Here is a 142,562-nt window from a genome sequence, read left to right on the forward strand (position 1 = left end):
CACTACCCTGTTCAGGCTACATCCCCTTGGACACAGAATCACTGCCCTGTGACCTCCTTTCGGGTGATCGTCCATGACTCATTCTTCTCCATATTCCCAGGGACTAGCACATAGTAGGTGCTCAGGAAATGATGAAAGACTGAATAGGGAATTCCCTGGCGGTCCAGTGGTTAGGACTCTGAGCTTCCACTGCTGGGGGCCCAGGTTCAATCCCTGGTTGGGGAACTAAGATCCCACAAGCCACATGGCTCAGCAAAAAAAAAAAAAAAAAAAGACTGAATAGCTGTCTGCCAGAAACCATAGTGATCCTGCTATCTCCAGAACAGTTCACGTGAGCTGGGTGTTCACAATATCAGGCACAAAACCATTCAAGAGAGGTTGTTATTAGACCCATTTAACAGAAGAGGAAGCCAAAGTTGAGTAATGAGCTGAAAGTCGTTAATTTGGGCAGTCTGGCACCAGAGTCTGAGCTCTTGACTCTCCACTGCATCAAACTGTCTCTCACTGCAGGAGACTGACTTGAAGGGCCTCACCCTTTCAGGAGCGTTGGTGGATCCGTCTTCATCCTCGTGCAAATCACCTGACCTGTTTCTGTCCTGAGAGAACTCATGAAACTTTTCTTAATTACCTGGGGGATCTTTGCAGAGATTTCACGAGCAGATACATGTGAAAGCATTTGGAAAAGCAAAGCACATTATCCAGATGCCCAGTATTATAATAATTGTTGACCGCTGTCTGTACCTTCAGCTAGACTGCTGCAACCCCAAAGCCTGCAGCAGCGTTATCAGCTGGAGTCAGGATGATAATGAGAAACATAACTGGACACCTAGAACAACCAAAGGGCAAAGGATGAAAGAGGCCCTTTGTGTGTATCTCCTCTGACCCTGTGAATAATTATAACTCAGTGAATGGGTTCTTTTTTTTTTTTTTAGGCAGAATAATTCTTTACTTATTTTTTTTTTTATTTTTGGCTGTGTTGGATCTTCGTTTCTGTGCGAGGGCTTCCTCTAGTTGCGGCGAGCGGGCGCCACTCCTCATTGCGGTGCACGGGCCTCTCACTATTGTGGCCTCTCTTGTTGCGGAGCACAGGCTCCAGACGCGCAGGCTCAGTAGTTGTGGCTCACGGGCCTAGTTGCTCCGCGGCATGTGGGATCTTCCCAGACCAGGGCTCGAACCCGTGTGCCCTGCATTGGCAGGCAGACTCTCAACCACTGCGCCACCAGGGAAGCCCGGTGAATGGGTTCTGAGTTAAGGGAGTGTGGGTGACACTCCGGCACTCGGCTCAGGCTAGGTCCACCCAGTGTTAACTCTGAGCTTTGGCATCCTTCTACGTTGCCCTCCATTTGGAAAACACACACACACGCACACACACACACACACACACACACACACTATTACTATCTGGTCCTGCTTTACAATTTAATCTTTCTCTTAGGAGGCTGATTTCTACACTGATTTATTCAACAAACATTGATAGAGGGTTGGCCAGACTCACTAAGGAACCAAAGAGGAAAACACCCTCTGGGAAGCATTAGATTTGGGACATTTACTTAACTCTTCATCTGCAACATGGGCGTAGCCACACCTGAATTGTGAAGACTGGAGTCCACGTGGTACAGAGTTCTGCAAGTTGTATCCTACGTGAGCGGCTCTCATCGCCATCCAAAGGAGGCGGACCCGATCGTGCAAACCTGTGATTACTCGGACAAAGATCAGCGCGGAGGTGGGGGACAGTCCAAAGGCCTGAATGTGCTGGGAGCACGAAGGCAGAGGCAGATAAGATTTAGACTTTCTGCTGTAAGGTTAAAGACTTGGAGTCCCTGGATCTCGGGTTTGCGAACGCGTGGGAGGAAGTGTCCGCTGGGGGGCGGGTCGCGCGGGGAGACCGAAGGGGAGGCACATTCTAGCGCCTCGGGTTTGTAGGAGGTTGATTATGGGTGGGATTCACATTCCTCGTGACTCACCCCCCATCGCCTCCTCTCGGCATCCTGGGTGTCTCCCATCCGAGCCTGGGGCGCGAAGATCTCTCGCAAGGTGGCTCCTGGGACTGTGGGGTGGGAGGGGCCGGATGGGGCGCCCCCTCTGTCAGGCTGGCTGGTAAGTGTCACTTCCTCCTTGGATTTCGCGCCTCCGGGAGGGGAGCCCCTGCCTTTGCCCCCATCTCGGCTCCCAGAGGGCAAGACCTCCCAGGCCCCCAGCCTCCTCCCCAAGGCTGGACGCACAGAGGAAGTCCGCAGATCGAACTTTCCCCCGGGGCGCGGCAGCTCCGCGCCATCCGCAAGGATGAGACCCGGGCGGAGGCAGGCGGGGGGCGGGGCTCGGGGCGGCTCCCGAGCCGGAGAGGGCAGCCCCGGGCGCGGGGCCTGGGGTGAGAGTGGGAACCCCCCCACGGCAGCGCTCCTTCCGCCCGCCGGACTGGGGCCGAGCCTCGGGGGCCTCCGCCGAGCGCGCGGAGCCCGGCGCGTCCCTCTCTCGCCCCGCCACCTTGGAGGGGCCTGGGGGCGGCGCCCTTGCCGGGTCCCCAGAGGACTGGGCGGGGCGGGGGCGAGTGTCCGTGTCCCGCCCCGGCCCCGCCCAGCCCGGAGCCTCTCCGGACGCAGGGAGGGGTAGGGCGGTTCGGCCCGGAGTGCCCGCGGCGCCGCGCTCCTGCAAGATCCCGGCCGGGTAAGTGGCGCGGGGCCGGGAGGCCGGGACGGGGACCGAGAGGGTCGGGTCCTCACCCCCCCTGCCCAGCCGTGGCGCGTCCCCCAGGGATCGGGGTCGCTGAAAGTCAAGGGGACCTGGGGAGGCGCGCCCGGCGCGAGGGCGGGGGCCCGGGCGTGACAGCTGCGGGCGGGCGGGTATTTTTAGTTTAAACCCAACCATTTCCTGCCGCCTGCGAAATCCCCTAGCCTTTCTGCTCCCCAACCCTGGAGGTTCGGTCCCCAGGAAAAAGCCCGTAAGCCCCGGGCAGGGCGTCCCCGGAGGGCCGGGCGCCGCCTCCAATCTTCGCTCTGCCTCCATTTGGGGCGAGCGGACCTGTCCCTGCGGGCTCGCGCCGCCGCGTGTCCCCGGACCGGGCGGTAAACGCCGGCAGGAATACCCGCTCCGGGCGACCACGAGCTCGCTCCGTAGTGCCTGAGAGAGCCCAGAGCCCACGGTAGGAAGAGGAAGTCGCACCCGCAGGCAGGATCAGTTTCCTTCAGAACCCCCGGCTGTGCAGCCTTGGGCAAGCTTCTCAGCCTCTCTGAGTCTCATGCCACATCTCTAAAGGAGGGGAGAGTGAGGGCAGAAATCTCTTGTGGGGCCTGAAGGAGCCCCACATGGATGCTGACTCCTCTTAGAATCTTCAGATCTTGACTCCAAACAGTGGATCTGGTGGACGTGGCCTGTTGGTCATCCCAGGAGCAGTGAGTGCCCAGCGCAGCCCACTGACCTCCGCTTCAAAACTCTAAGGCGGGGAACTCCAGCTGCGGTGGGGTGATAATAAATGTTATTGTTTTATCACTTTGGCCCTGAAGCTCTGGCCCAAGGCTGCCCTGGGACCCTCTCCCAGGTTCCTCCTGGCACTAATGAGGGGCCTTTTACAGCCAAGGACTGCCAGTGGGGGAGCCTGATGTGCCCGGAGCGGGGGCGGGGGGGGGCATGCCTCATTTCACATGAAGGAGGGCAGGAGGAGACAGTGGGGAAAAGTGACTGTCCTCCCAGTAAAGGGAGCATGTCACAAAATCGCTGCCCTTCTGAGCTTGACAGGACAGCCTCCTTCATCCAGAGGAAACAGGTCCAGAGAGGGGGAGTGATTTGCCCAGAGCCACACAGCCAAAAACAGAACTTGACTCTTGAAGGGTCCAGCCCTGCCTCCTGCACAGCCAGGACAGCCAACAGCTATCAGAGGTCAGGAGCTGGGAGGCAGAGGGGGAGTGCACTGTGCCAACAGGCTGTTTTGCCCTGTTTCCTGTAACCATGCCCCAGCGGAGCTCTCTGACACGTGTGGGTCTGTGCATTCCTCAGGCAGACGGCCACAGCTGTGCCAAGCCTGCAGGCCCTGGGGCATCATTTGCAGCCAGAGAGGCCCCTTGGAGGGCAGCTGGAGGGGGTGTGGGCTGGGAGGGCTTATTTCTGGAACTCATTCCTCTCTTGCTGGGGCTCCTGAGGAGAGGACCTGAGGATTTGCTGGCGGCTCTGAGGGGAGTAGTGAGAATCTGGGCTCAGGTTTCTGCCCCAGGGTGCAGGCTGGCCTCTAGCGCATGCAGGCACCCTTCAGGGGAAGTCTGAGTTCCTTCTGTCTCCATGGGAACAAACCTCTAGCCCGGGTGTTTTGCATGTTTTCCCACAGCCAGGGACCTGTCCTTGCCTGGGTGGCCACTCTGCCTTGTGATGCAGAAACCTGGGGCGGGGACTGTTGGAGGAGCGTGGCTTGGCTGCAGGGTGACCTCCATGCTGGGGAGGCAAGACCGGGCAGGTCCAGCACAACCTCCAAAGCGCCCTGGAGCCCCTGGGTGCCCAGTGGGCAGTAGGGCCTCCCGTATTGCTCAGCTGTTAGAAACGAGGGTGGACGTCAGACTAGCTGTTCCAGCCCTGCCTTAGCCTCTTCTCAGCTGTGTGATCGTGGAAACGTTACTTCACCTTTCAGGGCTTCAGTTTGCTTCCCCACGAGATGGGATGACCATACCGCCCGCTGAGAGAATGAAATGGGACTTCCCTTCAACAGTGTTCCGTGCCGTGTCAGCCTCAGCACATGGGAGCAGGTGTCACAGTTTGGGGTGATGGGGTCTGGTTAGGACACCTGAGTACCCTCCCGCTCAGTTCCACCCTCTCCCCCTCTATCTTGATGTCCCCATGTCTGTCAAATGGCGGGTGGCCTTGATCATCTCCCTCTGAGCTCTTCTGGCACTGAAAGCTGGTGCTTGACCCAGGCAGAGATTTGAGAGGCACCAGGAGGGGACTCCAGGGGACTCTGGGCTCTTAGGCAGCATTTGCTGTCTCTCACCTCCTAGGATTCTGACCGCAGGCAAGGCTGCCACTCCTGGCCCAGGGACAGATGAGGAGAGAGATTCAGAGGCCAGGAGTGGTGGAGTCAGGATTTGAACTCGGGGCTTTTTTTTTTCTTTCCTTTTCTTTCCTCCTTCCCCTTCTTCTTCTTCTACCTCTTCTTCTTCTTCTTTTTAATTGAAGTATATTTGATTTACAATGTTGTGTTAATTTTTGCTGTACAGCAAAGTGATTCAGTTATACATATATATGTATTCTTTTTTTTATGTTTGGCTGCATTGGGTCTTTGTTGCTGTGTGCGGGCTTTCTCTAGTTGCGGTGAGCGGGGGCTACTCTTCGTTGCACTACGTGGTCTTCTCACTGAGGTGGCTTCTCTTGTTGTGGAGCACGGGCTCTAGGCACGTGGGCTTTAGTAGTTGTGGCCCGCGGGCTCTAGAGCACAGGCTCAGTAGTTGCGGTGCACGGGCTTAGTTGCTTCGCGGCATGTGGGATCTTCCCGGGCCAGAGCTCGAACCCATGTCCCCCTGCATTGACAGGAGGATTCTTAACCACTGCACCACCAGGGAAGTTCTATATATATATTCTTTTTTTAATATTCTTTTCCATTATGGTTTATCATAGAATACTGAATATAGTTCTCTGTGCTATACAGTAGTACCTTGTTGTTTATCCATTCTATACATAATAGCTCACATCTCGTAACCCCAGCCTCCCACTCCATCCTTTCCCCAGCCCCCTCCCCCCTGGCAACCACAAGTCTTGAACTCAGGGCTTTTGACTTGATGCTCTTCACTCCACCACGCTGCCTGTCTCGGACAATACAAGGACAGTGTTATACGTCAATTATCAGGCTGACAGTACTGATGAGGCAGGATCCAATCAACGTTAAGACATTGGCATTTGCTGGAAGAAGTGGATTCCAAACTTTTTTTTTTTTTCCGTAATATCTAAAAGAAGCCCAGCTGGATCACAGAGAGAGGAACCTGGGAGGAGCTGATGGAAGTTGGGGAAGTGTCTGTCCACCCTCTCGGCCCCTACCCACCGGCCAGGGAATCTTTGCTTCAGGACTTAAGGATGAATTCCCTGGCAGTGAGCAGCTAGGAAGGAGATGGGGGGACGGACGGTCCTGGCAGCAGAAGGCTTGATTTTGTCATCATCAAAACAGAGTTAAGAGGCCCCAACACCTCCTGGTGGGGTTGCTGGGAGGATAAATGAGACAACTGGAGACAACACTCAGCAGAATGCCTGGCGTGGGGGGGACACACCAGAAAGAGGCGTTACCATGGTGTTATTATTACTAATCCTCCTAATGTCGTTGCAACAATGTAGTGTGGCCTGCACCTCTTGCCTGGATTTCTAGGCTGCACATTTGGCAAAGGGAATCCTAGCATACCCAGAATACTTTGAAAGACTCAGGGGAAAGGCAGAGGCTGCTTAGGAAATTAGAAAGGTCAAAACACAAGCACACTAACATGAGTTGACTAATATATATACATCTCATGTAATATATACATGAGATGTAAAATGGTGGCAAAAAGCAAGAAGGTGATTACCTTAAATAAAAGTCAAGTATCACCTTGGGCTGGGGGGAGAGGAGATTGGGCTTGAGAGGGTCATGGTCGGGGGGGCGGGGGTTATGAGGGAATTCACCTTGTAATGACTTGTGAGTACAGGTATGTTTCATGCACCCCTCTATACCTAGATCCTGTTTCACAAATTTAAGCAGGTTTAAAAAAAAAAAAGGCAAGGGAATGATAATGCAAAATCAAGGTGGTCATCTGTGGTGGGGGAGAGGGTACAGGGTCAGCCTGCTCCATTCTCAGTGGGATCCACTGGTTCTGTGGGCTCGTGGGCATTATTTAAAAATATTTTCATGCTTCATCACTTGCAAATAAGAAACAAATACATATACAATGTATATAATATGTAAACATAATACATATATAATGTAATACAATATATATTCCATTGTTTATATATCAAATCATACATAGAAGTAAAATTAGAAGGTAATATAGAGCATTTTCACAAAGCTCTCTTAGAAAATCACACTCTTCCCAGAGATTCAAATGTTAATCTGCCTGGGTTTAAAAAATAAAACAAACACAAATCCTGTTGTATAACAGACACATGGTTTCTCATTCAGTAGAAGTAATCTCCCTCTTCTGAAGTCATAACAAGAAAGTGACTTTCACACTCTACCATCTCAGATGATCAACAGGATTCTTTAAAGTCCTGGCCTCATGATTTATGCTTCTGAAATCAGAAAATCCTGACGTATTTGAGCTGGGAGGAACCTCAGGTCCCCTGGACCCATCTGCCGGTTTTACGGCCGAGGGAATGCGAGGCACGTAGTTAGAGAAGACAGTTCGCTCTGTGCTGCTACTACTGACTCTCATCAGGGCCCCACCCACCACACCTGTGCCGCTACTACTGCTAGTACTGCAAGGCAGGGAAATGGGTGGTATATCTGAGATTAAACTGATGCGATCGTTTCAATTTTAAAAAGTCAGAAGAGAGCTACAACAAGCGGTGACCACAGCACTTCCAGGACTTCCGTGGACAGAAACGTTACCGAAGGGAACATACAAGCAGTGCCTTTCCTCCTGGAAGCCCTCTTAGGGCTCCTCCTACTCTTTGCAGGACACGCTTGATATATTTATAAGTTATCAAAGCAATTTCGTGCCATGGATGTGGTGATCCCCATTTTTCAGTTGGGGAAACAGGTTCAGAGAGGTTAACCGTCTTGCCCCAAATCACATGACAGGTAATTGATGAGGCAGGAGTTTCACCCCAGGGAGTACTAAAGAGACGAGAAACTGTTTTAAGTGTGCTGTGTGTGAACACACCCTTCACTCCTCAGAAGCCAAAGCCCACAGTGGCCACTGGTTGAAGTCAAGAGTTTTATCTGAGATCTGGAAAGGGCTGAGCCCCTCCCAAGTGACATTTGCTGAAATAATGCAGCAGGGCTGACTCACTGGGGGAGCCTCTTTCCTTGTTGTTGCAAAGAGCTGGCCTTTCTGTGATGCTAGGAGGTGCCCTCATTCACAGACCTGTTTGACCTTCACCTGGGCTGGTCTCTGTTTCCTGCCCTTTAAAAAGGGAGGTTGGAATTCGGAGATCTCTAAGGTGCCTTGAAGTCTGAATGTTTCCTCTCATCCAAGAACCACAGCCTCACGGTAGGTGTTTGGGGACCTTCAGTCTGGCCGCTGCAGTCTGCCCCCCTGCCCCTCCCAAGAGGGGTCAGGTCACTTAATCGGGTGATTCCCTGCTTATCTGCCTCCAATGCCCCCACCGCCCCGCCCCCTTGCTCTAAGGATTAAGTCCCAAGCCTCCAGCCTACTGGGCTGGCATTTCATGCTTTCTACCGCTGGGCTACTTCCCGGTCCCACGAGGCGCCAGACTCATCCCGATCTTTCCCACCTCCAGACTGTGCTCCAGAGGTTACCTCTGCCCAGCTGTTACCTCCCCACCAACACCTGGCTAGACATCACCTCCTCCTAGAAGTCTTCCTCAACTACCCGGTCAGGGTTGGTGATTCTGTTTCCATGGTCTCCTTGCACTTTGCAAGTGATAGGTAGTTTTCAGTTTTCGTGTTGATTTCCTGCTAGATTATGACCTCCTGGAGGGCAGGCGTAGAGGATTATTTATTCTCACATCCCAACCAGAAAGAGCTTATTATTATTTTCATTATTATTATTTAGCGAAAAGGCTTTACGGTTTAAAACAGGATCTTACAAACTTGAGGGCAGCTGATGCTCATACCACCCCTGAATGAAGCGGTCAGGGCACTTCCTAATAATTCCCAGGACACAGAGAAGAAAGGTGACCGGAGGCTGCGGAGAGAAGGTGTCACGCGCCTTCTCTCCCTTTGTGGCCCTCTTCAGGGGACTTTCTCCTTGGAGAACCGTCCATCTTCCTGGACTCTCCGGGGGCTGGCCCTGGAACTCCGGACACATCTCTTGGCCTCTCTGGGACCCAGACCTGACGTTTGTTCTCTCTCCTGTTCACGCCCAGCGTTTGCGCAGGGTCTTCCTTCTTGCTCCTTCCTCTGCATGAAGCGTGCCTCCCCCAGGCCTTTCCGTGGCTGCTCCTTCTTTTCTTGGAAATCTCACCTCACAGTCACAGCCTCCAGGGGGTCATCCTGCCCACCCAGTAATGCCCATCCCATCCCCTGCCCCTCTCTACCCTGTCCTTATCTCCCTGTTTTATTGTCTCTCTAGCACTTATCACTACCTGAAATTATCTTAGTTATTTATTTACAATCGAGTTTAGCTTCTGTCTCATCTCCCTGAAAACTCCAGGAGGGTGAGATTGTTTTTCTGTCCCCAGAGCAGCCTGGCCGTTGTAGCTGCTCAACACGTATTTACGGAATGCAGGAATGAATGGATCAATGAATGAATGAAAGAATGTCTAAGCTGATGGGCTGGATGGGATGCCGTGAGCCCCCTTGCCGGGTTTATCGTGTCAGTTAACATCTGTTCAGCCCTTACTGAAGTTTCTCTGCATTTTCTCTCTTTATCTTCACAACTGTCCCGTGACGTGTGCTCCGATAGTCCCGTTTACAGTGAGGTTAACTCAGCTGTCCTCAGCTAGCTCGCAGTGAAGTTAAGAACTGAACTCAGAGTATCTGATCCCAGAGCTCATGCAGGTCTACATGGGCCTTTCCATGCTGGGAGTGCACTGGGCAGGACGCGGTGAGTCAGACCGAGGACTCAGGCCTCCTTACCAGGGCTTCTAGTTCTTTCTCTGCAATCCCCAAAGGCTCTCACACTGCCAGGCCATTCCTCAAAGGAAATCCTCTCTGTGTGGAAACCCTCTCTGTGTGTCATAGGGGTTCAGGAATGCCACGGGTTCCCCAGAGCTGGGGCCCACCCCGGAGCACCGTGCCCTGCACACGCCCTTTGCTAGCTTGGACCCAAGGATCTCCACCTGCGGCTGGCTCCCCAGCTGTCCGAACTTGGTGACCGCAAGCCGGTGGCTGTAGATTGGATGTGAGCCAGTTGGGGTTGCCAGGTTACATTCCTTTCCTCAGAGCCTGGCAACCATCGAGCCTGGTTTACGTAATTGGCCTATTTATCGGTTTGTTGATTTCAAACTCAACTTTGCTCAGAAATAGTTTTAGAAAATGGATTTTTTAAAAAGTTCATCTTGTGGTGTCTCATCCCCATTTCCTTCTGGATAAAACCACCTGAAAGCTTAAGTCTTTGCTTGTTGCTGCTTGCTCCCTTGAGGAAGGGAGGGGAGGTCCCCATAAGTTCCTATATTTGTCCCCTATTGGAATCGGCTCCTGGCTGGAGCCAACTTTGCTTCGGGAGCCGTAGAGGCACACGTTTGTGCCAGAGATCTGGGCCCTTCCGCCCTGGAAGCTGCTCTCCTTGGGCAGCTGCATTCCTTCAATGCGCTGACGGAGATGGACATGTCCCTGCCCTGGGTGGGAGCAGTCTGGTGGGGGGAGGTAGATGCTTTAAACAGACTGTCCCATCCCAGGGACTATGGCTCAGCTCCCAGGGAGCTGGGAGAGGCCCCATGATGGACCCTTTAACTTTGTTCTTTTGGGCCTCAGTTCCCTTCTCTGCAAAGTTGGGGCGGGGGGACATGTGCTACACTCTTCACCGGGCTTGGTACGTGTGAGCAGGTATCACAAGCCACAAAACCCCGCCTGGAGCTAAGGGATTGTTAAATGCTAGTTTAGCCCACAGAGCAAGGTGTCACCTGTCTTCCTATGCAAAGGAGAGGTAGACCTTCTACTTTGCCTGATTTTTCTCTGCTCTTGGGCCTGAGGTGTGGAACCGGCAGCCTGGAATGGTGACATCAGACAGACCTGGGCTGAGACCCTGATTCTGCCACCTGCAGTGTGATCTTGGCAAGTCACATAAGCTCTACGGGCCTGGACAACTCGCCGGTTCAGGGGGTCTGGTCACACCTTCCCTGCAGAGCTGGTGTGAGGGGCAGATGTGATCACAAGTTTACGAGGTATTCCCAGCTCCAAGCAGGTGCTTGGCCCCACTTCCGGTCTCTTCCTTCTCCAGCCTTCCCGAGCACTCCCCGTTCACCCGAGGCGCTCCCTAGCTGGGAGGTGACTTTGATGACAATTTGGGTCACTTGGAAGGGAGCTCGGCACTTCCGCTTGCCTCGGCCCCGGCACTGGCACTTGTTGGATCCAGCGCAGCTGCTGGTGAGTCAGCCCAGGCTCAGGTGTTCTTGGCCGAGGCCCGTCCGGGGGGGCATGATGGGCTGGAGTCGACGCAGCCTAAGCCTGTCCCCTTCGGAGGACTCTTATTGGGGTACACAGGGTGCAGACCACATACCTCAGTCATTTCTTTCCTTCCCAAGGTCCCCGCCATCCCTAATGGCCAATGCAATTTTGTTCTTTCGTAGAATTAATTATGGGATAAAAGTCAATGTCACCACTCCAGGCCCTATTGTCTGACTCCCAGTCCGGCCTCGGGGTCCCTTTCAATACAGCGAGGGAGCTTAAACTAGGTCAGAGCTCTGAGTTTGGACCAGGGGGCTACTAGTAGCTGACAGGATGACTGTGGTGCACTAACTGAGAGCACAGGTGACATAACGCCCTTCTGTCTTCCTCTCCATCTTCCTTCTTTTTAATCCTTCTGATTATCCTATGTTCTCATCATCACCTGGGCGCCGCCTTCGGCTAAAGGGTGAATCTCTGGACCTGGGACTGCTTATCTGTACTTTGTCAAAGCTCCCCGGGTGATTCTCGTGCACAGAGCTGGTTGAGAAGCCCTGGGTTTTGTGCAGAGACCATCTCCGTGTGGAGCTAATCTGGTCTGACCCCTCTCTGACACTCGCCCATCTCTCTCTATGGGCTGACCACCAGATAGAGATAAATAAGTGGTGTTTATATTCATTGCATTTATTCCTTTTGATGTTCTATACATGGCAATCGATCCTCACCCTGGCTTTCTATTTAAGGTAACAATAAAAGGTCTCCTCTTAAAATAAATTTAAGTTTCAACGGGTTGAATTTCTTACAAACGAACGAGAAAAAATAATAGTGCAGGCGTCCCCAGATGTGGCCCAGATCATGGATGTGATGATGCACAATCGGCCAAAGTGTGTAAAAACGCGGAACGAGATGACTTCCAAGGGCCCCTCAAAGCCTGACATCCTGATGGATCCAAGGAGTACTCACCATGGCTGCCCTTAGACTCTCCAGAAGGGAAACGGAACTAGAACTTCAGGTGAACAAACCCTGCCTGACCCCAGCTGGCTTTTTCGGCTTGTGTCCCGGGGCACCTACCTATTATCACTGGAGAGTTGGCCTGTGTGCCTCCTTTCAGAGCGATTGTGAGGTTCCTGTTGTCTTTGAACTGTCTTCTAGGGATTCCTGCCATGGCACCCCCTGGGGAGGGTGGAACCCAATCCAGGATCCAGGTGTGATTCCGGTGCCGTCCTGAAGGGCATGGGTAGGTGGCCCCAACAGTGTCCCTGACAGCGCTGGGAAGACCTCACCTTAATGACAAACACTACCTAAGTGTCTCTAAGTAAGGGGAACTCCGGAGGGAAAACTCTGCTGAAGACACGGCTCTCAGCATTGGGAAAACTTTGCCTGATCAGCCCGTTCTGGATACCAGGGACTGCATACTATTATATTTCCTGAAAGGAATAGTAAGGAATCTTCTGGATTCCCAGACCTGGAAGAATGCTATGCTGATAGGTAGGGTTGGGGTGAGGTATTTCCCTTGAGCTGATAGAACAGAGGTCAGCAAACTTTTTCTGTAAAGGGACAGATGGTAAATATTTTTGGCTTCATGGACCATTTGGTCTCCAGCGCAATTATTCAGTTTTTCCATTGTATCTAGAAAGCAGCCATAGACACTTTGGAAATGAATGGGCGGGCTGTGTTCCGATAAAGCTACTTGGGGACACTGGAATTTGCATTGCATGTAATTTTCACCTGTCATGAAATACGACTCTTCTTTTGATTTTTTTCCAACCATTTAAAAATGAAAACATCACTCAGCTGGAGAGCTGTACAGGAGCAGGCAGTGGGCCACGGTTCAGCAGTCCCCTGCTCTAGAAATCTTCTCTGCAGTGGAGGGTGGACCTTAAAGATGGGAGCAAATCACTGTTCTAATCATTTCAGTTCTTACAAATAGAGCTCTGAAACAGGTCTGAGTCTCGTGTCTGTTGGTTAAAATAGAATCTAGTGTTAGTTGTTGTACTTAGTTCATTCATCAGCAAATATTAGGTCTAGTGGTGAAGAGGGAGGGAGAACACTGGTCCTGGGCTGGCTATGGAACCTTGGGCAGATGGCTTAGCCTCTCTGAGTCTCAGTGCTTTCATCTGTAGAGGCAATAATAGTGCGACCGATCAAATCAATGAAATAATCAAGGCAAGACAGTTCACTTCTGGCACATAGCACACCCTTCACGAAGGCTAGCTATTTCCTCTCACTTCCATAGAGTTCAAGAGCACAGGGATATTTTATCCCTTTATCCAGCAACCCTGCACAGTAGATCTTATTTAGCACTTTATGGAGAAAGAGGCCCAGAGAAGTTACAGAGCTTGTCCAAGGACACAAGCTAGTAATAAATGGTAGAGCTTGAAGGCTGTGACTTGAAAGACCTAGCTTTCTCTATGGGATGCCCTTGCAGACAGCCAGACAGGAGACTAAATCTAGTTTCTCTAGGGACTTGTGGAGGTGGTTAATTTAATGACCTTTTCCTCTAGAGCCAGGCTCTTATAACTCCTCCATGCTGTGCCTCAGATTCTTGGGGAGACCAGCATCATTTGGGGGACCTCACAGCCCTCTAGCAGTTTGGGGAGGCACCAGGCTGAGGGGTTTCTGTGAATATTTTAGGGGGAACTTTGTTGCTCTGCATGGAGCTCTGGTTTAGAAGCCCCAGCTTGGAAACAGGCATCTGGGCAAGATTTTAAGTTTTTCTGAGTCCTCCTGGGAGAGAACGTCTGTGGTGTGTGTCTCTGCAGGGCTAGTAGGGAGGGTTCTAGAAGACAGGATTTAAGGCAGCTGCTTTTGAATAATGGAATCATCAGGATCTTGGGAAATAAATAGCAGAGGTGGGTTCCTGACCAGTTTTATGCCTTGGTTTTCTCTTCTGTATAATGGAGATGGAAAAGTCGTCATTAGCTGCCTGTTTCTTGAGCCCAGCACGTGTGTGTTGGACGCCTACAATGGTTCTCACTCTGAACGCACAAAGGAAGTCTGGGGAGGAAGTCTGACCTTGGATAGGGGAGGCCTCGGGAGGTAAAGCTCAGACAAGGGAAACAGTGAAGGGACCAGAGAGCCTGCAGCAGCCTGGGAAGGTGGCCGAGCCAGTGTTTCCTGCGCCCCTGCGCTTGTCTGAAGACTTAATCAGAGAAGGGAGGAACACGGGCATTAGACTCACCCATCGCTGTGCCCTCTGTTCCCACTCGGTTACCGGGGGGAAAAGCTGCCCTGGACCCTGGCTGCGAAAAACCCAGCCCTCACCTGTGAGTGGCTGAGAGGCTGGCGGGGGAGGGGTGTTGGGAGGGAACATGAAGGTGGAAGTAAGTGTGACCAGCTGTTCCCAGTTTGCCCAAGACTGAGGGGTCTCCTGGGACACAGGACTTTTGGAGCTAAAACTGGGGAAGCCCCGGGCAAACCAAGACACTTGGGTCACCCTAGTTAGTCAGAGCCCTGCCATCCTGACTGTGGCACTGGGCAGTCTGGGTCACAATGGACAGTGTAAGAGGGGTCATCTGCCCCCTGAGCCTCGGTGCCCCCTCAGACTTGATTGCCCCTCCTCTGAGCTCCCAGCGCCCCTGTGCACGAAGAATCACTGGCTCTGCTGTCCCCCAAGTCTGTGAGCGCGTGAAGACAGAAACCACTCTGTCCTCGGACCAGCCTCTGCCTGTCCCTGAGCACAGAGCCGGTAGTAAATGCTGTAGGGTGAAGGAATGAGGGTTGAGGGTCTCCGCCTTCATTTCCTCCACGCTGGGGACAAATTACTCAGATGCCAGTTCATGCTTTGCTACTTTGCACATGCTGTTCCCTATCCTGCATGCCCTTCCCTCCCTTGGCAGTCTCTCACCACGCTGTGTCCCCTCTGAGCTGAACCTTAACTCTCTAACTGGCCTTCTCTGTTCATTCATCTTCCCCTCCCACCCCCGACATGATGAGCTCCTCAAGGGAAGGTCCCAGCTTAGTATTTTCTCTGCTGCACTTGGCACCTGTAAAGGTTTCTTGAACAAATGAGTGGCGCTGAATATGTAGAGCAGCGATTCATTCATTCACTCACCAACTCCTTGCCAAGGTACGACCGCATGCCAGGCACTATTCTAGGGAGAGGGATGGGAGCAGTGGACACGACTGGCAAAATTTTTGCTCTGATGGAACTTACATTCTAGAAGGTTCTAGAATCATCTAGCTTCAACAAGCAAGCAATAAGTAAACAGACCATATCCGAAGGTCACATGCCCCGGCCAGTTGCTGCCAGGCTGGAGGCTGCAGTTCCGTGGAGGGGAAGTGATTCAGGCCCAGCACATGTGGCTCCCCTCCTGTGGATGCAGAATGGACACACCTTCCCCTGGGTGGTGGCGGCCCTACTGTTAAGCGCGGTCAAGTCGGGGAGGGTGGCATTTGCCTTTCATGCAAATCTTGTAGGCCATCAGTCCTTGCAAGAAAATCCACTAAAGCTAGCATTGTGCAACAGGAGGGGAAAAACACATTTTAGGAGGTCATGTGGTATTTGTGCCGAGTGTGGGAGGCCCCGTGTGTCTGACCCCGGCCCCCGGGGCGGGAGTGCAAAGAATGGGGCTCACATGCTGACCGCCCCTCTCCCCCAGCTGCGTGGGTGACCTTGCTGGGCAGCAGCAGGAGGGCCATGGGCTCTGCTAAGGGATTGTTGGGGAGCCCAGATTCCTCCAGGAGGAAAGGGAGTAAACTCCCTCCCATCAGGGGGATGAGGTTGGTCAGCTTCCAAGCGCTGCACACAACAGTGAGGTATTGTCTGCTGGGACTGACGGGGAGCTCAGCCCTGGACACAGTCCCCTCCGGGAGGGAGGAGCGGAGTCCGGCAGGGCCAAGCGCCCCATGCCCCAGAAACACGCTGCTCCCCAGAGCCCCAGGTGGCATCTCCCTGCTGCCTGGGTGCTGGTAGCCCCTGGTCCTGAGGTCCAAGGGGCTTGGGTGGCACCTCTGTGTCTGCAAGGACGTGACTCACCCCTGCTGGTGACCCCCTCATGTTGCCCCCCACCCCGGAGAGCAAGGAACAAGTCAGTCCCCAAGGCCGGTGCCCTTGGCTTCACACAGACACATCATAAAACTGGCGTCTTGAAGCCTGGGAAGGAACTGGCATGTGCTAATTATAATCTGCACAGCCTGTTAACGATTGACCTCGGACTCCAGGGAGGTGAAGGCTCCTGGGGGAAGTCTTAGTGGTGTTCTGAGGCTTCTAGATATCGGGCACGGCATCGAGATAAGGAGGATGGACTCTTCTGGATGGCTCAGTGGATACCACCTTGCAGCTCCAGCAGAATGCAGACAGTTTTAAACCTCTTGGGCTCTGCTAAGGGACTGTTGGGGAGAACAAGGCAGCAGGATTACCTTCTGTATGACCTTGGGCAGGTCACTTAACCACTTTGGACCTTGATTTCTTTATATAAGGAAGACAATCATTCCTACTTAACAAGAGGTGAGAGACCTCGATAAGCTGTGTATAAACACCTAACATGGGGACTGACACCTGGTACATGCTTAACAGTGTTAGTTCCCAGCCCGGTACGCCCTGAAAAATCCTGGAGGGCTCCCTGGAGGCAGTGGTGCCAGAACTGATGAATGAATGTGGGCAGGCAAAGAAGAGCACTGAGAAGGGAAGCCACATGGTATATACAGGGAACCCCAGGGAGCTCTGGCTCAGGAAGAGGAGGTGGGAATTGGTGGGAGGTGAGGCTGCAGAGATAGATGGAGAAGGACCTCAACTGTCCTGGGACGCGCTGTGGACTTTCTCAGGTACGGGCCGTGGAGCCTTGGAGGGATTAAGTCAGAAAGGCCTTTGACTCTGAACCCTAAGTGCCCCTTTCTGCCAAAAAGAGAGGACTCTGTTCCCTCTGCCTCCTCAAGAGTCAGGGCCCAGGGGCTCAGGCCCCAGGAAGAAGCACACTGGGCCTGAGCCCCTGTGGTGACGTGGGTCTCCCCAGGGGTTCGGCCAGTGCAGCCCCGAGAACTCCCTTGCTCCAAAAACTCCCATTTGGAACAAACCCTGCCTTCTTTAGGCTGTTCTTCTCACAGCTGGGGTGCCATTTATAAATGAAAGTGGGGTTCAGGTTATTCTGTATCCTTTTATAAACCAAACCTGAAAACCATAGGAGGGCATTTTTCTTAGGTGAGAAGTAAAGCGTGCTGGGTTTTCTAGTCTGCCTTGATCCTGGTGATGCCACAGACCCAGGGTCAGCAAGATCCTGCCTGTGTGGGTCCTGTGGGTCCTGTAGGTCTGAAAGGCACGTCTTTGTATTGAGGGCCTACTGTACCCCAGGCTCAGCGCCAGGCCTTCGTTGTTTTTTTTTTGTTTTAAATTTAATTATTTATTTTTGGCCTTTTGTTTGTTTTAAATTTATTTATTTATTTATTTTTGGCCACGTTGGGTCTTCATTGTGGTGTGTGGGCTTTCTCTAGTTGCAGTGGCTTCTCTCTTGTTGTGGAGTATGGGATCTAGGCGCGTGGGCTTCAGTAGTTGTGGCACGCGGGCTCAGTTGTTGTGGCTCATGGGCTCTAGAGCGCAGACTCAGTAGTTGTGGCGCACGGGCTTAGCTGCTCTGCAGCATGTGGGATCTTCCTGGACCAGGGCTCGAACCCGTGTCCCCTGCATTGGCAGGCGGATTCTTAACCACTGCACCACCAGGGAAGCCCAGTGCCAGGCCTTTGTATGCTTGTTGGGGCCGTTGGTATCCTCACTTTACAAACAAGGAAACTGAGGAACAGAGAGGTTAATAAACTTGCCTGGGGTCACACAGCTAGTAGATAAAGAAGCCAGATTCAGTCCCACGCTGGCCATACTTCACGGACTACGTTTTCTGTACAGCATAATGTGAAAGCTGGGCTTCCTAATTCTAACTTATTTAAAAAAGTCGAATGGAACTGTGAAATCTCTTAATTTGTTAATAGAATGTATGCAGCCTTAAAGTACTTTAATTTTTTAAAAAACTACTACTACCACTTTAAAGAAACTGACATTTAAAAAATGTGCCTATGATTCCAGTGCTCTAAGAGAACATTCTACTTTTTCCTGTGTTCCTTTCAATCTTTATCTTTTTTCACACAGTTTTTGTATAATTTGCACAGCAGGAGTTGGCAAACTGCAGCCCACAGCCCAAATGCCACATAATTTTGTAAACAAGGTTTTATTGGAATACCGCCATGCTCATCATTTACATACTGTCTATGGCTGTTTTCACGCTACAACTACAGATTTGAATAGTTGTGACAGAGACCATCTGGCTTACAAAGCCTAAAATGTTTACTATCTGACCCATTCCAGAAAAAGTTTTCAACCCTTGGTCTAGAGGGCAAAGAGTTTTAATTGAAGTATAGTTGATTTACGATGTTGTGTTAGTTTCTGGTGTACAGCCAGGTGATTCATTATGCTTTTTCATATTTTTTTCCATTATAGTTTATTACACGATACTGAATAATAGTTCCCTGTGCTCTACAGTAGGACTTTGTTGATTATCTATTTTATATATAGTAATTTGTATCTGCTAATCCCAAACTCCTAATTTATCCCTCTCCCCCCTTTCCTCTTTGGTAACCATAAGTTTGTTTTTTATGTCTGTGAGTCTGTTTCTATCTTGTAAGTCCATTTATGTCATATTTTAGTATCCTCATATAAGTGACATCACATGCTATTTGTCTTTCTCTGTCTGACTTACTTCGCTTAGTATGATAATCTCTGGGTCCATCCATGTTGCTGCAGATGACATGATTTCATTCTTTTTTATGGCTGAGTAGTATTCCACTGTATATATATGTGTGTGTGTGTGTGTGTGTGTGTGTGTGTGTATGTACGCGTGCGTGCGTGGTGAGGGGAGGGTGTCCAGTGCAGTGACTCACCAGGAGTGAGCCCCACCCTGCCCAGCCCAGCCTGACCACCCAACGTCACCCAGATTTGGTTAGTCTCTGGTCCTCCTTGTTACACACCAGGCAGCTACAGCCATGTGACCACATACTTTGTTTCTTTGTGGAAAACAGCCCTGAAAAGAAGGCCAGCTGCTGATGCTGAAGAGAAAAATGAATTCTCCTGGTCAGAAAAAGACCTCTTGGGCGGGATAATACAAGAGCAGATTAGGGCTCTGCCTTGTGGCCAGGGGGGTACAGATCTTGCTCAAATGTTAAATCAGTGATAAATTTGCAAATGTTCTAGTTGGACTGAGAAAAACAACAGCAAATATATGACATAACTCTCCAGCTAAGTGGAAATGATTAAGGAAAGTTTGTGACATCCACCCCAGGGAATATTCTGGGTCACTTACGAGGAGAAATGTTAATAACACCATGAGTCGGGTGTAGCACTAGTCAGGGGGCCTTTGGGAAGCTGATGAGACCTGCAGACCTTGCCAGGAGAACAAGCATACACACAAGATGCTGCATGAGATTTCAGGAGGCTCAGGGAGCCCTCATAGCCTAATCCAGGGGTCTTACCCATTGTCGGGGAGGGGGGCAGGTTAAAACCCCTGGTCCACAGAGACATTTTGGTTTTTTAAAATAAATTTATTTATTTTTGGCTGTGTTGGGTCTTTGTTGTTGTTGTGTGTGGGCTTTCTCTAGTTGCGGTGAGCGGGGGCTGCTCTTCGTTGCAGTGCGGATTGTCGTGCCTTCTCTTGTTGCGAAGCACGGGCTCTAGGCGTGCAGGCTTCAGTAGTTGTGGCACGCGGGCTCAGTAGTCGTGGCTCGTGGGCTCAGTAGTTGTGGCTCGTGGATTCTAGAGTGCAGGCTCAGTAGTTGTGGCGCACGGGCTTAGTTGCTCCGTGGCATGTGGGATCTTCCCGGGCCAGGGCTCGAACCCGTGTCCCTTGCATTGGCAGGCGGATTTTATCACTGCGCCGCCAGGGAAGCCCTCACAGAGACATTTTGAAAAGTGAATTTAGTGAGTGCTACCCACGGGACACTTGTGAGGTGAGCTAGTGGATACCAGAAGGTCTCAGGTCAAGAAATGCCGTATTGTAGAGACTGGGGCGGGTGGAGGGTGTTGAGAAGACTCTGAACACTGTGCCCACCTTCCAGCAGAAGGAAGGGAGCCTGAGCTGCCAGGGGACCCAAGGGCGCAGGATCTGGTCGGTCCTGTTCACCTCTCTGATCTTCAGCACCCACCACAGCATCTGGGACAGAGCAGGCGTTGCAACAAGATCTGTCAGTAAATGAATGAAGCGTCTCCCAAGCTCTGGAGCAGAGGGAAGTTGGGCCTGGTGTGGCTCTGGGTTAGAAGATGAGACGGGCCCCTCTCTCTGCCTGTTCACCCGGGTCCCTAGAGGGCACGCCCTTCATCATCACCTGGCCTGACGGCTGGGTGGAGTGAGAGGCACAGAGGGGGAGAAGCGAGGGTGAGCTGGATTCTTCTCGGCCGTCAGTTCCTGGAAACCCAGGTCGGGCCTCCACCGCCTGGTTGGTGCCCCATCTGGCCTGATTCATTTCGAGCCGTACACTGAGGGGCCTGGTGTCACTGGGCCCATCGCAGTCCCGCCCAAACTGGGCATGCCTCTTAGCTAGTCCCCCATCTCAGGCACGCTCCCTGCAGAGGACTTGGCCTGGGCACCTCGTCAGTCTGACCTGCAGGGGTTCATCTCCGCCCCGCCCCCGGCCTCTGCATCAGTCGGGTATGGGATGGGACATCCTGTTCTGACTCAGAAAGGAACCCCCTTCTTTTGCCTTCCTGACTCACTTCCTCCTTTTGCTGGCCGTCTTGAAGCGTGGCACGGGCGCTGGAGCCCAGCAGACCTGGGCCTGCTCCTGACTCTGCGACTCAGACCTGGGCAGGAGAGCTGGCCCCTCTGAGCCTCAGTTTCCCCATCTGTAAGGTGACGCGGTCGCCCCTGCTTGGTGGTTGGTGGTAATGGATGCACCGCACCTGCCCAGCACCTGGCACCCAGCAGGTAACCTCATACATGGGAACTTTGGGTGACATTTTCCCCAACCCACAGGGGCCTCCTTTGGCATACAAAAGTTAAGACTCATGATGACCTTGACACTCACCCAGGGCAATCATAAGGTCACAGATGACCTGGGGTGGGGACAGGGTAGGAGCAGGCAGAACACTCGTTATCCACCAAACAGCGTTGGCTGGGGTGCGAGGCTGGGGGCTTTGCTGGGAGGGGGCCCATGGGACGAGGTTCAAGGGCAGACACCGTGGGGAGGAATGACGGCTGCTCCCCACAGCTTATCAGATGTTTGCACATTCAGTCAGCGGTTGAGAAAAGATCCCTGGACTTGAACTCTGGTTTCTTTGTGGAAGAGCAGGTTTCCAATAAAAAGAATGCCTTGGGGTTAAACGGCACTTTACAAAGCATTTCCTAGCAGGTGATGGAAGGTTCCAGGTTGCCTGGACCCTTTTCAGTGCAGCATTGTTTCCAGACAATTGGTCAGGCGCTGCCCTCCTTGCCTGTGGGTCTGTCACTGATCAGAGCATGCCACTCCCTTGCTCACAGACCCTCGCTGGTTCCCTAGTGCCCACAGAGGGAAGTCAGTGCACCCCTCTGACTCCCCGGCCTGCCTCTCCGTCACAGCGTCCTTTAACAATTCCCAAGCCCACTCTGCAGCCTGAACTTGGCGTTGCACTTTCCCAGCTTGTGCTTATGCTGGTCCAGCAGCTTGTTATGCCCTTTCCCACTTGTCATCTTATCCAGACCCTGCTCATCCTTCCATCTCAGTCAGTGTGTCCCCTCGTCTGTGAACCCCTCCCTGGATCCCCTAATCAGCATCATTGCTCCACTCTCTAGGCTCTGAGAGTTTCTCGTGTGCCGCTCCATTTGAGCATGTAAGAGCCTCAGAGTCTGCGGTCACGCAGACCGTGTTTATAACCCGCAGCCTGCGCCTGGCTCAGCGCTGTGTATATCTGGATGTTAAAGCCGACTGGTCTTGGATTTGATTCCTTATCTCCTAACTAGTAGCTCTGGGACCTTGGGCAGAGCAGGAAACTGCTCCATCTCAGTGCCCTCGTCTGTAAAATGGGAATGAGTATTAAGACCTGCCTCTCACTGGCTCTCCCCTGTCATTTTTGTCTTGAATTCTTTTTGTCACTCTTAATGTTAACATAAATCTATGTCTCTGCTCTCTCTCTCTGTAATTGTCGGTAATGTAAAACAGAAATATTGTCATAATTTTTGGATATTTTATGTTCTTCTTAATATTTAAGAACATTTAAATTATTTTGTCTAAAAAAAAAATAAAGACCTGCCTCTCAAGTATAAAAAATATTTTTATTGTTAACTCAGCAAATGCTGTTTAATTGAATTGAGTAACTTCTCACGGGGGTGGGTCTGTTTCTCACAGGAATGGGTACTTAAACTAGGTCTGTTTGGCCCTCTTAGTTTGGAGATTTTGATTGTTTCTTTTACAAAAAAAGTTTTATTGAGATATAATTCACAGTATACAATTTAAATGGGTGCATTTAAAGTGTACGATTCCACGCCTTTTAGTATATTCACAGAGTTGTAAAAACATCACCCCAGTCATTTTTAGAGCAGTTTTACTACCCCACCCCAAACCTGCACAATCCCCGGTCCACCCATGCACCCACCCCAGCCCTGGGCACCCACCCATTTCCCTTCTGTCTCTACAGACCTGCCTGTTCTACACATTTCGTATAAGTGGAACCATACAATATGTGGCCCTTTGTGATTGGCTTCTTTCATTTAGCATCATGTTTTCAAGGTTCTTACATGTTGTAACCACATCACTACTTCATTCCTTTTTATTGCTGAGTAATATTCCATGGTATGGATGTAACATATTTTATTTATCCGTTCATAAGTTGACAGACATTTGGGTTGTTTCCACTTTTTCGGCTCTCATGAACATTTGTGTATAAGTTTTTGTGTGGACATATGTTTTCATTTCTCTTGGAATATACCTAGGAGTGGAATCGCTGGATCATGTGGTAACTCTGTGTTTAATCATTTGAGGAGCTGCCAGGCTGCGTTTCAAAGTGCCTATACTTTTTATATTCTCACCAGCAGCGTAAGAGCGTTCCACTTTCTCCACATCTTCACCGATACTTTGTGATTGTCTGTTGTTTTGATTATAGCCATCCTTGTGGATGTGAAGTGGCATCTCCTTTTGGTTTTAGTTTGCATTTCCCTGATGGCTAGTGACGATGAGCATCTTTTCATGTGCTTATTGGCTATTCGTAGGTACGTCGTCTTTGAAGAAATGTCTATTCAGATCTTTTGCCAATTTTATAGTTGGGTTTTTGTCTTTCTAGATTTAAGTCCCTTAGTGGGTAAATGATTTACAAAATTTTCTTCCATTCTGTGGGTTGTTGTTTCGCTTTCTCGATGGTGTCCTTTGAAACACAAAAGTTTTTAATTTTGATAAAGTCCAGTTTATCTTTTTTTTTTTTCTTTTGTTGCTTGTGCTTTTGGTGTCACATCTAAGAAATCAGTGCCTAATCCAAGGTCAGGAACATTTACGCCTATGTTTTCTTCTATGAGTTTTATAGTTTTGGCTCTTACAATTTGGCCTTTGATCTATTTTGAGTTAATTTTTGTATATAGTGTGAAGTAGTGGTCCAAGTTCATTCTTTTGCATGTGGATATCCAGTTGTCCCAGCACCATTTGTTAAAAAGACTATTCTTTTCCCATTAAATTGTCTTGGCACGCTTGTTGGAAATTAATTGTCTATAAATATGAGAGTTGATTGTTTCTTTTTTTTTTTAATTAGCACCTTTAATTATTATTTATTTATTTATTTAATTTTTTGGCTGTGTTGGGTCTTCGTTTCTGTGCGAGGGCTTCCTCTAGTTGTGGCAAGCGGGGGCCACTCCTCATTGCGGTGCACGGGCCTCTCACTATTGTGGCCTCTCTTGTTGTGGAGCACAGGCTCCAGACGCGCAGGCTCAGTAGTTGTGGCTCACGGGCCCAGTTGCTCCGCGGCATGTGGGATCCTCCCAGACCAGGGCTCGAACCCGTGTCCCCTGCATTAGCAGGCAGATTCTCAACCACTGCGCCACCAGGGAAGCCCCCGATTGTTTCTTATCTGTGGGTTATTTTGAAGAAATGTAATGCTTTCCTTCAGAGGCAGAGATGTTTTTATACCAAGATGAGTCCTGGCCAGAGCTCTGCCACTGAGCTGCTGCAAGATCTTGGGTGGGTCTCTAGCCTTCTCTAAGCCTCAGTCTCCCCATCTGTAAAATGGCACAGCTAGATAAGAGGATTCCCGAGAAGCGGTCTATTTGTTTTTGTTGTTGTTGTTTGTTTGTTTGTTTGTTTTTGTCCGAGTTGCACGGCATGTGGGATCTTAGTTCCCCGACCAGGGATCAAACCCGAGCCCCCTGCAGTGGAAGCACGGAGTCTTAACCACTGGACCGCTGGGGAAGTCCTGGTCCAATTGTTACATGCGGAAATGTAGGGAGGTTTCCGCGGTACTTTTCACTGGCTCCTGGGGGTGTCCCATGAGGCCTAGCCCTGCAGCCTGAGATCTGGAGCCAGCCTGAAACCTGTGGGCAGTTTCAGGAACTCCCTACCCTGGCCTGGCCCCAGGGGAGCCAGCCCTGCTTTTCCAAGAATGTTAGTGCTGTGCTCACTTAGTAAGCAGCACCGCCATATCCTCCTCCATGCTGCCTGTGCTCCAGGCCCGGGTATACAGAGCAGGTGAGACACGGCCTCTGCCCTTGAGAGCAACAGTCTAATGGGAAGACAGACAGACACGTCAGCAACAATCGTGGAGCCGAGTGGCGTGTTCTGGTTGGCGCTGTGTCCCAAGGGCTGCAGGTGCAGGGAGAGGGGGGCAGATGGCAAAACTCGGCTTTGCTGGTAGGGCCACAGGCCTGGCCCAAATGTGAACGCTTGCTCTGGGCAGTATCTGGAGAACGGTCGGGTGAGCTGTGTAGTATATTTCACAGCTCTTCCATGTGCCGTCCAGCAGCAGCTCCGTCTTAACTCGCATTTAACCAGCCCTAATGCACTGACCAGGCGACTACCGACCTCTTGTCTCCAGGCAAGGCGCTGTGGTTAAGGAAAAGGCTCTGGAGCCAAGCTGCCCGAGTTTCAATCCCTGCTTTGCATGCTTTGGGGAAAGTTATTTAACATGTCTGTGCTTTGCTTCCTTATCTTCTAATATGGGGTTTTATATTAGCACCTACCCGGTAGCCTATTTGTTTCTAAAGCGCTATAAAGTGCTTTAGGAACATGGCCTGGCACAAGGAGCCAGCTCTTATTAAGTTCTCTGGTTATTACAGGTTGGAATTGTAGCTTGGAACAGTGTGGCACTGACCCCAGTATGTTAGGCCCGCTACACAGTCGGTTATTATAGCCCATGGCTATTACACAGTGTGACATGGTAACATGGTACAATTAGCCTATAGGTTGCCTGAGGATCATTACAGTTCTGTGCCTTTGAATAAAGCAGAGCTTCTCGGCAGTGTATACGTCCCTTCCTAACAGCTGTTCTGTTAAAAAAAAAAAAAAAGCCCGGAGGTGAATCGGTTGTGCCCCTTCCCTTCAAAACAATCTTCCCATTTAAAGCTCTGCCATCTCAGAGAGGAGGCAAGTCAGGCAGAAATTTTTGCTCTTATTTGACCAAAGAGGCTGGTGTTTGGAGCTGGTTAGTGGCAGAGCCTGCACTGGACCCCATGCTCCCTAATTCCATTTTGGGGCCTGCTCTGCCCCCCAACCCATGGCCTGAAGGAAGACTCTGATTTGGGGGTTAACAGAGTCTGTGCTGAAGTCTACCCTTCCCCCATCCCTGCCCTTCCCAAGTTTCCCTGAACCTTCAGCTTGTGTATATTGAGGACCAAATAAGGCTGGTAAGATGCTCCTTCTGGCTCCACACGTATTCCTTTTAATAAAAAAGACCAGGGAGTTCCCTGGTGGTCCAGTGTTTAGGACTCGGCGCTTTCATTGCCGGGACCTGAGTTCAATCCCTGGTCGGGGAACTAAGATCCCGCAAGCCACGGGGCATGGCCAAAAATAAATAAATTAATCAATTAATTAAATTTAAAAAAAGACCAGAACTAACAATTATCAAGTACTTACTAAATGCCAATGGGGGTAAATATTATTCTTTATATTTTCCAGATTTATCTATCCGCCCATGAACATTTGTGAGCACCTACTATGTGTCAGTATCTGTCTCAGGTACCTTGATCAAGATAGCAGTGATCAAGATGGGCAGTTCACATTCAAATGCGAACAGCAGGCTGAGTTCAGTGGTGCTGGACTCCTGACTCGGAAGTTGTTGATTTCCGTCCTGGATGCTGGGAGACCCCATGGCAGCCACACGAGTTGTTGAGCAGACATCCAGGTCCCTACTGAACCAGGGACCCACAGGAGCATGGATAAGGGCCCCATGGCACCGCTCTTTGGGAGCTCCGAGAGCCCCACGCACACGTGAGGGACTCCATTTGTTTATCTGCTTTTACACACTCTTGGCTGTTGGTTCAAGGAGTCAGCTGGCAGCGCCCTCGGAACTGGAGCAGGTTCCTGTTGGCTGAGTGTCTCCGCATCACTCAACTCCTCACTCCCTTAGCCTCCAGCCTACCGGGCCCGCACTGAGCACGGTAGCCTTAAAGGAGGAGGTGCTTGGAAAGTGCTGAGCGCAGTCTGGAGCTTAGTAACTTGTCCTAAAGTACAAACGCAAAAGGCAATCAGGTGGTTCGCCGTGTGGGACTGCAAATTAAAACCACAATGAGATTTCATTACCCACTGGTTAAAAGGGCTAAGATTAAAAAGACTGACCATCACGGGCCGTGTGGGAACAGGAACTCTCATCCACTGCTGGTGGGAATGAAAAGTGGTGTGGCTGCTTTGGAAGATAGTGTGGCAGTTTCTTAAAAATGTAAACATACACCTACCATCTGATCCAGGCACTCCACTCTTAGGTATTTTTATTTTTTTTATTTTCTGGTTTTTTTGGCTGCGTTGGGTCTTCGTTGCTGCACATGGGCTTTCTGTAGTTGAGGTGAGCAGGGGCTGCTCTTTGTTGCGGTGCACGGGCTTCTCACTGTGGTGGCTTCTCTTGTTGCAGAGCATAGGCTCTAGGCGCGCGGGCTTCAGTAGTTGTGGCACACGGGCCTACTTGCTCCGCGGCATGTGGGATTTTCCCGGACCAGGGATCGAACCCGTGTCCCCTGCATTGGCAGGCAGATTCTTAACCACTGCGCCAGCAGGGAAGTCCCACTCCTAGGTATTTTTGCAAGAAAAATGAAAGTGTATGTCCATACACAAGTGTTCAGAGCAGCTTTATTTGTAATAGCCAAAAACTGTCCATCAGCGGGTCTCCGCATGCTATGGAATATTACTCAGCAATGGAAAGGAATGGACCATTGATACAGGCAACAACATGGATGAATCTCAAACTAATTATGCTGAGTGAAAGAAGCCAGGACCACACCACTCGCCCCTATATATATATATATATATATATATATATATATATATAATTACATTTACGTAAAAATCCCCAGAAAATGCAAACTAACCTCTAGAGACAGTAAGCACATCAGTGGTTGACTGGGTCAGGGTGTGGGCAGGAGGGAAGGATTAGAAATGGAATCAGGAAACTTTTGGGGTAATGGGTGTGTTCATTATCTTGATTGGGGTGATGGTTTTGTAGGTATATATGTTAAAACTTGTCAAACTTTACAGTTGAAATGTGTTTATTGTTTATCAATTTTACCCCCAAATAAACCTGTTAGAAACAAAGGCCACCCCATCTCCAATTAATCAGTAAGATGAATCTGACCCTGCCCTCCTTCAGAGAACTTGTTTGTGTCAACAGATACAAACAGCAAAGCATGAACCGTGAGGTCAAACTTCTGGGTTCCGTCTTGGATTCGTGGCTACTCACCTTGCCTCCCTAAACTCCAGTTTTCTCACTGTGGGATGGAACTGATAGTAGTACCTTCCTCCTGGGGTTGTTGGATGGAGAACATGGGAAAATTCAGAGTGCTTAGTAAACAGATAGTAAGTGGTAACATGCACAGGGTCCCGTGGGGTCCCAAGGAAGGGAGGAGCTTTTACTGTGGGGGGAAGGAAGCTGGAAAGGTTTCCCCTCTGAGTGAACTGAATCTTGAAAGAACAGGGAAGAGTCTGCTAGAAGGAGGTGTGTATTGGGGTAGGGGAGGCTCGCCAGGCAGAACTAAGCCGGGGAGGCAGCACTCAGACTCTAAGCTTGTAGAAACTTCAGCAGTATGGTACAGCTGGCGTGCAGGGACCAGGGGCACTCTGGTGAGTCAGGGCTGTAGGTTAGGTGGGAGGCTCATCCTTGAGGGTCCCTGAGGAGTCCCCTTCATCCTCCAGGCCAGGGTTTCTCAAATTGGGATATGAGGAGGATTTCTCTGGAGACCATGAGTTCTTTTTTTTTGGCTGCACCGAGCGGCATGTGGGATCCTAGTTCCCGGACGAGGGATCGAACCCGTGCCCCTTGCAATGGAAGTGCGGAGTCTTAACCACTGGACCTCTAGGGGAGCCCCAAGACCATGAGTTCTATGAGAAGTTTTGGAATTTTTATCTAATAAAGACAAACAAAAGAATAAAAACCCTATATCTTGATGCAATGCTTTTGAATACAAAGACGTTTTCATCTAGTAGAAAGCACTCATTTCTGAAGTCCTTCTTGATAAGAGTGGTTCTGAAAGTATATTATTGTGCAGCCATAATTTTCTTTTCCTTTTCCTTTTTCTTTTTTCTTTTCACAGCCATATTTTCTTTAATTGAAGTATAGTAGATTTACAATGTTGGGTTAGTTTCTGCTGTACAGCAAAGTGATTCAGTTATATATGTACATTTTTTAATATTCTTTTCCATTATGGTTTGTCTCAGGGTATAGAATATAGTTCCCTGTGCTATACAGTAGGGCCTTGTTGTTTATCCATTCTATATATAATAGTTTGCATCTGCTAACCCCAAACTCCCTCGGCCACCCTCCCTTCCTTGGCAACCACAAATCTGTTCTCTATGTCTGTAAGTCTGTTTTTGTTTCGTAGATAGGTTCATTTGTGTTATGTTTTAGATTCCACATATAAGTGATAGCATATGATATTTGTCTTTTTCTGTCTGACATCACTTAGTATGATAATCTCTAGGTCCATCCATGTTGCTGCAAATGGCATTATTTCATTCTTTTTCATGGCTGAGTAATATTCCATTGCATATATAGATATACATATGTACCACATCTTCTTTATCCATTCATCTGTCAAAGGACATTTACGTCTGTCCATGTGTTATTCAGGTTTGAGGGCCACAGGAGGTGTGTGTGTTCATTGCGGTTGAACCCACTCCCTTGGGCTGTGGTGCAGACAGTCCAGGGAGGGGGCACTGGTTCCATGGGAGATGTTCAGGAAGGTAAGGCAGGTCTGGTGGGTTCAGGGGTGACTGTTGGAATCACCCCTCTGCAGGGAAGATTCCTACCTGAGGAGAAGGTATGAGGCACTGGGGGCCTGGCATGGGCCCCTGATTCCCAGGGCCAATAAGAGAGAGGCCTGGGGAGGAGCTGTGAGGACATCTGTCACTGCCATGCTGTCACGGAAGACGCTGCCTTGGGTCACTGGGGAAGGGAGGGGAGGGGAGGGAAGGCACAGGGACAAGGGGCCAACATCCCATCCTGGAAGCTCCACCCCCTTGTCCAGATCTTCTTCAGGGAGGGGCTTTGGAGGCTGGAGCAGAACCTGGGATGGGCCTTGCCACACGGCAGATGGAGCCCTCTCTGGTGGGACAAGACCTTGGAGATTTCATCTGCAGGGTACTTGGGAGTGCGGCTGGTGCTTTCACTGCCAAGGCATGGGGTTGGGCCATGACCCACAGTGTGAAAAACCAAAACCGACCTAAAGCTCCCGTTTCCGAATCAGAGGTAGTCTGGGCAGCGTTGATTGGTCTGCCCAGACTCACGCCTGTGGCCCGCAGCACTCGGTGTCCCACCCAGGCCTGGACTAGTCTGATGCCTTGCCCACTGCTGCTCTCTGACCCGCAGCTGACGGCCAGTCCCTGCCTCCCCGGCCTCTGATCGCCCCTGGCCACACTGCCAGCAGCCGGCTGGGACTACGACGTGGCCAGGGCTACTGGTAGGATGCTTCTCAGAACCCCCTCAGGGAGCCCTCCGCTTCGCGCCCTCTAATTGGCTGCCCTCCCAGCAGCCTGAGCCAATCACAGCTGGCCCGAGGAGCCAAGGCCCTACACCTTGGAGCCACTTGCCTTGCCCAAGGGATGCCCCTGTCCTCTCTGGGAGGTCAGGCCTTCTGTACCCCATTCTCTTATAGTTGCACTTTGCATTCTCTCCCCCTCCCAGACATCCATATTTGACTGTGCTTTGCAAGGCCAGCGTTTCCCGGGTAGAAATCCTAGCGACCTCCACACTGTGCCTTTTGACGGAGAGCTTGGCTTTAGTTAATTTCAGAGTGATTGGAAATGTTGTTTTATCGTCAGCTATCTGGGAAAGGAGGTGGGCCAGAGCACGGTGGGCTTTCACTACCAAATACCATTTGTCAGTGATGGCAAAGCTGGTTGAGAATTCCTCTCAGAGCGCTTGTCTTGAAAGCAGTCCCCTTTGTGGGGACTCTTGGCCTGTCCCCTTTGTGGCTAGAATTGTAAAGTGGACCCCAGAACCCTATTACTAAGCGGGGTTTCTTGTATGAACATTTACAAGCCCATGGACAGAGGGTGGGTTGTGGTGCCCTGTAGTTTGTATGGCTTTGGTTCAGTCCCTTAATCCCTCCAAGCCTGTGGTTATCTCTGACCGGATAAAGCCCAGTAATTGTTCCCAACTCCAGGTTCAGCAACCCTGGAGGGCTGTTGTAAGATTAAATAAGATGGTGTGAGAGTTCCTGGTCCAATGACCAATTAAGATGTTACGGAGGGTGCGGTCCCTGCTTCTTACACACTTCGCTCCCAGCGTCACCTTCTGTGGATGCCAGATAAGAGAGCGTGGCCCAGGACCATCCTGGTGCTCTGAACGATGCTCTGAGCTGTGGCTTCTCCGTAACATTATCTGCCATAAGTAAACAAAAAAGAGTTCCCAGGATCCACTTGGAATAGGCTTTGGGATTAAAAGCAGCTGCCCGCTTGGTTCCTGAAATCCCATCTGTGTATGGGAGAGCAGTGGGAATGAGTAAGGGTGGAAACTGTGTGTGGCAGAGCAGGAATGAGTCACAGGAAAGGCGAGCGTGTCACGGGAAAGGGAGTGTGCCCCGTGCCGGGGCGCTGTGTCGGTCTGTGGTGTGGGCCCCCGGCCAGGTTGGAGGGCCAAGCACGCTTGCCTGTAGGGCCTGCCGTGGGAGCTGGGGTTTACTTGGGTCTGGATCCTGAAGGTTCTGAGTTCTAGAGCAAAATGCCAGGGGGCGGCTGGGTTGGCAGAGGGCCAGGGTGTCTGAACACCGTAGGACTGAGGCGGCCCGACTGCCGGGGCCTCGGTTTATTAAATCCAATTCTAGATTCTTGAGCGGAGCCCCAGGTTTACACCCTGCAGTCACCTTCCTGGAGCTTAGATGCTCATGGAAGGCGACCCTCAGGAGGCGTGGACGGCTCTTAGTGGGTTCTGGGGGCACAGGCAGGGGCGTGGAAGCCGGGTAGCACCGTGGTGTTTAAGAACAAAGGCTCTGGACTCAGGCCGTCCTGTGTTCCAGTTCTGCCCCCGATACCTAACATCCGTCTGACTCTGGGCAGGGTTCTTAGTATCATTGATCCTCAGTTTTCTCAGCCATAAAATAGGGATAAGTGTCTCATTGGTCTTTGTAGAATAAATGAGTTAATAGCTATAAGCCCTTTATCACGGAGTCAGGCACGTACAGAATGCGAGATACACGTGGGCTGTTAGAATTATTATTGTTCGTCGTGGATCCACCACTTTCTGGCAGGCTATTCGCTTTACTGAGTCTCAGTTTCCATCCTCATAAAATGGTACTAATAATGTCAGCCACATAATAGTCACTCTTTGAACCTGACTTTGCCCCTCTCTTTGCTTGGGAGGGGTTTGGTGTCGTGTTTTAGGGGCATTCCCTAATGGGGTTTGGTTAGGTCTTAAGCAGGATTCTTGGAGTGTCTAGATCATTGAATGGCACACGGTATTAGAGTGTTTGCACATTCCCAGAGAATGTTTTACGTTGCCTTTATGGTGTTGGAGGGGCTGGAGCAGGGAGCTGTCCCAACCTGGTCCTTATGGGGTGTCTGCCTCTCACCACTGGCACCACAGAGCCCAGTACGGCCCTCCATCCTGCAGCCTCAGCTTCCCAGGCCCAGGAAGGGGAAGGGAGAGGACGGAGAGCTCTAATCCCACTGCCCCCAGGACACAGGGTTCTGAGCCCTGATTTGTTTCCCGTGGACTGCCCCCTCAAGGCCAACCCGGCAAATGGTCAGTGTCAGTGCCAGTAACTTGTCCTTTGTCCTGCAAGGCTGGTCCCTCCCAGACCAAGTTGCAGCTTGGCCCATTGCTCAGGCAGCCCGGAATCAGGGCAAAGGGAGCTCGTGTCCTTCTCCATCTACAGATGGGCAGCCTTCACAGGCCTGGGCTGGGAGACCTTCCTTGCGGTCCCCTGGGTCACAGGAGTGTTGACCCCTGCGGGCTGCGTCGCTCAGGTTCCCCTGTGCTGGCCCAGGGATTTCGCCCACAGCAGCCTTTCCGCCCAGGCTGGGGTGACGCCTCCCTTGAGGCTCCGGTTCCCGCGGCTCAGAGGCTCCCAGCGCGGGTCTGGTATCACCACCTCCTGCTTTGCCCCCTCCAGCCGAGGTGTGGAAGTAGCCAATCTCTGGGTTCCCTTTTGTCTCCTCGCAGCTTCTCAGCTCCTTCACCCCCAGGGAGCCGGGTCCCTCTGGTTCACAGCTAGACTCAGAGTGGATTCACTCTGCCTGGTTGAACCCTGTCCAATCAGAGTCACGGTCTTTGGGCTTTGGAATCTGACAGAACAAAGTTCAAATCTCAGTGCTGCCCTGACGGCTCTGTGCCCTGGACACTCCAACCTCAGTGTTCTTGTCTGCGGTTGCGGAAGGTGACGGCAGCCCTGCCCACTGAGCGCTGGTCCTGAACAGGTGCCCGATGAACCCCCCAGTATTCTAAGAGGAAGGTGCTGGTCGGTGTGGGGGGGAGGTTCTTCTGAGGTCCCTCTGCTAATCAGCCGAAGCTCTCCGCCTGAGAGGATGCCCGCTGCCCTACCTCTGCCCGCTCCTGTGTGACCGACCCTCAGGGACCAAATGGATGACTTGTAGACAAGCGCTTAGCACGGACGTAGGCCTTTCATCATGGTGGAAATGGCAGCACCCTTTTCTCTTCCCTGGTTGGCTTTTTTTTTTTTCCAAGTCTACATCACGTTTTCCAATCCCCTCCATCCAACCGCACACTGCTTTATGGCCCTTCTGCCTACTCATTCACCCTGAGGCTTCCTTGTGACTCTAACTAAGCTCTCCTCTCTTGACTCGATGGCTCAGGCCTGGAGCTCAGTTTCTGGAACCTTCTTGGCTCCCCTGAAGTACAGCCCCACAGTCCATTTCTGGGAGAGCTGTGTCCCGTGTCACCTACTGTGGATGCGTCGGTCTCACAGGCTGGTGCCTTTTCTCCCTGGGTCCATCTGAACACATGCTCTTTCTTGAGTCCGTTTTTCTGCTCCCTCATCTGCCCTGCCCTGGCTTGTCTGTCATCAAGGAAAAAAGATCATTTCTGTTCTGGCTGTCATTTGTGATAACCACATGGGACGCTGGAAACCAAGGCTGCTTCCTTTCTAACCATCTCCTCCAGCAGACCAGTGCCGGCCTGAACCAGAAAGACAGGCCTGCATCCTGTCTCTGGTTCCTCAGGGACAGCCCAGAGGTGCACCTGGAGCCCCACTCCCTTGCTGCCTGCAGCAGCACCCCAGGGCTGCTACCCAAGAAGAGACTTGGAAATGGAAACAGCTTTTTAAAAAATGCCTGAGCACGTTTTTTTTTTTTTTTTTGCCAAAATGTTTGGAAAATGCATAGTTCCATTTTTTAAAAAATCTTGTGTCCACTCAACCAATCCAAGAAGGACAAACTCATGGACGGTGAGAATTCCCCCCTCCCTCCCAGAGAGGCGTGCCTGCCATGGTCGCTCCTGCAGCCTTCCCGCCTGGTCCTTGGCCTCGCGCAGCTGCCTGTGTCTGCAGTGACCCCCTCCCCCCACCCCGCTTCCACCCACCCCCTTGGCAAGGGCTTCCCTTCTGCATCCTCCCCAGCCAGGGTGACTCGCCTGAACCTCAGAATCAATGTTGTCACCCCCACTTGAACCCATGTTGGCTCCCAATTGCCCCCAGGGACCAGCCCAGCCTCCTGGACATGGCTCTGGGGCTCTGATCTGACCCTTGCTTCCTTCATTGCCTCCCCCCATCCTCAAGCTCCAGCCTCCCCATCCCCCAGTGTGTCGAGAGCCTCCCCAGTATCCCTGCAGCACCTCCCACTCAGCTGGTGCTCCCCTCTCTCAAAGCTCACTTTGGCCCCCTCGCTGGACACGGAGCCCCAGGGGCCAGAGCCTTACCTGGTTCGTCTCTGAATCCTGAGCACCCAGCAGCTGTTAAGATGCACAGATGCATTAGCCTATGGCTAGTAACCCCCATTCCTACCCCGCACCCACCTTTGGGACGGTGTGAGAGCCGCCGTCTGGATGCAGGTTTCTAAAGAAGGAGAGCCCTCCACCTGACCCCAGAGGAATTTGGGGTAAAAAAAGAACTGCTTCCAAGTATGGAATGTGTTCCAGGTGCTGGGTAGGAGGTTTTTTCATTAACCAAATCTAGATGTTGTCCCCATGCTATGGTCTGAATATTTATGTCCCCTGAGAATTCACATGTTGGAATCCTAACCCCCAGTGTGATGGTGTCAGGACTTAGGGCATCTGGGAGGTGATTCTAATCCTGTTCTAACATGAGGGTGGAGCACTCATGAATGGGATTAGTGCCCTTATAAAAGAGACCCCACAGGGCTCCCTAACCCCTTCTTCCATGTGAAGATACAATGAGAAGTCTGCAACCAGGTCTCCCCTGACCGTGCTGGCACCCTGATCTCGGACTTCCAGCCCCCAGAACTGTGAAAAGTAAATTTCTGCTGTCTATAAGCCACCCGGTCTGTGATATTTTATTATAGCAGCCCAAACGGACTAAACCCCATTTCCAGGTGAGGAGATGGGGACTCAGAGAAGTTAAGTGACTGGCCAGATGTCACACAGCTAGTGAATAGCGGGTCCAAGACCACCAGGACCAATTATAATTCCTTCTGGCCTCAACATCTGTCCAATCCCAGGACACATGCCTGTGGGTCACTTAGCCAGCTCAGTTTGCCTGCTGGCCGCTGTGGCTCCCTGCAGCTGCTGGTTACAGCCTTGGAGCATCTACAACTGAAGCTGGCAAACTGTGGCCCGTAGGCCACATTTGGCTAGTAGTCTGTTTTGGTGCAGTGAATGTGAAATGGGTTTTACATTTTTTAAGGGCTGTAAAATCAAAGAAGAATATGCAACAGAGACTGTATATGGCCTGCAGAGTGTAAAGATAGTTACTACCTGACCCTTTACAAAAAAAGTGTGCCCCTCACTGTATAAAAGGTCCCCAGGACCACCTCCTTTGGAGTTTCCATGTGGCCCTGGGAGGCTACTCACCTCGGCCTGCCTTAGGGGGGCCACGACACTGGAAGGGGTGCTCTGAACTGGCTGAGGAGGGGGGTCTGTGGGGAGAGAAGGGGACCAGGGCCCAGACCAGGCTGACAGTCTGAGGGCGGAGGCTGGTGCATAGGCCCCAGCTGGCGTGGCTCACAGAGATCTCAGTAATATGGACCCTTCCAACCCACAACCTCAAAGACCCTCAGAGACCCTCTTTTCAACACTCACAGTGTGCAGATGGGGAAACTGAGGCCCAGAGAGGCAGAGGCGTGCTCAGGGCAAATGTGCAGATTCCAAGCCCAGGGCTCTTTCTCCTACTTTCCCTGTCACATTTTGGAAGGCTTCCCACCCTGCTCAGCCCAGTACTATGGGTCATTTCTTTGGCTTATTTGTTTCTTCAGTCGACATTAATGAAGGGCTGGTAACTTGACTCTCCAGCACCGGGGTGCAGAGGTGGAAAGGCAGCAGGAGAGGAGGTGGCCTGCCCAGAAAATATAGTTGGTGGTCGCAATGCTCTGGGGTTCCACGCTGGACAGCAATGCTTGGGGGAGGGGCCTCGCTTCTAGAAGAGGGAACAGAGGTCATTGTCTTGGCTGTGTCAGAGAGGAGCTAAGAACTGCACATCTGCCCTGGGGTTGGCTGTGAGGAGGCACGGGAGGAAGCAAGGCTGGAAACAGGGTCACGCTCAGGGCTTGGGGGTCGGTCGGAAGACTGCTGCAACGTATCTTTTAAACAGGGCAATGGTCAGCTGGATTTGTGTTTAAGGAAACCCCTTCTTGTTCCCGCCCGGAGAAGGGATGGGAAGAGGGCCGGAAGCTTGTTGGAGTCGATTGAGGAAACGGAGGGAAATCCATGATGTTCCTGGTGAGGGATGTTAAGGAGGGATGACTTCCTGGTCCATAAACCAATTGTGAGTGGGCTTTTCTTGAGCTGCTCATTTGCTTTTTAACTTTAAACTTTTAAACTTGTGTAAGGAAGCAGGCTCTCCTTTCCATCAGTTGTGGATTCTAACCCAGGCCCATGGACAGACAGGGGGCTATGGATAGAATTGCTACTGACCTCTAACTGATGGCAGTTTCTTCAGTTACGCAGGAGGCAAAACAAAATCAAAGCCTACTCTGTTATTAGCAGTGGCTGTAACTTTGTCACATATATTTTTATGTTGCACTGCAGTCATTGTAGATTTCTTGAAATGTATTTTATGCCCATCAGTATTTCAAAATTCCAGTAGTTATTAGACCCATTGTCATTAGATCTTGTGATTTAATGTGTTAGTAAGGTAGTGTGTGGGGTGTGGGGGGTGTGTGTGTGTGTGTGTGTGTGTGTCATGAATTCGATTTTTAGTATTTTGATAACTATGTTTTAATATGATTGGTTTCCTTTGTAATTCTTGCAGTTTATTCTCGGCATTTAAAGACTGTATTCCAAGAAGGGGTCCACAGTAAAAGTCCATCCCCCTCCCCTCAAATCCCCCACCCTGGTTTGCAGTTCATCCACCTGCAGCCCACACAGGCGTTCAATGTGCAGCTTCTCTTCTAGAAGCTTCTTGAGGCAGAGGTGGTGCCCACTTATTTGCTGCTGTGGTTGTAGCATCTGGCCTAGCTCGGAGCGCGTGTTTAATTCCTGTGTGTTTCACTGACCTGGAACGAAGTGGTTTGGTAGAACAGGCCAAGAGGCCCTGGTCTCTTGAACTCTGCCTGCAGCTTCACCAAGCTGACAGTTAGTGGTCCCCCATCCGAGGTTAGAAGCCCCCATCGGAGGCTGATCCGTGGGTCTGAGGTCCACCCGAGTCCCGCCCCACACTGCCAGACCCCTAGTGTTCCATTTGAGTACCTTGGGGTCTCCAAACCATCACACCTCCCAGGCCCTGGGCATTTCCAACTGCAGGAAGGGTTCTGCACACCTCGCTGCCTTTGGGCGTTTAGAGCATCCACCCCCCCCTCCGCAACCTGTCATCTGAAACTCTGGGAGCTAGTTTCTCTCCTCCCATGCATCGCTTTGTAAAAAATAAAAGCTGAGCTTTTGGAAGCCAATCAAGTCACACACTAGACGAGAGATTAAAGCCACAATGAACCAATTTAAATGCCTGCGCATTCTAATGTGCTTTTCAAACGAAGCATTCAAAGGCAGGGAGTGGCTGCAGGGAACGTATTAAGTTGTTAGAAAAACATCAAAACAGCTCCGGAAGAAAATTGGGAGACTGAGCTCTGAGGACCGAGGTCCCAGAGGGAAGCCGCCCTGGGTCACCCACTCCCTTCCCCTCGCTGCTGGCGACCTTCCCCTCTCCCAGCGTGCGTCGTGCGGTCTGATGGCAGAGCTGCCAGTGCCAGGGATAGAGGTGAGGGGCGGGATGCCCAGATTCCCAGTCAACGCCTGTTGCACAACCAACTGATGATTGAGAAAAAAGGGCCGACAACAATTCAGCCAATGTTAAGAAATTATTTGGGTTTTTTTAATTTTAAAGTAACGATTGCCCTTTCTGGAAAATTCACAAAGTGCCTAAGAGGAAAAATAGGGAAGCAGAAAAACTTCCAACTGTGATTCCACCAACCAGACAATGGTCCTTAACCACGTGGCCTCCAAAGACACCATGCCAGGAAAAGAGAGGCCCGAGGTCATGTGGGATGCGTCTTCAGCCACTTGCCCACGCCCCTCTCTCCGATTCGTCACATGGGCATTGGTTTTTGTTTGTTTGTTTGTACCACTTCACGTGGCTTGTGGGATCTTAGTTCCGTGACCAGGGATCAAACCCATGCCCCCTGCAGTGGAAGCGTGGAGTCCTAACCACTGGACCACCAGAGAAGTCCCTACATGGGCATCGTAATGGTGAGATTTCCCAGCCTTTTTCTAGGAGCATGGTTTTTCTGTGGTTGTTTTGTTTTGTTTTTATTAGCTGTAGAGCCGGGGCTACTAAGTATAAATTTTGTTGCATTTTTTGATATTATCATTAGAGCCTAAGTATTCTCCATCACAAATTCATTTCAAGCCTACTTTTTATTGGCTGCATAATATTCTGAAGTGCAAGTGTGTGATACTTTCCTTAACTAATTTCCTACTGTTGGGCATTTGGGTTGTTCCTAGTTTTGTTTTGTTTTGCCTTTTTAACAAATGCTGTGGTTGGTTTTGGGTGCATGACACTTTATACCAACGCTGGGCTATTTCAGCATTGGCAGAGGGTTTACTCTGTGCTAGGCATTGTGGGAGACTGGAGGATAAACTAGACACAATCCTTTCACCTAAGATGCAGATATAAATAACTTTAATCCAAAGTCGGTTATAGTTGCCATAAGCAGACAACTAGAACCGAAATACAGAAGAGTTTTTCCTGGGCTTAATGGGATTTTAAGAAAGTTACATGAGAAAATCTGAGACCTTGTATCCGCAGCTAGAAGGTAAGGGAAAGAGAGGAGGGGACAGGATAGCAAAGGGGTTGGTTTAGCTGGGAGACCTATGCCAGGAGGCGGGCATCCCCGAAGGCAGTGGGTCTCAGCTCAGATGCTAGGTCAGTTGATTGTCAGTGGCTGCCAGGAGGTAGGTGGTGCGTAGCTCAGTGGAAACACTTAGCAACATCTGCCAGGGACCCAGGTTTGGTGGAGAAGTAGCCACAAGACACCTGGCTCACCGGGCCATCCCCAACCTGAGATATTAATTTCAGGTGAGGTTCAGGGGCTGGCGTCATCCTGGCCAATGCCCAAAAACTGTGTTTCTTAGGTTGAGGCTTTTTGATCCATTCAGATCAAGATTCAGTGTCTGTCACAGACATCTCAGCCTGTGTGTGTTTTAGGATCCACTTTTGGAGCAGTTTCCAACCAAAAAACACAGGAGAGAGTTGGCCCTGAGTGCCAAGCTAGCGTCAGAGGGGAGCAGGGAATCTGAGACAAAAAGAGTCTTGCCAACCGGGCACCCTGGGCCCGCTCTCCCTGCCCAGACCCCGGAGAGGCCAGACCTGTTTTCCTTCTCGGCCCATTTCCAGTCCTTTGGCTGTCTGACAAGCACGATCGCCTCTGGCTGTGGCACCGAAGTCAGAGCATCGGAGCATCAGGAGGGTGTTGGGGGCGGAGCGTGAACCCCATTCCCAGGGTCAGGCTCCCCGACCGTCGCCGCCATCAGCCGGCCGGGGCCTCTCCACAGCTCGCCTTCCCCCCGCCCTCCTCGCCTCCACGTTCGCACCTGTGCGCCTGACCTCGTGTGGTCCTGTCTTCAGCCCCCGCAGGTGCCATGACTCAGCAGCCGCAGGAGGGCTTCGCCAGGAGCTTGGAGGACGCCCAGGAGTGGATGAAAGCTGTGCAGGAGCGGCTGCAGGTCAATGACAACACCCAGGGGCCCCGCGCGGCCCTGGAGGCCAGGCTGCGGGAGACCGAGGTATGCAGAGACCGTGGCCTTGATAACCCCGTGGCCTTGGCCCTGTCCCTCCCTCTCAGGCCTCAGGTTTCCCAACTGTTACATGGCAGAGCGGACTAGACCGGTGTTTCTCAAAATCTGATGTCTTTGAATCTCCTGGGGTTTAAGTGCAGATTCTGGTCCAGGAGATGGAGGTGGATCTGAGATGTGACATTTCTGACGTGCTCTCGGTGACACCTTTGCTGGGGGTCCTAGGATCACACTTTCATCGTAAGGGTCTGACTCTCCCATCCTGGAAGGGGGCACCGTGCAGCTGGATGGTCCCCACCCCCAGGTGGCCCAGGCCCTGCTTCCTGCCCCTTCTCTGCTTCTCTGCAGCTGAGGCCCCTCCCTTGGCTTTTATAGGGCTAGAGTCCAGCTCTGCCCTGACCTGGCACAAGGCGGAGGCTCAGTGCTACCCTGACTGGTAGTGCCCATGCCCAGTGCCTGGCCCAGCATTGTGGTGCCCCCCCCCCACCTGAGGTCATCTGCTCCAGGCCAGGGCCCAGGGGGAAGAGCTCTAGACTAAGAGTCAGAGACCTGGGTTGTAGTCTCCACGCTGATCTAAAGTGCTGTGTGACCTCGGCCACATCTCTGTCCCTCTCTGGGCCTCAGTTTCCCATCTGTAAGTAACGCAGTTGACTTAACGCCTCTCAGGTCATATCCATTGGGATATTCCACAATTCTAATTTATCACCTGAATGGTTGCTTTATTTAAGGGGAGGCTTACCTCTTCCTGCACAAACTGACCCCCCAACAGGCTAGAAATAGAGCTGACCCCACACCCACTTCCCTGTGTCTTGTCTTTTCTTTCTTTCTCTTTTTTTCTTTTTGTGAGCTGTCTTATTGATTTTGCACATCTTATTGAAAATATCTAATGCTCTTTTTTGGAAGTGGACAGTTAAAATTAAGAATTGATATCACCTTTTCAGGGCCAACGGCTTAAGTGTCACCACACAGTATGAAGGAGGACCCAGGGTTTGCATTTTACAAGTGGGGAAACTGAGTCTTGGAGCGGTCTGGTGACTTGTTCAAGTTGAAAAGGTCTCTGGGGAAGGACACTCCACCCTGGAATTCTGGTCTTCTGACTCCTCTTCAAATGTGCTTTCTGCTTTCCTACAGCGTTGTGTGCTTCTGTAAAATCGCGCCTGCCAGCGTCAGGGTGCAGGGTGTTCTGGTTTCTCAGGCTTTCTGTTTAGTAGAGCAGCTCACGGGACTAGAGAGAGGACAGGCTTTGGAGTCTGGAAGTCCTGGGTTCAAATCCCAGCTCTGCTTCTTGCTGGCCCTGTGACCCTGCTGGACCTCTCTTCACTTCCCTTCTAGAATGGGTGAAGCTCATTATGTCAGGGTGCTGACTTCAGGAGGGTGGCTCACCAGCTGCCTTGAGGAGGCTTTTGTGGCTGATGGATGTTAACATAGAGCAAGCCCTGTGCTACCTGTGAGGCTGGATGTAAATGACCTGAGGTGACAGTGACAGTGGCACCCTCTCTGTTCCCCTCCCGCCACCCCCAGGCCCCTCCAGTGTTTTCTGGCATTTCCTGTCATCCCAGTTGCCCTCAGAATAGTCCTTCTCAGTCCTTCATTGGTCGGACCCCAAAGGATCTGAGACCCTCCACTTTGAGTCACGTTTTCCGTCAGCCTCCCCTGTGCCAGGCCTCGAACCTTGGGATGCCAGGTGATGGTGCCTGGTCCCTGCCCTCAGGGAACTCCTCCCAGGTAGGCACAGGGACGCCCGCTTGTCCCAGTGGGAAAGGTCCCCCATCCCTGCTCGGCCTCCCTCTTGGTGCGGCACCATCCTAGCACGTACCACCCTGGACCACTTGTCCTTTTATAGCAAACATGAACAGATACTTGAGGCAGCTGACGAGAGCCCTGCCCAGGGGACCATCACGGCAGAAAGGAGGGGTGACCACTCTTGAGCGGCCCGGTCAGAGACTTCTCAACTGGACGGTGAAGTGAGTGGAGAACCCAGGGTACACGGGGAGCCCCGAGGAGGTCACATCCCCTGGTCCAGAGGGTCAAGAGAGGCCTCTGGGGACAAGGGTCTTTACTACTGAGGCTTGAATGAGGAGGAGTTAGCCAGACTGGGGGATCCAGGGGGAGGGGAGGGGAGGGGAGGGGCTCCAGGCAGAGAGAACAGAATAGGAAAATCCCTGGAGGTGGGCACAGCTGGGGGCACATGTGGGACACCCCCGATGTTGGTGTTGGGACAGCATCAACCATCAGGGAGAAGCAGGGGTCAGGGCCAGAGAAGTGCGGAGGGGTCAGTGGTTCCAGAGCCTGGAACAGGGAGCCAAGGAGGACCCCTCCTCTGTAACAGAGTGGGTGATGGGTTGGAGATTTGGAAGGTCAGGGGCAAGCCTGGTGAGGAGAGGAGTTGACAGCCAAAGCCCCTTCTCTTGTCAGTCTTGGCCTTTGTCATCATCGTCATTATTATTGTCACCAATATTCATTATCAAAAGATGACTCTGCCCGGTCACTGAGAGAAGGGAGCTGACATTCATTCAGCAACTATTATGTGCTCAAGCCTGTACTATCAGCTTTCATGTTTAGTTTCCCCAAAGCCCTGTGATTGTGGTGTATTGTCCCCACTTTTCAATAGTGAAATGGATCCCTAGACACAGTGACGGGCCAGAACGAAAGGAATGGATCTTGTCAGGGCTTGAACCCAGGGCTCAGTTCAGAGCATCACTGGCCGTCCCCGTGTGGGGTCCAGGGGCAGTGGAAGGGGTGAGGCACACCCTACGCTCGGGTTCAAGGCATCACGGGGACAGGCATGCACATAGTCCAGCAGTCACACAAGTATGTACGAGGTGCCTCCCTAACATGGGTCTCATGAAATTATTCTCCTCCTCTAAAACCTTCCGTGGCTCCCCATTGCCCACGAGAGAAAACCCAGCTTCACCTGGCATCAAACGTCCTCCACTACCTATCTGCCACAACCCTCTTCTCCAGCCTCAGCTTCCCCCTCCAGCCGACCTCCCAGGCACACATCCTCTCCCATTGGCAGAAAACCTCCTAGATTTCCTATCACCAAACCTTTCTGTGTGCTGTTGCCTCTACTTGGAATGCCCTTTCGTTTGGGTCTGGGTGTGCATGTGAAATGAAACGTCCCCTTGTCCACGTGTCTTTCCTAACCCCTTCCCCCAGCCCCAAACTCAGCTCCTGACAGCCCTGCACAGCACTTGCTGTCTCAGCGTGCTAATCCCTTTGGACCTTGCACCATTTGCTGGCAGCTCATTATCCCCTGGTGGTGGGTCTGGCTTCATTAGGCGAAGGCAAGGGCGGCCCTTTAGGAAGAGCTGTTGGCAAGGCCAAGGTGACCGGCTTCTGGAAGCCGAGGGAGCACTTCCATCAGGTGAGCCCTCAGGGATCTGGCCTGGAGCCTAGGTCAAGAGAGCCGTGTCCTGGGCGCCCCACCACTGTGTTCTCCTACGGGGCTCAGACCTACTCGTTTTCTGTGTGCTTTGATATTTCAAAACCGATTTTGCAATAAGAAAACATTTCACCCTTGTCCTCTGCTGAAAGGGAGCAGCTAGAGCCTTCCCCACCTGCTGGTCCGTGGGAGCTTCCCTGGCGTCTGGGGTCTCCCATGCGATCCCTCCACCAGCTCAGTGATGCACATCCCAAGCGCCTGTTGGCTAGAGTGACCAGGATATGAGTTCTGATCCAACTCTGAAGCTTAGTCGCTGTGTGGCCAGGAACGGGTCCCATGCCCTCCTGCCACCTCATTTTCCCAGCTGTAAAGTGCAGGAAGAACCCCCAGCGGGGGCGGTTCAAGAAAGGCCTCTGGGGACAAGTGACTTCACTGCTGAGGCTTGAATGAGGAGGAGTTAGCCAGGATGGGGATCCAGGGGGAGGGGAGGGAGGAGCCTGGGGGAGGAGGAGAGCTTGGGGTCTGGGGCCTGCAGGCCTGGGTTCGAATCCCCGCTCTGGCTGTGGCACCTGAGGAGAGTTTCCAGTGCCTTCTGAACTTCAGCTTTGCTCCTGGGGAAAGTGCTAGTTGCCACCTTGCAGGAGGGTGGGAGGATTGAGGCCAGTGACTTAACTGGCACAATTGGCAAAGTGCAGGGCACGCTGGCAGAGCCGGTGGAGGATCGTTTCTCGTGGTTTCGATGCAGGGATACCAGCCTGTGGACTCTCCCAGCCCACACCAGTGCCTGCAGCGGCTGGTCTCCCAGGTCGCAGCATCTTGTCTCGTTGCCCTCTGGTTCCCAGCCTCCTCGGCCCTGCACTTGGGGTCTAGGCCAGGCTGCTTCCTTACTGGTTTCCAAGCCTCTTTATGGTCAGAGACATGCCACATTTCCTAGGACGTGGCTTCCAAAAGCCGGATGCCCTGAACACGCCGTGTTTTCCTAGCTTTGCTGGCTCAAATGTCTGCTCAGCACTGAGGCCCGGTGCCACCACCACCTCCTCATAAGGCCTTCTTGGTTTGCTCACATCCCTCCTCAGAGCTCCAAGTTTGGGGTCTCTCATGGCTCTTTTACAGTCATCTGTGCTCTTGTCTGCAGACCCCCTTACAGCCTGCAAGCATCGGGCCATGTTTGTTTTCCTCCTGGATTCTAGTACCCAGCACAGTACTCAGCATAGTACTCATCAGCTCAGTACCCAGCACAGTACCCAACACAGTACTCAGCTCGGTACCCAGTGTAGTACTCAGCACAGTACTCGGCATATTACCCAGGACAGCGCCCATCTGGCCGTGACTGTGTTGAGGGAAAGCCCTGACTCACCACATTCCTCCAGCCTTCCTGACCTGCTTCTCCTCCCCGCTGAGGTTTTCCCTCCACCCAACCCCCGCCTGACTTTTGCTCTCACTGGCTCCCTCGAATCAGAATTGCTTTGTGGCTGCAGTTCAATGACCCCTTCCCAGCTGGCTCGTGTCCCTTGCCCAGCACTCCTGGACGGCGTGCTTGCTGGGGTGGGGCTGTAGAAGAACCACGCACCTGCCAAAGAGCGGAATCATCAGGGCAGAGAAGGAAGGTAGAATCTGCTTCTCGGAAGCTGACTTTGCCAGCTCAGCCTAGCCTCTGGTCCCACAGCAGACATGCCTCTGGTCGATGTTTTGGTTTTGGGGCAGGGGTCTCTGCTTCAGGCCAGGCGGGGCTCGTGTTCTGCCGGCCTTGGGACTGGCCAGCTCTCCTCTCTTTGCAGGGAAGCAACAGACTCACTCCCCTGCAAAGAGCGGTGGGTCCCCCCGTCTCCCGTGTTCCCCTGGTCCAGCCTGCGCCTCCCTGGCCAGGAATCAGGAGGGCAAAGGTCCAGAGGCCTAGAGGAGATCACACCATCAGGACCCTGGACTTTGGGAAGGGGCCCTTGTCCTCATGGGGACTTTCTAGGCTTGGCTGGTTCCTTGTGAGTGTGGCAGAGAGAGATTGAATTTAGTTTCTTCCCCAAGCTGCTGTCTCCCTTCATTCACGGAGCTGGATTCTGACTGAGGTTAAATTGGGCAGCCCCTATAGAGGAGGCATCATGAACTGCTGCAGAGAATTTTTCTGCAAAGCTAAGGTTTCTGTGCCCCCACTGGTAAAATTAGAATCACCGTGGTGCCCATCTTGCCAGCTTGGGCATTGGGCATGGGGTCTACTCCACAACTCTGGGTGTCAGAGACATCAGATCCTGAATTATTATTATTATTTCTAATCAAATTAAATCTCACTGGATGGCAAGAAATTCATCCTCAGCCACGCTGGGGGACCCCTGCTTCTGAGTGGTGTGAACTGTTCTGTGCAGAATCTTACTCAGCCCAGAACGTTCCACGGTGGCCCTGGATCTTTGGTCCACACTCGTCACTATGGTGCCTTTGTCTGCCACTTTGCTGCTCGCTGCTGAGCGGGACTTGGGGTCCCTGCTGGGCACTTGCTGTCCCCATTACCTTCTAGGGTCCTGCAAGCCCTGCTGCTCGGCGCAGCCCCTGAACCCCAAACTAAAGCTCTTTTCCTCTCCTGGGGAATCTCCCTGGTCCCCCCTCTACCTGCCCCACACCCCACTCAGAGCACAGAGACAGCCCTTGTAAGGAGGTTGTTTAATCTCACTCTTTGATAGCACGCGTAGGCAGGGAAGTCCCTCTATAGCAGGGGTCCCCAAGCCCTGGGCTGGGGACCGGTACCGGTGTGTGGCCTGTTAGGAGCCTGGCTGCATAGCAGGCGAACGAGCGAAGCTTCATCTCTGCTCCCCATCGCCCTCATGACGACCTGAGCCATCCCCCGCCCTGCCACCACCCGTGGAAAAACTGTCTTCCACGAAACCAGTCCCTGGTGCCAAAAAGGTTGGGGACCGCTGCTCTATACTATCGTCATCATCATCGTTAACCACTCTCATATGAGGTAACAGAAAGGACTGGGACCACTGCCCATTTGCACGTGTTGGGGGAGGGTCTACATAACTGTTCAGTGGTTTATAAAGTACGCTAGCATATCAGTGTTCTAATTAATAGTGTTATTGAAAAGTAATATTATGACCCTATGAGGTAGACAAAGCAGAGATTGTTATCACCATCTCTGAGTGACTGAGTGACCTGCCTGGGACCACAGAGCTATCAGTGGGGCAGCATTGGACACGGCAGGAGGCCCTCCCCGACCCCACCCACAGAGAAGGCTCAGACGGGCCAGCCCACTGGGACATCAGTCTAAGAAAACTGACTGCCAGCCTAGGGAGACAGGCTGGGGAACAGCTGGAGCTTTAGGCAAATGCTGTGCTGTCAGTAATATAATCAGAAGGTAAGCAAAAGATAGTGGTAACAGTGAACAATTTTGGAGGGACGGAGGATGCAGTGTGGGCCAGGCCATGTGCTAATGTATCTCGCAATGTTACTATAACCTTGGGTGGCATAACCATTATCTTCCCCCATTTCATAGGCCTGGAGAGTTTAAGTACCATGACAAAGGTCACACAGGTAGTGGGGACTAGCCCTGGAATTGGAGTCTAATCTTATTTTGACTGCAGAGACCAAGCTTTAGTTGCCAAAGAACTAGAATAATAACAGTGAATAATGACAACAGCTTATGTTACCAGATAACATACTATTTGCCAGGCGTTGTGTATCAGCCTTGGTCCTCCAAGAAGCCAAGGCCAAGATGAGGTTAAATATGCAAGACGTTTAATAGGGAACCATCTGTGAGAGAAAATGGGACGGGAACCCGGGGAGGCTGGGAGGGACACGGTCAGTCCAATGCAGGTCCGACCCTGAGTCTGGGAGAGCAGGGAGAATCTTGGGCTGCCAGGTGGTTCTTAGGGAGTTTGGCAAGGCCATGGGGCATCCCGAATCAGTCACCCATCAGAGGAGCCCAGTGTCCTGTAGTAACGGGCCTGCCTTCATGTTCCTGTTTGGTCACTGGTGGGAACAGCTGAGGAAGCGAGGCCTTGGTGCCAACTGCAAACTCAGAGATAATTCTGAGCCTCGGCTGGGGACCTGGGCCAAGCCCACTCCCTGCAGTGGGCCTGAGAGGCAGATTCTCATGGAGCCACACACTGGGACATGCACTTTACGTGCATTTTCTCAGTTAATTCTGAAAAAAAAAAAAAAAAATCTGAGAGCTGAGTACTACTATACACCCACTTTACAGACAAGAAAACCAAGTCCAGGGAAGTAATGAAACTTTTCTGGGTTCACACAGCTGGAAACAGGCCCATCGGGGAAGGGAGGGCACTCCTGTCATCAATCAGACAGCTCTGGGCGGTTCTGTGCTGATTAATCTCCATCGCTGCTCGCTCCCACCCCAGAGCCCTTAGCAGCCTGCCCAAGGTCCCAGGAGAAGGGGCAGGGGCTGCGATTCGAACCCCAGCTCCTCTGGTCTCAAAGTCCTGCCTCTTTCCATGTCTTGCCACTGTCTTCCCAAGGCTCTGCCTGTTGGCGTGTTGTCTAACTCCTGGGAACTGGCTTTGTGTCCACAACAGAAAATATGCCAGCTAGAGCCAGAGGGCCGCCTGAAGGTGGACATGGTGCTGCGGGCGGCCGAAGCCCTCCTGGCATGCTGCCATGAGGACCAGAAGCCCGAGATCCTGGCCCGGCTGAGGGACGTCAAAGCCCAGTGGGAGGAGACGGTCACCTACATGACCCACTGTCACAGGTAGGGTGGCTGGGTACCTTTCCAGGCCTTTGTCTGCAGCTGCTGCCGACCCTCCGTGCCCACCACCAGGCTGGCCTGGGGCCTCTGCCCAAGGGACATTTCTTCGGTCCTGGGATTACTGGGAACAGGATGCTCTCTTGGGATGTCAGTCAACCCTGCCTGCCTCTTTCTAATTATAATCAAGCTTAATGAGGATAATAGACAGCGGGAGCCCGTCGTGTTTTGCCAACAATTAATTCTTGGTAGACTTGCCGCGCGTGCACCCTCCAGCAGAATGGCCAAATGGCCCTGGGGGGTAAGAAGGCCTGTTGCCTTGCTAGCACTTTAGCCCAGATTCTCTGCTTGTACCAGGGAGCCAGGTCAGGGGTGGGGGCTTAGCCTGACCTGGGATCGCCTCTTGCTCTGCTGGTTACTTGCTGTGTGGCCTCGGGAAAGTTACTTGACCTCTGAGCCTCAGGCGCCTCATCTGGACAATGGGTATAATCAAGTGTTTCTCGAAGGTTGTTAGGAGGATGGCGGGGGATAGCAAATGTCAAGAGCCAGGCACAGCGCTTGGCACACAGGAGGTCCTCAGTGGGCAGGAACTGCCAGCATCTTCTCCATCTTTATGAAACCAGAATGTCGAGTGGACCGGGGGGACTTTACACAGTGTTTTCTGCTTTTCAAACTCTTTCACTTGGAATTCCAAACCAAGTAGCTTGATGTTGGGCTGGACCAATAGGGCCATCTCCATGTTACAGATGGGGAAACTGAGGCGGGTGCGGAGGCAGGGTAATGCAGCGAGTTCATGGCACGCTGGGACCCATGCACAGGCCCCAGCCCTCTGTCCCCGCTGAGCGGTGACGAGCCCACAGATCCTACTGTACTCTGCAAACTAAGAGACACTCTCCCCGTGGCAGTCTTCTCGTGACTGCCAGCGGGCATCCGTGTGGCAAGAGCCAGGGTGACTGTGTGTGGGGTCCCAACACCAGAGAGAAACAACTGGGGGCATCGTCGTGCATCACTAATAGGAGTTTTGGGCTAGAATTTGGGGTCCTGGTGGCTAAGGGCATCAGCAGGCTGGGGGTTCTCAGAGCAGGTCTGGAATCTGAGCCACCCTGATCATTCGCCCCATGGAGCTTGTTTCCCAGACGGGAGGGTCTTGTGTATCTGGACTGGGGTGAGACCCGAGAGGGTGTCCTTGTGCCCCCTCCCCCAGCCCCCCAGTACCGGGGAGGGGGCAGCGGCATGGCCTCCCCGCCCGTGAGCCTGGTGGGGGGATGCTCATGGCCGTGGCCTCTGCCTGCAGCCGAATCGAGTGGGTGTGGCTGCACTGGAGCGAGTACCTGCTGGCCCGGGATGAGTTCTACCGCTGGTTCCAGAAGATGACGGTGGTGCTCGAGCCCCCTGTGGAGCTGCAGCTGGGCCTGAAGGAGAAACGCTGGCAGCTGAGCCACGCCCAGGTGCTGCTGCACAACGTGGACCATCAGGCCATGCTCCTGGACCGGCTGCTGGAGGAGGCGGCCTCCCTGTTCAGCAGGATCGGGGACCCCAGCGTGGACGAAGACGCGCAGGAGAAGATGAAGGCCGAGTACGACGCGGTGAAGACCAAAGCCCAGGTGGGTGAGGGCAGTGGGCTGTCTTCACCCCTTCATCCGTTCATCTGCTCCCATCTACCCATCCGCCACTCGTTTGCTCCCTCACCATCTCTCCATCCATCTACCCAGCATCTACTATCCACCCACCCGACACCCACTGACCCACCACCGTCCACCCATCTCCCCACCCTCCCATCCGTCTACCCACTCACCCATCTATCTCCCCTCTAAACTAACCACCAAATCTCTTATTTACTATCTACCCACTCACCACTCCATCCACTTACCTACCCATCCATCCACCCATCTCCCCACCCTTCTATCCATCTGTTTACTCACTCACCCATCTACCTCTCCACCAACCTAACTAGATCTCCTATTCCTCTCTCCAACCACTTAATCACCCACCCATCTATTCATTCACCTACTCGTCAACCCACCATGTACTCTTCACATACCCATGTACTCATCCATCTCTCCACTGTCTACTGCCCACCGTTTACCCCTTCATCCACTTACCTACTCACTATCTACTTGTCACCCATCTCTTATGCACTCACCCAAGCATTATATAACTACCTACCTGTCAATCTTCCACCTACCCATCCACCCACCCCTCCACCATCCACCCACCCATTGGCACATTATCTACTATCTGTATGGCCAGTGTTTCTCATGCTTAATACACATGTGGGTACTTCGTAAGTGTATGTTGACTGACTGACTGACTGATGGACTTTGAGGTTCACTTCCACCCGGCTCTCCTCCCCTCTCCCTCCCTCCCTCCTTCCTTCCTTCCCTCCCTCCTCCTGCCCTTTAGTCCTTCTCCTTTGCTTTCCTCCTCTTCTCTCTTTTGTCCTTGCCCCAATTCCTCTGCCCATTCTTTGTCCCCATCTCTCACCTCATTCTTGCCTTGGTTTAAACAGTCCATTGAGTTATTAAGTTCAATTTTGTTTCAAGAAATTCTATTTGGTTTTGTATTATGTCCCTCATTCATTTTTTCTTTCTTTCTTTTTTTTTTTTTAAATTTACTTATTTTATTTATTTATTTTTTGGTGCATTGGGTCTTCGTTGCCACACGCAGGCTTTCTCTAGTTGCGGTGAGTGAGGGCTACTCTTCGTTGCGGTGCGTGGGCTTCTCATAGCGGTGGCTTCTCTTGTTGCAGAGCACAGGCTCTAGATGCGCAGGCTTCAGTAGTTGTGGCTCGCGGGCTTAGTTGCTCTGCAGCATGTGGGATCTTCCTGGACCAGGGCTCGAACCCGTGTCCCCTGCATTGGCAGACGGATTCTTAACCACTGCACCACCAGGGAAGCCCCTCTTTTTTTCATTGTCCTTTTTCTCTTAAACTTTGCACTCCTCTCAGGCATGGAGTCTATCTGTAGTCATTTTAATCATACACGTTTTATAATCGTCAGGCTGCTCAAGTAGCTGAAGTTCCTGGCCTGATGCTGCCGTCTGTTGGGTCTCCTGACATGGTGGATCGTTTCCTTGGAGACTTCGTAATTCTGAGCTGTGAGCTCATCCTATTTGGGGCCTTATCTGCAGAACCCCGTGGTTGGGCCTGGCCCTCAGAGAACTTGTGTTTTCTTCAGCCAGGCTGCCGTGGGAATTTACCTTCAGGATTCCTATTGAATGTCCCTGAAATGTTTTGGGGGTTCTTAAATCAAGTGGGTTCTCTGCAGTTGAACCCTAAGCCAAAATGATGCAAGAGGCTCCTGGCTCCATACTCTGAAAGGTGACTATCTTCTCATTTGTCTTTTCAGCCAGAGCCCAGGCTGAAACACATATGCTTCTGCCTTGTATTGCGCTGGTGGGAAGGTTTTTTTCTCTAGTTCACCCTTTGACAGAGGGGGAGTCCCCTGAGTATTCTGCCTTTTTGCCATGGTCTCTGCCCGCCTGGGCCCAGAGTCTTACCTCCTCCTCCAACCTGAACATTAAACCCAAGAAGACGTCAAGCGCACATGTGAGTTTAGCATCTTGGTTTCCATAGCATCTTTGCATCTGGTCCACGGGATATCTCTTACCTCGGTGTGTGCGGTGCGTGCATGGTTCTGCATTTAAATGATGCTTGTTACATTTTATCCAGCATTTCTGGCTGGCTACGGCGGAAGGGTATTCAGCTCTCCCATGTTGCTGGAGGTGGAAGTCTCCTGGGTCCTTCAAGTTACGGGAAATGGTTCTATAATAAGCAGAGATCTGAGAAACCTTGAGTGGGAATAGGACGCTGGCCCCAGAATGCTTGGAAAGGGACCTGGGTTCCAGCCAGGCTCTGCTGCTTCCCAGCTGTGTGGCCTCGGGGCGCTCACCCTGCCTGGAACCAGGTTGTAGGACTGAATGAGTTTGCATGTGAGCTCTTTGAAATTGGCGAGCATTTCCCCAGCATAAAGGATGACTTGTGCTCTCAGTAGCAGTGAGAAGAAATAGCCACAACAATGGTGTCTGCCATGCAGCAGGTGCTAGGAGCCCTTCATTGAATGAATGAGAACCCCGCCTCTGCAGCTGGGAGGCTCAGAGGACAGGCAGGCGGGGTGGAGCTTGGCTCTCAGAGGTGTAGCCGGTTGGCCCTCCCTCACCGCATCCAAGTGGCTAGAGCCTGCTTAACAGCAATTCTCTCTCCAGGTCTGCCCCACGGGCTCAGGCAGGGGAGGTGCCTGGCCCATGGCCTCCTTGCTCTGACTTTACAGGAAACAGGTGCTTGTGTCAATCAGCAGAGAGCGCCTCGTGCAGGAAATGGAAAGTGGTTTTGTGTGTGTGTGTGTGTGTGTACGTGTACACGCGTGTGTATGGAAGGGGCATGCCTGGGGCACCGGTGAGCACCATTTCTAAGAAATGATCACCTGAGAGATTCTCATCGTCCCTTCAGGGAACCCTCCCCTCACTGGATCCAAAAATTTATAGAAATCACAACTCTTATTGGCGAATGCTATCTTTTCCTAGTCTCTTCATGTCTTTGACCTCATTGGATCTTCCCAACCTTCTTATGTGATAAATAGAGGTGTGACTGGGCCCTTTTTTTTTTTTTTTGACTTAAAAAAATAATCTACAGATAAACAACAAGGTCCTATGGTATAGCACAGAGAACTATATTCAGTATCCTGTGATAAACCATAATGGAAAAGAATATGAAAAAGAATGTGTATATCTATATAACTGAATCACTCTGCTGTATACAGAAGAAATTAACACAACATTGTAAATCAACTATACTTTAATTAAAAAAAAATAATAATCTAAGGGTCAGATACCACTGGCCCATCAGAAAGAACCAGAAGTCCTAGGCGACTCCCTATGTGGACTCCTCCTTTGGTGGTTGCCCCGGGTCCTGGGTGAGTCGCTGCGCCTGTGTCCATCGGGGGAGAGCAGGGGCCGCCAGAGCTCCTGTGGGTCCAGCTCAGAAAGTGGAGGCAGTGGTACATGGGAGGTTTCGAGCCCCTGGATGAGGGAGCAGGTTGTTTCCAAGGGTTTTCCCGAGGCGCAGCCCAGCTGGCAGCATGCTGGGGGCAGGAGCCTGGGGGCTCTGCCTGTGATGGAGGGGTGGGGGGGAAGTTGCCGCCCTGGCAGAAGCCCTCGGAGTTGCCAGATGGGCTGGTGAATTTTGACCTCAACGTGGAAACTGGGGGTGTGTGCAGGGTGACTGGACCCTATGAGAGAAGGCAGTTCAGTTTGGCCTTTTGAGCTGCTGGCTGAAGCTCACAGACCCTTGGTTTTCTCCTCCTGGCTGCCAGAGGTTTGGGAGCTCTGTTCTAACTCACAGGGAGCCTGGTTGGCTCTCAGGATGGGGTTGCGGGTAGGGGTGGTGAACGGGGAGCTGTTTCTTGTCTCTCCCAGAGCCGGCAGTAGAAGATTGAAAGGCGGTATGGGGGAGAGGCCAGGGCAGGCCCCTACGGAGCCTCTGAAGTTGTACTCAAACTGTCATGTGAATGTGCATTTTGCTGGAGAGAACAGTCATAGCTTCCAGATGATGCCATGACCTTCAGAAGACAGAAGCTACTGAGAGGGGCAAACTTCTATATCACCCTTAGCAAGGGTCCTCATTAGTAAAATAGAATATAGCTTCCCCAACATCAGCCTCCTGGGGCATACCCCATACTGGGCCTTCCAGCCCCAGACGAAAGGAAGACACTCTGGCTCCACTCTAAGCAGGATGAGGGACACTGCATGTCCAGTAGCCCTCAGAGATTCTTGGTGGCCCAGATGCCTCCTGGTCACCTGCTCTGTACATTTGATGAAGGTCTCACCTTGCACTGAAGTCAGGCGAGAAAGCCACCCTGAGGCAGGCAACTGAAATCCTCCCACCCCAGTGAGAGTAGGAGAGCCATGCAGGGATCCCTAGAGGTCCAGGCCTATTCTCAGGGTGGGAAGGGTCCCTGGGATATTGTCTTAGTCTGCTCGGGTGGAAAGAACAGAATACTATAGACTGGGTGGCTTAAAAAACAGGAATTTGTTTCTCACAGTTCTGGAGGCTGGGAAGTTTGAACTCTAGGTGTCAGCAGATTTGGTTCCTGGTGAGGGGCCTCTTCTTGGCTTGAAGACGGCGGCCTTCTCGCTGTGTCCACACGGCGGAGAGGGAGGGTCAGCAAGCTCTCTGGTGTCTGTTCTTATAGGGGCACTTATCCCATCGTGAGAGCCCCACCCTCATGACCTCATATAACCCTGATCACCTCCCAAAGGCCCCGCCTCCAAATACCATCACATCGAGGGTTAGGGCTTCATCGTGTGAATTTGGGGAGGACGCATCTCAGGCCATAGAAGATACTGTGTGTATTACTATCTCAACTTTCACCAAGGAGAGCCCATTTCATTATTTCTCGTGCTGGCTAACAAGCCACTACTTTTGCCTCTAAAAATCCAGTTTCGACTTCCAATATGTTAATTAGCAAGGCCTCTGGTGTTGATGGAGACAGGACCACAGAAGCACAGCGGGGGTCACCTCTGGACCGTATCCTTCGTGACCACCCCCTGAAGGGAGATTCTTGATCAGGAAAAGTGGACAAGCCCGGGAATGAGCAATGGCACAGCCAGCAGAAAGCAATTGAAAGTCAAGAATAGACAAAGCAGGCTGGTTGCCAGTAGGCGGGGCCTGCTTGTTTACTTTGCCTGATGGTTTTTAATCCAATGATTCTGTTTTCTGAAGGGCCAGGCAGATAGTAGCATCCTCCTCCTCCCTGCTTCCCTGGGTGACTGTGTTTGTTTGGCATCTCGGCCAGGAATCAGAGCCCTTCCTGCAGCCCGTTGCAGAGGCGCAAATCCAAGCCCGCCCTTGTTAATTGGTTGGGTTTTGACATTCCTGACAACTGTGCCCACACAGATGGTTTAATTGTTTGGTGTAACGAGAGGAGGTGGAGCCCTCTCCCATTTGTCACCCACATTCCTCCGACGTGCCCTGCCCGGCCGTGGCTGAATCGTGTTCTGTTATCTCGTTATGCCTGGCACAGAGCGCGGCTGGATGCCTGCCCTGCTCCGCCGCGTTCCTTTCCCAGCACGCCTGCTCACCATCACAGAGGCTTTTATTTACTCTGGATTTCCCCCAGTGCCAGCACCTCATTCTTCACACACACAGAGCCGCCAGCCGGCACTTTTATTGGAGAGTTTGCCTCACTACAACCTTTATCACCATCAGTGTCAACCAGGGGCCCAGCCCCTATTCTCTGCTTAGTATTCTTGACCCACTTTGTTTCATAAATGAATCTTCCCATGGAGTGAGGAAGCTCGGGGAGGATTCTGGTGGATGCAAATAATCCTGCGGGGAGGGGGAGCCGGCAAGGGAAACGTGAGGGAGATGGTCACTGCGCCTCGGTCCACTTTCTGAATTCAAGCAGCCCCGTGTTTCCCATCTGTCAAGCGCTGATGTTGAAGCTCTGAGCCTTACTCCCATAAGTGAGAGGATTCTCAGCTCTTCACTGAAGGACTTGATCCTGTGCCTTGGTTTCCCCGTCTCTGAAATGGGGATATTTTCTCCTACTTGCCATGGGTGTTGCAAATGTTTAAATGAATTAGTGTTTCTAGGTTTGGTGAGGGGCTTCTCCACGGGAGGGGAAGGCACATACAAACAGCCAGGGAGGTTTTTCAAATCCACGTGTCCGTCTACCCTTCCCAGTTGAGAATTGTTGGCTTAGCCTCGTAGAAGGTCAGGACCCTCCTGAACATGGCCTGGCTCCATGGCTGAGAGCTGAGGTCAGCAAACCACTGCTCGTAGGTTCAATCCAGCCCAATGCCTGACTTTTTTATGACCTGTAAACCAAAAATAGTTTTTATATTTTTCAATGGTTGGGGGAAAATTAAAAGCAGAATATTTCATGACATGTGAAAATGATAGGAAATTCAAATTTCAGTGTCCATGATTCATTTGATTGGAATACAACCGTTCTTTATGTGTTTGCCTGTGGCTGCAACTTGTGTGCTACAACGTAAGTAGCACACAAGTGTTTGAGAAGTTGCAGCAGAAACCACATGGCAGGCAAAGCCCAGAATATCTACCATCTGCGAGAAAGAAAGATTCTGCCACCCCCTGGGCCTGAGCAGTGATTTTGGAGTCTGAGCTTGGCGTTTAAATCTTGTCTGCAAGAGTTATGTGACCTCCCAACACCCCTTTGGATACTTGCATAATGGGACAGTTTTGGGATCGTTGTGAAGATATTAAATACGATAATGCTGGTCTATTTCCAGGTACATAGTAGGTGCTTACTAAATGAAGGTCCCCTGGTTCCTTTTTCTTGGCTCTCCTTGGAGAGATCCCTCCACCGGCAGACACCCCGCGCTTAATTACTTCTGGCCACTCAGGAAGCACTTAGTCTCAGAGCCTGCCCTGAGCGGGACCAGGGAGATGAAATCAACCCCCGTGTCCTTAGGGAGCGCTTGGTCCCCGCCAGATGACAATTCGGTAGACAAGGCTGGGGGAGAGCCACAGCCTGGAGCAGTGGGCAAAGCTTCAGAGCAGGTGGGCCCTGGAGATTAGCATTGCCACGTGGGCACCCCTCACTTGGTTGGGGGTGACAAGAGCACAGGGACACAGGTGACAGTAAACAATGGCTCAGACTTCTCAAGCTCTTACTAGCTGCCCGGTGCTGTTCTGGGGTTGTGCGAGCCCTGACTCATTTAATGCCACACCACCCCGGTGAGGCAGCTCCTGTTATCAACCACACCATACGGAGGGGTTAATTACAAGCTCTAGGGGGGCCAGGGTCAAGCCCCAGGCAGCGGGCTCCCAAGCCCAGGGTCCTGACCGCTGGTCTGCAGAGCCTCATCGTGGGGTCCTGCCCTTGACCACCAGGCTGCAATGCTTGGACCTGGGCCTGGGGGCAGTGGGGAGCCGTGGAGGCGTTTAAATAGATGGTGCTGTAATCAGGGGTGTGTTTTGAAAATCAGAATCTCTAGGCACACAGTAGGTCTTATAGCAGGACACTGTTATCTCCCCAAATGTCACCCACCCTCAGGACACCATCTTGTCCCTGTGTGGTTAGAGCTTCAGTGGGATTGTCTGAAAATAGAGGCAGTTCCAACTCTTGTGGGCAAATCACCACACTCAGGGGGAAATGGGGGGGGCAGCCTGCTGTTTACTCTCGTACCCTGTGGACACAGTTGCAATGGAGCAGAGGTGCGTTGGCCCAGCCTTGCCTCCCAGGTTGGAATCTTGGTGCTTTCCTAGCCAGGTGACCTTGGGCAAGTCATTTCACTTTCTGTGCCTTGGTTTCCCCATCTATCAGACTGGGCTAATAATGGTACCACCTTATGGGGGTAGTCAGGAGCATTCAGTGAGATGATCTTGTATACAAAGTTCTTAGGGCAGTGCTACGGCACCTTGGTAAGTGCTCAAATGGTAGTGTTATGTAGCTGTTACCACGGCCCCATCTTGAGTGCCATTCCTAGGACGTGGCAGGAAAAAAAGCCCACTGTGTGGTTGACAAGCCCAGTGCTGACATGTTTTGGTCTCCAAAGCCAAGAATTTCTTGGCTGACTGCTGATAAGGTAGAGAAGAATATGTGGGATCTTTGTGTCCAGCGAAAGGGCTGAGGGTCAGTTGCGTCCCACGCTCCCTACACACACACACACACACACACACACACACACACAGATTCAGGCCTGGGAGGCCAGGGGAGGGGCAGCCTGGGCTGGAGACCTTTATGGCCGGTGCCTCTCCTCCCCTCCCACAGAACAGAGTGGACCTGCTGGAGCACGTGACCCAGGAGCACGAGCATTTCCAGGTGAGCGTGGACGAGTTCCAGCTGTGGCTGAAGGCGGTGGTGGAGCGCGTGCACGGCTGCATGGGGCGCAAGTGCCAGCTGAGCACCAAGGACCGTCTCTCGGCACTGCAGGTAACCCCCGGCAAGCCTCTGCCAGAGTGGGGAGGGAGCGCTCATGGATGGTGGGTCTCAGAGTTTATTTAATAGGATGGGGCTGGGGGGGTCCCAGGAGATACAAACATCCCTATACACAGACCCCACAAGAGGAGAAGCATGGGATGTGGTGTAGATCCCATGCTTGGGGCCTCCGCTGCTTTATGGAAATCTCTGAGCCAGCAGGGCATTTGGAAACCCAAGGCCACAGCAGCATGGTCTAGACCAGCTGCGCTCAAATGGGGGACACTTGTCCATGTCTGGAGACATTTTTGGTTGTCACAGTTGGGAGTGGAGGTGCTCCTGGCATCTAGTGGATGGAGGCCAGAGATGTTGCTAAACATCCTGCAGTGCCCGGGACAGCCCCCGACCACAAAGCACTGTCTGACCTCACGTGTCAGTATGTGAAGGTAAGGAACCCTGGTGTAAGCATCAAACCTGCAGCGGGGAGAAGCTGGGTCCACTCTGGGCTTCCTGACTTGCTGTGATCGTGAACGAGCTTCCGACTCCCTCTGTAAAGTGAGTGGGTAGATTATCTTCAGTAATTCAAGGACCACTTTATAATTTTTGATACAGCTATACAGCACCTGTACCATTTATTTAATATTTGTATTTAAATTGACTCTCTTTTGAAAAAACCAATGAACAGTGACCACAAAATATCTTATATGACTTGTACAGTTTCCCCACTCTCTGAAAGTAGTGTTCCTATGAAACCGTTCATGAGCCGAAATGGTGTAAAGCAGAGAAGTGGGACTTCCCGGGCGGTCCAGTGGTTAAGGTTCTGTGCTTCCACTGCAGGGGGGGCGGGTTCGATCCCTGGTCGGGGAACTAAGATCCCACATGCCGCACAGCATGGCCAAAAAATTAAAAAGAAAAACAAACAAACAAACAGAGAACAAGCAGAGAAGTAATGACCTTTTCTCGCAAAAGCTAAAATCCTCTTTGGATTTCTTTCAGGTAGCGAAAACAGGTACTAATGTAGGGCTTTTGTAAAAGCAAAGTGATATAAATTGAACTTTTGAAAAGTGTGGGTATCTGTAAAAGAATGTTCACAGCAACCTTATTCATAACAGCCCTAAACTGAAAACAACTCAGATTTTTATCAGCAGAGTATTGGATAAACACATCATAGAATAGAATATATGTACAAAGGCATATCAGTCAATAAAGAGGAATGAAGTTCTGATATACATGACAGCATAGAAGAATCTAAAAAACATTATGCTGAGTGAAAAAAGCCAGTTTTAAAAAATAACATATTCTAAGATTTCAAATAGATGAAGTTCTAGAATCTTCTGGGATGTTAGAAATGCTCTATTTTGATAACAGTGTGGACTGCATGGGCATATATATTTCTCAAAACTCTTTGAACAGTAACACTTAAGATCTATATATAGATTTTCTCAACTTACAGTAGGGCTACATCCCGATAAACCCATCGTAAGTTGAAAATATCATAAGTCGAAAATGCATTTAATACACCTAACCTACCAAACATCATAGCTTAGCCCAGCCTACCTTAAGCGTGCTCAGAATCATCTTCCATTACCCTAAAATCATCTAACACGAAGCCTGTTTTATAATAAAGTGTTGAATACCTCATGTAATTTATTGAATACCATAGTGAAAGTGAAAACCATGTTGGTTTACACTCTCTGCCACTGCCCAACATCACGAGAGAGCATCGTGCTGCATATCACTAGTCTGGGAAAAGATCAAAATTCAAAATGCAAAGTACAGTTTCTACTGAATGCATATTGCTCTCATACCATCGTAAAAAAAATCAAAAATCATAAGCTGAACCATTTTTAGTCAAGGACAGTCTGTATTACACTCCATGTAAGTTGCACTTCAATAAAAAAGTGAAAAAAATATTTTGAAGGTATTTTAAATAAAAGACAAAAGTGTTTTTCAAAAATTTGTTTTAATATTAGAAGCCGATGAACACTGATTTAAAAAGAGATTTTATATCATTGTCATAAGTGGAATACCAATACTCATTCATAATTAGTAGATAACCATACAAATAGATGTAATGAGGCCAGATGGGGTCGTTAGGTTCTATTTGCTCCATACTTTTGCCAGCTGAAAGCTTCAAGCCTGAGGCTGCCTCTGTCTTTGTTAGAAAAGCAAGATTAACAAATGTCAGAGAGTGTTAAAGACAGAGAAGTACCCAACAGAGACTTTCCCCTCACTTAATCAAACGGCTTGTAAATGACATGGTAAAGGAATTACATCCTGAATGTTATAAAAGCAGGCAGTCCACCCCTTGGAAAGGTGCCTTGGCTCTAGCCTGGGAATACGAATTAGCATTTGGCATGATGTTCCCAGCGGTCCTGGAAAATGCAGCACATGTTTTCTTTTTCCCCTCGTGTTTTTTTCCCACCGCCTCCCTGCGTTAGGACATCGCCAGTGACTTTCCCAGGGGTGAGGCGTCTTTGAAGAGTCTGGAGGAGCAGGCCGTGGGGGTCATCCAGAACACCTCCCCTTGGGGTGCAGAGAAGATCACCAAAGAACTGGAGGAGATGCGGAATGTTCTGGAGAAGCTGCGTGCACTCTGGGAGGAGGAGGAGGGGCGGCTGCAGGGCCTGCTCAAGTCCAGGGGAGCCTATGAGCAACAGAGGAGGCAGCTGGAGGCTGAGCTGGCAGAGTTCAGGAAGGGCCTTCAGAGGTTGGCGGAGGAGGACCTGGAACCCGCGGCCAAAGCGGGGACCGAGGACGAGCTGGTGGCCCGCTGGAGACTCTACTCGGTAAGCAGTGTTTGGCAAAGCCATGGCCCAGTCCAGGTGCCGTGTGTGCCTCGGGGCGTCCTCTGTGTAGTGGGAGGATCACGCTGTCTCAAGCACACTGGCTCTGGTTTGCCTGGATTTTTGATAATCTCAGTTGCCCGAGCATAGTAGACAAATTGGTTGTTTGTACCTATTTTCTGGATGAGGAAACTGAGGCCTGGAGAGATTTTTTTTTTTTTCCCTCCACCAACATCCCCAGCATCACATGATGAGTTGGTGGGTAAATAAGAGGTGGATCGGCTCCAAGTTTGCCATTCCCTTGCCTGATGGTAGGATGTGGGGAGCACTTTCTGAGCACAGAGCAGGGAGTGTTAGGTCAGAGGCAAGGCTCTCAGTGTAGAGAAGATGAGGAACAAACATAACCAGGCCTCTTAGGGGGCCCAGCACATGAATGCCCATCCTGGGGAGGGTGGGGGCATTCCAAGCCAGACACGATGTCCCATCGGAGCACCTCCCCCTTCCCCACCCACGTGTACACTCACGAGAGGTCTGACTTGAGGACAGAGAGATTTTTCTTTTATTTGTTTGTTTGTTTGTTTGTTTGTTTGTTTATTTATTTATGGCTGTGTGGGTCTTCGTTTCTGTGCGAGGGCTTTCTCCAGTTGCGGCGAGTGGGGGCCACTCCATCGCGGTGCGCGGGCCTCTTACTGTCGCGGCCTCTCCCGTTGCGGAGCACAGGCTCCAGACGCGCAGGCTCAGTAGTTGTGGCTCACGGACCTAGTTGCTCCACGGCATGTGGGATCCTCCCAGACCAGGGCTCGAACCCGTGTCCCCTGCATTGGCAGGCAGACTCCCAACCACTGCGCCACCAGGGAAGCCCCGAAAGATTTTTCAAATAAGGATTAACACCCTTCTCCAGTCCTTTATGTATTATATTAACTCAAAGGGCTAGCTTGTCAATTCCACTAGGGGAAATATCTAAAAGGAAAGCCCCCAGGTCCTACCTCCACTCCACATTGTTCTGTGTTTTCCCTCTTCCTTCTAACGTTTGCTCATATGCAGAAATACTTGTGTGTAGGTAGAAGCAAAGCATCCGTGCTCCTTAGCACCACTCAGCCTTGTAGGAGACCAGGTTCACTGCGATGATCAACTTTGTACAAAGGGAGTTGTTTCCCTTGTAGGATTGTCTGCCTTGGCACAGGGTAGGGCTGGTGTGGTGCAGTGGTGAAGGGCGGGGGCTTTCGGATCAGACTAACCCGGTTCGAGTCTTGGTTCCTCTGCTTGCCGACTGGCTGGCTTTGGGAGAATTACTTTTTTTTTTGGCTATGCCGCTCGGCTTGCAGGATCCTTGTTCCCCCAACCACGGATTGAACCCTGGCCCTCGTTGGTGAAAGCGTGGAGTCCTAACCACTGGACCGTCAGGGAATTCCCGGGGAGAATTAGTTTAATCTCAGTTAAATGTGACATGGACGTGATGATAATAAGACCTGCCTTCCACATTCCTTATGAACGCGTGAAAACAAAAGTGCTTAGAACAGCAGCTGCCAATAGCATCGGGACTCAGGGAACATATGGCTCTTACCAGGAGTTCTAGGTGACGGCCAAGGTCAAAGCAAGCAAACTGGCAGGGGTGGAGTGTGGGGAGAGTAAGGCCTGGAAAGCCCTGCCAACAACCCCCTGTCCCGACAGCCACCTGGCCATGCCCGGCTATGCTTCAGGAAGCCTTTCCCGAGGCAGGAGGCTGACCACATCCCTACAGGTGCTGTCTGTCCCACCCGATTCAAGTGTCAATTATGACCAAGATACGACTAACCGGAAATCAATGAAGGGGAATTTCAGAACTTGTTAGATTTCTGTTCTTAAACTAGCATTTATGTAGTGAGAAGTGCACCTTCTCTGTACTCGGTGCCTTGTCAAGAGGGGGTGGCCCCGTTTTACCACCGAGGGACCAGGACCGATCCAAGGCTGCGCAGCTGGGAAGGGCTGGAGGTGGGTTTCCAGGCCAGCCCGTGTCCTGCCAGAGCCCGTGCGCTTTCCACTCCCCCACCCTGCCTCCTACTGAGCATGGGACCAGCCAGAGTCAAGGTCAAGATCGAGCTCCACATTTCCCGGGACAGCAGGAAAAGTCCGCATCCGAAGTACCTGAACATGGAGTGGAGTGGAGTGGTCGGGCGTGCTGGGTGGAAATATCCTCTTGCCGACAACAATAACTGGATTCACAGAGCATCTTTAGGTCCTTGTTTCCTTCATGCTGAAGAGGCAGGTTAAGGGCCAGAGGGCCCGGCTCCAATGTCAGGTCCACCGTTTCCCAGCTCTGCAACTGTCAGAAAACTCTCGGCCAGAGTTTCCTTGTGTATAAAACGGGGACACGGAGAATTCCTGTCTCGGACCACGGCCAGGCTTCAGTGAATGGGACCACAGGGCACTCAGCACGTCATCACTGTTCCCTAAATATTAGTTGTTTATATGATTAGGTGCTACTACATGGCAGTGCTGTGAGGTAGGTGATGATAAAGAGAAAACCCAGCTCATCAGGAGCAAACGTGTTTGGGGTCACGGAGCGGGAGCGAGGGAGAGCAGGGGCTGAGCTCACGGGGCCCCTGTCCCTCCCCTGGGGGACCGTTTTCTCCCAGGCTGACCCACTGCCGCGGGATGTGCTCACCCCGCTGCACACACACCGCCATCCCGTCTCGGAAGCCCACCCATCCCATCGGGTGTTGTCTGTTGCTGCAGGCCACGCGGGCGGCGCTGGCCGCGGAGGAGCCTCGGGGGGACCGGCTGCAGGCCCGGCTGCAGGAGCTCATCGTGTTCCCCCAGGACCCGCAGCCCCTCGCGGACAGTGTGGTCGCTGCCATCCAGGAGCACCAGAGGTACCGGGCGGGCCGGGGGAGGTCCTGGACCCCACGCTCAGCGCCTCTGCCCGTCTCACACCAGCTGCAGAGGGGGCTTGCACCCTCTTGCTGCCTGATAACAAATAGTTCTTGCTCCTATCAATGACTGGCCATTATAGGGTCTCACTGGGCTCAGGTACTGACCCCTTTCCGAAGTATTTTACATTCTGCTCCCAGAAAGAGGCCTGAACTTTGCTTTTCTCCGTGCTATGTGACCTCTTCACTTATTTCCATCAAGTCTCCTTACGCAGCTTCGCACGGGGGATGGGTCCCCTGTGTAATGGTCCAAGGGGAGGGCTTTTCACTAGGCCAGCATTGTGCCCCGCTTGCTGACGGCAGTGCTGATGTAAGCACTGGACCTGACTTCAGACCAGCCTCTACCTCCCTGTCTGCCCATGGGTTCGGGCACGGCCAGGTCTCCAGCTTCTTAGCCCAGCAAAGACCAGCAGATCAGATATCCACTGGGCACAGTGTAAATTCAGAATCGGTACCTATTTTTACTACATGAGGCTCAGAGGGGTTTGGAATACAGCCCGACTGTCCCCGTCTCTGTAGCACTTCTCATCCTCCTGCCTGATGCAGGGGTTTTCCTCGAGAAGGAACTCAGGGACCTCCTGCCTTGCCAGGTGACTCTCACCCCACGGTGTGCACAGGCCCTACGTGTGTACATCCAGAACAAGGGCTGGGTCCTCCACAAGGTGCTGAGGTGGCGCTGAGGCTGAATCTCCCATGCATAAAGCGGGCCGTGGGACGGGGTGGCCGAGGTCTCCCTCTCCTTCGTTGCTCTTGTGGAGGTGGCAGGTGCTGGTTATCTATGGCTGGGTGCTAGACGTTATATCTATACATATATATGTATATTTTTGGAAATGTAGTTGATTTACAATGTTTTGTTAGTTTCAGGTGTATAGCAAAATGATGCAGTTATACATATATATCGATTCTTTTTCAGATTCTTTTCCATTATAGGTTATTACAAGTTATGGAATATAGTTCCCTGTGCTATACAATGGACAGTGTATTGGAAAAATTATCTGTAGAAATTATTTGGGCCTAAAGTAATGGCATCCTACTCAAGAAAGTATTTTGTTTGGCTTCCGCGAGGTGCCTGGGGGCAGGCAGTACCAGCCTGGGGGCTCCATAATTCCTCTTCCAGGCTTGACTCTTTCCCTGGTCCAGAAGCTGGGCTGCAAGTCTGTTCGAGGACTGGCTTACCTCCAGTGCCCTTTTATCTGGACAGCATAGGCCTCAGGGTCCCGTGGACAGCCCAGCAGTCTGTAGAATAGGAGAGTGCCCGCCCTGAGGGCAGCACAAGCTGGGCGCTCTGGGGTCTGGGCAGAGGCCTTGCTCCTGTACTGACCCGCTGTCTCCTCTCTCGGTTCCCCCTCCACGGTGCTCACAGCCTAAAGGCCAAGACCACCAGGCTGCGCAATGCCGCGGGCACGGACCTGTGGCAGCATTTCCAGCAGCCTCTGCAGGAACTGCAGCTGTGGAGGGCTCTGGCCCAGAGGCTCCTGGATGTCACCGCCAGCCTGCCAGACCTGCCCTCCATCCACACCTTCCTGCCGCAGATTGAGGTAAGCATGGTTCTGTCGGGAGGGCTGATGGATGCAGCTGGGGGAGGCCACCAGCCAAGCATAGCATTTCAGCCTGTCCCCCGCAGGGACAGGCGTGTCTCTGGGTCCTCCAGATGCCTGGGTGGAGCCCACTGTACCCTGTCTGGTGAATTCTAAGTGCACAGGAAATGTCAACACTTGTAGTTATCAACGACAAAAGTCACCCTCAGTTCTTGGGAAGAAGGTGAAGCCTGGTGCCTGGTGTAGCTCCAGGACTCTGCACTGATCTGCGCTCAGCCCTTCTCTTTAGGACCCTGCTGCAGGCGGTCCTCTGGTGGAAGCCTGAGCAGTGCTGAGAAAGAGCAGGATGTCAGGCCATTACCTTTACTGTGTGTCAATTGGGATGCATGTGACAAGTGACAGAAAACCAGATCAGTGGTGGCTTAAAACACAGAGACGGGACTTCCCTGGTGGCGCAGTGGTTAAGAATCCGCCTGCCAACACAGGGGACACGAGTTCGAGCCCTGGTCCAGGAAGATCCCACATGCCGCGGAGCAACTAAGCCCGTGCGCCACAACTACTGAGCCTGCGCTCTAGAGCCTGCGAGCCACAGCTACTGAGCCCGCATGCCACAACTACTGAAGCCCACGTGCCTAGAGCCCCTGCTCCGCAACAAGAGAGGCCACTGCAATGAGAAACCCGCGCACTGCAACGAAGAGTAGCCCCCGCTCACCTCAACTAGAGAAAGCTCACGCACAGCAATGAAGACCCAATGCAGCAAAAAATAAATAAATAAATAAATAAACAAACAAACACGGAGACTTTCAGGTCGTCCCAGAGCTGGCTTGATAGCTCAGCAGTATCTTCCAGGACCCAAGCTTTTCCCAGCTCTAAACCACGTCTGCCTTCATGGCCCCAAGGTGGGTGCCACCATTGCAAGTGTGCACCCTCACTGTGTATTTGAGCTCATGCTGCATAGTTGTATACTCAGATATTTTCAGTTGACACATATGAGCTTTTTCTCAGCAGCCTTTAAAATGGTCCAATAAAGCCATCACTTTAAATGGCTGCAGAATATTCCATTTGGGGGCATGTCATTATTTTTTTAAAGTTTCCGCACTTAGATTGTTTAGGTTCTTTCCAATTTTCATTGCCATAATTAACATATGTTGATTATCTATGTACATGGATTTTTGTTTCCATTTCTACCATTCTCCTCATTTTACTGATGAGGGACTGGGGCCAGGGAGAAGTTAGGGAGCTTGTTCAAGGTCAGGCTGCTCAAGAGAGCAGAGCTGGGGCCAGAATGGTGGGTTCTAGACTCTTGTCTAATGTTCTCATCCCTGTCTTCACTCTGGCTCCTGAAAATAGGTTTGTGAGGCATTCAGAACACTTATCATCATTTGACTGTTGAGAAAAACAAGTGTCCCAGAGGGGAAGCCACTTGCTCGTTGTGACACAGCCATTAAGTGACAGGGCTGGCTTTAACCCAGACCTGTCTAACTTTCCCCACCGTGTCACAACTATATTTCATCCTGTCCTTCCCACTACGGCAGAAAGCAAACTGGGACCTCCTTGAAGCAGGAGAGAGGTCCTGTCTTTCTAGAGTGTGACCCAGGACTCCCAGTGCGGGAATTTCACGCAGCAGTGGGCTGGAACACTTGGGGCCAGGACTTTGGTTTATTCACGTTTGGACGCTGTTTGCTGGCTCAGAGTACGTCTTGCTTCACTCCCACCGGCCCACCTGGGCGGGATGGATTTCACAGGCCAGGGCTCAAGCTGCCAGCCCTCTCTTTTCTTGACTCAGCTCCTGCATCTAGCCTCAGAGCAGCCTGTGGATCTGCAAAGCTCCAGCCAAAAGCTGGGCGTGGCTGGTGTATTAGTTCCCTGGGGCTGCTGTAACAAAGCACCAAAAACTGGTGGCTTAAAACAACAGAAATTCATTCTCTCAAAGTTCTGGAAGCTGGAAGTCCAAAGTCAAGGTGTCAGGAGGGCCTTGCTCTTTCCAGTGGCTCTACGGGACAATCCTCCTTTGCCTCTTCTAGCTTCTGGTGTTTGCTGGTAGTCGCTGGTGTTCACTGGCTTGTAGGTCCATCACTCTGATCCCCGTGTCTGTCATCACGTGGCCATCTTCTCCCCATGGGTCTTCTTTTGTTTTTTTTTTTTTCCACCATATCTTTTTTGAAGGACACAATTCAACACATAACAGTTGGTTAAATAATAATGGCTGAGAAGATCTGTCTTTTATCGTGTGTTCACTGTGGGTCCTGCACTATGTTAAATGCTTTTTAGGCATTTAAGCCTCACGGCAGCCCCGTGAACTAGGGTGTGTGACTACCCCTAATTTACCGATGAGGAAACCGAGGCTTGGAATTGCCCAAGTTCTCCCAGTTAGTATGGAATCCAAACTCATGATTGCAACTCCCCAGCCTGAATTCTTAACCCTCATGATATTGTGTCTGAGTCTGGTGAAAAGGGGGTGAAGGTGACTCCCTACAGCTAGAGGCTTGACCTCTGTGTAGCTAATTGCAAACCACACACCTGGGCTGGGGTCTTAGTTCTCCCTCTCCCAGCCCCGTGCCCAGCTCAGCATCTCTGTAACATCATCAGATATCAAATGGAAGGACTCTGGCCAGCTGAAGACCAAACCGCCGGCCTCCAGGGCCCCTGCGCCCTCAGCTAGAGAAGCAAGAGGTATTTGTCCCCAACAGCTTGTTCATCAGCAGGAGCCTGAAGCGGGGAACAAGTCTTTGAGGACAGGAAGAGTGCGTGTAGGCTGGGAATGTGGTCAGGGGAGGCTTCCTGGAGGAGGTGGGGCCTGGGCTGTGCAGAGTTCAGGCTGCCTGCTTAGGAGCCAGCTGCCCATTACACAGGGCTTCTGAGTCCCCCTTTCCTCCCCTCTCTGCCTGGTGAGCTCCCACACATCATGACTTCACTCAGGTGCCACCTCCTCTGGGAAGCCTTCCAGAATTTCCTGTGATCATGATCCCATAGGCCCTTAGCCCCTTCGAAATGTCCCATACACCAACTGGGGGATGGCCCAATGCTGTCGGTGATAGAGGATCACTGAGTAGAGGATCAGACTGGTTAGTTTGGGGTTCGGCTGCAGTGTGGACGGTCGATTTCGGGGGGCGGCTGGGAGGCAGCAGGCAGTCAGGAGCTTCTGGGGCTCAGGTGAGCAAGGCTGAGGGTGAACCACAGTCAGTGGTGGGGGATGGAGAGGGGATGGATTTCCGGGACACGTAGGAGGTAGAATTCTTGCTCAGGCTTTGGTAATAAGATGGATGTGGAGGTGAGAGAGGAATCAGATTGACCCTGACATTCAGGGCCTCCTACCGCCTTCCTGCCAGCCCGTTTCTCCTTACGTTCGCTGCCTCCTTGGAAACCAGCACCAAGGCCCAGCCTCCTGAGCAGGTGCAGCCAGAACAGGTGCGCTCCCGGCCCCATCTCCAGCTTCATCCTGCCCTGCGGTTCACGGAGACCTTGTCTCCCCTAGGCGGCCCTGGCGGAAAGCTCCCGCCTGAAGGAGCAGCTGACGATGCTGCAGCTGAAGAAAGACCTGCTGGGTGGCATCTTTGGCCAGGAGAGAGCCACGGCCCTGCTGGAGCAGGTGGCAACTTCCGTGAGAGACAGAGACTTACTGCACAACCGGCTTCTGCAGAGAAAGAGCAAACTGCAGGTGAGCCCCGCTGGTGGCCCTCAGCCCTCGACCCGGCCCTCCAGGAAGGGCAGCCCTGCATCCTGACCCCAGCTCTGCCACTGACCACCACGTGGCCCTGGGCATATTGCTTTGTCCCCCATGACCTCAGGCCCCTCATCTATCATCTGGGTAGGATTATGGCGCGATCCTCCTCACCTGTCGGCCTCCCACCTCTGCCCCCAAATTCCCTTCTTCACTGATCAAGTCGAACTGTCTTCTGCAGAGAGCTGGGGACTGTCAGATAAGAAGACGCAGAAAAAACACTTGTAAACTTTAAACCACTGGAGAGCTGGGAGCTAGTGTTACTAGGGACACTTCTAACGGCCACACGAAATCAAAGACGTAACATGGGATGTTGTGGCCAGTTTCTTTTAGGTAACAAATGTTTGCTGAGCATCTCATAACGCTGATGATGAAAGAGATGGTCTCTGGGGCACTGACCAGGGGCCTGGCACCTGCTAAGCGCATTACATCCCTGGTCTGATCTAATCCACGGAGCAAACATTTAGCAAACATTTGAGGGTTTGCAGGGCAAGTGGTCTCTGTTGCAGCTTCTCAACTCTGCCGCTGTAGCATGAAAGCAGCTGTAAATGAATGGGTGTGGCTGTGTTCCAATAAAACTTTATTTACAAACACAGGCCCCTGGTGGGACTTGGGGTGTGTGGTAGGGGATGTAGTTTGCCAGCCCCTGTTCTAGATGCAGAACAACTGTTAGGTGAGGACACTACGGTCCTCAAGGAGGGGAGTCAAACACCCTCAAGGGCTCCAGGAAGGCTTCCTGGAGGGGGCGGCGCCTGAGTGAGTACGAGCCAGCCAGGAGAAGGCTGGAGATGGAGCAGCTAGTCTGTGAGTGTCAGGTTGTACCACAGGGAGCCTGAGAAGAAAGCTGATTTGTGTGCTGCCTGTTCTGTCTCCGCAGAGCTCACTCGCTCAACACAAAGATTTCGGAGCGGCTTTTGATCCCCTGCAGAGAAGGCTCTCAGACCTCCAAATCAGGGTCCACGCTGAGAATGGGCTTCAGCGGGACCTTCCTGGGAAACAGGCCCAGCTTTCGAGGTTGCAGGTAAGAGGTCTGTTGGGCCTGAGTCACCTCTGCTCAGATGCTCAGCTGTGCCTAGAAGCAGCCCCCTGCAGGAACAGTAACCAGCAAAGCAGTCAGCCCGAGCCAGATATTTAGACCCTCCCTTGAGAACTGACCTTTCACCTCAAATGAATCTCTGCTGATATACCTGTTGGTTCCTGGCCTCAGCAAGGCCTTTAGCACCTCCAAATGGCTGATTCTTGAGCCTAACAAAATGATAGGCTGTCCTTTTGCTTACTCCATGGTTCCAAAGTCTAACACGAATATTTACTTTTAAAGTTGCTTCACTAAGTGTTCCTAATGAGTCCAGAGGCCTTCAGTTAAATAAATGATTTGGGGATTAGGAATAAATGTTTGAAAACGCATGGACTGTATGTAGGCCAGTCATGAATAACTGTTGGCTGCATGAGGAGCTTGCCGGATTTGAAAATGCACGTGAAACAACAATTATCTTTTTAAAACCCAGGCACAGCTCATACATACCTGGGAGTGTTCTTTGGAAGGTATTAAAAATGATGCATTTGGGGCTTTAAAACTAAAGCTGAGATGTGATTTTTCATATTAAGAGGTGCTCATCAAGTATGAGTCCAGACGTGAGTTTGTCCCCCAGAGACGCCTTCTGGTCTTCAGCAGTTTATTTTCATGGTGTCTCAGAATATTTTCATCTCATTTTTAAAATTCTCACCAGTCCTGAGAGTGGGCCCATCAGACAGCATATGGTGCAGCGGATGGAGAGGGGGAGTCCCACGGTCCCGGGACCCTCCCAGCCTCTCCCACTCGGAGCCCCCGCCCTGATCAGCCTAGACAAGGAGAAGCAGAAAGCGCGCTCCACTCGTTCCTTCCTCTCCTGCAGGGGCTACAGGAGGAGGGGCTGGACCTGGGGGTGCAGGTGGAGGCCATGAGGCCTCTCGTCCAGGGGAACTCCCACCACCAGCACAGAATGGACCAGCTGTCCTCTGACCACCAGATCCTGCACCGGTCTCTGGAGGTAAGGGGCCAGCGGAGGGTCTGTGCTGTGACAGAGACATCTGACACTCCTGGGGACTTTCTCCCTCTTTTCTTCCTTCGTTCCTGCCAACCCTTCTTTTTCTTTCTCCCCTCCTGTCTTCCCTCCCTCATTCGTTCAGGAGCACCTCAATTACTGAGCACCTCCTGTATACCAGGCAGTGTTCTGGGCTCTAAGGATTGAGGCAGCACGAGCAGGACAGCCAAGGCCCCTGCTCTCCTGGGGTTAAGTTCTGGTGGGTAGATGGACAACGGAGTCAGCAACAAGTTAAGCACACCATTCTACGTGTGCCAGGAGGCCAAAGCACGGACCAGGCCGCACACACGCAGCAGTCCCCGGCACGTGTGCTGCGGTGATGCCAGGTTGAAAGGTGGGTCCTGGTGGCCGTAAGCCCCGTATGCAGTGCCCTCTAGTGGCCACCTGGCTCTTGCTGGGGTCCGTGCAGGATCGATGCCGCTTTGGTGGTGGGACGGCCAGTAGGTGTGAGTAGTGGGATGGCTCCTTCAAAACTGGCCTGAGGACAAGTTGAAATGCAGGCTCCAGCCCCACCCTGACACTGATTTAAATGGAGTCCTGGGTCTGCATTTGTAACAAGTGCCCCAGGCATGCAAAGCCAGCTGTCAGGCGGCCACAGCTCAAGAACGCTAGTCTAAGACGGGGTTCTCCACCCTTCCGGACCCTGCATTCCCTATGTTAATAACAAATATTCCTGACATCTTCTTTGCAACCCTGAAATTCATAGAGTTACCTGCACAATTTTAAAATTTAATATAACGCTTTTTCTATTATCAAAAAGAGAAATAAAAGGAGAGTAATTATAATAAAATAATGGCTTATAATAACCTATAATGGAAAAGAATCTGAAAAAGAATATATATATATATACATATATATGTACATATAACTGAATCACTTTGCTGTACACCTGAAACGTTGTAAATCAACTATACTTCAATTTAAAAAATAAATAAAATTTATTTTTAAATAAACCACTGGTGGCGCAGTGGTTAAGAATCTACCTGCCAATGCAGGGGACACAGGTTTGAGCCCTGGTCAGGGAAGATCCCACATGCTGAGGAGCAACTAAGCCCGTGCGCCACAACTACTGAGCCCGTGTGCCGCAACTACTGAAGCCCACACACCTAGAGCCCATGCTTCACGATAAGAGAAGCCACCGCAGTGAGAAGCCTGCGCACCGCAACAAAGAGTAGTCCCCGCTCGCCGCAACTAGAGAAAGCCCGCGCACAGCAACAAAGACCCAGCGCAGCCAAAAATAAATAAAAACATTAAAAGAAAAGAAAAAGCCTGCAACAAAGACCCAGCGCAGCCAAAAATAAATAAATACATTAAAAGAAAAGAAAAAGCCTATGTCAAAAAATAACCTTTTAGAAAAATAAAATAAAATAAAATAATGCCTTTTGATGAAATAGGTGCTCCAAGAAGGCTACACCAAAGACACCGGAGGTGGTCAGAATGCACTCGCTCTGCTCAACAGCTACAAATGCCTCTAGTGATGAGAGTACTGGAGTAAGACTCTAAGCTCGGGTCACGATAAACAGGCTTTTCGCCTCTGTGGACGTCAGTAGGATGAGAGAAAACCTTGCGAGGTGTGGGGTAGCTCTGCGTTGTTGGCCTTAATCGAGGCATAGGGTCTGGATGAATGCATTTAATTCCATTTAATAAATTAACAGCGTGTGGTCTCAAGGTTGGGGCCGGGGAAGTAGAGAAATAGGTAGGAACCACTGTCCTTGCTCTTCAGGGGCCTGCAGAGGCCACAGAAGCAGCAGACATCAGCTTTCATGCCTGCATCCAAATGATGAGCTAATGGATTGTTATAATAATTAAAAGAAGCATTAGCTGAGCATCGCAAGGCTTGCAAAATGGTGATATTCCATTTCTCTCATACTTCTTTCTTTATTGTTTAAATGCTTCTTCAAAGAAGTATTGCCCCTCTTTTATTATTTTGGTGCTCGGTGCTTTTTAAGTCTAGTGAGTTCTAATAAGTCCTTCCCCCATAGCCCAGGAGATCTTCCTGTCCCCCTGGGGGGCACATACCCCACTGAGCAAGGGGGGTGGCTATTGAAGGCATTGCGTCTGATGTTGGTGCACAGGGGACAGGAGGAGACGGTGGTAGCGACAGTGCAGGGAAGTCCCCAGCTTCTAGTGGCAGCCAGTGGTGTCAGCCAGTGCCTGGAATGCAGGAAGGCAGGCCCTACGGTGGCCCAGCAAAGAATCACAAGGACCTAAACTGAGAATCACAGCAGGAGAGGGGACCACAGACCCTGGGGTCTGACTGGCCTGTGGTGGGCTGAGAGGGAGGGGCTTCGAGGGTCTCAGGCTGGGTGACCAGGAGGACAGAGAATGGTTACTCTGCTGGATACAGCACCCACCTTTTGTGGAGACAGAGATGAACAAGGTCCCAGAGAGCTGAGCCATGATTGACTCAGGGGAGGGGAAACAAAGCAAGACCACTTTAAAGACTTTTTATCAAAGTATAATCATATACAGAAAAGTGAACATCTAAGTATGCAGCTCAATGCATTTGTAAAAACAAAAAATCTGCATTACCAGCACCCAGATCACAACACAGAACAATACCTGTCCTCGTGCCCCCTCCAGTTGCTGCCTGACACCTGCAAGTAACCCTGACCTTCGACTTGGCATGGCATCGATTGGGTTTGCCTGATTTTATAAGTTACTTCAAATGAGTCACACAGAATGTTTCATTTTGTTTCTGGCTTCTAGGTCTCCACATGATGGCTGTAAATCCCTCCATAATGTTGCACTAGATCGTTGTGTAGATTGTTCATTCTGGCTGCTGCGGAGGTGAAATATCCCATCCTGTGAATGTACCTCAATGCATTTATCCATCTACCATTGACAGGCACTTGGGTAGTTTCCAGTCTGGGGCTCTCACAAGTAACAGCACACATGTGCCTTTTGGTGAAGATATGTTCACATCTGATGGGTTACATGCAGGAATGAAACGGTTGGGTCATAGGGATGCCAGTGTTGGGTTTTAGTAGATACAGACCTACGGTCTTCCCAAGTGGTTGTACCAGTTTACGCCCAAACCTGTGACGGACGAGAGCTCCCATTGCCCGCACCCTCACCCAGAGCTGTTACTTCCCATAAAAGTATGACAGGCTTATAGGCACTTTAAACCAGAGTTGGTCTTTCTGGGGTAGATTCCTTGCTCTGTGAAGAAGAGAAGACCAACCCCTCATGTTCTTGGCTGGGTGGGGAGCCCTGGGGGCCATCCTCCCCTGGGGCTCGGGCAGGGCTGAGGGTCCTGCAGGGTGGGGTCTCAGCCTGGGTCCCCCGGGGCTGTGCTGCAGGACCTTGTGGACACGTGCCAACAGAGCGTGCGGGAACATTGCACCTTCAGCCACGAGCTTCTGGAGCTGCGACAGTGGATCTCCGTGCTCACACAGAAGCTGGAGGCCCACCGCGGGGACACGGGCCCGTGGGATGCCCAGTCCCGAGAGGTCGAAGTCGAGGTAAGAGGGCTCTCCCCACAGAGAGATTCTGTCCCCTGCATCCCAAAAAAGCAGGTTTGTGGAGCCAGTGCTCTCATACTGGGGAGCAGAGACCCCCCTCTCCCCAGGACCTTACTCTGTGTGTGTGTGTGTGTGTGTGTGTCCTTCAGAAGCTGCTGGACGAATTCCCGGGGAAGGAGGCGCAGCTGCCCCTGATTGAAGCGCACGGCCGGCTGGTGATGGAGAAGTCTTCTCCGGAGGGGGCTGCTGTGGTCCAGAAGGAGCTGCAGGAGCTGGTGGAGTCTTGGGGGGCCCTGAGGCTGCTGGGGGAAAGCCTGCTGAGGTGAGAGGGCTCCCGGCTCTGCGCCTGGACTCGGACAGCCCCCTTCCCAGACAGGGAGAGCTCAGCCGCGCTCCTAGAACAGATGGCCGGGGTCTGTGTGCCAGGCGTGGCGCCAGCTGCCCCCGGGCATCTCCAGGCAATTCTAAGTAGAGGCACTAAGAGCAAGGAAACGCCTCAGCTTGGGAATTAGCCTCCAGCCCCTTCTGGCTTGGGCCTCACCTTCATCGATGGGTATATGCACCTTGATGACAGTAATGTGAGTCTCTAGCAGGAAACTGGAGATGCAGGTGCCCTGGGGAGGTTCTGACAAACCCGAAGGACAGGCATGGGCTTGTGAAGACCAGAAATCGGCTCCCACAGCCTGGTGCCCTAATTCTGTTCCTTCTCCCGTGACCCGGGGAGTCCCCATCCCATCACCACGTTGACTGGGCTGATTTGTCTTCTCAGCCTCATCAGAAACCGGCAGCTGCAGAGGATGGAAGTGGATTCGGGGAAGAAAATGATTTTCACCAACAACATCCCAAAGACTGGATTTCTCATCACCCCCACGGATCTTATTTCCCGACACCACCGTCAGGTGAGTCCGTCTAGTGGGGCTTCTGGGGAGGGACCAGATCCTGAGTCAGTTGATGGCGGGAAGCTGTCTCCAGCAAAAAGTCCCTTCCCTGCCTGGGGCCACATGCTCAGCTCAGGTCTGGACCATGTCCCATCTCAGGTGAGCCTGCCCGGTAGTGGCACAAGAGCTCCCTGTGCCACTGGACGAGGAACTCTGAGACCCCAGACCCAGGGGTCCCCTCTAGGGAAGGTCCCAGGCATCCCTCGGGCAGACAGGCCCTCACCCTCAGAAACCCCGGCTGCTGCCTTTGCAGGGAGGAGTGTCGGAGTTGGAAGCTTCCTGCTGACCCCAGATGCAAACTGAAAGCACACAAGATGGGTATTTTTTGTGCCCTAAACTGTATTTTGTAAAAAGAACTAACCTAACTACATTGTATCATCCATCCCTTCCCTTGACTGGCTTTAAAAAATGAAACCACATTGAAACGAAATCCATTCCTTTTTCTTCAAAGACAACACGTCCGTTTAGTTGTTTTCCCATTCATTCTTTCATTTCCCCATCCAGAAGGCACTTCTGACTGTTACTATGTTCTGAGGGCTGTGCTTGGAGCTGGGACACAGCTGTCAATAAAACAGAGACACTTCCAACCCCCAGAGGACGTAGAATCCAGCACAGAGCTTTTCAGATTGTCATGTGCCGCCGGATCGTGTTAAAAGGCAGATTCTGATTCAGCAGGTCTGGGCTGGGGCCCGTCACTCTGCATTTCTACAAGCTCCCAGGCGATGCTTAGGCTGCTGGACCTCGGAGCACATTTTGAGGAACAAGGAAATGGGAACCACAAGGCCGTAGAATAAGGGTTTACAGAACATGCGTTTCTCGGAGGCAGAGGGGCCAGGTGCTATGGCAGCCTGTTGCAGAGTGATGGGACCTGGGGTAGCGAAGCCCTCCTGGGAGAAAGGAAATGTCGGGGGATCCTCACGGCTGAGTGAGAGTCAAGGAGAGGAGTGGAGGGGGTGCATCCCACGCAGAGGAGGCCACGTGTGCAGACCGAGGGAGAGAGCACCGGCGCCAGGGGCCGAGACGTCTGTTGGCTCTGGCTCAGAGGATGGGGCAGGTGGCACGGCTGCAGAGCCAGGCAGGGCCGGGATCTGAGGCTCTCAGGCCACGTCAAGGAGTGTGAGAGGCCACTAAAGTGTATAAGTGGGGCTCAGCTGAGTGGACTTGCATTTTAGATAGATCGCTCTGGCCGCATAGCCTGGAGGGGGACAAAAGCGGCAGACGGTGACCACTGTTACAGGCATCCTGGTAAGGGATGATGCTGGCTGTCTCCAGGAGACCAGGGAGGTGACAGTAAGGAATGTCCTTGGCCCCTAAACATGGCCACATTGAGTAGAGATGCATTCCTCACCCCCCCCCCCCCGGCCCCTAGGTGTCTCTTATCACCGTTTGGGCATCCTCAGCTCCATCCCTCTGCTCAGATGGAATCCCCAGGACTTGTGGCTAGTGGACTGTTTTCAGAAACTCTCATGCATTGGTCATGCTGTGCCTTCCCGCAGGCAACTGTGCGTCAGGAGGAGGAAGGCAGCTGTGAAGATTTCTCCCAGCTCCTGAGGAACTTCGAGCAGTGGTTGCAGGTGGATAATTCCAAGCTGGTTAGAATCATCGCCACGAGAACTGCCACCGCCACGGACCTGAGGACCAGAGAAACAGAGCTGCAGGTTTGTTCCCAAGGAAAGGCCCTGCTTCCGAAGGATTTGCCCCCAGAGATGTGCTTGTCGCCAGGGAGTTCTAAAAACAGGAGCACATACATAGCTCTTGAGCTGTTCTGGCTTGTGTATAAATAATAGTTTTAAAACTTTTTTGCCTCAGGGCTTCCCTGGTGGCTCAGTGGTTAAGAATCTGCCTGCCAATGCAGGCGACATGGGTTCGAGCCCTGGTCCAGGAAGATCCCACATGCCGCGGAGCAACTAAGCCCGCGCGCCACAACTACTGAAGCCCGCATGCCACAACTACTGAAGCCCACGCACCTAGAGCCCCGTGCTCTGCAACAAGAGAAGCCACCGCAATGAGAAACCCACGTGCAGCAATGAAGACCCAACGCAGCCAAAAATAAATAAATAAATTTGTAAAAAAAAAAAAAAAAAAAGAAGAAGAAAACTTTTTTACTTCAAATATTTTAGAAGAACCATCCATTCATTCATCTGTTCATTCAGCCTACTGCTGTAGTCCCCGACTTGGAAAATATCACCACTAATCACAATTCTTTTATCAGTTAACTCTTGCTATGTAGCAAGCCATTCCAACAGTTTGTGGCTTAAGAGAACAACTGTTTATTTAATTCATGATTCTGAAGTTTGGCAGTTCAGACTGAGGTCAGCTGGGCAGCGCTTCTGATCTTGGCTGGGTGCCCTTGTTTGTAGCCCAGCAGGGCGGCTGTGCTCTGGAGGTTGGTGGGCTGTTCGAGACGCACATGAGGCGCACCACGCATCTCTTATCCTCGTGCAGGACAGCCTGGGCTCCCCAGAGCAGAGGCAGGGTCTGCGAGAGCGAGTGGGAGCCTGCAAGGCCTTTTCAGGCCTAGGCTAGAAACTGGCACCACATCGTTTCCCCTGCATTCTGTTGGACAGAGAAAGTCACAAGGCCAGCTCAGGTTCAAGGGCAGAGAAAATGGACTCCACCTCTTGATGGGAAATATTGCAAAGTCATATTGCAAAAGGCGTGGATGTGGCAGGGGGCTGGAGGGATAATCCACCTTCCACAAGTCTTTCTCCTTCTCCCACATCGAATTAGTCGCCAAGCCCTTCTTGATTCCACCTCCTGGGTTTTTGTTGTTTGTTTCCTCACTACCACTGTCTTCATCTAGGCGTTTATCATTTTTGACCTTGACGTTGACAATAGCCTCCAAGCTGGCCTCCCTCCTTCCTGTTGGGTCCCCATCTCAGTAATGGCTCATTCTGTAGCCAGAGTGACCGTTCAGAATCCTCAGTATGACCTTGTCTTCCCCCAATGAAAACATTTCAGTATAGAGTTCAACCTCCCAAGTTTATCACACAGGGCCTTATTCTGTTGGCTGCCTCTCAAGTGAAATTTGATTGGCTCCTCCTTACCAACCAGGTGGGACCTCCTCGGCCATTTGGAAGGCACACATGACCCTGTCTTTCTCCCTCTAGGAGCTGGAGGCTCGGTTACCAGAAGGTCAGCGTCTCTTTGAAAACGTCCTTCGTCTCAGGCCAGCAAGGGGGTCCTCAGAAAAGCTGGAGGATCTGCGCTACCGATGGATGCTCTACAAGTCCAAACTAAAGGACTCCGGCCACCTGCTGGTAGGTGCTAAGGATGCACAGGTCCCAGGCCCTGGGGAGACATAGCTGGGCCCGCATCCACTCTGCCCCCTGCCTCCACAGACCAGGCTGAGGGGACCACTCAGAGAGAGGAGACGGAGACTCATGGGTGCTAGGCGCTTGACTTGCAATTTGTCATTTGGCCCTCCTGCCACCCAGTGAGGCTGGAGCTCCAATAACAACAGCTTTGCTACTTACCAACCTGAAACCGTTACGTGCCTCGTCCCATTCAGTGCTTACAGCAGCCCTCTGCCAGAGTAATTGCATCTCCAGCCTTCAGAGTGGGGCTGAGACTCTGAGGAGTTAAAGAGCTCACCCAAGTTCACATGGCTAGGAAGGGGCAAAGCCAGCACCAAACACACCCTGGTGTTGGAGGCATGACAGAGGGAATGCCGGAGTGGGAGCTGCGGTCTAGGCCCCCTCCTCCACTAACCTGCTTTGTGACACTGAGGAAGCACCTTCCCCCCAGGCGCCCCCAGGTCTCACACAAAACAATAATAATAGCTAAACTCATAACAGCCTTTATTAAATGCTATGTCCTCATTACGGCCTTATAATGGAGGTACCGTTATTATTCCCTGAGAACTGATAGGGAAACTGAGGCACGGAGGTTAATCCAAGGACAGGGTGGGTGGCCTCCTGGAGCCCTTTAGGCCCTCAGACCCCAGACTCCGAGCTTTGGGGCTGCAGCTTTTCTGGCCCTGAAACAGCCCTGTCGGCCACTAGGTGTCACCCCAGCCCCAGCCAGGTCAGCATGCCCGTGGCCTTGGTCCAGGCCTTCCCAGACAGGATCCCACCTGGGCCCCATGTGCGTTAAAAAGCTCATTAAATTGAATCACCTGCTGCTTCAGCCGGTCCAGACGACCAGAAGTTTTAAAGAAACACTCCCCTGACAAAATGAATATTCCATTACAGGCTCTGCTGGGATTTAAGTTTCACTCACTTAACTTCTTTTTTTTTTTTCCCCTTTTCCTCTCCTTCCCTAAAATAACAGACGCAGAGTTCTCCAGGGGGGGAGCCGACTGGATTCCAAAAGGTACCGTGTCTGCCATCTCTTCCACACAGCTAGAGGCCAGGGTGTTTGGAGGGTTGGCGGGCCTGTGACGCTGGGGCAGGACCCCTGGGCTTTCTGGAAGGTTCCATGAGGTCTGAGGGACGTTTCTGGGGAATCGGCTCTGGGCTGCACTGTGCTGGGCCCCGGGGGTCCTTGCCCTCAGGGGTGCACAGAGTTCTCAGCTGTGACAGGACACGGGAGGAGTGAGCAAGGACACTGCCGTGACAGCAGTCGTAAACTGGGACGGTCCCAGGAAACCTGGACCATTCCTGGTCACTGGACCTCGCGGCCACCTGAGTAGTAGACGGGCATCCGGGGGGGACAAAAGAGGAAGGGGTGAAGCGCTCAGAGCCCCTCCCGCGGGGCTTGCAGGCCAAAGCAACGACAGTTAACAGCAGTAATCATAGTAATAATGAGGAATAAGAATTATTACTGTAGATGCTACGTGTTGACCATCCAGTGTGTGCGACGTTCTGTGCCAAATCGCGGTGAGGGCGTTTCACTTAACTGTCCCCTAGGCACCCAGCAGGCATCGTTACCGCCATGTTAAGCATGAGGAAAACAAGGCAAGGCAAGATCGGAGTGACATGTCCAGTCAAGGCCCACAGCTCCTGAGTGGCCTCTGGCCTCTGCCTCCTAAGCCCACACTTAACCATCCACACTGTGCCTTGGAGAAAGCATCCCTGGGGGCTGGAGGCTCTCCCCACTTCTGGAAGATCCCAGTGTAAATGGGTGTCCCCAGTGCCACCTTTTCTGAGAGCACGCTTTTTGTCCTGACAAGCGTTGGCACATGACGTGAGCCTGCAGCACTCTCTGCTCCAAAGAGCCCCGGGGCCACGAGATCTCTCGGGCCCTGCAGTCTGTGTTCCCAGGGGCTCTGTCCACCTGGACTTCTTGGTCTCCAGCTGGTGTTCATGTCTCCATCTGTGGGACAGCAGGTGTCCCCGGGACCGGCTGGGGCAGTCACAAGACCAGTGCTGTGCTCTGGGCCTGGCGTCCACCAGCTTTGCGGCCTTGGGCAAGTTGCTTTGACTCTTGGGGCTTACTTTACCCATCTGTAAAATGGAACCATCAGTGCCGACTTTATTTACTTCATGAATGAATTTTGAAGATCATGTGAACTGTTGTTCGTTCTTTAGAGGAGACCCAGAAGCCCTGGTTTCCCCCCTAATTTAGAAGAACAGAGGGTCTCCTCATGAAGTAGGGGAGCACATCAGGAAGGCAGGGTGGCTCACACAGCCCAGCCTGTGACTCCTGGTGGCGCAGGGGGGCCCAGGGCCCGGCGTCCAGGCTGTCTCCAGCTCCTGCTCCTGAAGCCACTCTGGTTGGGAGCCCCCATCTATGTAGCTCCCAGGCCAGAGTCCAGGGGCAGTCCTGTCTGGGTCCTGTGGTGCTTTTGAGTAGGGGGACGCCTGGCTGGCTGACACTGGCCCTCCAGTGCAGACTCAGGTCCCTGGCAGCCTGAAACCGGGTTCATGTGGAGTGTTCACAACCCTGCGTTCACTGGCCGGCTCCTCATTCGTTCATTCATTCGTTCATTTCACAGATATGTACTGAGCACTGACTTTGTACCAAGCACTGTTTTAGGTACTTGGGATAGCTCACCAGAGCAAAGGCCTGCTCGGGGAGGGCTGGGTGGAGGGTTTTGGGAGAGAGGCTCACACCCACAGCTGGTGTTGCCCGCCCGATGTCGAGTCTCTGGCCAGGGACCGCCGGAGGACAGCAGTGGCTTGAGGTCTTTACAGCTACAGGGTTGATCTTATCTATGACTGTCCCACGTTGGGCACAGTTTCGTGGGATATGCAAAGCAGGCAGGCTCTAAATGGCTAAAAAAAATCTGCTTATTCAGGCTTCATGTAAAAACAAATGGATGTGTGAAAGTTTGAGTTTGGTTCTGGCTGGCTTTTGAGCTTATGGACCCCCTGTGAAGAAGCAAGCAGCTCGGAAGCCAATCTACAGAGGCCGTCTGGGGCTCCTTTATATGAGCTTGTTTCAGCACAGGTTTCTGGGTCCCACATCCAGAGTTTCTGAGGCATTAGGTCTGGGGGGGCCCTAGGATCTGCATTTCCATCGAGCTCCCAGGTGAGATGCTGCTGGCCTGGGGACCAGACTTTGAGAACCGCTGCCGTGCACTCTGGATCTGAGTCCAGCATCCACCATTAGTGTGTGTGACCGTTGGCGAGTCACTTAACCAGGGTTTTCCAAGCAATAAAATGCGGGTCCGCTGAACTAATCGTTCTTATCGTAAACCAGCAGATTCTTTTTTTTTTTTTTAATATTTATTTATTTTATTATTTTTTTAAACGTCTTTATTGGAGTATAATTGCTTTACAATGTTGTGTTAGTTTCTGCTTTATAACAAAGTGAATCAGCTATACGTATACATATATCCGCATATCTCCTCCCTCTTGCATCTCCCTCCCACCCTCCCTATCCCACCCCTCTAGGTGGTCACAAAGCACCGAGCTGATCTCCCTGTGCTATGTGCCTGCTTCCCACTAGCTAGCTATTTTACATTTGGTAGTGTATATATGTCCATGCCACTCTCTCACTTTGTCACAGCTTACCCTTCCCCCTCCCCGTGTCCTCAAGTCCATTCTCTAGTAGGTCTGTGTCTTTATTCCCGTCTTGCCCCTAGGTTCTTCATGACCATTTTTTTTTTTTTCTTAATTGCCATGTAAATGAGGACCGAGGAGAGGTCTGCAGTCCCTGCCTCTGCTTCCCTTCCCGATGGCAGAGGTATAATGCCACTTCTGGGGGGAGCAGTGGGGGGCATCCTCCCGCTGGTGCGGCTCTGGTGTTGTTTGGCTGGGAGGGGTGCGCACATGCGTGTGTGGGGTTCTGCACGTACACACGCAGGTCTGCACATACACACGCAGGTCTGCTCATACACACGCAGGTCTGCACATACACACGCAGGTCTGCACATACACACGCAGGTCTGCTCATACACACGCAGGTCTGCTCATACACACGCAGGTCTGCACATACACACACAGGTCTGCACATACACACGCAGGTCTGCACATACACACGCAGGTCTGACAGGTAGAAAATAGGTGCTGTTTTCCGAGGTTGTAATCTTGCCAACTTAAAAACATTCCATATACTATTCTTAGTCCAAAGGAAAGGGGGGGAAAAAAAAACCAACCCTGCCCCAAAGCTAATTATTTATGAGCAGTTGGCTCTCCACACTTTTTTCTCTCCGCGCACCAAGCCACTGAAAGCTCCAGCTACGTCAGTGGCTTCAGCCTGCTTGTTTATATAAACAGAATAATTAAGATTTATTAAATTTGCAGCTGCCTACACACTTGCCAGCTCAGTGCCACCGGATATGTCTGCTTGAAGCAGTCAGACACATAAAATGTCATTGCTTTTCGAGCTGCTGTTGGGCTGTGAGTCGACTAAATTCCTGCATCGGTGCAGGGAAGCGGTCCTACCTGAGACAGCCTGTTAGCTGAGGGGCAGATTTGCCAATGCTTGCCTTTGCCGGCGTGAACTAGGCAGCGCCACACGCCCGTGTGCAGGTGTGGAGGGCAGATTCCTCCTGGGCCTCCCATGCTGTGGCCTCTGCGAGATGGGTCCAGATGGTGAGAGACTCGAGAGTGGCACTTTATTCACTTGCCCATATTTCACAGGTTTTAGACTCGTAATTATTCACATTTTCACCTCTCTGGAATGCAGGTGACCTATTACAATCTAGTTTTTCCAAGAGAAGACTGAGACTTACTTTTTTCCGCCACCCGGGACATTTTCCACCTGAGATTTCTTTAAATTAAAATCTCTCCTTGGAGGTTGAGTTTTGTATTCCATTGGACCACACTGATTGTGTCAATTTAGATGACCCACCTCTGGGAGGTTCAAATTCTCAGGGTAGACTTTATTTCCTGCCCGCACCCAGTGCCAAGATAAGACCTGGGATTTCCTTGCTTCCCCTTTCGGTGGGACGGGATTAACCCTCGGTTCCCTTGACCCTGAAGGCATAGCCCCGTGTGGCCCCGGCATTACGTGGGCTCTCCAATCAGACGCTCCGTCTTGGTTGTTGGGTCTTTTTCTTTCTTAGCGGTGTGTAAGATAGTGCTGCACCTTACATTCAGCATGGTAGAGCAGAAGAAATATTGTAAGACCAAATCTCAGAACTCACTAAATCTCTTAGTGAGTTTTCCACGTTAGGCAATAACTTTCTCTCACAATAGCTATGCTTTTTTTTTTCTTTTCATTTGTTAGTTCACTTTATTATTCATTCAATAGCTATGCTTTTAAAAAATCATCACTATTAACCAGAGTTCATAGTTAACATTAGGGTTCACTTTTTGTGTTGCACATTCTATGGGTTTTGACAAATGTGTGATGACATTGCCGTGCCATACAGAATGGTGTCACTGCCTTAACCGTCTCCCAGTTCTTCCTCTTTATCCCCCTCCCCTCCCCCAGAGCCCCAGCAACCACTGATCTTGTTACTTCTTCCACTTAGCAACAGGCACTTGAGTTTACTCCATGCCTTTTTGTGGCTGATATTTCATTTCCTTTTACACGGAATAACATTCCATTGTAGGGATGTACCGTTTACAGTCTTTTATAGCCTTTTTCCGCAGTCCAGGATCCAACCTAGGATCGCATATTACATTCAGTCATCACACCTCTTTAGTTTCCTCTAAGCTGGGACCAGTCCTCAGTTTTTCTTGACCTTGACCTTCTTGAGTACAGGCCAGATATTCTGTAGAATGCCCCTCACTTTGGGTTTCCCCAGTGTTTCCTTGCTCTGCATTTCTGGAAAGCATATCCCACAAGTGATGCTGTGTTCTTAGTGCATCTTATTGGGAGACATGTGATATTGATACACCCCCATATTGGTGATGCTGATTCTGATCACGTGATGAAGGTGGTGACTGGCAAATTTCTCGCCTGTGAAACTGCTCTCATTTCTTTTATAATTGTTAAGAACCAACTGCTCAGAGACCCTGGAAATACAGCGCCTCTTTCTTACACGGTCACATCCACCGGGTTCTCCAGGGCCTCTTTCCCTCTCACGACTCACTCACTCCCCAGCAGTTCCTTCCTGCCGTGCCTTTGTTCCCTGACTCTAGGCCTTTCTCTCTCTCTGGTCCATTGCTGGTCTGGGTCTCATTCTAGCTTCAGTCCCAAGGCCCAAGCCTGTGGGATGTTTACCCGGGAGACTCCTCGACTCAGCGTGTCTAAAGCTGACCTCCCTGTATTCCCTGTGTCCAGCCAAACCCCGGTCCCCCTATCAGCAAAGCATCCTCACTACCCAGTCTTCCAAGCTGGATGCCTCTGGGTCACCCTAGACCCTTACTGACCTTGGTTCTGTCCTAGACTCAAAAGAGCCTGGTCATGGATGGATCTAAGATGAGCAAAGATGAGGGAAGGAAGGGAAGGGAAGGGGGCCTTGTGTCCATACATCTGCTGCTGAATGGGGCTCTGTCCTCTCTTGAGTAATAATAAGGTCACCCCTCAGTCCGATCATTTCATCCAGAGGTTCTTCCCATCAATCACCAAACCACCTCCAAAAAGCCAGCTCAGACCGTCTCATCTTTATCCTCCCCAAAACCAAGCCAGGGGGCTGGAAAAACACAGTTCTGTAGCCTGACCATCTCACGCAGGGCTGGCCCAGCGAGGAGATAACATTAACCCCGCCCCACCCCAGCCTCTGCCCTTCTATCCCTGGGTGGGAGCTCTCCGCCGCCTCTGAGCATGCCTGGGGAGTGAGTGTGGGCTCCAACGCAGTGCTTAGGCACCAAGAACTTAGTGACGAAGATATTCAAGGTGCTGTGAGCAGGGCCCAGCCCAAGATCTGTGATGTCCTGAGACTCCCTGTAGCAGTCAAGGAGACGCAGCCCCCTGCTGGGGGTTCTTGAGGAAAGCCAGTGGGAGCAAGCCAGCCAGCATGTGGCTTGGCATCTGTCAGAGGGACCTTCAGGGACTGAACTCATTAAGTGAGAGTCTAGTGAGGGGCATTGGTGCTGGTCCATCCTGAATAGCCAGAGAAAAGCTGGCCCCTGCCCATCACCTTGAGCTCTTGGCGCTGGCCTGGAAACATCTTTGTGCTGGAGAATGAGACCAAACTAGCTCCTGGGAAAGACCCTGCAAGCCCAAGTGGTGTTGCCGTGGGACTTCCATACCCAGGGCCCTGGGTCAGGGTGGGACCAGCTTCAACAGAGGCCCAGGGGGACTTTTGTCATTGTTGCTGCTGTTACTTATGAGAAATGCCACATGGGATGGTGGGAAGATGCTGGCTGTGGAGCTGTGCTGGCAATTTGAGCCTGTCCATGTGACCTTGGGCTGGTTATTTCCTGTAGGCTCAGTTTCTTCCTCTGAGAAATGGGCACAGGGTACCTCCCAGAGCTGGGCAGGAGCTCAGGAAGCCCGTGAGTGAGGAGACGAGCTGAGCGCCGGACTGGGGTGTGCTCAGTGTTGTTCATTAATGTGTGGAGCCCAGATGTTCTGGGGGAGCCATCAGGACGGCGTGGACAGTTCACAGACAGGTCAGTGAGTGTCTGCGTGGTCACACCACAGGCACCGAGGGAGGAGCAGGTGGCCAGATGCACAGGAAGGGAAAGAGCCTTTTATTCATTGTTTCATTCTTTCAGTAGATATTTATTGCACATTGCTGAGGATACAGCAATGAACCAAACTAATGTAGACCCTGCCTCCAAGGAGCCAAGGGGAACACAGACTTTAAGTGGTAACCCAAAGGAAAGGTATTGGTGCCATGAGAATGTGTAATGGGGCTTTTTGTGGTTTAGAGGCAGGAAAGGTTCCCCCGAGGAAGCGACTCACAAGTTGAGATTAGAATGATCAGTAGGAGATAACCAGATGCACTGGAGAAAGGAGGGAAATGGGTCTTCCAGCAGGAGGGATAACCTGTGCAAAGGCCCTGTGGCAGGAGGATGTGAGGGCCTTTAAGGGGCCAAGAGATGGCGTTTAGGGAGAGCAGTGTCTTCCTTTTTGATGGGGCTGAGGAGGTGGATAGTGTCTGATTCTTGGCCCCCCTAGGTGCAGGGGGAAGCTTAGGGGTCTAGTAGAAGCTGCCCATCTGCCCTGGGCAGTTGGAGGAGTAAAGGAATGAGTATTTGCCAAGGACCATTGGCATGTTGGCTCATCATCTGCATGTTGAGCGTAAAATGCATTGCCCTATTTATCCTTATGACTCTGGCAGGCAGGTGTCAGTCTCCCTTTGCCTTGACAGATGGAGGCACTGAGGCTCAGAGAGGCTGAGTGACCTGTCCTAGGCCACACAGCTGGGAAGTGACAGGGCCAGGGTTAGAACCCAGGACTCCAAGCCTTTTCTTTCCCCCACATCCTTTTTCATCAATGGCAGAAGATTAGATCACATTTACTGTGATAAACTCATCTTGCCTGAACTCCTCAAAACTGAAGAGTCTCAGGTTCGTGGGAGATATTGGAGGACTCAAGCAGTTAATCACCCTCCGCAGCATCACCTGTTTCCTCCCCACCACCATGTGCTATCAACGCTCTGCTTCCACACCCTAAGCAATGGGGAGCTTATCACTTCCCGAGGAAGTCCCTTCTCTCTTTGGATAGGTCTAACGGGGCAGAACACACGTAGTACTTTCTATGGGGAAACTGAGGCACAGAGAAGCTCCCAGATCTGGGAAGAGCTGAGATTGTCAGTTTCTTTGTTGGCTTCTTAGACAGTAGTTCATGCCTATTTGTGTGTGTGTGCACACGCGCGCACGTTTGTTTTCTAAGCATTTGAGAATCGTATTAAAGTGTGTCTTCTATTTTAAAGGGCATTTTAGAATACAGGTCCCTCAAAATGAAGATGGGGGCTCTGTGTGAATAGACATGGGGCCGGCAGCAGGACTCCTTGAAAAAGATCACCCCTTGTCAACACTTGTAAATGCAAACATGCTTTGGACCTTCAGAGTTGTTTTCCCCAGAGGATCGTGGCCAAGGCACAACTCCTCACTTAAATAAGCAAAGTGTTAGCTCTGAGAAAGGAGAGGCAAACAGGACCCTTAGACACAGATCTCCACTTGGGAGACCATTAATTACAGGTTTTCAGTTGTGGTGTGAACCCAGGCTAGGGGGGGGCCTACATGTTGCCTCACCCTCTTTCCCTCTCCTGGGTGGGTCAGAGATTTGGAATCGGGCAAAGTCAACATGAAGTGTCAAAGGGTCAAGTTAGAGCCCCCAGAGACTGAGGCATTGCTACATGAGTCGAGTAGGTGGGTAAGAGCACGTGGCAGCCAGGTCTGATCCAGCCTGGCAGCTGTGGGAAGATCCTGTCTCCTCTGTGGACATCGTTCAGCTATTTAAATGACTTATCACACACCCACCCACCCATGCCCACACACACACACACACACACACACACACTCCTGAAGTCACTGCTGAGATAAATGCAGCCAGCAGTGCTTCTCCATTGTGTGGGTTATAAGAAGTCTGTTTTTACAAAATCAGTGTCTAGGGTCTTTGGTGAGTGAGAACACCTGAAGTTGGAGGCATAGGGTCAAGTGTTATCAACCTGGAGGAGATAGTTGGGGCAGGAGAGTGGGTGAGGTGACTCAGGTATGAGAGGTAGAGAGAGAGAAGTGCTCAGGTCAGAACCTCGCAGAAACACCTGCATAGTTCCTCTCAGCATCAGCCCCACCGCCGTCATCATCACTATCATCATCCTCATCCTCACCACCATCATCACCACTATTATCACCACTATCATCCTCATCTTCATCCTCACCATCATCATCACTATCATCATCATCATCCTCACCATCATCATTATTACTATTGTCATCACTATCATTATAATCATCCTCACCACCATCATCATCACTATCATCCTCATCCTCACCATCATCATCATCATCACTGTCATCATCATCATTATTATTATCATCCTTACCAGCATCATCATCACTATCATCCTCATCTTCATCCTCACCATCATCACCACTATCATCATCCTCATCCTCACCATCATCATCATCATCACTGTCATCATCATCATTATTATTATCATCCTTACCAGCATCATCATCACTATCATCCTCATCTTCATCCTCACCATCATCACCACTATCATCATCATCATCCTCACCATCATCATCATCACTATCATCCTCATCCTCACCATCATCATCATCATCACTATCATCATCATCATTATTATTATCATCCTTACCACCATCATCAGCACTATCATCGTCCTCATCCTCACCATCATCATCATCACTATCATCCTCATCCTCACCACCATCATCAGTATCATCATCATCATCATTACTGTCATCACCCTCCTCATCATCATCACTATCACTATCATTATCATCACTTGACTTGGTACCCTGGAAAGTGAACCTTTGGTTCTTCAGGGAGCCAGTAGGTATATTCTATAATAATAGTACTGGTAATAAGATCATATATACTTTAAAAAAAAAATTATTTGTGTATTTATTTATTTACTTTGGCTGCGCCAGGTCTTAGTTGCGGCACGCGGGATCTTCGTCGCGGCATGCAGGCTTCTTAGTTGTGGCATGTGGACTCTTAGATGTGGCATGTGGACTCTTAGTTGCAGCACACGGGATCTTAGTTGCGGCATGCGGGAGCTAGTTCCCCGACCAGGGATCAAACCCAGGCCCCCTGCATTGGGAGCGTGGAGTCTTACCCACTGGACCACCAGGCAAGTCCCAAGAGCACATATACTTTTTAATTGGTGTGTAAATATACTTTGTTTTGAGTCCTCACCACAACCTGGAAAATGGGGGTAGGTGTTTTATCCCCATTTTGCAGAGAAGGAAACTGAGGCTTAGAGAAGTTATTGACGTAGCTAGTGTGCGACAGAGTCTTCACTGGAGCCCAGTCGGCCAAGCTCCTGAGAACTGGGCCCCTGCCCTGCACCGTGCTGTACCTTGACTGTGGGGCCTCCACTTTACTGGGTGGCCGGCTCTTGGCTCTGCACTCCCATGAAGTTGCAACCCAGCCAGTCCCTCTAGAATTTAGGGAATGTCCTTTGGCTGCTTTCATGGACATCACAGCAAAGAAACCCATTAGACATTTGGACTTGTGAGATTGGCCTTCAGGTGATATTGAGGGTGTTGATGATGAAGATGTTGATGAGGAACAAGGAGAGGGAGGAAAAGAAGAAGAAAGAGGAAGAGGAGGAGGAGGTGAAGAAAGTGATGATGAAGAACACAGTGATGAACATGGTGGTGATGCTGATGATGGTGATTATGGTGGTGACGGTGGTGACCATGATTTAGATGGTGATAATTTTTGTTTTCTTTTATTGTTATTTTTTCAAACCCTGTGTCAAGGGCTGATGTTCAGTAGATTGCAGCAAGGGAGCTGCTCTGCTACTTATGAAACCCTGACCCAGAAGTAGGTCATCTTCAAATGGTTTACATTCCCCATGAATGTGTCTTGTAATGTGTCTTGTAATGGGTGAGGGGGCAGCCCCCTTTCCACCAGCACCCCTGTTTCCTGGGAAGAGGGGGGCTCCACACTGGGGCACGTGGCGGGGCCAGAGGGGAACTGGCTATCCGAGGCCAACTGGGGCCCTGCAGTGCCGCTGTATGGTTCTGCCTGTGCGGGATTCTGACTTAGAGGTCTTCAGTCATAATCCCACAGATGGTAGCTTCACCCCATTGGCCAAACACATGCACCAAAGATGTTGATCATAGTAATGATGCATAATAATAACGGCAGCAGCTTTGAGTACCTACTGTGTGCCAGGCTCTGTCTCATTGACTCCTCACAACAACTCTATCAGGTAGGTGCCGTTATTCCCCCTATTTATAGATGGAAATCTGAAGTTTAGTGAGATTGAGTGACCTTCTTAAGATTCACACCCAGGACTCTTATAACCTGGCAAAGATTTATGTAATCATGGACAAAGCCTGTAACTTTTTTATCCTCTTCCTTTCTGAGTGGTTTGAGAAAACTAGAGATCTTTGTTGCCGGCAGAACTGACATTAGTCCCACTTCACAGATGGGAAAACTGAGGCCGATGCGGTTGGAGAGTCCACCCGGAGCCACTGCCGCTCCTGGGTCATCCCAGCCCTCTCCTCCCGAGCCCACTCTCATCCGGAGCCCACTCACATCTCCTGCTTTGGTTCTGCAGACCCAGCGGTGGCGAGGGCTCGGCTCCCTCTGCCGGAAGGTGTGCTGCGTGGCGCTCCCCCTGCAGCTGCTGCTGCTTCTCTTCCTGCTGCTGCTCTTCCTGCTTCCCGTCAGGGAAGAGGACCGCAGCTGCACGCTGGCCAACAACTTTGCCCGCTCCTTCACGCTCATGCTCCGCTACGACGGCCCCCCACCCACCTAGCCCCCCCGGCGGCGCTCGGGGGACTTTCTTCTCCAAACTTCCATGTGCCCCAGGCTCCTCCGGAGGATGCTGGGGAAACTGGAAAGAGGGGCAGGCCAGAGCCTGCCGGGCTGCATCCATGTAAATACTGTATTGATGTTCCCAGAACAAAATTACTTTTTCTACAGTGTTGTCTTAGTCTATTTATACTAAACATGTACTATGTGGGACTAGGGAATAATGCATAGCACTTTTATATGCTGTCTATGTAAATGCTCAGTATGTATGATTTCATATATGACCTCTATTTGTCTTTGGGAAAATTCCCAGCAGTGTTTTTGTCCAGTGGGATCTTGTGGCATTTTGGCCTTGGTCTGCAGTCAGCCCTGGAAAGCAGGAACAATAACAGGTCGCTTTCACGGCCACCTCCTATCCAGAAGCCAAGCCCTACACCCAGATGTTCATGAAGAGGAATCTGAGATGTCAGCATAGAAGAACAACACTGGCCCCCACTCAGAGCCCAGTGACTCTTGCTTTAGGTACAGTGAGGACAACCACGCTTGTCTGGTTTTTAGAATGACAGCAGATTAGATACTGTGGATTAGAAGCAGGAAGGGTGCTGACCCCAGGCAGGCTCAATGGCAGCAATGACAAGTGACAAGTGATGGAGCGAAATTAAGGGAGGAAACGATGAACTCCAACAAGCAGACCCAGAAGTAAGAAAGCACAGCAGAACGGGGACCTCAAGGAGCCCGAATAGCCCAGACCAGTGATGAAGGGCCATGGTCGGGACAGTGCGTCTTCAGGGAATGGTTAGATCATGCCACGTGTTCTCTGCTCTGTTCAGGGAGAAAATGAAGGAGAGGAAGCTTATCGTTAAGCTTTCCACGCAGAGAATGATGAGCACATTCTGTGTGTAGCCCCCACCTGACAGTGCCGGGGAAGATGCGTTACCTCTGTTGCTCTTAAGCTGAGTTTTTCATCATCTACGACTCAGGCTGAAGCGACAGAGGGGAGCATCTGCCACGCCAGGGACCAGAGATCGAGGGTCCAAGGTAGAGAGTGGAGGTCCGCTGTGGAGCCTGTCTGAAGGGCTCTCCCTCCTCCTCCCAGAAGGGACTTTGGAGAGAGGTGGGTCCTGTGTCCCACACATGTGCCCACAAGGGACCCAGGGGCCAGGCGCCCCACCAGGCCCCCTCTGCAGGGGCTTGGCAATCGGGCCCATGAACCACCTGGGCCCTGAGGCTGGAAATACATCCCTTCCTCCCCAAGGAATTCTGGAATGGTTCCTAAGTGCTTCATCACTGGATCATATTTTCCCTAAATCAACACTAAATTTTCCTTTTTTAAAAAATGCTTAGTTCCCACTCTTTACAAATTGATTTTGTCTGTTCAGCTACGCATAGGAGACCAAGAGGGGATGCCTGAGGCCTTGGAAATGACAGTGTTATAGGCCAAGAAAGACCTTTAAACAGAGGGGAAACCGAAGACCCAAGAGGGTCCAGACCCCCAGCACGTGCCGCTCCCCCCTGCTCTCCGGAGCACACGGACCCGTCCTTTCTAGCGCAAGCCCAGCCCCAGCACAGCGCTCAGCGCAGGGACCCAGGCGGCCCTGTAACTAGGAAGAGCTGGACATCCACAGGGCAGGAAAACAGTGTCACCGAGAAGGGCTCTCAGCACTGACTCAGAAAGCACACTTTTCTCCAGATATTCAGAAACCAAGCCACAAAGCCGTTCTCCACAGGCGACCGCTTTACTGGGAAATCAGGGGCTGAACCAAGACGTCAGGCCCAGGCAGCTGAGCCCAGATGCCCACTGGGTTGCGTTGGTCCAGCCCAAGGAGGTCAGCGCTGTGGCCAGGGCCTTTGAACATCTCCTCTCCCACTCTCCCACTTCACAGCGAGCAGGCAGCGGCCCAGAGAGGGGAAGCAACTTACCCACAGCCACACAGCAAGCGGTGGCCAAGGCCAGAGCTGAGCCTGGTCACCGCTACTCCCAGGCGGCGCCCTGCTCGCTGTCGCCCCATCCCCCCACCCCCCATCCGTAACTTCAGAAAGAAAAGGCTCGAAGGATGTGAACACAGTTGTGTCCTGCGTGTGGGCTCGGGGGAGAAGTGTAATGTGTGGGCTGGTGGGTGGGAGTGTCTGCGTATATTTTTTAAACTTTGACAGTGATGCCATAGAGCTTGTTTGCATAACTTTTTTTAAAAAAGAGAATTGATATTTTCATTACTTCCACATAAATGCGGTTCCGAAATGATATAACCATCGTTCACTGGTGCTTTCCAACTGTCATCTCTTGCTTAAAGCGGGTGCAGACAACTGTGATTTTTATGACTTTCTAAATTCCTGAGCACCAACCTCGAAGAGCTTTAACGTGCCTTTTGAGAAGGGTGTCGCAGTGGGACCTTCGTGTGTTTATTTTTCCTCTGTCCCCCAGAGTGCGAGAGATGGTAAGAAGTGTGAACGTCACTGGCCAGCCCAGGGGTGTGTGCGTGCGTGTGTGTGTATGTGTGTGTGAGAGAGAGACAGAGACAGAGACAGAGAGAGACAGAGAGAGAGAGAGGAGGGAGACAGAGGAAGGGGGAGGGGGAGGGGAGGAGGAAGGGAGAAACACAGGTGAGGCTGACCAAAGCTGCTGTGACCCTCCTTAGCTGTCTCTCGCTCCCCTGATGAGGGACACCCCTCCCCCAGGGTGGCCACGTCTGGGGCGGTGGGGAGATGGGGAGAGGTCCCTGCTTGCTCTGTGGATCCCGAGATGCCAGCGGCTTCCTTTGAAGTCTGTTACCTGAGTGTCTCTCACTGGTGGCAGCACAGTGACCCCCACCAAGCCTCTTGTGTTCCCAGCCCGGTCGGGATTGCACCCTGATTCCCTCTCTCATGGGAACTCAGCTAGTGGAGTGGCGGCTCCCCCTGCTTCTCTCACCCCAGTAGGATTGTCACCCGTCTGGGTCAGCAACAGAGGAGAGGCGGTCAGGCCATGAGCTGTGAGCACAGGCCCAGCATTAAATACATGGGCCCTACTTTTCAGGAGCTTTCCCAGAAGCCCCACCCAGACACTTCTGTCGACATCTCATTGGTCAGAACTGTGTCACATGGTTCCTCTGCATCTCTCAGGAGTCTGGAAACACATCCTCCAACAAAATGGGCATCTCTTAGCGAAAAGGAGGGGTAGAGTGGATTGGGATGGCACTTAGGTGTCTCGGCCCCAGTCATCCTGACCCTCCGTGTCTTGGTCTCCTGCTCTGTCAGCAGAACTTGGGGGCGTTCGTCATTGAGGGGTGAAAATGACCTTCCACCACTGCCCCCCACCTGCCTCCCCAGGTGACGGGGGTCCCTGAGTTTTTCAAGTCCCTCTCCCTCCCCAAGGTGTCACAGCCATTCCCTCCACACTCAGGACACTTCTAGGTCCACCTTCTTGCAAGACTTGGGAACAGGTAAATAAACCAAAATAAATCAAGTGCCCTTCTTGGCCAGAGTGTGTGCAGGGGCACCCCCCCACACGCCACCCCGTCCTGGCCGTGTAGGCTCAGGGATAAGCTTTTTAACACTTGTGTGTCTGCATCCAGCCCAGGAAATTTATAGTTGCTTTAATTTCTTCTGGAGCATGAGTTACTCCTGGGTGCAAATCCTGGAAAGAGAGGCTCTCTTGAGCGTTTCCAGGCTGCCCCCCTTCTCCCCATTTTCCAGCAAACCGCTGAGGCCTGGAAAGGGAACGTGGGAGGACACAGCCACAGGTGGCTCCCAGCGTCTGACTGACGGAGCCTCCGGCAGAGGAGCGGATTCAAAGGATTTAAATCATCATTTCTCCCTCGGTTTCAATTACAAGAGAAAGGCCTTCTATTCGTCAAAGTAAGCAAAAGGGGGAATTCATTTTTAAAAGGAAATTAAAAAGACAAAAGCTCATGGTTTATAAACAGATCTTAAATCAGAGCACCCAGAGCCTGAAAGAACAGTCAGCCAATTCAGCATCCTCCAATGCCTGCCTTTTGGTTGTCATGGTAATGTGACAGCTGCTTACAGGTTGGTACCCAACCAGCTTGCCCAGACAGGGGACAGTAATCATACAGAGCAACCTCAGTTTCCCCAAGGGTCCCAGGCTTCCTTTCAGAAATGCTTACTTCTACACTCAGCAACCAGAGCACAGGGTGGCAGCCCCGCTTCCTATTCTGATGGAAATGGGAGGGAAGAAACAAACTGAGGACACACCAGATGGCCCTGACTCCTTCCAAAACCCTCGCCATGGAATCATGGTCTTGGTTTTAGATGCTGAAACCAGAGCACAGAGAGGGTTAGCAACCTGCCTAAAAGCAACCAGCTTGTGAGTGAGTGGTTGATTTGGGACTTGTACCCCGGGGTGATGGGCTCCAGGCCTCTCCGTGGAACTTCAGCCTCAGCTACTTTTCTTTCCTTGGCAGGCCTGGGCTGCTGCTACTTTGGCAGCCGGTTAGCTAGTTGAGGGTAATGTTCCAGAGGAGGGGTTGCAGGGCTTCTCTCTGATGCCCACTCCCCCAGAGAGCTGACAACACCAGGGTGATGTGCCTGGGGACAGACACAGGGTGCTTACCATCCCCTGGAAAAACAGAAATAGACCTCCTCTTGCAGGGCAGCTGGAGGGCAGAGTTGGCTTTGGGATGTCGCTGCCTGTAGAACCGTTCTGATTCCTTCCACTGGAGAATAAAAGAGGCATTTCTCTCCAGAGGCAGTGGCCTTGCATGTTCTAGAGTTTTACAGGCGAGGAAGAAGTGGACAGAGGAAGTTTTGTGTGAATGTGGTGTGTGTGTGTGTGTGTGTACACGTATATGTGCATGTGTGCATGTGTACTACGTGTTCATCTCCACCCAGAAGCACAGCTACGCAGCCCTTGTTTCCAGCCCTGGGCTTCCGGGCAACAGATATCACCAGCCTGTGGTCTCTGGGAACCTCAGGGTGACCATGCTGGACCCAGGATGTTTCCCCTGATTCCGGCATTTTATGCCTCTTATGGAAGCAACTGGTTGTTCCCCCTGCTGTTCTCCACACAAAGGGAAGGTCCGCTGACCCCCGAGATCTCTGCCATCTGGAAACTCCCTCAGGCTGGTTTGGAAACGATGCCCTCCCTTTTTCTCTGGCTGGCATACAACCTGCTCTTAGAGGAGGACTTAACTAAGTGGGTCCTAATTTGCCCATTTCTCTCTTGCTCTGTGTGTCTGTGTGTTTTAGAAACTAGTGATGTTCAAAGATGCTAAAAACCCAGGAAATGATCATTTAACAGCTTGCAGATAAACATATCTTGGTTTCTGTACATTTTTCTGCTCTCAACCACTATTTCTTAAAACATTTATAATCTAAATATATGTGAATGTGCAATTACTAGCTCTACATTCTCTTTTCATTTATGTTTGATTTTGTAGGACTCCACTGAGGAAGTGTCAGCTTTTATTCTTTTCATTTGCTTATTTATATTCATTCATGTTTTCTTTCAGAAAATGTTTAAGGCAAGATTTGAATGTATACATGCTCAACACAATAATTGTGAAGGTAGAAATAACCTGTTTATTGATGTACACAATCTATTTTTAACCAATAAATGGATTGGCTAGTTTTAAAAGATGCATCCAGAATCAAGAAAGAGAGAGAGAGGGAGAGGGAGGGAGGGAGGGAGGGAGGAAAGAAAAAAGGAAGGAAGGAAGGAAGGGAGAAAGGAAGGAAGAAAGAAACTAGTGATGTTCACAGAATTTGTTGAGCACCTAAGGTACCAGAAGCAGGAAAAATGGCAAGTTTCCAGCTTTGGAGGAATGACCACTTTCCCCTCCATTTCAAGCCCAAAAGACCAGCCCTCTCATCCCAAAGCAGGTGAGCCTGGTGGGTTGGTTAGTTTGTCTCGTCACCCCTCTAAAGGGAGGGCTCAGGAACCAGAAGGCACCACACCTCCTCAGAACCCCACCTGGAGGCATCCCTGCCTCCCTGCAGTCTATCTACCGTCAGTCAAGTCCACAGAGGCCAAGTCAGCCCATCTTTGCTCTTGACGACCTGGTGACACTAACCTAGTACTGACCAGCTAGCTATTCATGTTGGCTGGACTGGTCTGGTTAATGCACGGTGAGCCAGGCGAGGGCATGGTGGAGTGTGTGTGTGTGTGTGTGTGTGTGTGTGTGTGTGTGTATGTGTGTATGTTGATGCTGTGTCCGTGGGCTTTGTTGTCAAAAGCAAACTAAATTTTTGTCATTGTTTAAAATGTTCTATTATGTAAACAGTAGACACAGGGACCATATCCACTCCCATCGTATTATTTGTGATTGTAAAACACACATTTGCAATAAGTTAAGCTTTCTGGGAAGGCAAGCAGAGTGGGAGCCAAATGACTGTCTTGGAACATGTGTGTATTATCTTGGTTCATATCAAGTCCAAAGCCGGCCGAGAGCCTTCCCTGCCTTCCCTGCTCGGGAGGGAGGGACTCTAGTTTCTTGTCAGTGCTGTGTTTTAAAGTCACATGAAGTTTTCATCCCCTTTCTGTTGTTCAAGTTGGAAATAGCCATGTTCTCAAAGATGGTTTGACATTTTTGCTATTGCTTTATGTTTTCTAAAACGTATCTACTTTATGTTTGGAAATAAAAATCTCTATTTTGGCCTATGAAACATTGTGTGGTTTGGAAGTTCTTTTTCTGAGGGAAAAGGGTTTGTCTGAAGAGATTATAAGCAGAAAGATGCCATGTGGCTAAGGCCGACTCGTTAAATTCTCACTTTCGGGCAGAACGGAGACCCGGTTTTTTCAGGGGTTGAACTCAAGGCAATTGTGTCTCTCAATCCAATGTGAGCATCAAATCACCTGGGAAGCATCTTCATAAATTTTGCCAGCATCTCCCCAGACCTCCTGGGTCACAGTCTCAGGGGTGAGGGCAGGCCAAGCAAATCTTGGAAATTCCAAAATGCGTTCTGAGTAGAGAGGTGGCCCCGGACAGATCCAGGCAGCAGGGAGGTAACAGGAGGCCCGTCTGACACTTTGCTCCCACACCTCTCCCCAGATCAAAACCCCACTGTGATGGTTTGTTTAACAAACTGTTCTTAGGTTTGGGGATCTGGTTTCCCAACCGACAGTGCATTGGATGCTGCAGGGAGGGGACAGCAGAATCAGGTGAAGGGGAGTCCCATGCCCAGCTTCGAGGAAAGGTCTAAGAAACCAGCACGTGAACCCAGTTAATGAAGGCTCCTAACTAGGGCCCTGGCTTGCCAAGAAAAGGAAAATTTAGGTCCAGAATCTGCTGACAAAGGCACGGATGTGTACTCTTCAGTCTAGAACACGTTCCATGAGAAGGGATTTAAAACAGAAAGGGTCTGCCTCTTGCATAATTTATTCCCCAAATTAAAAAATCTGCCATTGTTTTAATAATGCATGTAATACTTTTTCTGATCTGTTATCTTAAGAACACTTCCTCACCTTTTGGGAGGAGAGAGAGAAGGACGCCTCAGGCGAGAAGTGATGTGTCTGCAATCCCTTACCCCTAAAATGCTGGGATAAGGTAGAACAAGGTTCTAGACTCTGCTTCAGCCTAAGCGGCATCCAGAACTGTGAGTGAGAAAGACTTGGAACTTTCTAGATTCAGGATCAGGTTCCACTGCACATGCCCTGGAGTTCGACATTGTTGAAATCACTAGCTGAGGGTTTTTTTTTCTTCATCTTAACACACCTTACTTTAAATTTATTTTTTTCTTTTTTAAAAAATTTTTATTGAAATATAGTTGATTTACAATGTTGTGTTAGTTTTCAGGTGTCCAGCAAAGCGATTCCATTATAATACATACATATATATACACACACACATATAATCTTTTTTAGATTCTTTTCCATTATAAGTTATTACAAGATATTGAGTATAGTTCCTGTGCTATACATCTGAGTTTTTGAGTTGGTGGAGTAGCTCTGCAGACAAAGATCAAAGAATCTGACTGCAGCAAGAACAACGTTTGTTTGCTACAAGGAATTTACAGCTGGAAGAAGGAGTCACCAGGCATCTCAGGACCATTGACTAAAGGTCTCAGCGTAACACCACATGCCCTCAAAGAATGCTTGTAGTCGTATGGCCGGGGATACGGAGGCCCTGCCTCCTAATTAGTTGTCCAAAAAAATAAAGCATATCCTCTGAAGGAAGACAGGGACTTTGCCTGCTGGGGTCCTTTGCCCCTTAGGTGAATATGGAATTGGTCATGGTGTTGCTGATTTTAAGCTTTAATTCGTATAATGGAATAGTGTGCCAGGCATCGTCTATAGTAACTAAGCACGGTGTACATGTTTATTTCTACAACAGAGACATCAAATCTTGGGTCAGAAACTTCAAGTGTTAAAACACTGACTCAGGGCTTCCCTGGTGGGCGCAGTGGTTGAGAGTCTGCCTGCTAATGCAGGGGACACGGGTTCAAGCCCTGGTCTGGGAAGATCCCACATGCCGCGGAGCAACTGGGCCCGTGAGCCACAACTACTGAGCCTGCGCGTCTGGAGCCTGTGCTCCGCAGCAGGAGAGGCCGCGATAGTGAGAGGCCCGCGCACCGCGATGAAGAGTGGCCCCCGCTTGCCACAGCTAGAGAAAGGCCCCGCTTGCCACAACTAGAGAAAGCCCTCGCACAGAAACGAAGACCCAACACAGCCAAAAATAAAATAATAGATAAATAATAAATAAATTAAAAAAAAAAAAAAAAAACACTGACTCAGTGGGAAAACTAGATTCAGTCTCCTTCATTTTAATTTCGCACCTTTGGGGGAATCCAACCCACTGTGAAAGTTTATATAAACACACATACGGTTTCTAAATCTTTACAGAGCTCTCTCTCCTACTCCTGGCTGGGTGATTAACTCATTTTTATGACTATGGATTTTTTTTTTTTTTTCACAACCAGGCATGCTATGGAAGGAATTATCTTACCTCTGTTTTCATCTGTGGCTTCCAAGCCCAGCCGTGACATGTTTAATAGGAGAGATTCATCATCTTTCGTGGAAACCCCTTGGTGGGAACATTACTCAGCTACTTGGCCTTGGCCTTTTCTGTCACTGTCTCGCCAGCCCTGGCTCCAGCCGCTCCTGCAGTGACCTTTCTCCCACTCTGCTTCTCCAGTCGTGCATCAAGAGGGGCCACTTGTTCGGGGCTTCCATTGCTGGGATTTTGCGCGGCCGTTGCCCCTGGCATGCACCTTGGTCCCTGCTCCCGGCTCCCACTTGGTCTTCACTGTGGCTTCTGCTGCCAGTTTCTAACAGGAGGGCTCCTCTACCAATGGGCATCAAGGGAAATTGTTCCAAATCGTCCTGCCGCACAGCCCCTCTCACTTGGAGACTGCGTGGTTCCCGTCCTCCAGCATCTGCAAATAATGGAGGCCCTTCTGCTTTGGAATGAGGTGATGGGAAGACAAAAAGTAAAAATTTTTTAAAAGGAAGCCAAATGGAATTTGGTATCCTGGACTGCATCCTAGAACAGTCAGAGGACATTGGCCAAACACCCGATGAAATGCGAATGAAGTCTGCAGCCCTGTTAGTAAATCTGTGCCAGGGTTAATTTCTTGGTTTTGACACATGTCCCATGGTGACGTGAGATGTGAGCCTTAGAAGAGATCAGGTGAAGCGTGTATGGGAACTTTGTGCTCTTTTTGCAATTTTTCTAAAGTTTTTCCAAAATAAATTTTATTTTTCAAAACATAGATTTTTATGGCCTTGGAAAAAAAATACGAGTGCTCGTTTTTGCCCTTAACTTGCCCCCCTTAAAATAGGGTGAATCTGTTCTCGGAGCAGGATTGAGTCAGTCTGATCTATGTTGGCTCCCAGCAGCCGCATCTCCAAGACAATGGACCTTGAGAAAGTTCTTCAGTCTTCTGAATGATTCAAAGGGATATGGTTGTTCACAAGGATGAATTCACCAGGATGAATGAGACAGTCCTGAAGAGCTTGCACAGGGCTTGGCACAGAATAAACCAACAACAGTGGGAGCTATTTATTCAACTCCCATCCCAGCGGCTTCCTCAGTCATGCTAGGCAGGTTCAGAAGAAGTGTCCTGTTTTAGCCATCTGAACTTGGAGTTTCTAGACTACTTAGTTTGATCCCAAAGTACTGCCTTGCAAGCACCGCTAGGGGTTTGGGGTGTCCCCTGTGGGCTTGCAAGTGTCCTGGGGATACTTGTTGGGGGAGATTCTAGAATCAGTCAGGGTTCAGTTGCAGACAACAGAATCCACTCTAACTAGTCTGAGAAAAGGATTTATTATGAGGTATTAGGTGGCTTACAAAATTGTTGGAAAAGATTGAAGCAGTAGGCTGTAGTCTGAGACTCCAGGAATAACTCTGGCCCTACGGCCACTCTGCCTCTTCCATGAGGCAGAAAGGGGCCCTCACCATGGTAAGAAGCTGCCAGACCAAGAAACCGCTGAGTGAAGAGTCTCCTTGCCTCCACGGCCATCCTCAGCAGCAAAACAAATACCCCATGTCAGGCTGTCTCCTCGGTGCTTCCCTTCCATCCTGAGAGTTGTGCGGGAGAACCTGAGTGGGTGAAATCTGGGTCACATTTGGAATTGGCAGCGAAGGAGTCAGGAAATGTCATTTTAGCTTTACCCTTTCTGCATTACAGGAAGGCATCTTGCAAGGAGTTTAATGAGTGATGAATGAGCAAAATCCATTCGATGCCCCGCAGTCCACCCCTCTGGAGACTTAATCTCTGTGCACACTCCCATTTCCATATCTAAACTTCCAAAGAGAAACCACAGCACGAATAATAAGATCACATTCCATGTAATGGAGCTACCTCTGTACAAACAGGTGCATGCATAGCAGCGTGTCACTAGTCAGCTTTTTTATTTCTATGCTCTGTCAGTTTTCTTCAGTTTCATTCACAATCTTGACTTGATGTCCTGAAGTCTGCAAATTAAATTAAAAGTTTAAGCACCCCCGTCCCTGCCACCATGCCCACGTGATTCATGAGTGGGCACCGGGGTAGCTGGGGAAAGAGACTGTGTGACGTCCACGGGATGGACTGCCTTGTCCACCTATCAGGAACCTCTTCTTCATGGACAGACTTCTGGTGAAAGTTTCTAGATACCACCCACACTCTTACACCCGAGATCCACTCCGAAAGGGCTACCCACAAATCTCTTCCTCAAGCCTCTTTGTTATCAATCCCTAATCTTATTCTTTTCAAGCCCTTGATCATCCTTAAGTCAAGTTAAGAATTAAGGAAAGAAGGGCTTCCCTGGTGGCGCAGTGGTTGAGAATCTGCCTGCCAATGCAGGGGACACGGGTTCGAGCTCTGGTCTGGGAGGATCCCACATGCCGCGGAGCAACTAAGCCCGTGTGCCACAACTACTGAGCCTGCGCGTCTGGAGCCTGTGCTCCGCAACAAGAGAGGCCGCGATAGTGAGAGGCCCGCGCACCGCGATGAAGAGTGGCCCCCGCTTGCCGTAACTAGAGAAAGCCCTCGCACAGAAACGAAGACCCAACACAACCATAAATAAATAAATAAATAAATAAATAAATAATAGATAGATAGATAGATAGATAGATAGATAGATAGGTAGATAGAATTAAGGAAAGAATATGATTGAACTCCTACCAAATGTCAGGTATAAATGCGAACAAAACACTAACTTCCTGCCTTCCTGGAGCTCACTTTCTAGTACAGGCTGCTGCCCACCAATCCATGTAAATCTGTACCCCCAGCCGCTTCTCCCAGGCAAAATGGGCCGCAAAAAGGTGCAGCTGAAACATGTGTGTGGGTCTCTCCCTTCCCCACTATCTTTCATCACCAGCCTTCAACAAGGTTATAATCCTATAGAACTATACCTCTGGCTGGTTCTATCATATCATCCAAGGCCAAACTCTTTACTCCAAAGATAACTGGTCATACGGGCCTCCAGGTGAGGCCATAGGGGTGTGGGTTGAGGGAGAGAGGGCTGTGCAGGTGTAGGTGCCCTGGGGTGTGAATCACACGTGCATTAGGCTCATAGGGGGACCAAATTGGACAGTGGGCAAGGACTTCGGGCCTGGGCACTCATCCAGCAACTGGACAATGGCATTGGGGTCAGACATGGTGTGACGGATACGTGGGACAAGCAGCTGGTGGGCTCATGACAACCTGAGCACCGCCTCGCCATGGAATTTCTCTCCATTGACTCATCCTGTGCTGCTGAGATGCAGCCCCTCCTCTGAAAACACTCCATGATAGAGTTTCCTACACCAGGGGCCTGACCTCCCAATTCCAAAAGCCAATTTGTGACCGTTGTTTTTGCACCTTCTCACGCAACGCCCACCCTTGTTCTTTGTTCCCTGTTCCCATCTCTCTTCCACTGGCTCTGACCCTGTTGTCTTTGGTCCAGTTCTGGTTCCATAAATTCAGATTCATCTGTCTATTTGTTCTGACGCTTATATCCTCCAAAACAGGGGCTAGCCTGCGAGTCAATTTCGGTTAATGATTTTTAAATTTTTAAATGGTTATCTGTTTAAATGGTTATGTAAGTACCTACATAATATCTTCAAGTTTGTCTCTTAGCCTGTTAAATTCTAAAATATTTCCCATTTGGCAATTTAGAGAAGCATTTGTCAACTCACGCTTATGGTATTCCTTGCACAATTTCCCGCCCAGCCCCTCCTTGTATCTGAGCTGTTCACCCCCGCCAGTCCCACCCAGGTCCTTCTGTAAGACCAGCTCCCTGGCAGGCTGGCCCTGATCCCCCTGAAGGGGATCAGGGAGAAAGCACATTGGATCGGGCATCGGGAGAAATTGCTTCCAGCCCCAGCGATGGCCACCAACTTGCTTTGTGACTCTTGGCAACTCAAGTTGCCTCTCTGCTCCTTGGATTCCCTCACTGTCAAGTGAGGATTTGGGTGTGAATGATTCTGGAGATCGCCCATGGCAATCTCTTCAAACCATCCTTCACATCATCACAAGGAACACGCGGAGAGAACAATGCACCAGGCAGGGTCCAGAACCTCCGGATGGAGCCCACGATTCATCCTTCATGCCGGGGCCGTGGACGATGAGCTACGCAGGCGCACATGTACACACACACACACACACACACACACACGCTACACACCCTTGATACATGCACACACTTGCACATATACGCCACACACACCTGCAGGCAGCATACACATACCACACACGCACCAAACACATGTCTAGATGCACACATACACTCACACCACAAACAGACACATACAGATGCAGACACACACCACGCATAGAGGCACACACCACACCAACAGATGCACAGACCCACATGGACACACGTGGCTTTTTGTGGGTTGTTAAAGTGGGAACCCCACTGCAGTTCTGGAGCACATCCCTGGGGGGAGCCCTCCTTGACTCTCAGCCCAATTAAGTCAGCTCTTCAAGAAACCAGAAAATTAAATTTGGGGCCATTTTTCTGTTCCAGATATTGTGCATAATTTGAGGATGACTCTGGGCAAGGAAAAGAGAATGAATGGACTTCTGTCTCTTTTTTTAAAACTGGGCTTGAAAAGAAAAACACTGCTGTGTGGACTAAGGAGTGTTTTGGTGGGCGAGGTCCGGAGGGCTGGGTCCCGGAGCCATCAGAGCCGTGAGCACCAGCCAGCTTGCCTGCTGGGGTCGGGGAGGGGGTCAGAAGCGCAGGGGCTATAAAGAAAGAGATTGCATTTAATTAAAGAAACGTCTTATAATCATGATTTTGCTGAAAGGTATGTCCAACCCCGACCAAAGGCTCAAGGGGCCAAACACAAAACGTGTAGTCAGATTGCTAGAAAACCTCCCACAAGTTATATTTTAACCCATGTCAAAACCCCAATTGACGCAGGAGTTGGGGAAGTGAGGGAGGGAGGCCTTTATTTGATGGGTCATGCATAACAGGCTTAATAAAATGAAAATGAAATAGTCACATTTTGCTTGACACTTTTACACACATTATTTGGTTCTTCCAAAAGACGTCAAAGGTATTATTGTGTTTAACCCCGAAGACTGTTTATTGGGTATAAAAGAAAGAACAAGACCTTAAGGTTAATAGGGCAGAACGGGAGAATCTTGGACAAAATCTCTTAGCCCAGAGGTATCTGATAGGTTACTTGAATGACTGCCCAAAGCACTGTGTTAAGAAGGGCTCTGAGGGTGTAATTAAGCAAAGAGCTCCAAGATCTCATGGAGAGGTCTACCATGGCGGGGGTGAGGGGGTTGGTTATGGGAGGGGATGGGGGGACTCATATTTGCATTCTTTTCTTAAGCCTTAGTTTCTTTACCTGTAAAAGTGAAGGGATTGCCCTCAATCTGGCCTCATAAACTCACGTGCATGCAGAATCCAGAGAGGAAGCCCAAGTGAGAGACTAAACAAAGTGTAAAAGATGTCGTGAAGGAAGGTTTTGGGGACGCTGTCCGGTTGTTGTCCTGTGGGTATGCAAGCTTTGGGTCCCTGAGTCTGACAGTTTCGAGATCATTCAAGATTTCAGATTTTAATGTTAAAAAAGAAATACAATTTTTAAGTGGCAATTAATCTGAATACTTAAAAAATACCTGTGCAAACTGTGTGTGTGTGTGTATGTGTGTGTGTCTTTCATCTGGATGTGGCCCCAAGACTTCACTTTGCATCCTTTGGTCTAAATAGTCCCAAAGATTCCTTTTAGTTCAAAACTTCTAAAAGTCTGTGGAATGCAGATCCACAGACCATGTGCACGTGATACGTTTCTCAGTGGACCCATTGTTCTAAACCTGGTCCCTCATCCACTTGGTCTGAGATCAATTTGAGCACCTACTACGTGCCCATCACCAAGCTTTTACATACATTATTTCACTCAAGCTTTACAATGGCTCTTCCAGCTAGCTCCTCTCTCGTTTTCTGTGACAGAAGACACAGGCTCAGAGAGGTTACAAATTTGCCTAAGGTTGCACAGCACAAAACAAAATTAAAATTTACTCCTTGGTGATTTTTCAAGCTTTTGGGTTTTTTGGGTGGAAATTCCCTGACATAGTCAGCACTAGTGGAAAAACACTCTTTGACAACTAGCACAAAGCTAGCAAGGACTTGAACGCAATGTCGCATCCGGATGCACTGTGCGTTTCCAGTGCTCAGAGGATTGTAACTTGAGCCTCTTCAGTGAATATCCCTGTAGGCGTTATCAGGACTGGGCGGGTACCAGAGGCCCCTGGGCAAGCAATCCCTTGGCTGCCTTCCAGCCCATAAATTGTCCTAAACGGCCTCCTGGTTTTGGCTGTCGGTGGAAGGTGGGAGACATAGGGAGGCCCTGAAAGGCAGTATCTTTCCCATCTGTTCCACATTACGATGCTGTGAAATATTTCACGCTCTCCATTGTCCCAACAAATAAAAGCAGAACTAATCTTTTTAAGGTTCCTTGACTGACATCACTGGTGATTAAGCAATGTAGTTATTTTCCCATAACTGAAGAGGACCGGTTCTTCAGGAGGTTTGGAAGAGAATAGGCTCTCACCCACAAAGCTGAGTGGGAAGCCTCCCGATGCTGACAAGGTAGAATAAAATGACATCTGTAGAGATGGGGGTGGGGATGAGAGAAGTTTGCAATTGTTTCAGCCTTGGAGATGAGACTTCGAGGAGACGAAAGACTTTCTGGATGTCCATCCGTCCGTCCGTCCATCCATCCGTCCATCCATCCATCCAGCCAGCCTTTTATCACCATTGCTGGAAGGGGCCCACAAGCCAAGGGATGCACATGGCCTCTAGAAGCTAGAAGAGGAAAGGAGTTGATTCTCCTCTAGAGCCTTCAGAAGGAACACAGCCCTGGTGACACCTTGATTTTAGCCCAATTTTCAAACTTACTTTTAATTTTAGTAAGATTATTAAGCTAACTATTAAGATAAAAAAAATCTGTCTTATTTTAAGCCACCAAGTATGTGGTAGTTTGTTACAGCAGCCATAGGAAAGTAAATCACAACCTCACAGGAGCATTAAGTGACCTAATATATAAAAAGCACAGTGCGGGCTTCCCTGGTGGCGCAGTGGTTGAGACTCTGCCTGCTAATGCAGGGGACACGGGTTCGAGCCCTGGTCTGGGGGGATCCCACATGCTGTGGAGCAACTAGGCCCGTGAGCCACAACTACTGAGCCTGCGCGTCTGGAGCCTGTGCTCCGCAACAAGAGAGGCCGCGATAGTGAGGGGCCCGCGCATCGCGATGAAGAGTGGCCCCCGCTTGCCACAACTAGAGGAAACCCTCGCGCAGAAACGAAGACCCAACACAGCCAAAAATAAATAAATTAATTAATTAATTAAATCCATGAAAAAAACCAAAAAACAAAGTGTACCCTGCTGATAAATAATAGATCAGAAGTTTAAATCCTTGTCTACCGATGTTCAAACACAATGTCATTAAAAAAAAAAAAAAGCACAGTGCCTGACACATAGCAAGTGCTCAAAAAATAGTTTCTCTTGTTTTTATTGTTACCACTTTTAGGACGTGCTATCCTCCAAGGAGCACTCAGCCTAGTGGGGGACAAGAGCACATGCATAACTTGATAAGACCTGGATAAACGGAAGATAAAGAGAAGCCCTGAGGGTGAGTAAGCGTTGCTGCCTGAGACTAGCCATGGGAGCTCCGGGGCTACAGAAGGGTGAGGGGGCGCCTTATCCTCTTATCCTAATGTCATGGGTGATGCCTGAGCATCTTAGCCTGATCCAGAGCAGCTCGCAGGCCTGATGGAGAAAAGAACTCTTCATACTCTGCGGGGGGGCTTCTTTCTGGGCAAACCATCCTTCCACACTCCCTGCAGTTTACCATGCATTCCCTCATGCGCTGACATATTTAAATCACCTTTAATCCTCAAAATAATCCTCTCTTGTTTCCTAAGCACTATTTTTGTTTCAAAGTGGAAATAACACGTTTTTTTTCTGATTGAAAATGTAATGCGTGATCATGGAAACAAATCTGGTAGACAAAGAAGGTGCAGTTCTGTTATTTTCTAAAACAATACTCGCTATAGATGGATTGAGTGTCCCGAACCATCACTCTCCCTCTATCCTCTCCCTCGGGCATGTCACTTATCAGGACCCTCCCACTCCCACGCTGGCTGGGTTGCCGCCCATGCCTTGGTTCTCAGCTTGGCCAGGTGACTTGTTTTGACCACTGGGATGGTAGCAGACGCGATGGTAAGCAGAGGCCTGAAGTACTTGAACCTCTGCCATCTCCGCGGGAACGTGCCTAGGCTAGCCAGCTGGAGGATGAGAGTCTTGCGGCCAGGGTCCCGCGTGGTTCCAGCTGACAGTCAGCTGACATTGGGCCTGCGAGTAAGCCTAGCCAAAACCAGAAGGACCACCCAGCTGAGCCCAGTCTAAGTCACTGACCCCACATATGCACCGACAATATAAATGCTTATCGTTCTGAGCAGTTGGAGTTGGGGGATAGTTTGTCACATTCCATTATTGTTGTAATAGATGATACAGAATAATAATTACAACAACTACCAATGACGTGTACTGAGGACTTATTATATGCTGGGCTGGGTACTAAATCCTTTTTAAACATTGGTGTTTCTTACCGACACACCTGGGTGATAATCACCTAGAAGCTTGTCAGAATGTCCCGGAGCCCCAGTTTAGTCTTACTTAATGAGAAAACAAACAAACAAACAAAAAAACCCTAAGGGGCCTGGGAACCTGCATTTTAACCATCTCTCCCTTTGATTCTTGTGCACCCTGATGTCTGGGAACCATTAACACTCATCATCATCTCATTTCAGCTTCACAGCCTCCCCACAAGGCAGAGATTCTCATGCCCATTTTACAGACGAGGGAAGTGAGGCTCAGAGAAGTTACTTTTGCGAGTTTGAGGTGGAGCCAGAACTTGAACCCAAGTGTCATGACAGTCAAAGGTAGGCTCTCCATCAGTCAGCACACACCACCATGGGGTGGCAGCCCCGCCCTCTGCCTGAAACTCTGGGGGCCGTCCCTGGGGACCAGGGATCAATGTTGTTCTGGGTCCCCCTGAAGCTGGGCCTGCTCTGGGCAGAGGTAAGAAGTGTCAGGGGATTGATGAAGTTGGCTTTCTTTACTGAACTGGAAATCGCTGTTAAATAAAAGCATAAATGTTTAATTACCTACCGTGACTACTCTTTGCATAACAATTTGGGATCCAGATTCAATATAAAGTGGGCTTAACACAGACACAGCACTTGGGTTCACGTCCAGTGCCTCCCTAACTGAAGGCAGCTGTGCCCTCCCTGCAAGACTGGCTTCCCAATCCGCCCTGAAGAGAAGAAGCCGTTTACTGTTTTATCCTCCCCTGCGGTGCTTCCAGGTGATGAGAAGTGCCAGGTACCTGTCTACAGCCTTCTGACACCACTCATGGCTCCGAGGTTAAAACTCTCACCTCTTTGCTATGAAAGACCCTTCGAGAAAACAGCCCCCACTGCCAGAGGTGAGAGGTGCTGGTGACACGGTCCCTCCTGCCGTTGGCTGCTCCTCATCGCTCCCCGAACAGCAAGTTTCCGGGGATACTCTGAACTGTTCTCTCCATCACTCAGGACCCTCTGCCTAGATTTTCCCTCTTCTAAGTTCAGGGCAGAAGAGACACAGCCACCTTGCACGACACCCATCTCTGCCTGGCACAGGAGGGCTGCCTCTTGCCCGCCTGGGATGCTTTTCCTGACCTGCCCATGAAATGGTTGTAGGCGACAGATCATTTCTCGGGAGAGCTCTCTAGCGTTTAACACTCAACCCCTCCTCTGAGAACTATTTCTGGGGAACCTGCTATTTCAAGGGGCCTGTCTCCTCCATCTAAACACTTGAAAGACAGCAACAGAACCGTGAAACAAATTCCATGGGAGTTTCTTCAGCTGGGTGGAAATATGAAATGGTTTAGCCTTTGAGAGACGGGAAGTTGCCTTGGGGTGGCTGGCGTTTTGGGGGCAAGAAGATGACAAGACACAGAAATGGAAAGAAAGACAATGGCCAGGTCACGAATAGGGAAGTGACAAACAGAAACCAACAGCAGTAATAGAAGAGCTAATTCTTTCATTGTGCTCACCATATGTCAGGTATGTGTATTAACTCAGTCAATCCCCACAATGCCTCTGGGAGGCAGGCACTGTTGCTATTCCCATTATACAGATCACAAAACTGAGGCTGCCTTGGTTCCTGCTCATTTCTAAGCTAGATCTTCTAGCCTTTTCTTATTTTTAAGGAATGTTCCTCCACCTCTACTCTATCCCTCCTATATGTTGCCTTTTTGGGGGAATGTTAGCCAGAATTGACTTCCGTCGTTTGCCACCAGAGGTCCTAACCAGTGTGGGGCAAGCTGAGGAGCTGCCACTTGTTCCAATAATTGGATCTGTGTTGACTCTGCAGCATCTGGGTCTGCCCCCCAGATCCCAAACCTGTTCAGTCTCCAGGTCCCCCGAGCCTCAACCGGGGACGATTTTGCCCCTCCCGGCCCTGGGAGCATTTGGCCATATCCGTCTGGAGACATTTTTAGTTGTCACAACTGGGGCCACTGTATTATGGACTATTATGGACATCTAGTGCGTGGAGGGCAGAGACTCTGCTAAACGCTCTGCCACGCGCAGGACAGCGGCCCACAACAAAGAATGCTCCAGCCTTGAATGTTAACAGTGCCAAGGGCGTGGAACTCTGCTCCTGCCTGACTTGTCTCGGTCCCTAGTGTGACAGTCTGACTTCCGAGTTCCCCCTTTGATTAGACCCCTGAGAGCTCTTTTCCTGCCTCCACTTACGGCTCCCCGTCACCCTCATCGCACACCATGGATCACGTGGATATTCTCACACCACCCACAGTGGGTCCCCTCCCATCCCACCTGCCCTCCCCCAGTGCCAGCCTTGCCACACGGGCCCGACTGCGCCCAGGTCTTGGCAAGACCAGCTGCAGTCACCAGGCTCTGCCCAGACGCAAAAAAGACCCCCACCAGGATGGGGTCTTCTCCCTCCAGGACACAGTGTCTGGCTCAAGACAGAGTGACCACCCACCCTGCACGCTGCTGCCGCCACTCGCTTCCCAGGCATCCAGGGGCCCCGTTCCCTGGAGTTCTGGTGCGGGGGTGAGGCCGGCAGTACAATGAAAAGACTCGGTGACCCATGCCTAAAAATAAAAATATTATTCAGTTGTCATGTCTGACAGACAGAGCGCCTGACGCAGAAGGCAAACCCATGGTAACAGGATAAACACACTGGAAACCTTTTCTCTCGGGGGAATTAGAATAGATCTCAGCTCGGCCTTCTGGAGATGGAGCTCGAACTGGCCGCTCCACAGCTCTCTGGTTTCTGGGCTTGGGTGGGGTTATGGTGGGTACGGGGGAAGGAGAGGGCAATGGGCCCCCTCGGCTGGCCCCATTTGTTGGGGATTCCACTGCTTTTGGGTGGAAAGCAGCTTCGGATGTGGATTTCCATTAGAACAGGGAGAACCTGGATGGTAAACACGGACATTCCATTCTCATCCCCATTAAAGATACCCTCTTCCCTTTTATACTCATGGGAATATTTGGGCTCTGGACTAGCCAGACAGAGGTCCCCCTTTGTTCCCCCCAAATACTCTCCTGCCTTTAGGTCTTGCTTCTGTTCATTGCCTTGTCCAACACATCCTTCTCTGCCATCTCTGCACAGTAGAATCTGACCCATTCTCTGGACCCAGTTAAAATGTCACTTCCTCCAGGAAGGATTTCAAGATATTTTCCCTCTGCCAGCCCCACCACAACCATCTGCAGATGGCCGGGGCCTTTATCCACCCAGGCTTCCCAGGGCACTTTACAAATCTTTATATTGTGCCCCTTATCTCAGCAGGGTGGAGACAGGCCAATCAGCTCAAATCGCAACTCTGCTCCTAAGAAGTTGTGTGACCTGGGACATTTAGCCTCTCCATGCCTTAACTTCCTCACCTGGAAAATGGACCCATGCCTACCTGGTAGGGCTGTTGTGATTTTAAAATGGCAAAAGGTAAGGAATCACCTACACAGAGAAGCACCCTGAAAATGCCAGCTGTCATTATTAGCACCTTCAGGCCGAAAGAGCATGTGCTCTGCAGTCAGACCTGGGTTTGAGGCTGGCTTCACTACTCAGTGGGTTCTAGGAGTTAAATCATGCCACCCCCTAAAATACATGTTGAAGTCCTAACCCTCCGTACCTCAGAATGTGACCTTTTTTTGGAAATAGGGTCGTGGCAGATGTAATTAGTTAAGATGCATTCACGATGGGGTAGGATGTGTTCTTAACCCAGTGGGCCTGGTGTCTATAAGAAGACAATGTGAGAACACACAAGAAGATGGCCATTGATGATGGAGGCAGAGGTTGGAGTCGGGCATCTACAAGCTGAAGGACGCCAAGGGATGCTGGAAACTCCCAGAAGCTTGGAGAGAGGCAGAGAACGGATTCTGCCTCACAGCCCTCCGCAGAAACCAGCCCTGCCAACACCCTGATTCTCAACTTCTGGCCTTCTGAACTCTACGAGAATATATTTCTGTTCTTTTAATCCACCCCCATGTGTGGTACTTTGTGACAGCAGCCCCAAGACACTAAGACAATGGCATTCACCTCTCAACCTTGTTCCCTCTGCTATAACCAGGGCTTAGATGTGAAAGCTCCGGGCATCTAGTAGGTGCTGAATTAATATTTACGGAATCTGGCCTCAACCACCTTCAGCAAAAGGAAAACAGAGGTGGGGAGATATGTGTATTCCCAGCCCAGACTAAAGGGAGGCCATGTGGACCCCAAGTGAGAAATCCAATCAGCAGAGTCTGCTCTTGCACTTCTGCGTGTATTTATACTCTGGCACCTTTCATGGCGGTACCAGAACACTCACCGGACAATAAGATAGAAAAAGAACCTGCTAGATAAAGTACAGCTAGACTAGAAAGATGAGGAGGGAGAATAAATACCTCTGAAAACCCAGGAGTCCTGCCAACCTCCACCCACAGAAGAGGTGGCGAGGAGGTCAGCTGCTATTTTTATTCGCCCAGCATCCCTTCCCACGTCTTCTTTTTTAAAAACTTTATTTATTTATTTAATTTATTTTTGGCTGCATTGGGTCTTCATTGCTGCACACGGGCTTTCTCTAGTTGCGGCGAGCAGGGGCTCCTCTTTGTTGCGGTGCATGGGCTTCTCATTGCCGTGGCTTCTCTTGTTGCGGAGCACGGGCTCTAGGCGTGCGGGCTTCAGTGGTTGTGGCGCACGGGCTTAGCTGCTCCTCAGCATGTGGGATCTTCCAGGACCAGGGCTCGAACCCGTGTCTCCTGCATTGGCAGGTGGATTCCTAACCACTGCGCCACCAGGGAAGTCCCCCCACCCCACGTCTTCTTAAAATAGGATCATCCTTCTTTGAACTGCTCTGTCCTCCAGGCACGTGATTCTAGTACAGCTGCCAACCAGCTCCTGGTGGGCACGTGACCCAGGCCTGGGCAATCTGTGCCTCCCATCTCTCTGGCCATCCTGGGGTAATGCTACAAGAAATGCAGGAGACCCAGTTTGACCAGTCCCCAGCTGGGATTCTCCATACAAAGGCTGGGAGGGAAAAGGCCTCCTGTACCTCGAGATGGCCGAGCTGGGATGGCTCTCACCTGGAGCTTTCTGCAGCCACAACCCGTTCCTCCGACTGCGCGGAGCAGCTCACCTGGAGTGGAAAAACTAGGTTCCACACAAGGAGAAGCACACAGGTGTGTGTGTGTGTGTGTGTGTGTGTGTGTGTGTGTGTGTGTGTGTGTGTGTGCGTGTCCCAGAGAGAGAGAGGGAAATGGAGGCCCAATGAAGGGACATTATTTTAGTCCCTAGGCCAGCCCCGTTCATGGGCTCTGTTACAAAAGCCAACACGTCTTCATTTTTACTTTAAGCAGTTTGAGTTGAGGTTCTGCCATCCACCATGAGAAAGCAGGGCTGGTAGACAGGAAGCATATCCATCAGGGAGGTCTCTAGGCCCAGGGCCGCCCCCACCCCCGGAGGTCTAAGGAAGAAGGGTTGGGCGCCCCAGGGGGGCTGCGGGGTTGGGCTTGCCCGGGGGTGTTTGGTGTAAATCTCAGGAAGAGGAGCTTTTCAAAAACACCTGCTGGTCATCCAGTGAGGCCTCCCCTTCTACGTGCCCTTCCCAGAGCCGCTGCCTCCACTCCCATGCTGGGCTTTTGCCCGCACTGCCATCTTAGGTACTGTGGAGCAGAGATGCTGGCTGATTTGCTTTCTGGGGACAGATCCAGAGCACAGAGGGGGAGACTGGCCCCAGAATAGAAGAGGGATGTCTCTTCTGCTAAGACAGGTGAGTGGGCAGGTGGGGGTCGAGTGACCACTGCTAGACTAGGCGTGGGCTGTAGGTGTGCAGAGGCCCGGGTGGGATGGAGCGGGAAGGGATCGTAGCTTAGCAGACGTGAGGAAGGGCAGAAAGGCTGGGACTTGGGCCCTGGGTCCCCAGCCCACCAGGCGCATGCCCTCTCCTCCCTCAGGCCTCTGCCCAACTGTCCCCTTGTCCTAGCAGCCTTTCTGCCACCCCTTCTCAAATAGCGCCCCCACCCTCACACAGCAGACCCCCGACATGCTGGGTTTTTCTTTATTGCTTACGTCACCCCCTGCCCTACAGGCTCGTCTGATGCTACTTTTATCTTCCCGCTACACTGTAAGCCCCGGGAAGCCAGGGACTTGGTTCCGTTCAGTGGTGAGAGCTCAGAGCCTTGCACAGCGCCTGTCACGTGACGGGCCTCCAGGATTTGTTCTTGGCAAGGCTGGCGGGAGGTGGCGCAGGGCCTCGTAGGCTGCAGGGAGCGGCCTGGGTGGATTCCACATGCCAGGCCTGAGCCAGTTCAGGGATTTGACAAGGCCCCCCCGGCTGCTGTTGGGGAGGGAGTGTTGGAGGAGCAGGATGGGAAACAGCGGGTGGGGAGGCGGGCCCTGTTAGGAGGTTATTCCCACAACCCAAGTGAGAGAGGAGCGGGCTGAGTTTGGACTACAAAGGCACAGAGCCAGACTCGCAGTCCGGCTGGAAGGGGCACTGGCGCTCCTGGCCTACACCCTCCTCCCTCCTGGCACACGCGCCGGCCCAGGGCAGGGCTGGACTTACTGTGGGAGGGGCGCAGGATGGAGACACAGAGCCTGGCTCTGAAATGCTCAGGCCTGGGGATGGAGGCGGGTGGAGGCGGGTGGAGGCAGAGGAGGGAAACTGAGTCCTGCTCCCTGATGCTTTAAAAGCAGCAGATTGCCCGCTGCCTTTTGCTACAGAGCAATCCATGCTTGCTGCCAGGTCAAGACTCTTTCTTGTGCCTCCCCAGCCTTCAATCTGTTCAATCATATGAAAACTGTGGGATGGTTCAGACTCCTTAAAGCAGCAGATGATCTGCTGTGAGATGTTGCCTTCCCCCAGCACTTTCACATGCAACTAGGACTGAACGTGAGGCTTCCACTACCCCTGCCTGCCTCTTTTCTATGTAGGAGCCATGGACACAGGCAGAACTGGCCCGGTCCTATCTTGACCACGTTTGACCTTGCACAACCCCTTGGGGCTCCCAATCCCTCACCTGTGATCCCCCTTGGGGTTGCTGTAAAGACAAACTGAAGCCCTGGGCCAGGTCCAGAGAAAGTGACCAGTAAATGTTAGTTTACTTTTCCCCCTCGGCCTGCTTTTAAAAGCTGGGACTGTCTTGGCTCAGGAGAATGCAGCCTGGTCCCCAGTCCAGGGATGGAGCTGAATGATACTGGGTGAATTGAATTGACTCAGGACACAAACCACCCAGAGAACACAATTTGATAAATTAATCCTATTTTGGAGTCTTCTGCTTCCCTAATCGTAGGGAAACCAAGATATTGAACTTTGATGACCCTCTCCTCTTCCCCAAGAGTTGTAAATCCTGCCAGCAAGTGCTCAGATAATAAATGTTTTCCTTGTGAAGTTTTAGCCTTCCCTTGAACAATAAAGGTGACCCTTTGGCCTCACTTATCACATTTCATGATAGAGTCAGCCCTCACTGATGGGCCGGTTTGGAGATCATAGAAACATCTGTTCAAAAGCAGAAGATGATACCCACTCATAACAAGGGCTTCAAACGGGAGAGTTCCATGCAATATAAAATCCCCACTTCACTTCCACCACTGATAAAACTTCCTTAGAAACTCAAATCTGATTTGGGCCCCAAAGGAGAAAATTAAAACCAGAAACTGAGACATGAGTACCATATTCTGTTCTGTTGGTTTGGGTTTTGTATGTGCATTTTAGAAGAAAGAAATGCAAATATCCTCCTGTTAGGATTCTACTTTCAACAAGGTTAAACTCATGAGTCATTCTTCCCAACAGCAAAAATGTGAGTTTAGAGGCTTGGAAATATTTTACAGAGGTACATAAAGTTTTAATTTTATGAATAGGAGAATAGGACAGTGTTCACTTGAACAGACACCATCTGTCTTGTTTGTCCCTGTATTCCCCAGCCCCCAAAACAAGGCTCGCCCACAGTAGAGGCTCACCCAGTATTTGCCTACTAAATGAATTAAGCCACAATCATAAATATCATAACCAGTTTGGCCACCATTTTAGACTCAAGGTGCCCTTCGCTCGCTATGTCAATGGAAAGCCCTAAACAATTCAAGTTCAGTACGTCTGGGCTTCAGAGCAGACATTCACCCAAAGGAAAGTACTAGGAGTTGTTCATTTCCTATGAGAGCCCAAGTCAAACTCTGGCTCTCCCATATCTAGGCTAAACTTGCCACCCTACTGCGGGTTAGTTGTCTTTTCATTTTTCATTTGAGGACCATCACACACACAGGGAAGCCGCTGCCTTCAATGTGTTCTTTGTCAGTTACATGTAGGCATCTCACCTTCAGAAACACTCTGTGAAATTCCTTGGAAAAGTTCAAAGTCAGGGATCTATTCATTTCTAGTTGTGTATTAGAAAAAGCATAGGATTGGGATCTGCACTGAGAAGAAATTGCTAGAAGGGGAATCAAAACAGTAATATTGGAACAATCAGAGTGATGGAAAGAGAAAGACAGATAAGCGTTGGGGGAGGAACAGTCAGAAAATTCAGACAGCTGGGTACCACATTTAAAAAAAAAATTTATTTATTTTTTTTGGCTGTATTGGGTCTTTGTTGATGCACGTGGGCTTTCTCTAGTTGTGGCAAGCGGGGGCTACTCTTTGTTGTGGTGCGCAGGCTTCTCACTGTGGTGGCTTCTCTTGTTGTGGAGCACAGGCTCTAGGCGCGTGGGCTTCAGTAGTTGTGGCACACGGGCTCAGTAGTTGTGACTTGCGGGCTCTAGAGTGCAGGCTCAGTAGTTGTGGCGCATGGGCTTAGTTGCTCAGTGGGATGTGGAATCTTCCCGGACCAGGGCTCGAACCCGTGTCCCCTAGCATTGGCAGGCGGATTCTTAACCACTGAGCCACCAGGGAAGCCCTGGATACCACATTTTTAAATATTACATGAAAACAACAGAAGAAGGTCTGCAAATTGAGAAGAGTTATCTGAACCATAGCCCCTTGAAAAAGTTCATGGAAACTAAATTAACATTAAAATGAGCAATCAAAAATTATCTTGGAAAATCCTATATCAAGTTAATATAAGAAGAAAGAGCATAAGGAGAACAATATACCTACAAACAATGAAGCATACAAGAAAGACATGCTCAGAAAATAGGTCAAAACTGAAACCTACTGTTATTTTTTAAAAAGCTAAAAGTCATTAATAATATGATACAAGACACAAAAATATATAAATTATATTTCAAAAACCAAAAAAAAAGAAACAGAACTCAAGAATTGGAAATAGAAGGAAAAACCATTTTAGAAATGAAGACAAAAATGGAAGAAACCACAGCAAACAACATAACAGAACATGCCTTAAGAGAAATAGAAGATAAAATGCAGATAAATTTTTAAAATATGAAAAAGAAGAAAGAGGCAAAGAAGATTTGATAGGAGGTGAAATACTGGAAATAGGCAAAGAAAATACAATATACGGATAATGGGAGACCCTACAAAAGAAAACCAAAGCAAGAAAATAGAAGAAATACTAAAAACCATAATTCAAGACCACTTTCCTGAAAGAAAAAGATTGAAAGCGTCATACTGAAAGAGCACACTGTGTACCTAAGAACATTGACCAAGAACAACAAACACCAAGACATAGTCTATTAAAACCACTTTAAGGAAAAAGAAAAAGTCCTTTGGGAGCTGATTTACAAAGAGTATGTGACTTATAAGGTAAGGAAAACTGGATTACTGTCCTTTTTTTTTTTAATATCAAACAATGTATGCCAGAAAATGTAATAACTCAGCTAAGACCAGCAAGAGGAGAAAATGTGTCAAAGATTTTATATGCAAGAAAACCAATTTCTAAATGTAGCGTGTATAAAGATGACACAAACTGTCATCAACATGCAGGAATCAGAAAATATTTTCCTCATGATTCCTTCCTAAGAAATCTGCTAGAGAATGAGCTCAGATGACCAAAATCATAGAGAGACATCAGCAGATGGACAGCAGTGAGCATTAAATACATACTTATTTGTAGATGTGTTGGCCGTATGTTCTCCACGCGTACAATGAAGATACAGTACAACAACAACAAAACAATGCAAAGAGCAAAGGGAAGCATATGTAGAAAGATTTTCAACTGTTTTCAATAATCATAATTGGTGGTGGTTGTATGAACATGATTATCACGACTATTGAGTGTATGACATAATGCAAATGAGTAATTATGGGATATTTTTATTCTAACATCCCCTGTGTCCTTCATAAGTAAGGTGTTCATTTTGGAAGAAAGAAGATAGGGAAGTGATAGAAAAGTTAAGTCGAGTAAAACAAAACAAATCCCTGTAGTCCTGATTCGATTTGGAAACATCAAGGTGAACTGATGGAGCAGTTTTTGCGTATTATAGATATTCTAGCTCTGCCCACTGAAAAGGTCAAGAAGCAATACCCATCTCCACATGCAAGCATTAACTCAGATATATCATAGCCCTAAATGTAAGAGCTAAAACCATGAAACTCCTAAAAAAAAAAAAACATAGAAGAAAATATTTCTGACCTTGGGGCAAGAAAAGATTTCTTAGGATACAGTATAAAAAGTGTGAACCATCAAAGAAAAAAACTGATCAATCAGATTTTACTAAGTTTAAATCTGCTTTTAAAAAGACACTCCTGGGGCAGGTTGTTTAAGGGAAATTTCTGTACCACATTCCCAATTTAGCTGTGAACCTAAAACTGCTCTAAAAAATAAAGTCTATTTAAAAAATCTTTTCAGCCAAAGAGGAGGCCAAAGCCATGCATAATTTTCTATGAAAACTTTATTGTTACAAGTTTCTATTAAAACTATAGTGACATTTGAAGTGCTGACAGAAACAGTTGATGGGAAGCATCAGTTAATGAGATGTTTGTGGTCCCTCTACTGAGGGGTCCCATCTCACTGAAGAAATGTTTGCATTCAACCAAGGTAGGTTTTATAATATTTTGGCTCACAAAAATGGTAGAAGGATATAGTGTTTTTCCTAAAGTTGTCTAGCTAACATAGTCTCTCCTACCACTCACATTGTCAGCTACTCTCCTATTTATTTTACTATTTCAAAGTTCAGAATAATTTTTGTGCCTAAAATTAACAACTTTCACCCTCATAGTTATTGGAGCACATTTATACAATAATACACGTTTTTTACTTCAACTGATTGATACAATTTCAACATATTAAGCACAACAGAGATTCTCACACCAAGTTGCACCAAGAAGTCTTGTTTATATTTCAAGATGGATGTTTAGTGATGAATAAATCTGAATGTCATGCCTTTTTCATATCACTGCTGTTGTTATGATGATTAGATGGGATGCAATCACATGATTGTTGGCCACACACAAGTTCAGGGATGCCAGAAATGATACTGAAGCTGGCATCAACTATTTGACTTTCCAAAGGCCAAGCCAAAGCTGAAGACAAATATCATATTTTGGCCACTACCAAAAGGCTGAAGGTGAACTTGGGTGCATCTCTAACTTATTTTTGTCTACGCCATTTGTGTTTAAGAAGCATATATTTCTTATATTATTTTGAACAAATATTTCTATTAAAATCACACATTAAAAAAACTACCAATCCTCCACTCCCCTGGAAAAAAAAAGTATGGGTAAAAACATTGGATTGAACCTCTAAATAGTTTCCATCCTTTTTGAATAGTGAAAGGAAAAAAAACCACCATACACCATTTATGTGCACCAAAACCAAGTGAATTTTATGGTATGTAAATTATACCTCAATAAAGCTGTTAAAAACTTTAAAACATGCTCAATATTCTGTAATAACCTATATGGGTAAAGAATCTGAAAAAGAATGAATATATATATATATGGATAACTGAATCACTTTGTTGTACATCTGAAACTAACACAATGTTATAAATCAACTATACTCCAATAAAATTTAATAAATTTAAAAACAAAAGGCAAAAAAAAGAAAATAGAGCTTTTTTAACATTTATTTATTTATTTTTTGGCTGTGCTGGGTCTTCGTTGCTGCACCAGGCTTTGTCTAGTTGCGGTGAGCCAGGGCTACTCTTCGTTGCGGTGCGCGGGCTTCTCATTGCGGTGGCTTCTCTTGTTGCGGTGGCTTCTCTTGTTGCGGAGCACGGGCTCTAGGCATGGGGGCTTCAGTAGTTGTGGCTCGTGGGCTCTAGAGCGCAGGCTCAGTAGTTGTGGTGCATGGGCTTAGTTGCTCCGCGGCATGTAGGATCTTCCCAGGCCAGGGATCGAATCCGTGTCCCCTGCATTGGCAGGCGGATTCTTAACCACTGCACCACCAGGGAAGCCCTTTTTCTCTTAATTGTAAAACAACGACAACAATGAAGACTCCATGGAAGAATTGAAAAGGCAAAGCACAGACTGGGAGAAAATATTTGCAATCCATCCGCTTGATAAAGGACTTGTATCCAAAAAATATAGAGAACTCTTACAACATAAAGAAACAAACAACCTAATTTTAAAAACAGGCAAAAGATCTGAACAGCCATTTCACAAAAGAAGATACGAATGTACAGTAGAGATGAGATACCACTACATGTCCACCAGAGCAGCTAAAATTTTAAATTCTGAAAACACCAAGGGCTGGAGATGACAAGGAGGAACCGGAACGCCCAAGGGGGGCTGGGAGTGTAAAATTGACCAACCCTTTTGGAAAACAGTTTGGGAATTTCTCGTAAAGTTAAACATAAACCTACCATATGTCTCATCAGTTCTACTCCTAGGTATTTACCCAAGAGAAATGAAACATGACTTAATAAAGTCCTCTACAGTAGAATACAACTCGGTGGTAAAAAGGAAAGGACACTTGTGAAAGAAGAGGGCACTCTATATGCTTCCACGCACATGAGCCTGCAATGTAGGCAAAACTATTCTAGAGAGATCGAAATCGATCAGAAGTTGCCTGGCTGGGGTGGGTGTGAATGTTTGACTGAGACAGGGTAGAGGGGAACTTTCTAGGGTGATGGAACTATTCTCCATCGTGACTGGGGTCATGATCACTCAGGTACCTACTTTGTCAAAACTCATCAAACTGTATATTTGATTGCATGGAAAGGATATTTCAGTAAAATTGATTTAAAGTAACAGAGTAAAGGCGAAGGAAGGATTGGGAGTTTGGGATTAGCAAATACAAACTATTATATATAGGATAGATAAACAGCAAGGTCCTACTGTATAGCACAGGGAACTATATTCAATATCTTGTGATAAACCATAATGGAAAAGAATATGAGAAAGAATATATATGTGTATAAGTGAGTCACTTTGCTGTACAGCAGAAATGAACATAACACTGTAAATCAACTATATGTCAATAAAATTTAAAAAAACAAAGTAAAAAGATAGTCATATTCGTATAAATATTGGGGTTTGGGGAAATGCCAATTAATCATACCTCTTTTCTCTTTGTGTTCAGAAACAATTGAGAAATAGATCCAGGAACCAGACAGACGGAGTTTTTTAAAATACCAGGTTTATTACTGAAATGGCCAGATTAAAGAAGGCAGCTAAGCCATGTGACCACAGCTGGGGTCCCTAATCCCCTGCCTAAACTGGCAAAGCAGATACACTCGAATCATACCCTACATCCATCACACTCCAGCACTGGGCACAGAGAGATGGGGTCTTAATTTGGAATCTCTGATGGCAGATCTTGAGACATGGACTTAGGTGAAGGCAGTTTATTTGGGAGGTGATCCAGGGAAGCAGGGATGAGGAGACGGTGGGGAGAGTGAGGCAGGACGGAGGAGGGGCCCCCGTGTCGGCAGGGTTGGTTTCCTCTGAGGCCTCTCACCTGGGCTTGCAGACGGCCGTCTTCCCCCGTGTGTGTTCACATGGTCTCCCCGTGTGTGTCTGTGTCCTAATCTCCTCTCCTTATAAGGGCACCTGCCAGACTAGATTAGGGTACATCCTTGGGACCTCATTTTAACTCCATCAACTCTTTAAAGGCCCTATCTCCAAATACAGTCACGTTGTGAGGTCCTGGCGGATGGGATTTCAACATATGAATTTAGGGGAATGCAATCTGGTCCCTAATACCAACTTTGAATCTGTTATGAAGAGTGGGTTGGTTGTTCATTTGGTTTGGGGGTTCACCAGATGGAGAAAGGCCTACATGGGAGCCTCTGGGACGGGCAGCCTCTCCCACAGCACTTCCTTCACTCCGCTGCTCTGAGCTGAGAGTGACCTGAACTCACAGTGGGGTTTTAAAATTTAAATCCCCTTGCAGAATATTAATCCCGCCCACCTCTTTTTCCTATTTGGGATCCCAAAGGGCTTGACAGTCATTGAGACCCGGCCATTCAATCTCCTCACAGGCGAGCTTGGGTTCCCAAGGTGTAGATGGTTTGGAGGGACTTTTATTTGTGTTTTAATGTGTTCAAACTCCAGAGCATTTCCCCGGAGCACTGGAGGGGCCTGAGCTCTTTCTGTTCCACCTGCCCTTGTCCCTGGGCTGTGGGGAGGGGTCACCCCGTGCCACTTCATCCCCCCGCAGCCACAAAAGGCCCAACACGAGGTGGGGATCAAAACAGGCTAGGCCCAGCACTGCCAAGCCAAACACAGAGGAAACAGGGTGTGAGCCCAGCAGAGAAACCAGATTCCACTGGAAATCGCTGCTCCCCTGCGTGTCTGGAAGGCCGACTCCCATAAAGTGGCTCAGGAAGGCCTGAAGGACCCTCATGGCCCTCGTCTTGATGGAGATGCCAATAAAAATCTCAGAACATCCAGCCTGCAGGCCCCGAGGCTCTGCCCTGGGGCCATAAACCCGGATATGAGCAGCTGGGGAGCTGGGAGGGAAGAGGCCTGTCCCGAGAAGGCCCACCAGCCAGCCGCCCACAGGCCAGAAAGTAATGGAGACACCGTTAGGGAAAGAGGCCAAGGTCAGCGAGCAGGAGGGGAAGCCGCCTGCCCTGCCCAGGCCCCGCTCCAAAACCAGGCCAGAGCCGTAAAATCCAGGGGAACTTCAGGAAGGAGTAAAGACCGCCCAGCAACTGCAGGTTCTTGGAGAAACTTGGGAGGAACTGGCCTCAGGAAGCAACCAGAGACCCCATGGTTGTAAACTCAACTCTGAGGACACCCTGGGGACCCAGATGTGCTCAGCGACAGAGGAGGATGAAATGTGTGTGTGTGTGAGCACGTGCACATCTGAATCCACGGGCACTGGACCTACCAGTCTTATGTGTACGTGGGCACATATTTGTGTACACAGAGTGGGTGTTTTTGTGTGCAGAGTCACAAGCACAAATGTGTGTATTTATGTGTACATAGCGTTACCAGAGTTAGCAAATAAATATATAGAATGCCCACTTACATTTGAAATTTAGACAGTAAATGAAGACTTTTGTGGTATAAGTATTCCCAAGTGTTGCATGGGACATGCTTAGACTACAATTATTCACTGTTTACCTGCAATTCAAATATAAGTAAGTGTCCTGTATTTTATCTGGCAGCCCTACGTGTCCATGAGTGTTCAAATTTAGGGTAGCACAAGACATTTGAGACTACAGAAGGGGGTCTTTGGTAATGAGGCCAAAAATATACATTAAATTATATTATATTATATTATATTATATTATATTATATTATATTATATTATGCTGTTATGCTATGTTATGTTATGTTATATTACATTATTAGCATGATCGTCCTCATAAGTTCTCCTAACAGGCAGTTGGTTACTCTTTGTAAGAGGAAGATTGTTTGCCTTGTATGGTGCAGCTGTAACCTAATACATTTAACATGCAAATTAATCTACAGGGCCTTGCAGAGAGAGAAGTAACACGTGTAAATGGCATGTTTGTGTTTCCTGCAATTCCACCCAGTGAACCGGGCCTCGCATAAGTGAGTTCTGGTTGGGAGACATAAATCTGTGCTCCCTCCACCATCTCAGCCCTGCCACCCCTCCTGGTGGGAGCGCTGGTCACCCTGGGGTCCTCTAGGGTTTAAATACATCTATTTCTCTGCCCTGTGACGCTGAAATGTAAGCCAGCTCCTTTATTCTCGGCTTACCACGGATACAGACACTTGTTTGAAGGGAAATGGGGAAAAGCTGATTTGTGCCCTCTGGAGTCCAGAGAAACTGACTGTCTAATTCAAAGACCTTTTTTTCCCCCTTTGAAAATGGTCTCAGCTGGCAAACTCCCAATCACTGAGCATATCCCCAGATAATGTATTTAGTGCCATGGCTACACCCCTGCAAACATTTCCTGAGCCCTTCCGTAGCCTGGTCCTGGGTGTGGGTATGAACGGTGGGCTTCATACCCACACCCAGGCCTGGGCACGCGGGAGAAGGGTGAGGCTTCACCTGGCGGTGGGTGTCAACCCAGACTGGCCCTACGAATCTAGTTGAGGTGTCTCACGCTGGCAGCCTACGGACCAAGTCTGGCTGGTCAGCAGCTCACAGTAGTTTTTAGATGTTTGAATTTGAATGCTCGTAGGCAGGGCATGTGCCCTCCTGATTTTCATCCCATGCCCTCTACCCCCTAAGATCTTAGGATCAGCGGATTCTCTTACGTAGGTTACCTGCCTGCTCCTACTCAAGACTGACTCCCTGGAGAGGGCACTGGGTCCCAGAGAGACGGGGGCCCACAGCAAGGTCAAGGCTGGGACCCGGGTCTCCCGACTCCCAGGCCAGGGCGGGACTCTGTTTCCCTCTCCACTCCGCAGCCCCTGGGCTATGCAGGAGTGGGTCCCACTGGCTCAGGGGTGCCCAGGTGGGACACGATCCACCCGGCCATGTCACCTTGGGAAGCCTCCCCAGCAGGTAAAGACCTGGGATGACACTAACCTAGGCTCCGATTAGGTGGAAATCAAAGAATTATCCAGCTGTTGATAGATCTTTACCTAGTTCCTTCACTTAAATTCACTGCTTGGAATTTTTGCTTTGCAAAACAAACTCCTTTTTTGGTATATAGGGATCTCATGAGAGGTCATTGTTAAATTTTAGGAATTTTGAGATTGTTGATACAATCTCAAAATACAATAAAAATTAAGTTTATAAACTTATAATTATATTAAAATATTGATAACAGATACTCAAAACATCATTTTCTGATTATTTCACTACATTTTACTATGCTCTTGGGGTTAGTTTATTGTAGGTGTATGGTGGTGATATTATGTAATCGTGTGCTACTCACGTCACTTCCAACTTCAGGTTCAATCAAGTCACTCACGTTCTGAGCTTGAGATCATCACTGTAGGAGCATTTACACCATGGAAATCAGTAAGTGCTAAAAATGAGAGTCTGAATTATTGCTTTATTCATGGTCTAGACATAAGAAAGTGGTGGAGAGACTGTTAATAATATTGTTACAAGGTGATTCTCCAAAAAAAATAAAATCATGACTCTCATCTAGATATAAAATAAATACAAGTGAAATATTTTACCTAACTCATTAATTAGTGAAGAAATAGTAAGAAGTTACTATTACTGGTTCACATGAAGATTTGCATTACAGTGATTTATATTTTCTACCTAACAAAATTTATTTGCATAGCCATGGACATAAAACATTTGCATTACTCTCCATTTTCTACAGGTTAATGTATCTGCCAAGTCGTAAAATACAAAGACAAACAAAGGCACATACCTCTGTATGATGAGACAATCCCTGGAGGGTCCAGAGTTCCATTAAAAGAATATCCAATCATCTCTTTTACCCATTTTAAAATCTCCCACAATTTTTCCTGACAAGATTAAAAGTGCATTTCATCTCTGGCTGTTACATTGTGAACACCACAAAACAACTGAGAAAATGCCTTTCTGGAATTCGAAAACTATTATCCATTTCCGCAAAGGAGAGGCTTACATCATTGATGAATGAGTTGAGTTCTGACACGGCCTCGTTGTTTTATTTTTGTTTTACTAATTAAGGTAAATGAAAATATCAACCAACATTCATGTCGGAACTATACTACTTCATTAGTGATGTGAGCCACTTCTTCGCTGAACTGCATAACACTCAAACATTTACCTGTGATCTGTTTCGTCAAATTATGATTGAAATGTAACCATAGATTGGTTACAGGTACAAAAGTTCAGCCAACATTAACAGAAATATTCTGTGGGAATCCAGTGGCTATACAGAATTTACAATAAGGGTTATTATATACTTTCTTTTTTTTTTTTTTTTTTAACATCTTTATTGAAGTATAATTGCCTTACAATGGTGTGTTAGCTTCTGCTTTATAACAAAGTGAATCAGTTATACATATACAATATGTTCCCATTTCTCTTCCCTATTATATACTTTCTTATTTGTAAATTGTGTGCTACACATCCTTTGTATCAGTAAAATGTAAAATAAACATGTATATATAAATGTATGCATACTTTTTTTTCCTAGAGAGCCAGTTGTTAAAAATTTACCAGCACTCCATTGATGGAGGACATCCAGACTTCCATCTAGATCATAGGGTTTTAATTTATGTAAGTAAGAATATTTTATAACAGGAAGTAGTGCATACACACACACACACACACACACACACACAAACGATCACACCTAAAACAGCGTATTCTATTCTATTCTATTCCATTCCATTCTTTAAAATATCTACCATTTTATCATGACCTATTACTGATTTCAGGAAGATCCCAACCTGCAGTTTGAAAACTTCTTACTAAACTCACCTTTAGCCCCACCCCCTCCCAATCCTCTTCTTGTTCACACATCACACTCACTCCTATTTGAATTTTAAGACCCAGGTCAGGGGGGAATTCCCTGGTGGCGCAGTGGTTAAGAATCTGCCTGCCAATGCAGGGGACACGGATTCGATCCCTGGTCGGGGAAGATCCCACATGCCGCGGAGCAACTAAGCCCGTGCACCACAACTACTGAGCCTATGCTCTAGAGCCCGCGAGCCACAACTACTGAGCCCGCAAGTCACAACTACTGTAAGCCCACGTGCCTAGAGCCTGTGCTCCGCAACAAGAGAAGCCACCGCAATGAGAAGCCCGGCACCGCAACGAAGAGTAGCCCCCGCTCGCCACAACTAGAGAAAGCCAGCGCGCAGCAACAAAGACCCAACGCAGCCAAAAATAAAAGACCCGGCTCCAATGCCTTCTTCCCCACCACTATTCAGCCTGACCTTGAAGAGATTAGTTCTCTCTCCACAGGGTTCCATCATTTTCTACACAACTGACTATCACAGTATTTCTCACACTGCTGCAATTTTATGGTCACTTGTGTCTGGCCCTCCCGACTTCAACGACACAAAGATGGGAATGCTCTGGTACTCACCTTTGTAGCTTCAGCACTTGGCCCAGATGAGGAACCTAAAAAGTGTCTATAAGATGAATGAGCTATTGAATGAATGAAAACGACATGATGGAAAGACAGTCTTCAGTCATGTGATCACTTGTGATCAGCCCCACAGAAACTTGTGGAAACCAGCCAGAATTATCACACCCATTTTACTAGACAAAAAAACTGAGGCACCAAGGAGGAGGAGAGTGACTCAGAGGGGCAAATACAGGCAGCCTCATCCTTTGGCAATCCTGTCAGCAGAAAAGGAAGGGGAAACAGTGGTTATGATTATTTTGCAGAAGAAACCAGCAAATTCCTTCCACGCTGGCTGAAACAGGAAATAAAGCGGACTGCTGATTGGTATAGCTGTTGGAAATAAAGATGCATCACTTGGAACTCTAGCAATTAGTAGGGTCAAAAGACAAACAAAATAACCAAACACACACACACACACGCATTTAGTTTCTTAGGTGATGGTACCAATAAAACAGATGCTAATCCGAATCACATCTATTATTTTAGCTTTTAATTATCCTGATGAAAAATTCCAGCCAACAACTTTCCACACTGTTCATTAAGCTGACATGGCTCTGGTTTTGGTGTGAACCGTGTTAGCTATGGTTACTTGCATTTTATTTTTAATTAATTGCACTTGCATTTTATTTTATTATTAATAAAATGCTATTACTTATGGAGGATCAACTATTATATGTCAACTCTATAGTCTCTGGTAAATCTCACATCAACTATATGAGACAGTTACTATCATTAAGTCCATTTTACAGAGAGGAGACTGGATCCAAAGAGGTCCTTCAGCCAGAAACTGGAAAGCTGGGATTTGAGCTCAGCATTCCAAAACCAGGGTTTCTTCCAGAACACGAATGCCTAGAGCAACAACATGTGTGCTGAACTTAGCAGTAAATATTAAAGGGGTGTGTAGGAAAGAGGCTGCACTGTCTGCTCCGCCCCACGTGTGTGTACAGCGGTCAAGGGGAGGTACAGGCACAGAGGGAGCGCCAGGTGATGTTCTAAGTAGCCATCCTGACCTGTGGCCTGGCTGGTGACTCTGACCGTGACCCTCTGCTCACTGTCTGCTCACTGTGATCGCAGGTGGTTGGGGTCAAGGGCAGCCTATCCCACGGGGTGTGTGATGGGAAAAGCACAGGCTTTGAAGACAAACAGAGCTGGGTCTGAATCCTGACTTTATTATATGTTCACCAACACGGGCTTCGAGCTGGGACTACCTCTCCCTAAACCTCTGAATCCTTGTTATAAAGTGTGGGTACATAAGACCTTCCTGCCAGATGTACTGTGAGATTAAATGAGATGGGGTGGGGTGGGGCACGTGGGCGATGCTAGTTCCCTTCTGCGCCCCAGCCCCGAGGAGGGCGTAAGCACACGAGTGCAGCCCTCCTCCCTGAGACAGGGGACCGACTGCACAGAGGTTGTCACAGGTGTGCGGGGACGAGGGACCAGGGCTGTCACCTGCCCCACGCTGCGGGATTGTTACCCATCCTCATGGCCCAGGAGGGAATTGGTCGTTATTTCCCTTTTCATAGGAGGCAGCTGAGGCTGCAGCTGCGGGATGGAGCACAGCGCCTTCTCCTCTGGCGGCTCCAAACCCCAGGCCTTCCTGGACGCTTGGCATGAACTCGCCACTTCTGTGTATCAGCCTGGCTGCTATTTACTAAATATTTTCCTTTAAGTCTACCTGGTGACTTTACTAAAATTCACCTTCGGAGGAAACTATACTACTGTGAAAAGACTGCAGCCCTAACAAAGTATCGGATGACAGGAAGCCGAGGTTATTAAATTCCAACCTGACAGCCATCACCTGCCCATGGCTCTGAACTTGGGCCTGCCTGCTCCCAGAGGGAGATAAGTGAAGGTCAAAGAAGTGTTCAGGACAGAGCATCACCCAGCAGAGACTCTCTCCTTGACTTAACCAGAGGTTTGAAAGCAAACTCAAAAGGGAAAAATTATTTCGTGTTGTGGTCTGGTGTTATTTAAAGCGACAGTTCCTGTGCCACCAAAGTCACCTCTGGGCTTCCAGAGTCAGCTCACTCTTTGGGAACCACTGACAGACACGTTCATATTTAGGACCTGGGAATGCTGAGTGGCCTGCCCAGTGGCACACAGCTGGAGGGCAGAGAAGCAGCATTTGTGGCTGGCCTCTGATGCTAAGCCCAGCTAACGCTGATGCCCACAGGGTCTGCAAATGCTCAGGGAAAGATGCAGAGGGCTTCGATTGCCCAGGAATTCTGTTTCCGGATGTGGCAGATACAAATTTTCTCCCACAGATCATTCCGGAAGTAGGGAGATCCGGAGCCCTGGTGGTTTAGCAGTGACCATCTCCTACAGCGGAGATGCTTCATCCCTCATGGCTGCTAATTTAGAACAGGGTTTCTCAACTTCGGCACTACTGGCATTTGAGACCAAATAATCCTTTGTTGTTGGGAGGCTGTCCTGTGCATTGTAGGACATTTAACAGCATCCCGGCCTCTACCCACCAGATGACCTCTACCCATCCATCCAGTTGTGACAACAATAAATGCCACCTGGTGGGGCAAACACTCCCCACCCCTTTTGAGAATACTGCTTTTGATTGAATGAATATAGTTTTTAGCTCCTGGGGGAAATTCTAATATTAGTGAGGTTTTTAAAACCTTTTAAGAAAAAAGATGAGAAATTTGCAAGTAATATTTATCATTCTTACCACCTGAAAGCAATCTGCCTAAAGACTGATAAGCACAGGGTGGGGGAGGGAGTCATTTATTATTTATGTCACTTGAGGCAAACTAAAAGTTAAGAGAATGGACCAGAGGCAGAAGAGAGGGGGAGGGGAAATAAGGAGGGAGGGAGGGAAAGGAGCGGACATCTATGGAACATCCACTGTGTGCCGGAGGCTGGACGCACCTGGTCTCCTTTAACCGTCGTGAAAATCCCCAGGGGAAGGATGAGGAAGGGAGACTGGAAAGGTGGAGCAGGCGAGGGCCAGAGCTGGGACCCTCTGGTGCTGGGAAACCCACGCTCGCTGCCCCAAGTGGAGAGAAGAGGAAAGAGTCAGTCCCAGGACTTGGAGGGACTTGATGTCTGGCTAGTCCAAGCTCCCCAAGCTCAGAGCAGTGATGGGACGTCCTGGCAGCCATCAGCTGATGTGACTAGAACTGAGTTTGTCATCAAGAGAGCAGAGAGGTCCACTTAGTGAATGCTCTATGCCTCCCTGAAGCTTCGCACACCCCATGAGACAGACACTCTCTTTACTCAATTAAGGGAAGAGGAAGTCATTACATACCCTGAGCTAGTCACAGCGCCGGGAGGGGGCAAAGCAGGCTGCAACACACATGGTCCATCTCTTTGTCCTCTGCTCCAGACTGCGGCTCAACAAGATAGTCCTTCCCTGAAGTTATGCACAGATGGGGATGGACCTGGAATGAGGGCATCTGAAACCACTGGATCCCTCATCTTCTCTCCCCATCTCCTTTCAACTTAGCAACTCACTGATTGATCGCAGACAGAAGCTGATGTCTGATGGAGCAGCCCTTTGGACCTGGAAAAACATAGACCACATGCAAGTCACTCCTCGGGTCAGGAGAGCCCATAGTGTTTCTAGCCATGTTGGGTGATAAAGTCTGGCTGCCAGAGTGAGGACCACATTTGCTTGTTTCATTAAACAGCAGGAGAGGAGTCAAGGCTCCTTCCTGACTGGCCGTCCTAACATCAGAGCAAGTGGACCAGGAGTCCCATTACTGCCCTCGCCTTCTGTGGAAATGCTCAGAGGACTAGAGAAGGTCACCATTTCTAGTGAAATTCTACCTGGGTGGACACCTGCCCTTCTCGAGGCTTCTCTGAGTGCTGGATGCCTAGGCTCACGTCTGCTCCATGACAAGCTCATTAAATATTGGCTGAAAGGGACTTGAAGAAAAACGAACACTACCCCTTTCTGTGATGGAAGAACTTCTCAGCAGACGAGCCCGTGCCCAGACCCCTGACCGGTGCCCGTGGAGGCCATTGCTCTGCCTACTACATAGAGCCAATGGGTCAGATGATAGCAGATTGCTCTACTTTTGTTCTCAAGAGGAGAGATGCTGGCATTAAGTTAGAGAAACAGGAGAATGAACCGGGTTGAACCAAGAAAGGCAGTCCTTGGCAGGATGTGGCTCCTCCGGCCGACACAAAAGGATTCACCTGGGAAAGGGGCCAGCTCAGGAAGACCTTTGTGAGCGGCTCCTTGGCTGGAAGGATCTGCCAAGCCAGCCAGTGGAGGTGCCAGCCAGGCCCGGGTCACTCCTGCAGGGGCACCAGCCATGCCAAGGTGGCTGGGTGCCCCCTCCAACTCTGCAGACTGTCCAGGAGGGGGCACTGTGGCCGCCACACTGGTGGAGCTCAAACACCTGCCTCTGTGTGGGCTCTGCCCCTGCACTCCCCAGGGGTGGGGCCCTGTCTCCAGCCCTGCAGCAGGCTCAGGGAGCTGGTACTTGCAGGCTGCCCAGCCCAGGCCTCCCTAGCAGCCCTGCATCCTTAGGGCTGATAACAGTAATCATCATTACAGCAGCTGTTTACTGAGCACCTATTGTGTGCCAGGCGCTTTAACTGTGTTACTTCACCAAAACGTCACAGGAAGCCTCTGGGTTAGGTATAATTATGCCCATTTTACAGATGTGAAAGGCAAGGCTCAGAGGCCACACAGTACAATGAGCATCAGAGCTGGGGTTCTGTATCCCAGGTCCCGGCTCCTTCCGCTGACCCGCACAGCCTCATATCCTGTCATTCCAGCTGGGCTGCCTCTCCCCTAGGATCCAGGGTTTCCTTGGCTGGCTGGCCCAGCCTTCAACAGCACCCCCAAATACAGTCATGTAGATTCTGGGCCCTACAGGGGAGAGGCCAGGTTCTAAGTGGCAGCATGACCTTGGGCAAGTCGTGCCCCATCTCTGACGGAGCTTCAAATCCCCCACCTGCAAAAATCATCTCCAAGGATTGTTGGGAGGCCAGGGAGATCATGTCTGGAAGGACTTTAACTTCGCCTAAAGAATCCAGGTGGCTTACTGGAGGGGGTGATGCCTCACCTTGGACCTTAGGACCCACTAGGGTCTGGCCTGGAGAAGTCACTTGGTGAATACCTGCAGAATTTGGTTCTTGTGTGAATGCTTATTGAGTGTTTCCAATCTGAAGGTGAGGTCCCTGTGATCATGCCACCTGCCATCCCCAGCAGAGCCTTGGGTGCAGGTAGGCACTGCCTTCTCCTCACCTGCTCTGATAGGCAGAGGAGAGAACATCATCTTCTGCTCCGGGAAACATATGGCAATGTCTGGGCACATTTTTGATTGTCACAAATGGCAGGGGTAGAGGGTACTGCTGGCATCTAGTGGGTAGAGGCCAGGGATGCTGTTCAACATCTTACAATGCACAGCACAGTACCCACCACAAAGAACGACCTGGCCTTTGTACTTGAACTAAGATGCCCATCTTGCTGAGGGTGAGAAGCCCATGCTAGTCCAGCACTTCTGCCTCCTAATATTTTACTGATGGGGAAACTGAAGCTTAGAGGGGGAGATGCCTGACCTGCTATGTTGAGGCCCACATGTGTCACAGTTCTGAGAGTCCCCATATAACCTGGGCAACGAAGCCGTGACCAGGAGCCCGTGTTCCTGGCCCTGCGTGCAGGCTGGGCATGTGTTATCTCATTTAATCCTCACAGGCAGCTTGTGAAGTAGGTACTAATATAAACCAAGCACAGAGAGGTTAGACAACCAGCCCAGGGTCACACAGCTATAGCAAACAGAGCAGGGAGTTGAATCTAGGACTTTGGATTCAAAGCCCACATTCTCTGCATTACCTGGCCTGCCTCAGGCAGAGCTCCCATCAGAAACACAGCAGCCTTGTTTTCTAAAACAAGGGAAAGTATCCTTCCGGGATCTTCATCTCCATTGCTCTTAGGGTCATAATCATTGCGCTCCCGTCGTTTGGGGACTTTCCAGTCCTTCTTAGAATCAGCCGCCCTCATTTGGCCTTGGCCAAGCGCTCTGGCGTCTCTGAGCCTCAACTTCCCCACCTAAAAACCGACTCCAAGGCCAGTGCCTGCAGGACCTCTCTAAGGAATGAGATCACACGTGCGTGGTCCCGCCCCAGCCGAGGACTAACCCGGCTCTGCCCCCTCTTCCCAGCACTCCTTGGTAGCGGCAGTTCTGGTTCTGGTTCTGGGGTGAGCGGGTGGGTTTTATCCACAGCCAGGGTGAGGGAGTCTTTGCATATTTGTGTGGGCGGCTGAGTAGCTGCCCCGCGTTTGCTCCTGAACAAAGAATCCGCATAGCTCCTCGCTCTCCACCCGCCTCCAGGGCGCTCGGAGCCGGCTCAATGGAGCGCCTGTGGCCCTGCGAGCGCGCATTGTGCATTGCCCGAGGCCAGACGCAGCCGCTGTGGGTCCGCGATCAAGGTCGTGCCTGGGGCGCGCGTTTGTCTCAGGCCCTGGGCAGTGGGGACTTCCACAAAGAAAGCCTTCCCGGGCCCCTCGCCGGCCCTCATTAAGGCACCCATCGCTGGCTGACTGCTCTCAAACAGAGAGGGCAACCCTTCCCAGCACAGGCAAAACCCCACATTCCTTAACGGAGCCCTGAACTGAAATGACCCAGGAACCCAAGGCGGAAGGAACCCCCCACTGAGGCCAAATGTTTGCTTTTCACTGAACCGGAACAGCACTTGCGAGCTTTCCAAAGTCATTCACTGGGAATGTTTGTGCATTTGTTTATCCGTCGAATAAATACTGGCCACTGTCCTGTGGCTCAGACCCAGTTCAAGGCATGGGGGTTACCTAAGCAGGGAGTAAGACGTGACGTCTGCGTCAAGTTATCACGGCAGTGTAAACAGATATGATGACATATTGCAAGACACAGCGGCCACGTCCACACTCCTAAGTGCAAGGGCAGCGCCTGGTTCAGTGTGTTCAGTGGAGAAAGGCAGGTGGAGGAAGCTTCGAGAAAAGGAGAGAGGGAGGGAGGCGGGCACCCTAATAGAGTGTGACCAAGTGCTAGAGGAACAGAACGGGGAGGCCTGCTCACTCTCCTGGCAATCTCAACCTGAAGCAAACGCGCATTTCATCTCCTTGAACTGCAGGGAAGTACATAATATGAGAATGGTAAGAGAAGCTGTTGAGTTTTCAAAGTTCCGGAAGCTATCCCGAGCAGAGTGCCTGGTGGTGGTTCATTAGTTCATCCGCTAATTCATCCACCATTCTTCCATTCAGCCAGCATTTATGGAGTGCCCTAAGCCAAAATCTGTTGAGTCTTAACCCCAAGCCCTTCCAGTGTCCATAGCAATGCAAAAGCAACTCCTAGGGAAGCAATTCAGGCCTTGAGGCTCAAAGAGCTGGGTTCAAATCTCACAGCAAGTGACTGGAATAAGAAATTTATTTGAGGGCTTCCCTCGTGGCGCAGTGGTTGAGAATCTGCCTGCCAATGCAGGGGACACGGGTTCGAGCCCTGGTCTGGGAAGACCCCACATGCCGCGGAGCAACTAGGCCCGTGAGCCACAACTACTGAGCCAGCGCGTCTGGAGCCTGTGTTCCACAACAAGAGAGGCTGCGATAGTGAGAGGCCCGCGCACCACGATGAAGCGTGGCCCCCGCTTGCCGCAACTAGAGAAAGCCCTCGCACAGAAACGAAGACCCAACACAGCCAAAAATTAATAAATAAATAAATAAATAAAGGAGTTCCTTTAAAAAAAAAAATTTTGTTTGAGCTTGTTTCCTCACTTGTAATGCTACCTGCCTTACGACAATATCAGCAGAGTGAAGTATAGAAAGACCGTGGATTTATTATTTTAAACATTTATTTATTTATTTATGTACGTATGTATGTATGTATGGCTTCGTTGGGTCTTTGTTGCTGCGCCTGGGCTTTCTCTAGTTGAGGTGAGCAGGGGCTACTCTTCAATGTGGTGCGTGGGCTTCTCATTGCGGTGGCTTCTCTTGTTGCGGATCACGGGCTCTAGGCTCACGGACTTCAGCAGTTGTGGCTCGCGGGCTCCAGAGCGCAGGCTCAGTAGTTGTGGCGCACGGGCTTCGTTGCTCCGCAGCATGTGGGATCTTCCCAGACCAGGGCTCGAACCTGTGTCCCCTGCATTGGCAGGCAGATTCTTAACCAGTGCGCCACCAGGGAAGTCCCCAAGAGTATGGATTTAAAACTTTGAGTTTGGCCTGACACTGTTACCAAGCTTCATGATGATGCCAGGAGACTCTGAGGACTGGTATTTCCAAAGTGATGAGTCACATCTGCCATCTGGGAGAGACTCGAGATCAAACACCAAGCATCCACCACCTATTTGGGTCATGTCAGTGGCCCAGGGAATGTTCTAGGACGACTGCCTGGTGAGACAGATCTTATTTTCCAAAGGTGGTCACAACAGTATCTTCCATTCCACATGCTTTGCTATAGTGTGACTTTTCCACTCTTCCACCAGGACGTGGAGTCTAGTTCCCCTCTCTCTGAATCTGGCCTGGCCTTTCTGACTTGCTTGACCCATAGCATGTGTCTGGGATCTAGAGCTAGGTCATAAGAAACCATGCGGCATGCACTGGGGTCTCTTGGATTGATCTGGGAGTGATCTCTCTCAGGACACAGCCACCACGCTGTAAGAAGTCCCCGCATGGACAGCCCATTTTGTGGTGCCCTAACTGCTCTCCCAGTTGACAGCCAGCATGTCATCATGCTGTGTAAGCCATCTTGGACATCTGCAAGGTAAAACCTGCAGATAATTCCAACCCCAGCTGAATTCTGATATGCAAACAGCATGAAAGACCCTAAGCAACTGAGCTGAGCCCAGTCAAATCATGAGACACGCATCAATATTTTAAGCCACGAACTGTGGATGGTTTGTTATGTACAGCAATGGATAACCAGAACCCCTGGGAGTGGCTTTCTGGGCTCTTTGGTTAAAGAGAACTAAGGATGAGAAATTAATCAGGGCCCCTCCTCTGGGCTCCCAGAGCCTCCAATATGATCACGGTCAGAGTACCCTGAACCCAAATCATTTGTTTACTTGTCTCTCTCACTAGACTGTGAGCTCCTGGAGGGCAGAGAGGATGTTAGGATTCTGGGGTTGCTAACAACAGAGAAACACTGGTTTACTTATGTAAAAACAGAGTTGATCAGGAGAATTTGGGAGAGCTTGAAGAATCCCGATAAAAATCTAAAACTGGATTCAGAAAGGAATGAGGGAGCTCTAGGCTGCAGGGACACATGGAGAGTCTTTTGAGGTGCCAAGGCCATAAATAAACAATAGTCCTTTGTCAGCTTCATGTCACTCTGCTGCATATGCAAATTCCAGGGGAAAACTCTTGGGTCACAGAAGGACAGTCCCACCTGCATGACAGCCCCACCAAGGCTGTATCCATTAGCTGGGTCTGTTCCCTAAACAAAAGAATGGGGAGTGGGTACTGAGCAGGCAAAGCTGGGTCACCTCATTCACCTTAGCAATCCCAGTACCTGGCTCGATGACTGGCACATAATAGGTGCTCAAGGAATATTTGTTTGATGAGTGAACAAACAATTGAATGAATAAACATGCATGAATGAATGAATGAATGAATGAAAAAATAAACGAGTGGATGCCTGGATGTGAATGGGCAGTGTGCTGGCCTTTGAAGACAACCTGCCAGATATTACAGCAGGCTTTTCTCTTCCACCAGCCAGGCTTTTCTCTTCTCAGGAGAGTTCCCAAGCCTGGATTCTAGAAGGTATAGAATTTTAATCCCTTTATCCTCTCAGTTTAAGAACATTATACACTTTGAAAAGAGTCTGTGATAATTCCTGAAACCACTCCAGGAGCAGCAACTCCCTAGCCCTGCTCGATTTTAAATTAAGTTTTCAGGGGAAGGGCAGTGAAGGAGACAGATGTAAGGAAGAGTCAGTTCTGAGGCCAGAAGCTGGGAAGTCTGATGTTTCTTTTGTGGAATGAACCAGCTCTTTAGCAGAAGGCAGCTGCATGATGCTTGGTCTGCTGGAGGCCATACTTCACTGAAGGCAGGTGAATCATCCACACATCTGCCCCAGCGCTGCCCATAAAGGATGTCAGATGGTGCCTCAGCCTTTACACGGTCTCCTGAGAGTACATGGATGGACTTCATTAACCTGTAAACAAGATCCTGCTGCTTCTGTCATTTGGTACACTCCCAGACACTCATCTTGAGTGTCTAATACAAAGTGGACATACGAGAGAAGTGTTTGCAATATTAAACAGAATCTCTGATGCCTTCATAATTTGTTAGAGCATATGCAATGGAAGAAAAATTAAGAAGCAAGTGGGCTCAGTATGTATTAACACCTAGAAACATCCTAATTTGTTATCTAGAGGTACCTTAAGTTGACAGCTGTTCTCCACACAGGAGGAAAAGAAAAAGGGGAGGGAAAGTCATTTGTGGTGAGCACCTACCATGTGCCAGAAGCTGTGCAGGGCACCTTCATCCCTACAGTAAGCTGGAGATTCATGTCAGCCCCATTCTACAGGTGAGGAAATTGAGTCCAGAGAGGTAAGGTACATTGCCAAGGTCATGAAACTGCCAGGTGGCAGAGTCAGGATTTTTACCTAGATCAAGTCAGACTCTGTGGTCTGTCTCCATTTCATTACATCACACTGCCTCCAAGGAGTAAGCAAAAGAGGCTTTTCAGCTGGAACTCAGCTTATTCCTAAGGGACCTATTGTAGTTGTGGCTCAGGGGCTTAGTTGCTCTGCAGCATGTGGGATCTTCCCGGACCAGGGCTCGAACTCATGTCCCCTGCATTGGCAGGCAGATTCTTAACCACTGTGCCACCAGGGAAGTCCCAATTCTGGTGATTTTTTATGGTTGTTCCATATGTCAAATTTCATCAAAGTTTACACTTTAAATATGTATAATTTACTGTATGTCAATTATACATCAGTAAAACTGTAAGTTACTGTATGCCAATTATACATCAATAAATTATTGGATGGGCTTAAAGCCAATTGAATACAGCAGAAGAAATGATCAGTGAACTTAAAGAAAACATATTGTTTCTACTGAAGAAAAAAATAGAAATGGTCCAAACTGAGAAACTGATATTGAAAAACAATGAAGAGAGCCTAAATGATCAGCAGGACAGATCCAGCAGGTTGACAGATGTTCAACTAGAGTCTCATAAGAGGAGAGAGATAAGGGGTCAGAAGAAAAACACAGGAAGAGATAATGGCCACATTTTTCCCTTTTCAAATTTGCAACAAACTAGAGATCCAAAAAAGGTCAACAAACCTCAAGCAGGAAAAATATGAATAAATCCACATCGTAGTCAAATGTCTGAAAACCAAAGGTAAAGAGCATATAGAATAAAAAGCATGTAGAATAAAAAAAGGATACATTCAGCATAGGGAAACAGCAACAGGAGTGATGGGTATGTTCTCAATAGAACATGGGAAGACAGAAGACAATGGAATTGCAGCTTTAAAAGTGCTAAAAGAAAACAACCGCCAACCTAGAATTCTATATCCAGTAAGAACTTTCTTCAAAAATACAGGGAAATAAAGACATTTTCTGATAAACAAACACTGAGAGAATTTTGTACCAGCAGATTCACACTACAAGAAATGTTGCATGAAATTCCTCAGGTTAAAGAGAACTGACACAGATGGAAGTACAGATCTAAGGAAGAAAAGAAGCGGACTGAGAATGTTAAATATGTGGGTAAACATAAATGACTATTCTTAAAAAAGATTTCTTTAAAATATGATTAAACATTTAAAGCAAAAAATATTTAATTGTATTGTAGGGTTTATAACTTATGTAGAAGTAAAATGGTTGAAAGAAAAGCACAGAAGGACAAGAAAATAAATGAATTTATGCCATTGTAGTTCTTGCATTACATGAAGTGGTAAAATATTAATTCAAGGTAAACTGTGATAAGTTCAGAGTACATATTATAATACCTAAAGTAGCCACTAAAAGATAATATAAATCCTAAAGTGTAAATCAGAGGGGAGAAAATGGAACGCTAAAAAATACTCTATTATCCCAAAAGAAAGACTGAAAAGAGCAATAAAGAAACAAAGAGGAAAAGAGACAAAAAAGAAAACAAGTAGAAAATGAAGGCTTACACCCAACCATATCCATAATTACTTTACATATAAAATAAACACTCCAATTAAAAGACAGCAGCTGTCAGATTGGATTAAAGAGTAAAGACAATAAAAAATTAAAGCAAGACCCAACTCCATGCTGTCGACAAGATAGAACTTGCGATATAATGAAGAAAACAGATCTGTAAGTCTAATGACAGAAAAAGTGCATAACATGAAAACATTAAGCACAAAAAAGCTAGCGTGAATACAATAGCAGACGAAGTCAAGTTTAAGACAAGATGTATTGCCAGAGAAAAAGAGGAACATCTCATGTTAAAACAATCAATTCATAAAAAAATCATAACAACCTTCAATGTATATGTATGGATAATAGAGCTTCAAAACAGGTGAAGCAACAATTCAAAGAATAAAAGGGAGAAGTAGGCAAAACCACAATCATAGTTGGAGGTTTTAACAATTATTTTACCAGTAACTCATAGAACCAGGGCCAGGACTAGGGAAAGGCAAGTGAGGCATTCACCTTTGGTGCAAAATTTAAGGGGCACCAAGAAACTCTGTAATCAAGGTAAATGGTATTTTAAGGCAATATTTTAAAAAATCAAAATTAATGCAAAAAATCCACAAGGAACGAAACATCAAAATGTTAAATAATGACAACATCAGTGTTCCCGATTTTTCCTTTTGCCTCAGGCTACAGTATGGATCAGAAAAGCACCATCACTGATTCTTCTTTAATATTTTTATATTTTCCTCTTTCCATGAGTCAGAAGAAGTCACAAAGGGAATTAGAAAATACTTCAAACTGGATGATAATGAGATATATCATAGTAAGATCCGAGGGATGCAGCTAAAACACTTAGAGGAAAATGTACATCTATAAATGCTTATATTATAAAAAGAATAAAGTTTTAAAGTCCATGATCTATGCTTTCAGGTTAACAATCTAGGGGGAAAAGAGCAAATTAAACTTTAGCTAACAGAAATTTAATTATAAAAATGAGTCTAAACCAATGAAATAGACAGTAAACAAACAATAGCAAAAGTCAACAAGGTCAAAAGTTGTTTCCTTGAAAAATTAATAAAACATATAAATCCCCAGCTAGATTGATAAAGAAAATAGTGAGAGGAAGAAACCAACACAATTTATCAATATCAAGAATGAAAAAGGGAGCATTGCTACAGATGCTATAAACATTAAATGGATAATAATGAATAACGTTATGCCAATGAGTTGGACAGCTTAGATGAAATGGATAATTACTCAAAAAGTGAAACTATTAAAACTGATCAAGAAGAAATAGAAAAGCTGAAATTATTTGGTCCTGATGTTGCACGCAGATCCCTTTCCCTCTGGCTACGGGCTTCGGATAACTTCTCCAGACTCTGTACGTATATCTTGCATCTCAGGGTTCCCTGGCATTCAGCCCCTCCTCTGGGGGATATAGTAAATAAATGTTGTTATTGATCATATTTTATTTTATAGCTCTATCTCATCTATATTTATTCCCTCATTAATTCAGCAAAAGTTTACTGAGCATCTACTGTCAGGCCCTGTGCTAGGTATTGGAGATACAATAGCTAATTGCATTAATTAGTGGCGAATTGAATTTGATCATTTGTTCATTCTTATCAAAGAGTGGGCCTTGGATCCTTGGTGAGGGATGTAGCCCATCATTATGACATTGTTTCTACAGAGAAATCAGATTCGGTGGGTGTTATTTCAAGGCAGTATCTTTGCATTGGAAATGAAGTTTATTATAAACTTGAGGGTTGTCTGTATTCCATTGAGGCAGTAGAGACACATGTGATATGATTTAGAAAGCTTTTTTTTTTTTTAAAAGAATTTCACTTTATTTATTTATTTATTTATGGCTGTGTTGGGTCTTTGTTTCTGTGCTAGGGCTTTCTCTAGTTGCGGCAAGCGGGGGCCACTTTTCATCGCGGTGCGCGGGCCTCTCACTATCGCGGCCTCTCTTGTTACGGAGCACGGGCTCCAGACGCGCAGGCTCAGTAGTTGTGGTTCACGGGCCTAGTTGCTCCGCGGCATGTGGGATCTTCCCAGACCAGGGCTCGAACCCGTGTCCCCTGCATTAGCAGGCAGACTCTCAACCACTGCGCCACCAGGGAAACCCTAGAAAGCTTTTTAACCAAAAAGACTTACAAGGTGGTCAAGGTTTTAAAGGAACTGTCAGTTACCTGAGAAATAAATATCTGTGGAAGCTGATTCTCGAACAAGATGCTTCTGGATTGCCAGTGCCACGTGCTCCACCTGCTGTGGTGGCGTCCCGCACGTCACAGGTGTGATGCTGTGAAAGTGGGGGGCAGAAGGAGGAGCCGGGACTGAAGGGAAAGCAGAACTGAAATCCCAGCTCTGCTACTTACCAGCTGCCTGTGTCTGAACAAGGCATTTCCCATGCAACCGCCTCGCTCAGGGCGCTGGAGGATTGGAGGAGGGCACGCAGGTCTCAGCACGGGCACAAAGGCACCTTAGCAGATCTGCCCTGAGTGTGGCTTCTGCTGACCCAGCCACCTTCCCTCACCTGGCCCCTGGGAACCAGAACAGCTAGCCAGGAGGGTCCCAAGAACACCTCCCGACTGTGCTCTGGTCCTACACCTACACCTGCTGCAGCACCCATTCACGCAGACTCTAGAACCACCGTAAACTATTAAGAGGAGAGGGAGGTACTCGTAGGTTTAGAACAATATCCACGTCTTTACCTGAA

The 142,562-nt window shown here is 49.9% G+C and overlaps 2 protein-coding genes and 1 long non-coding RNA gene across 9 annotated transcripts; 2 read left to right on the forward strand and 1 right to left on the reverse strand.

Annotated features, from left to right (window-relative positions):
• Positions 1–1,531: 1,531 nt before the first annotated feature.
• Positions 1,532–2,500, reverse strand: LOC309654413. Its single transcript, XR_014260235.1, has 2 exons — positions 1,965–2,500; positions 1,532–1,691 (listed from the first exon to the last, which is right to left on the reverse strand). It is a non-coding gene; the product is annotated as an uncharacterized lncRNA (long non-coding RNA).
• Positions 2,501–2,529: 29 nt separating this feature from the next.
• On the forward strand, positions 2,530–91,278 carry SYNE3 (spectrin repeat containing nuclear envelope family member 3). Of its 7 annotated transcripts, XM_082448304.1 has the most exons (22): positions 2,625–2,664; positions 3,733–3,873; positions 4,613–4,696; positions 20,883–21,066; positions 26,207–26,518; positions 39,919–40,076; positions 47,991–48,163; positions 49,452–49,761; positions 57,892–58,053; positions 60,480–60,827; positions 63,540–63,676; positions 65,097–65,271; positions 68,747–68,929; positions 69,870–70,013; positions 70,885–71,019; positions 74,376–74,537; positions 74,687–74,859; positions 75,307–75,436; positions 76,972–77,133; positions 78,586–78,735; positions 79,748–79,789; positions 90,912–91,278. In XM_082448304.1, the coding sequence occupies exons 5-22, from the start codon at positions 26,383–26,385 to the stop codon at positions 91,110–91,112; spliced, it is 3,081 nt and encodes a 1,026-aa protein (XP_082304430.1). In that variant the 5' UTR covers positions 2,625–2,664; positions 3,733–3,873; positions 4,613–4,696; positions 20,883–21,066; positions 26,207–26,382; the 3' UTR covers positions 91,113–91,278. The 7 variants fall into 7 exon arrangements, with proteins under 7 accessions (XP_082304434.1, XP_082304429.1, XP_082304433.1 ...); XM_082448305.1 differs by lacking the exon at positions 3,733–3,873 and having other exon boundaries at positions 2,620–2,664; XM_082448303.1 differs by lacking the exons at positions 3,733–3,873; positions 4,613–4,696 and having other exon boundaries at positions 2,600–2,664.
• LOC309654407 (uncharacterized protein) lies at positions 79,810–90,771 on the forward strand. The gene is made up of 2 exons (XM_082448311.1): positions 79,810–82,666; positions 82,827–90,771. The coding sequence occupies exon 2, from the start codon at positions 88,363–88,365 to the stop codon at positions 89,125–89,127; it is 765 nt and encodes a 254-aa protein (XP_082304437.1). The 5' UTR covers positions 79,810–82,666; positions 82,827–88,362; the 3' UTR covers positions 89,128–90,771.
• Positions 91,279–142,562: the final 51,284 nt, after the last annotated feature.

The sequence above is a fragment of the Balaenoptera physalus genome (assembly GCF_965194825.1).
Source record: "Balaenoptera physalus genome assembly, chromosome: 2".
Classification (NCBI taxonomy): Eukaryota; Metazoa; Chordata; class Mammalia; order Artiodactyla; family Balaenopteridae; genus Balaenoptera; species Balaenoptera physalus.

Bases quoted from the DNA above. Each gene is read 5' to 3' on its own strand.
- LOC309654407 (XM_082448311.1), top strand. From the start codon at position 88,363: ATGAGAGGTAGAGAGAGAGAAGTGCTCAGGTCAGAACCTCGCAGAAAC.
- SYNE3 (XM_082448303.1), top strand. From the start codon at position 26,383: ATGCTGGGAGACCCCATGGCAGCCACACGAGTTGTTGAGCAGACATCC. The intron at 65,272-68,746 runs GTAAGCATGGTT...TGTCTCCCCTAG, and splicing joins CCTTCCTGCCGCAGATTGAG to GCGGCCCTGGCGGAAAGCTC. The intron at 74,538-74,686 runs GTAAGAGGGCTC...TGTGTCCTTCAG, and splicing joins CCCGAGAGGTCGAAGTCGAG to AAGCTGCTGGACGAATTCCC.